Source organism: Scyliorhinus torazame, chromosome 6 (genome assembly GCF_047496885.1).
Source record: "Scyliorhinus torazame isolate Kashiwa2021f chromosome 6, sScyTor2.1, whole genome shotgun sequence".
Classification (NCBI taxonomy): Eukaryota; Metazoa; Chordata; class Chondrichthyes; order Carcharhiniformes; family Scyliorhinidae; genus Scyliorhinus; species Scyliorhinus torazame.
In genome coordinates this window covers 33917815-34061569 of record NC_092712.1, presented here as the reverse complement: position 1 = coordinate 34061569, position 143755 = coordinate 33917815, and the positions used below count along the sequence as shown (strand labels likewise).

The window sequence follows — 143755 nt, the reverse complement described above, 5'->3', positions numbered from 1 at the left end:
CTCTGTGGAGTCCTTCAGTGCTCTCTCTGTGTGGAGTATTTGATCGCTCTCTCTGTGGAGTATTTCAGTGCTCCCTCTGTGTGGAGTATTTGATCGCTCTCTCTGTGGAGTATTTCAGTGCTCTCTCTGTGTGGAGTATTTTATCGCTCTCTCTGTAGAGTCTTTCAGTGCTCTCTCTGTGGAATATTTTATCGCTTTCTCATTGGAGTATTTTATAATCTGTGGAGTATTTTATCGCTCACTCTGTGGAGTCTTTCAGTGCTCTCTCTGTGGAATATTTTATCGCTTTCTCATTGGAGTATTTTATACTCTGTGGATTATTTTACAGCTCTCTCTGTGGAGTCTTTCAGTGTCGCTCTGTGGAGTATTTTATCGCTCTCTCTGTGGAGTCTTTCAGTGCTCTCTCTGTGGTGTCTTTCAGTGCTCTCTCTGTGTGGAGTATTTCAGTGCTCTCTCTGTATTGAGTCTTTCAGTGCTCTCTCTGTTGAGTCTTTCAGTGCTCTCTCTCTGGAGTCTTTCAGTGCTCTCTCTGTGCAGTCTTTCAGTGCTCGCTCTGTGGAGTATTTTATCGTGCTCTCAGTGAAGTCTTTCACTGCTCTCTCTGTGGAGACTTTCAGTGCTCCCTCTGTGTGGAGTATTTTATCGTGCTCTCAGTGAAGTCTTTCACTGCTCTCTCTGTGGAGACTTTCAGTGCTCTCTCTGTGGAGTATTTCAGTGCTGTATCTGTGCAGTCGTTCAGTGCGCTCTCAGTGTGGAGTCTTTCAGTGCTCTCTCTGTGGAATATTTTATCGCTTTCTCATTGGAGTATTTTATAATCTGTGGAGTATTTTATCGCTCACTCTGTGGAGTCTTTCAGTGCTCTCTCTGTGGAATAATTTATCGCTTTCTCATTGGAGTATTTTATACTCTGTGGATTATTTTACAGCTCTCTGTGGAGTCTTTCAGTGCTCGCTCTGTGGAGTATTTTATCGCTCTCGCTGTGGAGTCTTTCAGTGCTCTCTCTGTGGAGTCTTTCAGTGCTCTCTCTGTGGAGTATTTTATCGCTCTCTCTGTGGAGTCTTTCAGTGCTATCTCTGTGTGGAGTATTTTATCGCCCTCTCTGTGGAGTCTTTCAGTGCTCGCTCTGTGGAGAATAGCTCTCTCTGTGGAGTCATTCAGTACTCTCTCTCTGGAGTCTTTCAGTGCTCGCTCTGTGGAGTATTTTATCGCTCTCTCTGTGGAGTCTTTCAGTGCTCTCTCTGTGTGGAGTATTTTATCGCTCTCTCTGTTTGGAGTCCTTCAGTGCTCTCTCTGTGGAGTCTTTCAGTGCTCTCTCTGTGGAGTATTTCAGTGCTCTCTCTGTGTGGAGTATTTTATCGCTCTCTCTGTGGAGTATTTCAGTGCTCTCTCTGTGCAGTCGTTCAGTGCGCTCTCAGTGTGGAGTCTTTCAGTGCTCTCTCTGTGGAGTATTTTATCGTTCTCTCATTGGAGTATTTTATACTCTGTGGATTATTTTATCACTCACTCTGTGGAGTCTTTCAGTGCTCTCTCTGTGTGGAGTATTTTATCGCCCTCTCTGTAGAGTCTTTCAGTGCTCTCTCTGTGTGGAGTATTTTATCGTTCTTGGTGTGGAGTATTTCAGTGCTCTCTCTGTGGAGACTTTCAGTGCTATCTCTGTGGAGTATTTCATCGCGCTCTCTGTGTGGAGTATTTCAGTGCTCACTCTGTGTGGAGTATTTTATCGCTCTCTCTGTAAAGTCTTTCAGTGCTCTCTCTCTGTGGAGTATTTTATCGCTCAGTCTGTGGAGTCTTTCAGAGCTCTCTCTGTGGAGTATTTCATCGTTCTCTCTGTGGAGTATTTTAGTGCTCTCTCTGTGGAGCATTTCATCACTCTCTCTGTGGAGTCCTTCAGTGTGCTCTCTGTGTGGAGTATTTGATCGCTCTCTCTGTGGAGTATTTCAGTGCTCCCTCTGTGTGGAGTATTTGATCGCGCTCTCTGTGGAGTATTTCAGTGCTCTCTCTGTGTGGAGTATTTTATCGCTCTCTCTGTAGAGTCTTTCAGTGCTCTCTCTGTGGAATATTTTATCGCTTTCTCATTGGAGTATTTTATAATCTGTGGAGTATTTTATCGCTCACTCTGTGGAGTCTTTCAGTGCTCTCTCTGTGGAATATTTTATCGCTTTCTCATTGGAGTATTTTATACTCTGTGGATTATTTTACAGCTCTCTCTGTGGAGTCTTTCAGTGCTCGCTCTGTGGAGTATTTTATCGCTCTCTCTGTGGAGTCTTTCAGTGCTCTCTCTGTGGAGTCTTTCAGTGCTCTCTCTGTGTGGAGTATTTCAGTGCTCTCTCTGTATTGAGTCTTTCAGTGCTCTCTCTGTGGAGTCTTTCAGTGCTCTCTCTCGGGAGTCTTTCAGTGCTCGCTCTGTGGAGTATTTTATCGCTCTCTCTGTGGAGTCTTTCAGTGCTCTCTCTGTGGAGTCATTCAGTGCTCTCTCTGTGGAGTATTTTATCGCTCTCTCTGTGGAGTCTTTCAGTGCTATCTCTGTGTGGAGTATTTTATCGCCCTCTCTGTGGAGTCTTTCAGTGCTCGCTCTGTGGAGTATAGCTCTCTCTGTGGAGTCATTCAGTGCTCTCTCTCTGGAGTCTTTCAGTGCTCGCTCTGTGGAGTATTTCATCGCTCTCTCTGTGGAGTCTTTCAGTGCTCTCTCTGTTGAGTCTTTCCGTGCTCTCTCTGTGGAGTCTTTCACCGCTCTCTCTGTGGAGTCTTTCATCGCTCTCTCTGTGGAGTTTCAGTGCTCTCTCTGTGGAGTCTTTCATCACTCTCTCTGTGGAGTATTTTATCGCCCTCTCTGTGGAGTCTTTCAGTGCTCGCTCTGTGGAGTATAGCTCTCTCTGTGGAGTCATTCAGTGCTCTCTCTCTGGAGTCTTTCAGTGCTCGCTCTGTGGAGTATTTCATCGCTCTCTCTGTGGAGTCTTTCAGTGCTCTCTCTGTTGAGTCTTTCCGTGCTCTCTCTGTGGAGTCTTTCACCGCTCTCTCTGTGGAGTCTTTCATCGCTCTCTCTGTGGAGTTTCAGTGCTCTCTCTGTGGAGTCTTTCATCACTCTCTCTGTGGAGTATTTTATCGCTCTCTCTGTGGAGTCTTTCAGTGCTCTCTCTGTGGAGTCTTTTTCTTCTTGTTCATTTGACAGGTTACCGTCATCCATTGTATCAACAATCTGTCATTCCATCAAGGTGTTGGATTCATCTACCATTAGTAGAGTGGTATTTAGCTTTTCAACCACGGTGCTAATACAATGATCATCAAATCCGAATATCTCTGCCATGTCTGAGTAATATTCTTCAATGTACAATTGATCTTCTTTAGTTATAGATCTGTTGACATTTCCTGCATGTTGCATGTTGCATGCTGCAAACATTTTGTTCCGTGGTGCTGCAAATATTTTATTCAGCTGCTTGTTTAAATTCAGGCAGTGTTCTGCCAATCGAGGTAAAAAAAACCTGTGTTTTGTGCATTTAAAACTGTTTCTTTTTCGATTTTCGGGCAGATTACCTTTAAGTGGGCGTGTCCAAAATGTTCTGACATCATGATGTTCGTGACGTCATGCGTAATCTTCGCAGGCACAATCGATCTCCTTCCTGAGTGCGCACTTTTTTTGACTGCGTACGCGCAGCTGCCCGCGTATGCGCAGAATGGTATTTTTCCGGTTTGAATCTTCTTTTTAAGTGCGCATGTGCAAACTGGTCCCGCATATGCGCAGAACGGTCAGAATCCGAATCCCATGTTTAGATCATAAGACCATAAGACATAGGAGCAGAATTAGGCCACTTGGCCCATCGAGTCTGCTCCGCCATTCAATCATGGCTGATATTTTTCTCATCCCCATTCTCCTGCCTTCTCCCCATAACCCCTGATTGCCTTATTAATCAAGAACCTATCTATCTCTGTCTTAAAGACACTCAGTGATTTGGGCTCCACAGCCTTCTGCGGCAAAGAGTTCCACAGATTCACCATCCTCTGGCTGAAGAAATTCCTCCTCGGTTTTGGTCTCCTTACCTGAGAAAGGACATATTGGCACTGGAGGGAGTGCAGAGGAGATTCACTAGGTTGATCCCAGAGTTGAGGGGATTAGATTATGATGAGAGGTTGAGTAGACTGGGACTGTACTCAATGGAGTTTAGAAGAATGCGGGGGGATCGTATTGAGACATATAAAATTATGAAGGGAATAGATAGGATAGATGCGGGCAGGTTGTTTCCACTGGTTGGGGAAAGCAGAACTAGGGGGCATAGCCTCAAAATAAGGGGAGGTAGATTAAGGACGGAGTGTAGGAGGAACTTCTTCACCCAAAGGGTTGTGAATCTCTGGAATTCCTTGCCCAGTGAAGCAGTTGAGGCTCCTTCTTTAAACGTTTTTAAGAAAAAGATAGATGCCTTTCTAAAGAATAAAGGGATTCGGGGATATGGTGTACGGGCCGGAGAGTGGAGCTGAGTCCACAAAGATCAGCCATGATCTCATTAAATGGCGGAGCAGGCTCGAGGGGCCAGATGGTCTACTCCTGTTCCTAGTTCTTATGTTCTTATGTTCTTATGTTCATCTCTGTTTTAAAGGATCGTCCCTTTAGTCTGAGATTATGTCCTCTGCTTCTAGTTTTTCCTACAAGTGGAAACATCCTTTCCACGTCCTATCGAGGCCTCGCAGTATCCTGCAAGTTTCAATAAGATTCCCTCCTCATCCTTCTAAACTCCAACGAGTACAGACCCAGAGTCCTCAATCGTTTCTCAGACGACAAGTTCTTCATTCCAGGGATCATTCTTGTGAAAGCAGAACTAGGGGGCATAGCCTCAAAATAAGGGGAGGTAGATTAAGGACGGAGTGTAGGAGGAACTTCTTCACCCAAAGGGTTGTGAATCTCTGGAATTCCTTGCCCAGTGAAGCAGTTGAGGCTCCTTCTTTAAACGTTTTTAAGAAAAAGATAGATGCCTTTCTAAAGAATAAAGGGATTTGGGGATATGGTGTACGGGCCGGAGAGTGGAGCTGAGTCCACAAAGATCAGCCATGATCTCATTAAATGGCGGAGCAGGCTCGAGGGGCCAGATGGCCTACTCCTGTTCCTAGTTCTTATGTTCTTATGTTCTTATGTTCATCTCTGTTTTAAAGGATCGTCCCTTTAGTCTGAGATTATGTCCTCTGCTTCTAGTTTTTCCTACAAGTGGAAACATCCTTTCCACGTCCTATCGAGGCCTCGCAGTATCCTGCAAGTTTCAATAAGATTCCCTCCTCATCCTTCTAAACTCCAACGAGTACAGACCCAGAGTCCTCAATCGTTTCTCAGACGACAAGTTCTTCATTCCAGGGGTCATTCTTGTGAACCTCCTCTGGACACTTTCCAAGGCCAGCACATCTTTCCTTAGATTTGGGGCCCAAAACTGCTCACAATACTCCACATGGGGCCTGACCAGAGCCTTATACAGCCTCAGAAGTGCATCCCTGCTCTTGTTTTCGAGCCCACTTGACATGAATGCTAACATTGCATTTGCCTTCCGAACTGCCGACTGAACCTGCACGTTAATCTCAAGAGAATCATGAACAAGGCTTGCGCACAGGCGTCTTTTTGAGCGCGATTAACTTTCAACTCTGCCATAGCTTCAATGGAGGGAAAACATTTTCACTTTGACGATTAAACAGTTCGGCGCATCTATTTTTAGATTGTTTCTTCGCATTGCACATTTTGATCGAATCGTGAGAAAACATCTTTTGGTTCTTTTGCAGAGATTTTCATAATTTTCAAAATAATAGTCAAATTGTTTAACCACCAGTTCACAAAGTTACTTTTTTCAGCACCATTCTCAAAATAGAATGCGTTATATATTTCTGTGGCTTGTTGCTCAGCCATTAGTAAAAATAGAGCAGTTTTTTGCTTATCACTGGCAGTTTCTAGATTAGAGGATGCGAGATAGAGTTGAAACTCTTGTTTAAACACTCACCAGTTAACATTGAGTTTACCATTGATCCGGAGTTTTCGTGGAGTGTGAGCTTTCTCCATCAGGCCTGGATTCTTCGATGTCTCGCAGTAACAGGTCTGTTCTTCGAAATTTGAGTTGCGTGTCAGTTTTTCTGACCAAATCCTTACTAAACTATCTAACTAGCTTCAGCAGTCACTCATGGTACCATGTTATGTTTCAACTCCTGGTAGCATGTTATATTACCCTTGGTGGTAATATGTCGTGTTCTTGGTCTTTTGTTCCAGAATGGTCTGTTGAGTTGATGACAAAGAATCAACCAATCATTAGATCGAAATAAAACTAAATTATTGTATGACGATTAATTAAATGAAGTTCGCCCACGCTACTGAGCTATAGTTAATACTAAAGTAATATTGATTCTGTCCAGCAGTAATCAATAATCTAGTCGCTACTATCCTTGTGTTAGTTCTCTCTCATCTAATCTACTCCTCGTGCTGTTCTCAGGCTTTCTCCTTTGCTAACACCCAGAATTTCCTCAGGATCTGCTTTATATACAGAGACGTGTGGTGCCCTCTAGTGTTAGAATTACACAGGAACCCTTCACTAACCTGACTATATACATATCATTACATTTGCCTTCTTCCAGACCCTGCCATCAGGCAGAAGGTACAGAAGTCTGAAGACCCGCATATCCAGACATAGGAACAGCTTCTTCCCCACAGCTACCAGACTCCTCAATGACTCCCCCTCGGACTGATCTGTTCCCTGTAAGAACACTATTCATGATGTCCTATGTTGCTCTTGCTCATGTATTTGCTTTGTTTGGCCCCTTGTTCCGCACTGTAACCAATCACTGTTTGTCGATGTACTATTTGTCAATGTACTCTGTCGATTATTCTTTTTTTGTCTACTATGTACATACTGTGTACGTTCCCTTGGCCGCAGAAAAATACTTTTCACTGAACTTCGGTACATGTCACAACAAATCAAATCAAATCTTGATCATATAGTCGCTGGACTAGTTGTCGGGCCTCACATGCTGTCGCCCCTCGCAGTGATCTCTTATCCGCCTCAACAACCACGAATTCCACCAAATATGACTGTACATTAACCTGTACTTGCAGAGTGCATTTTCCAAGCCTCTGAAAGAGGCTCCTGGGACACTATCTGGTGCGCACCACACAGCTGCTCCGATACATCAGGTGGAGGTAGGAACCCCCGAGGGAGCGGACGGTTGGATTGCGGCCCGACCCCAGGGACTAGCTGCCGTCCAGAAGGGTTTCGGGCTTCTGGAACGGACGGTCTCATTGATCGTGGAGATGCAGTTGCAGAGCCAGGGACTGCATGAGGGCCTGTTGGCGAGCATCCAGCACCTGCAGTTGCAGGAGTCCAACTGTGTGTGCAGGAGCTGGAGGTGGTGCCGATCATTCGTGCCACCCAGGCCAACACCGTACGTGTGGCGTCTGCAGTGGAGGCATTGGGGCAACGATAGTGTCCCAGGAGTCACTTTATTAAAGTACCCAACTGATGTGAGTGTCTCTGGGATAGTGGAGAGTGTTGGAGACAGCTGTGACGGGAAATCTGTGTCATCCCCGGACTCGAGCTCCGGGGTGTCCTGCGTCTCGGATAGAGGGCTGGTGGCTGAGCTGCTCTCAACATCGCTGTTCAACTCACGGGGGCTCCGGATGTGGCAAGGCTGGCGGTGGGGGACACCAGATGGGCCCGTGCCATCTCCGGCAGGTCCTGTAAGACACAAGACAAGACACTTGATTAGACCGCGGGCCGGGGGGCGAGTGCAGGTGGTGGGGGTGAGGGTGGGGTAGTGGGGGGTTGAGGGTGGTGTGGGGGTGCAGGTGGTGTGGGGGCGTGGGTGGTGTGGTGGTGCGGGTGGTGTGGGGGTGAGGGTGGTGGGGGGTGAGGGGGGGTGAGGATGGTGTGGGGGCGTGGGTGGAGCGGGGTGAGGGTGGTGTGGTGGTGCGGGTGGTTTGGGGGTGAGGGTGGTGTGGGGGTGAGGGTGGTGTGGGGCGTGGGTGGTGTGGTGGTGCGGGCGAGCGTCGTGCGGGGGTGAGGGTCGTGTGGGGGTGAGGGTCGTGTGGGGGTGAGGGTCGTGTGGGGGTGTGGATGGTGGGGGGATGAGGGTGGTGGGGGGGATGAGGGTGGTGGGGGGGTGAGGGTGGTGGCAGGGTGCGGGTGGAGTGGGGTGCGGATGGTGTGGGGGGTGTGGTGTTGGGGTGGTGAGGGGGTGAGGGTGCTGCAGGGGTGAGGGTTGTGTGGGGGTGAGAGTTGTGTGTGGGTGTGTGTGGCGTAGGGGTGAGGGTGGTGTAGGGGTGAGGGTGGTGTGGGGGTGAGGGTGGTGAGGGGGTGAGGGTGCTGCGGGGGTGAAGGTGGGGGTGCAGGTGGTGTGGGTGTCTGTGGGGGGGGGTTTGGTGCAAACAGAAAGCAACAGTGTTAGACAGTCAGCGCATGTAGCTCAGGGGGTGGGTAGCTGGTGGCCTTAGTGGCCTGGGCACCCGGCCATGGCGGCCGGCATGGGTGCTGACATGTGGACAAGGGTGGGTGTTTGCCCACCCTCCGCATGGCTTGGGTAGGTGTGTGGGACTGGGTTTAGTACCGGGGGCACAATATTGCCTACTCACCCTGGCCACTCTGAGGGGGTTATGCAATTTTCTCCGGTACTGTTGGCCGGTCCGGACAGTATTACCGGTGGTACTTATGGCCTCTGCCACCTGCATCCTGGCACGGTGAATGGAGGCGGCTGGCAGTCTCTTTCCCGGGTCGTGATACAAGGTCTTCTGCCTCTCCCCCACCTCGTCCTGGAGGGTCTCGAGCTCGGCATCTGTGAAGCGTGGGCCCGCGCATCTTGCTGCCTTTTTGTTGGCTGGGACGTTGTGTATGGGGAGTAAAGTGTGTGTCTGCGACCTGTATGTGGCTCCAGAACAACAGCAATGTGGTTCACTCTTAGCTTCCCCTCAAGGACAATTAGGAATTGGCAGTAAGTGCTGGCACTGCCAGACACACCCACCTCCCATGAACGAATTAAAAAAAACACACGGCTTCCATTTCTTCGGCTTGCCTTCTTGAGTGTTGTTGGAGCTGCACTCATCCAGTCAAGTGGAGAGTATTCCATCACACGCCTGGTTTGAGCCCCGTACATTATGGACAGACTTTACACACTGCAAGATTCTTAACATCTTACCTGCTTTTTTATCCATAGTATTTATGTTGTTACGACACCCTGGGCAAGTGCCCAGACAATTCCAACCCCATTCATCCCGGAATCACAACACAAGTGAATTAACCAATAATTCTTATAAAAATACCCAAAGTCTTTGGCCTTTAGCTGCCCAATAATTACAGTCACCTGGTTTGTAAGTTGAAACACAATTCCTGTTTATTTGCAACAGTCCTTTCCTTTCGCACAGTGAAATTCACAGCAAATGCAGTTGGGTAACTATCAATTCATACTTGCACTTTAAATGCCCCCCCCCCCCCCCCCGCTCTACACACATGCACACACAAGGCAGACAAACACAGAGAGGTGGAAAGGGGTTTAAAAAAACTTACGTGAAAGATAAAAGAGTTTTTGTTTCAGGTGATGGTTCTCAGCATGCTTTTTTCACAGTAAGCTTGTGGTTTAAAGTCTTTGTTTTGCAGCCTGCACTGGTCTTTTCTGTAATTTTAGAATCCCAGATTCATAACTTCCCTGGAGAGGCAGAGTCTTTCTCATCAAACTTTGACTTCAGTTCATGGTTTGTCTTCAGGCCTCTGTAGTTCCAGGAATACAACATCCACAAACTTTCTGGGGAGAGGGACAGCCCTCACAGCTGGCTTCTGGATAGAGTTAACAGCAATTTTCCGGAGAGGATTACCAACAGCTTTCTGGGGAGGATTAGTTACACTTTTACCTCTGTGCTGCCGAAATCAAATCTGCAACCTCCTTAAGTCTCTGAACCATTTCAGTGGGATAAGATCCAATCACCACCTGTTACTGAGCAGAGTACTGCCTTTTGGTCCAATTCATTGATCACCGGCCAAATTAATCTCAACGAGTGCCAGTCCATTTCTGGCATTGGTGCCGGCTAGTCTCCAACTCCAGTTTAAACCAGCATGGGCCTCTGTTTGAATTAAACGCATGGGCCTCTGCTTTCTTCTCTTGAATTAAAGATGCAGGCTGCCTTAAAGACACATGTCCATTAATCATCCATGGATCAACACTATAACAGCAAAAATAAAAGAAAGGGTAAATATGGGAATAAACAGGAAAGATCCTTGCAATGTGGCTAGTGTTACGACCCCAGTTGTTGTTATAACTGGAAAGGAAGATCTCAGAATGAACCCTGGCTCAAAAGACCGAAACACTTTTTGTTTTTGGAAAACATGAAGGAACAGAGTCACAGGGTCGCTAATTAGCTTTTAACAGGAAAAAAAACATCCATTAAAGATGAAAAGTTTGAGTATAATACAATACATAATAATCTTTATTATTGTCACAACTAGGTGTACATTAACACTGCAATTATCTGGTTCTTTGGGAAGTCTGCCCTTTTGCAACCCCTTGTCCTGGACCGCGTTTCTTCTGGCAGAGCTGACAGATGTTCACTCTCTAGCTTCCTATCTTCAACTGCAATATATCCAGCTGAGAAACTAAACTCAAAAAGCTTTCCTACCTTAATGGTGCCCCAGTTGCTAAGCAATGATTTTATGCTTCTGCAAGCTTGTTTACTTTTCATGCTGTGACCCTCTCTAAGCACAATGGAAGCACAGTTTGAACTGGGCAAACCTCCGCACATACAAAACCTTTGACTGGTATAAATCTAACTGTAGGTTTACCCTTCCTTACACAGAAACACAAAACTAAACCCACTTAAAACTGTACCTATTTCTAATATTTAACAACGCAAATGTAAATCTCTTAAAACTACTTTTGTTTCCCCGACAGTGGTCCAATTGAGTTTCTCATCAATGGCAACCCCCAGGATGTCGATACTGGGGGAGATTCAGTGATGGTGATACCATTGAACATCAAGAGACAATGGTTAGATTCTTTCTTGTAGGAGATGGTCTGGGGCTGGTTTAGCACACTGGGCTAAATCGCAGGGGCTTTTCACAGTAACTTCATTGAAGCCTACTCGTGACAATAAGCGATTTTCATTTCATTCACGGTCATTGTTTGCACCTGTGCACCGCAAATGCAACATGTCAGCCCAAGCCTGGATATTGTCCAGGTCTTGCTGCATTTGGACATGGACTGGTTCATTATCTGAGGAGTCACGAATAGTGCTGAACATTGTGTAATCATCAACGAATATCTCCACTTCTGGCCTTATGATGGAAGGGAGGTCATTGGTGAAGCAGCTGAAGATGATTGGGCCGAGGACTCTACCGTGAGGAACTAATGGCCGATCATCAACTGCAACTCATTTTTCCTGCCTACTCCCCATATCCCCTGATTTCCTGTCTTCGGGGCTTATCAACCTTTAATGTCATTGTGTTTTCTAATGGTGTTTCCATGCTTACATTAACTTCAGTGTTTGTGCCCTTGAATCGTTATTAGATTCCGAGTGGCAAAGCACTGGATTCATTTTGACATAGATTCGCTGTGTATGAGAACTGTGAGCTGGTGAAACAACGTTGCTAACAGATTCATGTCGGAAGGATATCGGTGTCAGATTAACCACTGCGCTTAATTGTGGTTCCAGAAAACAAGAAACAGGAACTATAATTAGAGAGAGAACACAGGTGTGACGACATTTGATAAATTGCTTGAGTTCCTGGTAACGTCTCCTTTCCCGGAAACTTCCTGCAAATCAACACCAGAAATTCAGAAGCTATTCTAATTGGCTGTTGCCAGCAATTACTCTCTCACTAGCCTGTGAACCTGCCCCTCCATCTACACCTCCTGCCAACACCCCCCCCCCCCCAACCCCCACTTCACACCTGTCCCTTGTTGTTCAGTTTTACAGTTTTAGATGTGGGCTCGGTCGCACAGTGGTTAGCACCGTCGCTTCACAGCTCCAGGCTCCCAGGTTTCGATTCCCGGCTTGGGTCACTGTCTGTGCAGAGTCTGCACGTTCTCCCCGTGTGTGCGCGGGTTTCCTCCCACAATCCAAAGATGTGCAGGTTAGGTGGATCGGCCATGATAAATTGCCCCTTAGTGTCCAAAAAGGTTAGGTGGGGTTACTGGGTTACGGGGAGAGGGTGGAGGTGTGGGCTTAAGTGTGGTGCTCTTTCAAAGGGCCGGTGCAGACTCGATGGGCCAAATGGCCTCCTTCTGCACTGTAAATTCTATGATTCTATGATTTACTCCCATTGAGCACTGACCTTTGATCTCCTATTCTGCTCTCTTACTCTTATGCCACTATTAGCCGGATGGGTCCTTCCTGTTTATTCCTGTTTATTGCCTTATGTGCCATTTCTTTTATGTTTGCCGTTATATTTTTGGCTCATGGTTGATTAATGGACATGTGTCTTTAAGGCAAGCGGCCTGGGCCTTTAATTCAAGCAGCAGAAAGCAGATGCCTGTGCTGGTTTAAGCTGGAGTTGTGTAGTTGTGTACTGGCCGGCACCAATGCCAGAGATTGGCTGGGTCTGTGTTTGATTGATTTGGCTGGTGGTGAATGAATTGTCCCAAAAGGCTGTGCTCTGCCCGGTAACAGGTAGTGATTGGGCCCTGTACCACTGGAATGTTTTCCGAGTCACAAGGTTTTTGGTTTGGTTTCAGTTTGATTCCTGGCAGCCCCGAGGAAGATCCTGCTGTTCTCTCCTTTCCCAGAAAAGCTGAGGCAAACAAACTATCTCTCTCTCTCTCTCCAGGCCTGCTGTCTGTCAGTACAGCAGTTTCTAAACTACTGGGGCCTGAAGACAAATCACAAACTGAAAACAAAGTTTGAAAAACAAAGACTGTAATCTACAAGCTTAGTGTGAAAATGCCCACTGGGATTGATCATCTGAAGCAAAGACTCCGTTCTCTCTCACATGTTTTTTTTAACCCCTGACAACCCCTCTGTGTTTGTCTGTCTTGTATGTGTATGTGGAAGGGGGAGTTAGGTTAATTAATAGTTAACCAACAGTATTTGCTGTGTATTTCATTATTGTTCTTGTTATAAATAATAAAAAGTCTTTATTAGTGTCACAAGTCGGCTTACATTAACACTGCAATGAAGTTACTGTGAAAAGCCCCTAGTCGCCACATTCCGGCACCTGTTCGGGTACACAGAGGGAGAGTTCAGAATGTCCAATTCACCTAACAAGCACGTCTTTCAGGACTTGTGGGAGGAAATTGGAGCACCCGGAAGAAACCCACGCATTTTCTTTTCTTTTATTCCCTTTTCTTCCCATGTACTTAATGATCTGCTCGCAGAAAAATACTTTTCACTGTACCTCGGTACACGTGACAATAAACAAATCCAATCCAGACACGGGGAGAACGTGCAGACTCCGCACAGACAGTGACCCAAGCCGGGAATCGAACGCAGTCACTGGTGCTGAGTACTGTGCTACTGTACCGCCCCGAAGGGAAACCACAGAGCACAGGGGCCCAATCACATGATGAGTATGGTGACTGCGGCCATTTTCGATGGCTCCCTAACAAAGGGAAACATCAGGGTGCAGGGGCGCATCACAAGGTAAGTATGGCTGAAACCGCAGGAGGAGAGGGACAGACCCCCCCCCCTCAGAATAGTCACCTGGATCGTCAAGGAACTTAATGACCTTCGCCCACCTGAACAGTATGAAAGCCGACATTGTCTACCTGCAGGAGACACCCCTGAGGGAGAAGGACAGACTGCGGGTAAGAAAGGGCTGGGTGGGACAGATGTATCATTTGTGCTTCGGGACGAGGGCTATGGGGGTGTTCATACTGCTAAATAAGAGGACAGCATTCACAGCGAAAAGCACGGATACGGACTAGTTGATCGGTGCGTTATGTTCAGCAGGGTCCTAGAACTGGCACCAGTGGTTCTTGTTAACATGTACGCTCTCAACTGGGAGAATGGGGAATTCATGAAAAAGACCGTAGCAGAAATCCCTGATGTAGGCAGGCAACGACTCATCATGGGAGGGGACTTTAACTGTGGACCCACAGACCCCCAATCGGAGGAAAAAATGAAACATGGTGAAGGAACTGAGAGTTTTCATGGAACAGGTGGGAGCAGTGGACCAATGGTGGGTCACACACCCCAGGGGAGAAGGAGTTCTCCTCTTCTCCCAGGTACTACAGGGTCTTCACCAGGATCGACTTCTTTGTAGTGGGAAAAGCAGTAGGTCCAGGGACAGTAGGAGTGGAGTGGTCCACAATTGTAATCTTCAACCATGCTCCACACTACATGGATGTGTGGTTGGAGATGGGTGGGGCCCAACTCCCCACATGGAAGTTGAACACGGCCCTCATAGCCCATAAGGCATTCTGAGAACGTATATCACAGGCCCTAGATGGGTACCAACAACCCGAATGCGGAGGTCTCACCCTCCACGTTCTGGGAGATGCGGAAGGCAGTTATTAGGGGAGAAATTATTGTGTATAAAGCAGAGATAGCAGTAAATGGCCGACAAATGGACTTTGACCTGCTCTCCACGAGGAAAGCAGTCAACCAACTCCGCCAGGCACGGGGTACCCTGTACCAACATGGAGACAATGCCAGCCGCTTGCTGGCTCACCAGCTGAGAAAGGAGGCAGCCACGAGGGAAATAACTCGGGTAAGGGACAGCAAAGGCAGGCTGGTCACCGTGCTGGCAAAGGTCCAGGAGGCCTTCGAGACCTTCTACCGGGGGCTGTACACCTCCGAGAGCCAGGGGGACTCGGGGATGAAGCAGTTCGCCGAGGGACTGGACATGCCGGTCGTGAGGGAAGATAGGAGACGGGGCCTGGAAGCACCGTTAGAAGGGAGAGGTTGTGCAGAGTATGAACTCCAGGCAGGTGGCGAAGGTGCCGGGGCCAGATGGATTCCCGGTGGACTTCGACAAAATATTCACGACAGCACTGGCCCCGCACTTGCGAGGGTTGTTCACAGGCTCGCTGGTAAGGGGCACCTTGCCACCAACACTACCACAAGCCTCAATATCACTGATTCCCAAAAAGGACAGGCACCCGACTGAGTGAAGGTCCTACAGGCCTATCTCACTGCTCAATGTAGATGTGAACATCCTGGCAAACACCCTGGCTAAGCAGCTGAAGAACTGCGTACCAGAGATGGTCGTGGAGGACCAGACGAGTCTTGTGAAAGGCCGCCAGCTAACATCGAACATCAGGCACCTGCTGAATGTGGTATCAACCCCATCCGGGGAAAGAGCACCAGAAGTGATCATCTTCCTGGACACAGAGAAGGCCTTCGACAGGGTCGAGTGGAAGTTCCTCACAGAGATACTGGAGCGGTTTGGGCTTGGACCAGGGTTCACCTCTTGGATGAAACTGCTGTTCAGCGCTCCCATGACGAGTGTACGGACAAAAATCACCAGCTGCACAAAGGCATGAGGCAGGGATGCCCGCTGTCCTCACTGCTGTTGCCCTGGCAATTGAGCCACTAGCGTTTGCCCTCAGAATGGCGAAAGGCTGGAGAGATATCCAGGGAGGGGGACAGAGAGCATAGAATTTCACTCTATGCGAATGACCTGCTCCTCTACATCTCAAACCCCAGGGGTTCATGGAAGGGATCATGAAGCTCCTCAAGGAGTTTGGAGCCTTCTCGGGCTACAACCTCAGCCCGAGCAAGAGTGAAATCCTCCTTGTGAACCCGCAGGGGAGAGGGACAGAACTGGACGGACTACCGTTCAAACAAGCCCAAACCAAATTGCACTACCTGGGGATCCAAATAGTCCACGACTGGATACGGATCTCCAAATGGAACCTGACTAGTCTAGTGGAGGAAGTGAAAATAGGACCTGCAGAGTGGGGCACTCTCGCTAGCAGGGAGAATGCAGATGATCGAAATGAACGCACTGCTCAGGTTCCTCTTCCTTTTCAGATCCCTCCCAATCTACAGCCCTAAGGCCTTCTTCAACGCAAGGTAGACAAACTAATCATGGTGTTTGTGTGTGTGTGTGGCGGGCAGGGGAGGGGGGGGGGGGGGGTAGAACCCAGGGATCCAAAAAAGGGTCCTACAAGGGAGAAGAAGCATGGGCTGCCTGGCTCTCCCGAAACTGCAGTATCACCACTGGGTGGCTACAGCAGAAAGAGTGAGGGGATGGGTGAAGGAACTGGGGCTGTAAAAGGTGAGGATGGAGGAGAGTTCCTGGACAGGGACATCCCTCCGATCCCTCGTCACAACCGCACTCCCATCCCTTCCAACCAAATACTCAAGAAGCCCAGTGATGGTAGCCACGCTCCGAACGTGGTATCTGTTTAGCACAGGGCTTTGAAAGCAGACCAAGGCAGGCCAGCAGCACGGTTCAATTCCCGTACCAGCCTCCCCGAACAGGCGCCGGAATGTGGCGACTAGGGGCTTTTCACAGTAACTTCATTTGAAGCCTACTTGTGACAATAAGCGATTTTCATTTCATTTCTATGACTCAGTGTTGTGCGGCACGGTAGCACAGTGGTTAGCACAGTTTCTTCGCACCGCCAGGGACCCGGATTCGATTCCCGGCTAGGGTCACTGTCTGTGCGGAGTCTGCACGTTCTCCCTGTGTCTGCGTGGGTTTCCTCTGGGTGCTCCGGTTTCCTCCCACAAGTCCCAAAAGACGAGCTGTTAGGTGAATTGGGCATTCTGAATTCTCCCTCAGTGTACCCGAACAGGTGCCGGAATGAGGCGACTAGGGGCTTTTCACAGTAACTTCATTGCAGTGTTAATGTAAGCCTACTGATGCGACCATCAATTCACTCGAAGACACGTGGAGAATTAAACCGTGGTTTTAATCAGCTTAGAACTGAGCCTGCCTGTGACCGGTACAACACTGAAGGCGGCCCCGCAGGTCAGCAGCTCTTATACTTCCTGGAAAGGGGGTGGGGCCACGGGCGGAACCCGTACATGCCCCAACATATCCCCTGTGGGTGAAGACACACAATGGCCCATAGGTAGAGCCCACAGGGTTAATAATAACACAGTGCACTGGTGAATTATCAGTAATTATACATTCATCACATTCACCCCCTGTTTAAAAATGAAGTCCGGCGGGGTGACGGTCTCATAGATTCAGTCGGTCCGGTGGCCGGATCGTACGTTGCGACCGCCGAAGCACTGGTGTTGCAGCCGCTTCGGGTGGCTGTGGAAGTGGGTTGGGAGCAGGCACAGGCGTGGACTCCGGGAGCAGCTCTTCCGGAGCTTCATTCCTGTGGACCGGTGCAGCGGGTGGGAGGGAGCGCGGGAACCATATAAGGGTGGGGGTGCTGAACATGGAGGTTGGACGGGACATAGTGTGGGGGATGGAGTAGTGGGAGTGGTGTTGGAGCCTGCGGGCGCCAGGTCCCGGAGGGAGACGGTATCTTGCCGGCCATCGGGGTGTTCGACGTACGCATAGTGTGGGTTGGAGTGCAGGAGCTGGACCCTCTCTACCAGGGGGTCGGCCTTATGGCTCCGAACATGTTTTCGGAGGAGGACTGGACCCGGTGTCATCAGCCAGGGCGGAAGCGAGGCCCCCCGAGGTAACTCCCCTAGGGAAAACAAACAAACGGTCATGAGGAGTCTGGTTTGTGGCCGTGCAAAGGAGGGACCTAATAGAGTGGAGCGCATCGGGGAGGACCTCCTGCCAGTGAGAAACTGGGAGATTCCTGGACCGCAGGGTCAGCGTTCTCCCTCTCCACCTGCCCATTTCCCCATGGGTTATAACTGGTAGTCCTGCTCGAGGCGATGCCCTTACTGAGCAGGTACTGACGCAGTTCGTCGCTCATGAACGACGAGCCCCTGTCGCTGTGGACATAACTGGGGCAACCAAACAGGGTGAAGACACTATGCAGGGCTTTGATGACAGTGGGGGTGGTCATATCAGGGCAGGGGATGGCAAACGGGAAGCGGGAGAACTCATCTATGATGTTAAGGATGTACGTGTTGCGGTTATTGGAGGGGAGGAGCCCTTTGAAATCGATACTGAGGCGTTCAAAGGACCGGGTGCCTTTACCAGGTGGGCCTTATCCGGTCGATAGAAGTGCGGTTTACACTCCGCGCAGATTTGGCAGTCCCTGGTCATGGCTCTGACCTCCTCGGTGGAGTAGGGCAGGCTGCGGGCCTTGATGTAATGGGCGAGCTGGGTTACCCCCGGGTGGCAGAGGTCATCGTGGATAGCCCTTAGTCGGTCATCTTTTTTTTTTTAAATAATATTTTATTGAAAATTTTTGGTCAACCAACACAGTACATTGTGCATCCTTTACACAACATTGTAACAATACAGATAATAATGACCTTTTTTAAATTTAAACAAAAACAACAACAAATAAATAAATATTAAATAACAAAAAAAAAATATAAAAACTAGCCCTAATTGGCAACTGCCTTGTCTCAGGCCACACCCCCCCCCCCCCCCATCCCCCCCCATCCCTCCACCCCCCCCAAGTCCTGGGACGCTGCTGCTGCCTTCTTTGTTCTCCCCTATCTATCTTTCCGCAAGATATTCGACGAACGGTTGCCACCGCCTAGTAAGCCCTTGAGCCGACCCCCTTAGGACGAACTTAATCCGCTCTAACTTTATGAACCCCGCCATATCATTTATCCAGGTCTCCACCCCCGGGGGCTTGGCTTCTTTCCACATTAGCAATATTCTGCGCCGGGCTACTAGGGACGCAAAGGCCAAAACATCGGCCTCTTTCGCCTCCTGCACTCCCGGCTCTTGTGCAACCCCAAATATAGCCAACCCCCAGCTTGGTTCGACCCGGACTCCTACTACTTTCGAAAGCACCTTTGTCACCCCCATCCAAAACCCCTGTAGTGCCGGGCATGACCAAAACATATGGGTATGATTCGCTGGGCTTCTCGAGCACCTCGCACACCTATCCTCCACCCCAAAAAATTTACTGAGCCGTGTTCCAGTCATATGTGCCCTGTGTAATACCTTAAACTGAATCAGACTTAGCCTGGCGCACGAGGACGACGAGTTTACCCTGTTTAGGGCATCTGCCCACATCCCCTCCTCAATCTCCTCCCCTAGCTCTTCTTCCCATTTTCCTTTTAGTTCGTCCATCATAGTCTCCCCTTCGTCTCTCATTTCCCTATATATATCCGACACCTTACCGTCCCCCACCCATTTCTTTGAGATGACTCTGTCCTGCACCTCTTGTGTCGGGAGCTGCCGGGAATTCCCTCACCAGCTGCCTTTCAAAAGCCCTCAATTGCATGTACCTGAATGCATTCCCTTGGGGCAACCCATATTTCTCGGTCAGCGCTCCCAGACTCGCAAACTTCCCATCCACAAATAGATCTTTCAATTGCGTTATACCTGCTCTTTGCCACATTCCATATCCCCCATCCATTCCCCCCGGGGCAAACCTATGGTTGTTTCTTATCGGGGACCCCCCCAGTGCTCCGGTCTTTCCCCTATGTCGTCTCCACTGTCCCCAAATCTTCAGTGTAGCTACCACCACCGGACTCGTGGTATAGTTCCTTGGTGAGAACGGCAATGGGGCTGTCACCATAGCCTGCAGGCTGGTCCCCCTACAGGACGCCCTCTCTAATCTCTTCCACGCCGCTCCTTCCTCCTCTCCCATCCACTTACTCACCATTGAAATATTAGCGGCCCAATAATACTCACTTAGGCTCGGTAGTGCCAGCCCCCCCCTATCCCTACTACGCTGTAAGAATCCCTTCCTCACTCTCGGAGTCTTCCCGGCCCAAACAAAACCCATGATACTCTTTTCTATCCTTTTGAAAAAAGCCTTCGTGATCACCACCGGGAGACACTGAAACACAAAAAGGAATCTCGGGAGGACCACCATCTTAACTGCCTGCACCCTCCCTGCCATTGACAATGCTACCATATCCCATCTCTTGAAATCTTCCTCCATCTGTTCCACCAACCGCGTCAAATTTAGCCTGTGCAATGTGCCCCAATTCTTAGCTATCTGGATCCCCAGGTAACGAAAGTCTCTTGTTACCTTCCTCAACGGTAGGTCTTCTATTTCTCTACTCTGCTCCCCTGGATGCACCACAAACAGCTCACTCTTTCCCATGTTCAATTTATACCCTGAAAAATCCCCAAACTCCCCAAGTATCCGCATTATTTCTGGCATCCCCTCCGCTGGATCCGCCACATATAGTAGCAGATCATCCGCACATAAAGATACTCGGTGTTCTTCTCCTCCCCTAAGTATTCCCCTCCATCCCTTGGAACCTCTCAGCGCTATCGCCAGGGGCTCAATCGCCAGTGCAAACAGTAATGGGGACAGAGGACATCCCTGCCTAGTCCCTCTATGGAGCCGAAAATATGCCGATCCCCGTCCATTCGTGACCACACTCGCCACTGGGGCCCTATACAACAGCTGCACCCATCTAACATACCCCTCTCCGAACCCAAATCTCCTCAACACCTCCCACAGATAATCCCACTCCACTCTATCAAATGCTTTCTCGGCATCCATCGCCACTACTATCTCCGTTTCACCCTCTGGTGGGGCCATCATCATTACCCCTAACAACCTCCGTATGTTCGTGTTCAGCTGTCTCCCCTTCACAAACCCAGTTTGGTCCTCATGAACCACCCCCGGGACACATTCCTCTATTCTCATTGCCATTACCTTGGCCAAGACCTTGGCATCTACATTGAGGAGGGAGATTGGTCTGTAGGACCCGCATTGTAGCGGATCCTTTTCCTTCTTTAAAAGAAGCGATATCGTTGCTTCTGACATAGTCGGGGGCAGTTGTCCCCTTTCCTTTGCCTCGTTGAAGGTCCTCGTCAGTAGCGGGGCGAGCAAGTCCAAATATTTTTTGTAAAATTCAACTGGGAATCCGTCCGGTCCCGGGGCCTTTCCCGTCTGCATGTTCCTAATTCCTTTCACCACTTCTTCTACCGTGATCTGTGCTCCCAATCCCATCCTTTCCTGCTCTTCCACCTTGGGAATTTCCAGCCGATCCAAAAACTCCATCATTCTCTCCCTCCCATCCAGGGGTTGAGCTTCATACAATTTTTTATAAAATGTCTTAAACACTTCATTCACTCTCTCCGCTCCCCGCTCCGTCTCTCCATCTTCGTCTCTCACCCCCCCTATTTCCCTCGCTGCTCCCCTTTTCCTCAATTGGTGTGCCAGCAATCTGCTCGCCTTCTCTCCATATTCATACTGTACACCCTGCGCCTTCCTCCATTGTGCCTCTGCAGTGCCTGTGGTCAGCAAGTCAAATTCCACATGCAGCCTTTGCCTTTCCCTATACAGTCCCTCCTCCGGTGCTTCCGCATACTGTCTGTCCACCCTCAAAAGTTCTTGCAACAACCGCTCCCGTTCCTTACTCTCCTGCTTCCCTTTATGTGTCCTTATTGATATCAGCTCCCCCCTAACCACCGCCTTCAACGCCTCCCAGACCACTCCCACCTGAACCTCCCCATTATCATTAAGTTCCAAGTACTTTTCAATGCATCCCCTCACCCTTAAGCACACCCCCTCATCCGCCATTAGTCCCATATCCATTCTCCAGGGTGGACGCCCTCTTGTTTCCTCCCCTATCTCCAAGTCTACCCAGTGTGGGGCATGATCCGAAATGGCTATAGCCGTATATTCCGTTCCCCTCACCCTCGGGATCAATGCCCTACCCAACACAAAAAAGTCTATGCGTGAATAGACTTTATGGACATAGGAGAAAAAACGAGAACTCCTTACTCCTAGGTCTACTGAATCTCCACGGGTCCACCCCTCCCATCTGCTCCATAAAATCCTTAAGCACCTTGGCTGCTGCCGGCCTCCTACCAGTCCTGGACTTCGACCTATCCAGCCTTGGTTCCAACACCGTGTTAAAGTCTCCCCCCATTATCAGCTTTCCGGTCTCTAGGTCTGGGATGCGTCCTAGCATTCGCCTCATAAAATTGGCATCGTCCCAATTCGGGGCATACACGTTTACCAACACCACCATCTCTCCCTGTAATTTGCCACTCACCATCACGTATCTGCCCCCGTTATCCGCCACTATAGTCTTTGCCTCGAACATTACCCGCTTCCCCACTAATATAGCCACCCCCCTGTTTTTCGCATCCAGCCCCGAATGGAACACCTGCCCTACCCATCCTTTGCGCAGCCTAACCTGATCTATCAGTTTCAGGTGCGTTTCCTGTAACATGACCACATCTGCTTTAAGTTTCTTAAGGTGTGCGAGTACTCGTGCCCTCTTTATCGGCCCGTTAAGCCCCCTCACGTTCCACGTGATCAGCCGGGTTGGGGGGCTTCCCACCCCCCCCCCTTGCCGGTTAGCCATCATCTTTTTCCAGCTTCTCGCCCAGTTCCCACGCGGCTGTATTTCTCCCAGACGGTGCCCCCCCGCCCATCCTTTCCCGCACCCACTCCCCCCTTTCCCCAGCAGCAGCAACCCCGTAATTCCCCCCTCCCCCCCCCCGCTAGACCCCCCGCTAGCGTAATTACTCCCCCCATGTTGCTCCCAGAAGTCAGCAAACTCTGGCTGACCTCGGCTTCCCCCCGTGATCACGGCTCGCCCCGTGCGGCGCCCCCTCCTTCCTGCTTCTCTATTCCCGCCATAATTATCATAGCGCGGGAACCAAGCCCGCGCCTCTCCCTCGGCCCCGCCTCCCATGGCCAACGCCCCATCTCCTCTCCCTCCCCACCTGCATGTCTGGGAGGTCTGGGAGGTCTGGGAGGTCTGGGAGCACATATAGTTGAAAATTAGTGCACTCAGCGCCCTGTATCGCTAGGGTTGCAGTCGTGCACCCTTGGATTTGCACCGAGTATGACCCAGAGGCGAGGGATATGGTTTGTTGCATCGGGAATATTGGGAGCGAGCAGCGTTTTACCATGTCCGAGTGAATGAAGCTCTCTGTGCTCCCGGAGTCGAAAAGGCAAGGCGTCTCATGCCCGTTAACCCGGACGGCAATCATGGAGCTCCGGAGATGCTTCCTGGTCCAGGGTGATCGCGCTGAGGTGTGGGTCGCCGGCGGCGTGATCGGAGGTGCTGGGACGGCCCCGCGATGGCTGTCCGTGTAGGTCGTACGCGTCTAGCGGCGTAGCAGATGGCGGCCAAGGTGGTGGCCCCCGTTGGTCCAGCGTGGCGGGCGGTGAGGAAGATGGTGTCCAAGTTGGCGGCCCCCATGGATCGCACGTGGCCGGCCGCGTGGGGGAGGATGGCCAAGCTGGCGGCCCCCATGGATCGCACGTGGCCGGCCGCGTGGGGGAGGATGGCCAAGCTGGCGGCCCCCATGAGTCGCACATGTTATGCGGAGGCGGAGTCGGCAGACACGCTGCCACCTTGCAGGGTCTGCGGGCCTGTGAGTCTGTGGATCGGGTCTGTGAGTTCAAGTTCTTAGACCTGGCTAGGCAGACCTTGGCGAAATGTCCTTTTTGCCCACAGCTGCTGCAGTTCGCGCTGCGGGCCGGGCAGTGCAGTCGGGGGTGTTGGGACTGGCCGCAAAAGTAGCAGGGTAGCCCCCCATGATGGGCGGGTGGCCGCACGGCACAGGCCTGGGGTAGTCTCGGGTCAGGGGCCCACGAGGGGGTCGCGTGATCGGCCGGGAATGCAGTAAGGCTCTGAAAAGCGGCCTCCAGAGAGGTAGCCAGTTTTACCATGTCGTCCAGGTCCTGGGCCCCTTTTTCGAGCAGGCGCTGTCTCACATAGTTCGATCAGACCCCCGCCACGTAAACGTCTCGGACGGCGAGCTCCATGTGCTGAGTGGCCATAACGGCCTGGTAGTTACAGTTGCGTGCGAGGGCTTTGAGGTCGCGTAGGTAATCATCCAGCGACTCCCCGGGGCGCTGGCGGCGAGTGGTGAAGATATGTCGCGCGTAGACCTCGTTCACAGGCCGCACATAGAGGCGTTCGAGTAGTGCGAGGGCCTCTGTATAGGAAGCGGCTTCGTCGAGCTGGACAGAACTGCGATGGCTCACCCGTGCGTGGAGGAGGCTCAGCTTCTGTTCGTCAGTGATGGATGGCGTAGACGACGCGGCGAGATAGGCCTTGAAGCATCGAAGCCAATGTGAAAACATTTATTTCGCCTCCGCAGCCTGTGGATCGAGTTCCAGTCTGTCAGGTTTGAGGGCTGATTCCATAGTAATATTTTAAGCTGATTAAATTGATGCGACCATCAATTCACTCAAAGGCACGTGGAGAAGTAAACCGTGGTTTTAATCAGCTTAGAACTGAGCCTGCCTGTGACTGGTACAACACTGAAGGCGGCCCAGCAGGTCAGCAGCTCTTATACTTCCTGTAAAGGGGGTGGAGCCATGGGCGGACCTATCCCCAACCTATCTCCTGTGGGTGAAGCCACACAAGGGCCCATAGGTAGAGCCCACATGGTTAATAACATAACACAGTGCACTGGTGAATTATCAGTAATTATACATTCACCACACCTACTTGTGACAATAAGGATTATTATATTACACTGGGGGGTACAGCTGAGGCAGAGCGCCCAAATGGTGACCACGGCCACAGAGCGAGGGGCGACATGTACGTGTAAATATATATTGTGATCTTTGTTTGTTTCTGCTTTCCTTTTCGCTCCTTGGATTTTTAATTTTTCCTTGGTTGTTTTTGCGCCATTTTGCAATTGAACCTATAAACTGAAATGTGTAACATAAAAGGTGACCAGGAAACAAACCTGTTGGACTTTAACCTGGTGTTGTAAGACTTTGTACTATAAAAGGTGAAAACTAATAAAAACATTTTTTTTAAAGGTATATCTTTTAAATGTGTTCAATTTATCTCTAAAGTTCGGGGAAGCCACTTCCCGAAAGCTCTCTGTAAATGTTGAGCAACAGGGGTGTGTGAGTGAGTGTGTGGCAATCGCCCCCGTGTTTCCCAATTGTAAAAATCCCCATTCATTCACACTTCCTTCCTGGCCCAGCCACGGCCCGCCCCTCGCGTCACCGCCAGTCCCTCCGTATCACCGCCAGCCCCCCCCCGCGTCCCAGCCAGCCCCCGCGTCACCGCCAGCCCAGCCTGCCCATTGGCTCGTCCTCCACGTCAATCACACCAAAGTTCCATGACGTTGCGTTCCATCCACTTTATGAATGAAAACCCTCAATTTCCTCGGGTGAGGATGCCAATATTATTATTTTTAAAATCCCCCGCTCACTAATTGCGCGATCGATTGCAATATTCTGACGCTCGTTTATTTGATTGTTTGGTTTTCAAAAATTGTGAAAACTGCCTGCAGCGGAGGGTGAGGAGCGGGCGGGGCTGCCGTTACCATGGCAACCGGCAAGCGTCACTCCGCAATTCTTCAAATTAATCTTAGCTGTGAACTGAATATCGACTTTAGAGCCGATCAGAGGATCTCTGAATCTATGACTTAGGATTTATAAACATGTGTAAATTACAGATTTAATTGGGAATATGTGAAAGAAGGGAGTCGCGTGCTGCGAAGTGATGACGTCACGTCCTCCGCCCTCTGACGCACGGTCCGCTGACGTCAGTTTCCTGCCCCGCCCACCGCCCCCGCACCGCTGACGTCAGTTCTAGCCCCGCCCCCCCGCGGTTGACATTTACCGGCGAGCGGGGAGTTCCAGCCGCTCAGTCGGTGCTGGAGCGCAGCGGGATTCACGGTCTGTGTCTGTCCGGTCAGCAGTCGCAATCAGGTGAGGCGGGTTCAGCGACATGTGCCACTGTGGGCGGCCTTGTTAACATTGCCTCAGCTTTATTCCACCCAGAGAGAATGAAGGGGCGCTCTGGGATGTGGGGGAGGGTGAGAGCGGCCGGGGCAGGGGACGGCAGGGCTGTGGGGGATGGCAGGGCTTTCATAGAATTTACAGTGCAGAAGGAGGCCATTTGGCCCATCGAGTCTGCACCGGCTCCTGGAAAGAGCACCCTACCCAAGATAAACCCTATCCCCAGTAACCCCACCCAACATTAAGGGCAATTTTGGACACTAAGGACAATTTATCATGGCCAATCCACCTAACCTGCACATCTTTGGACTGTGGGAGGAAACCGGAGCACCCGGAGGAAACCCACGCAGACACGGGGAGGGCGTGCAGACTTCGCGCAGACAGTGACCCAAGCCGGAATCGAACCTGGGACCCTGGAGCTGTGAAACAATTGTGCTAGCCACAAGGCTACCGTGCTGCCCTGGCTGTGGGGGAGGGGAGCAGTGGGATGGCAGGGCTGTGGGGGAGGGGGGGGCAGTGGGCTGGCAGGGCTGTGGGGAAGGGGGGCAGTAGGATGGCAGGGCTGTGGGGGAGGGGGCAGGAGGATGGCAGGGCTGTGGGGGAGGGGGCAGGAGGATGGCAGGGCTGTGGGGGTGGGGGGGCGGGAGGATGGCAGGGCTGTGGGGGGGGCGGGAGGATGGCAGGGCTGTGGGGAGGGGGTCGAGAGGATGGCAGGGCTGTGGGGGAGGGGGGCAGGAGGATGGCAGGGCTGTGGGGGAGGGGGGCAGTGGGATGGCAGGGCTGTGGGGGAGGGGGCAGGGGGATGGCAGGGCTGTGGGGGAGGGGGGGCAGGAGGATGGCAGGGCTGTGGGGGAGGGGGGCAGGAGGATGGCAGGGCCGTGGGGGAGGGGGGGGGGCAGGAGGATGGCAGGGCTGTGGGGGAGGGGGGCAGTGGGATGGCAGGGCTGTGGGGGAGGGGGCAGGGGGATGGCAGGGCCGTGGGGGAGGGGGGGGGCAGGAGGATGGCAGGGCTGTGGGGGAGGGGGGCAGTGGGATGGCAGGGCTGTGGGGGAGGGGGGCAGTGGGATGGCAGGGCTGTGGGGGAGGATGGTGGGGCTGTGGGGTAGGATGGCAGGGCTGTGGGGGAGGGGGGCAGGTGGATGGCAGGGGAGGGGGGCAGGTGGATGGCAGGGCCCTGGGGGAAGGGGCAGTGAGATAGCATGGCTGTGAAAGCTACCTTATTTAGGATTTTGGTGCATTGCTGTCTTTGATTTGTTAATAGTCTCGTTGCGTGTGAGCTGTGGTTCTGTAGTTTTGCTCTTTGAGTCATTCACTTCAGAGATTTGGATGCTTTGTCTGGGCTGGCACAAGAACTGGATTGTCCATGGTGCCGAAGTTTAAGATGAGATGCACCTTGGGTGATGTAACAGAAGCAATGGCACTATTTCATGGACGAACAGGGAACCCTGCTCCCACATTCGCCCCCTGCCAGTGCATGCCAGTATATATTTTTCTTTTGTAGTATTTTATGTTCTTTAGCTTCGAAAACGGTTTCCAGTTTGCTTGCCGTGTTTTCTGGTTATTAGAAAAAAGATTTTGTTTGCATAGTGTGTTTCCCGATTCGCGATCTCTTGTGGTTTCCTGCCAATGAAATACTTTTCTGAAGTGTTGTCATTGTTTTGCAGAAAGCATGGCAGCTAATCTGTGCACAGCAAGCTCCCATTGACAGCGATGTGACAATGACCAGATAATCTGTTTTTTTGTAACATTGAGTGACAAATATTGGCCAGCACACAAGGGAGAAAATAGCGCCATTGAAATCTTTTATATCTACCCAGGGAGGCAAATTGGGGCTTGATTTGGCTGCTTTTCTGAAAGAAGGCACCTTGGACAATGCAGCACTCTCTCTCAGTACTGCACTGAAAAGTCACACTTCATTTTTCTTTCCTTTGCCTATGTACTCAAATCGTGGAGTGGGATTTGAACCTGCAACTTCGAATGCGACTAACTGAGCCATGACTGACACAATTGCTGTGCTCAGAGCCTGAACTGCCTGTGTTAGAGTGGTCAGAATTGAGATTGTAAACTTCAAACTGAAGGCACTTTGATCGATCCACAAGCAGAACATTCTGCCTGTTCTCCTGCCAACCACTGAAATTTCTTTTTTCAATGAATGATGTGTTTATTTTTCCCCAGCAACATTCTTCCTGCGCAAGCATGTCAGGTACAGGCACGTCAGTGTCTTGTTTATCGGCTAGAGACGTGGTTTGAGATGGTGACTGCCACCAATAAAATGGCAAATTATTAAAATATAGTCCCTGTACGAGGATGAAGTTTTAATTTAAGCCGTCGGTGATATTTTGGGATATTTAATGGCTCTCTCAAAAGATTTGGAAAGAAATTGTGCTCTCAGAAGCTGCCGGGTATTGTAGATGTCTTTCCAGACGGCGTGGGGCTGCCCCCACCATGGGAAATCCCGTTGATTAGCTGGCGTAACGGAGCATCCCACCGGCGGGGTGAAGCAAAAATGTGGCGGGGTGGAGAATCCAGCCCATGATGTGGAAAAAAACACAGCAAGTGGTTGGGGTCTGGAATGCACTGCCTGGAAATGTGGTGGAAGCAGGTTCAATTAAGGCATTCAAGAGGACATTAGATTGTTTGTTCAATGTGCATGGGTACAGGAAAAAGGCATGGTGTACGCACAAAGCCATTATGATTCTGTGATGTTGCTGTATGATTAGATGGTGGTTCGTGCAATGTGGTTCGGATCCCACTTTTGCCAACCTTTGCGACCAACGCCAGCCGACCTTCGTGACCCACACAATGTTCACTTACCTTTAATGCAAATGGGGAGCCTGCTTGGTCCTCACATTCTCACTTCACGAGGAAAGGGCAATACGCATATCAGGTGCAGACTTCTGACAGTTCCTTTGTGCCGTCCTCATCTTTATGAGAACCTTGTGTATGTAGGTCATCATGAAGGGCAATAGCAACAAAATACTTGTTTTACTCATCACTGGATTCTCTTGGCAGATGCTACTCCAGAATACTGACAGTCTCATGGGCTTTTGGTGTGCTTTTAATGTGGTATCACAGGTTAGATACAACAGGTTTAGTCTTTTAATTTGGAATTAAGTTTCTTCTTTTGTAAGCTGTTAACCAGAGACCCTGGAGCTCTGTACAGAGCTAACACGAGCACTGCTCTGTCCTGCCTTGGACTCTTGGTTTAGAGGAAATGTACGAGGTAGTGGGTGCCTGGAACTCACTGTCGGAGGATGTGGTGGAAGCAAGGACGATAGTGACCTTTAAGGGGCATCTTGACAGAATAGGATGGGAATAGAGGGATACGGACCCCGGAAGTGTAGAAGATTTTAGTTTAGATGGGCAGCGCAGGCTTGAAGGGCTTGTTCCTGTGCTGTACTTTTCTTTGTTCTTCTGGGCAACTCTCTCCAGCAGATTCAGATGTTGGGTCCTGGCCAGTAGGTACTCTGCTATTTGTGTCTCTGGCCATCTCTTGTAGCAAAACAATTCATCTTCACTGTCCTCTTGCCTCAATTGCGATTTGGTGCCAAAGGTATTTACGTGGTGCTTGACATCGTGTACAAGTGCAGGGCGTGTGACCTGCTCTCTGCTGCCGCTTCTGGCCGGAAGACTGCGCACAGCCTCATTTCTTTCATATTTAAAAGGTGGCAGTGGCCGTTATTCTCAACAATGTTGGCAGTGGCCGTTGGGGCTTCTCCCGTAATTGGGAACACCGCGACCAATCGCTCCGAAAACCCACCCGCAACCAGCACTTTGAAAAATCCTCGGTTAGTGCACAAAACACTCGGGCCATTTACAGGATTGGTTAGCACTGCTGTACCTGGGAGGCAACTTGAAATAGATCTGAAATATGTAACCAAATGTAAATTGAAAGTTTTCTTCATTGTGGGCACGGTAACACCAGGTCAAAGTCCAACAGGTTTGTTTCGAATCACTAGCTTTCGGAGCACAGCTCCTTCATCAGGTGCGCCTCTATGTGAAAAATAGTCTGCTTAAAAAACCTGATGCTGTACGACACTTAACTTTAAAACAAATAGTAGTTCCCTCTCTCTTGAAAATGATAGATGTGAGAATGAAGCTTCCTCTGGCAAAGCATTTATTGTAACAACTGTTAGTACTGAATAGTTCCTTTGTTCATTCGAAATATGTCAATATTTCTTCTCATTATGCTGATTATAAACATTGGAACAACCTGTTTGTTATAGCATATTTGTATGGTATACTGAGCTGCCAAACTCCCACTATTGTTTAACAATCTAACCACCTGGCGTTTTGCACTCGACCAATTGGAGTACATACTGGTAAATCTTTGGCATGGGAACTTTTATATTCCCCTGAGCTGATCATCACGTCATCCAGACAGTGCATTGAAGCAGTTAAATAGATCATCGGCATATCTGGCTAGTAATCCAGAGATTCCCGTTAATGCCCTGCGGTCCCAGGTTCGAATCCCACCACGGCAGATGGTCAAATTTGAATTCAATAGAAGTCTGGAATAAAAGGTCGATGAACATTGTCAATTGTTGTAAAAACCCATCTCGTTCACTAATGTTATTTAGTACAGGAAATCTGACGTCCTTACCTGGCCCACATGTGACTCAAGGCTACATGACATGGTTAACTCTTAAATGTCCTCTGAAATGGCCTAACAAGCCATCACTAAGAAAACAAAAGGGGAACCACCCCAGCGCTGGAAACCACAGCAGGAAACCCACTCCTGATGACCCTGCAAAGTCTTCCTTCCTGGTGCAAAACTTGGGAGTGGCTGGCTTCACATTGAGTTCTGTCTTCACATTGTGGATACCCTCTCATATTGGGAGGAACTACCACCATGTTACATGGGATAGACTTCAAACCGATCTAGCATCTCAAGACTGGCCATGGGCCATCAGCAGAATTGTATTCAACCAGAATCTGCAACCTCATGGCCCGGCAAATCCCCTGCTCTACCATTACCACAAAGCCAGGGAATCGACCATGGTTCAATGAAGAGTGCAGGAGAGCATGCCAGTAGCAACAAAATGCTTACCTAAAAATTAGGTATCAACTTGTGAAGCTGCAACACGGGACTACTCGCGTGCCAAATCGGATAAGCAGCATGTGATAGAACTAGCACAATGATTAGCACTGTTGCTTCACAGCACCAGGATCCCAGGTTTGATTCCCAGCTTGAGTCACTGTCTGTGCGGAGTCTGCACGTTCTCCCCGTGTCTGTGTGGGTTTCCTCCGGGTGCTCCGGTTTCCTCCCACAAGTCCGAAAGACGTGCTGTTAGGTGAATTGGACATTCTGAATTCTCCCTCCGTGTACCCGAACAGGCGCCGGAATGTGGTGACTAGGGGCTTTTCACATTAGCTTCATTGCAGTGTTAATGTAAGCCTACTTGTGACAAAGATTAAAGGATCCCAGTCATGAATCCTCTGATATTGAAACAGTCCATGTCCAAACTCTCAAATCCTGGACAGTATCCAAGCTTTGGCTGATGTGTGGTGCATATGTTACTTGCCAATTAAGTGCCAGGCAATGACCATCTCCAACAAGAGGCTCTAACCATCGTCCCATGACATTCAATCGTATTATCATCACTGAATACCCCACAATCAACATCCTGAGAGTTACCATTGACCAGAAACTGAACTGGACCAGCCATATAAATACTGTGGTTATGAGAGCAGGTCAGAGGCTAGGAATCCTGTGGCAAGTAACTCACCTCCTGCCTCCCCAAAGCCTATCCACCATCTACAAGGCACACCCGTGCAATGGCATATTTCCCGGGACGTGTGCAGCTCCAATAACACAAGAAACTCAACACAATCCAGGACAAAGCTGGCCGCGTGATTGATACCCTTTCCACAAACATTCCCTCCCTCCACCACCGACTCTCAGTGGCAGCCGTGTGTGCCATCTGCAAGATGCAGGAACTCACCAAATTTCCTCGGGCAGCATCCTCTAAACCCACGATCACTGCCATCTACAAGGACAAGGGAACACCAGCACCACCTGGAAGCTCCCCTCCCATGTCACCTATCCAGACTTGGGTCAAACTCTTGGAACTCCTCCCTAATAGCTCTGTGGGTGTACCTACACCACCACCTTAAGGGCAACTAGGTTTGGGCAATAAATGGTGGCCTCGCCTCGCCAGCAATGCCCACATCCCTTAAATGAATAAAAATATTTTGTACTAGCGCACTAACATTTGGTAATCTGTGCACATGGACACTATCACTGCTCTCCCCTAGCTCCTAATCTCTCTGACTCCAGTTCATCTTTAATCCACACTGGCTAACTCCACATTGAACAATCAAACCTTTGCCGTCCTTTTGGAACTTGCTGCCCACCCCACCCCTAACATGGTGTCACCTAGAAGCTTGCGTCTCTAGCTCTACATCCCTTCATCTAAGTTATCAGTGTGTATGTGCAGTTTGCCATGTTCTGCCAATCAAACACACTGTTTATCGCTCCTCTATCTCTTGCATCTTATCCATGCATATGCTACCTGACATTACAGGTTACCAAATCACCAGAACCTTAGCAAAATTCTTTCCCCATATCGGTAACATTGACTGAGACTTCTTTATCCACTATGCAAATAAATTTGACTGGATTAGTGAGATGTGACTTGCCCATAATAAACCTCTTGTTTACACTTTGACCAGTTGATTCCTGTCCAATTGCTTAGTCACTCTGTCTGATTCCAGTAACTTCCCCACCATTGCTGTTAAACTGACAGCTCGGTGGTTATTGAGTTCCTCTTTCCTTCTCAATAATGGAGAGATTTTTTGCAATTTTTAATCCAATGGCATAATTCCTTTTATATTTTGTGGGTATGAGCATTGTTGCCTCGGCCAGCATTTACTGTCCATTCCTGGTCGAGCCAGTGACGTCCACACCCTGTGAACAAATTTTTTTAAATTGTGCCATAAGATTTAGAAATGTTGCAATTATTTAACGCAGACAGCATTCAAAGGCAGACTTTGTTGGTGGTAATACACCCCACACTAAATCCACATAGCTCTATCACTCTAGCCCTCGGGTTACTGTCTCATGGGATCACTAAAAACTGCATACCATACATTTAATTTCTAAAATGTCAGGAGTGGAGCAGTGGTTAGCACTGCTGCCTCACGGCGCCGAGAATCCGGGTTCGATACCGGCCCTGGGTCACTGTCTGTGTGGAGTTTGCACATTCTCCCCGTGTCTATGTGGGTCTCACCCCCACAACCCAAAGGTGTGCAGGTTAGGTGGATTGGCTATGCTAAATTGCCCCTTAATTGGGGAGGGGAGGGAGGGGGGGGAAATTGTGTACTCTGTGCCATTTTGAGGTCTCATCTCCAAGTCAGAATTTGTTCGCGGGATATTTCTTGAATTGCTGCAGTCCCATGTGATGAAGGTGCACCCACCATGCTGTTCGGGAGAAAGTGTCAGGGAAAAAGAGCTTCCAATTACTTGAAGCAATTTCATGAACAATTCTATAGCCGTATTTATCCCTCCACCAACATCACTAAAACGGAGTTTGTGGGATCTTGCTCTGCCCAAATTGACTGTTGCATATCCTCTGTTACAATTCTATAGCCATATTTATCCCATCACGAACAACACTAAAACGGAGTTTGTGGGATCTTTCTCTGCACAAATTGATTTGTTGCATATCCTCTGTTACAGCCAATAAACAATCACTGCTGTAAAATGCTTTGGGATGTCATAATAACAAAGCATTCAAGAAAAAATGTTTTTAAACGCAAGTTACTTTTCATTTAGTAGTATCTGCTTTATTTTTATGCTGATTTTTAGATCCTCCTTTCATTCTCTATTCGGAGAATCTGATTAATTTCTTCTATCAGAGTAAGAATCTAACTTGACTCTTGTTTCTGCTTTTGAGTTTAGTGATCGTCGTGGTTTTCATTTTGTCCAATTTAACTGTTAACTCTCCACTTTCTAATTTGCTTTGTCCACAAACGGCTGGAAATTTTGTCATGTCATTGTGACTTGACCATGAATAATTCAGGAATCTCTTCCTTGTAAAGAATAAGGGATGTTTTCCTGTAAACCAAGAGCATGAGGCAATCTCCAGCCAGTGGCAATGAGTCAGAAATCATGTGGTTTGTGGGAATAGTGTGCGAGTACTTTGAGCATGAATCAAATTGAAACTAGACTCATTGACTTCAGAAGATTATCGCACTTGGCTGAAAGGGAGGAGAGTCTTGTCGGGGCTTTGGGTGTAAGATTCAGTGGGAAGGTGATTGACTGTAAAGGTGATGCATTTCCTTTCCTGTGATCATTCTATTTGCTAGCTTGAGGGTAAACGTTCTGTGTTGTAGCTATTACTTTGCTGTTGGTAACCTCTCTCTCAAAACTGACTTTGATTAGTTTCGATTGATTCTAACAATTATTTTTCAGCCATCATGACTTCTAGCGATGTGAACCTGCTTCCTGCGCTTGTCCCACAAGATGACCAATCCTCCAAGCTGCTTAGAAAATCCAAAGAGTCTCCATTTGTCCCTATTGGTAAGTTGCTTTCCATAACCCCTCTATCCTAATCCCCATTCTCTCAATTGCAGTCTATCAACCCTTCTGTAGCATGTGACTGACCAAATGTAAGTTTAAAAATCAGGATGTTTCCCCTTGTGGGAGAGATCAGAAGAAGGCACACAGTTGGAAAAATATGGGGTCTCCCATTTAAGAGAGAGTTAAGGAGAAATAGGTGGAGGTGTGAATGGGCTGGACAGGGTAGCTATGGAGAAACCGTTCCCACTCGTAAAACAATGTAGAACGAGGGGGCGTGGGTTAAAAGTGATGCGCAAATGTGCTTGGGTCACGGAGTCTGCACGTTGTCTGCGTGGGTTTCCTCTGGGTGCTCATGTTTCCTCCCACAGTCCAAAGATGTGCAGGTTAGGTGGATTGGCTATGCTAAATTGCCCTTCGTGTCCAAAAATGGTTAGGGGTTACGGGGATAGTGTGGAGGTGTGGGGATAGGCTGGAGGTGTGGGCTTAGGTAGGGTGTTCTTTCCAAGGGCCGGTGCAGACTTGATGGGCCGAATGGCCTCCTGCACTGTAAATTCTATGATGTGATAAAAGTCTTTTTCATATAGCGAGTGGTTAGGGTCTGGAATGCACTGCCTGGAAGTGCGTTGGAGGTAGGTTCAATCGAGGCATTTGAGAGGGCATTGGATGCTGAATTGAATTGTGCAGGGGTACAGGAGAGTGTACTAAGCCATCTTGATGCTCGTTTAAACATCTGGTACAGCCAGATGGGCCAAATGGCCACCTTTGTACCATAACAATTCTGTGAAGGTCGAGAGTCTGAGGAACTCCCTTCCCCAAAGAGAGGTAGAGGCAGGGCCCTTAGATATTTTAAAGCAGAGGGAGATAGACTCTTGATTAACAAGGGAGTCAAATGATTTTGGGAGTAGGCAGGATAGCAAGTGAGCAGTGGGGCACCCATGGCATAGTGATATTATCACTGGACTAATAATCCAGGGTAGTGCCCGGGGCTATGGGTTCCAATCCCATCACTGCAGGTGGTGAAATTTGAATTCAACAAAAAAAATCTGAAATGAAATGTCTCCAATGATGACCTTGAAACCAGCGAGCGACACCCACATCCCATAAATGAATTTTTAAAAAGTCAGCCATGATATTATTGAATGGTGGAGCAGGGTCAAGGGTCCTATGTTTGGATAGAAACATAGAAAAATAGGAACAGGAGGAGGCCGTTCGGCCCTTCAAGCTCGCTCTGCCATTCATTATGATCATGGCTGATCATCCAACTCATGCCTAATCCTGCTTTCCCCCATATCCTTTGATCTGTTTCACCCTAAGTGCTATATCTAACTGCTTCTTGGAAAACATGCAATATTTTGGCCTCAACGACTTCCTGTTGTAACAGACCGCCCGCTCTCTGGGGTGAAGAAATGTCTCCTCATCTCTGTCCTAAATGGTCTACCCCATATCCTCAGACTGTGATCCCTGGTTCTGGACACACCCACCATCGGGAACATCCTTCCTGCATCTACCCTGTCAAGTCCTGTTAGAATTTTACAGGTTCCCATGAGATTCCCCCCTCATTCTTCTGACTCCAGCAAATACAATCCTAACGATTCAATCTCTCCTCATACTTCAGTCCTGTCATCCCAGAAATCAGCCTGGTAAACCTTCACCTGGTAAACTCCATCTTTAGCTAGAACATCCTTCCTCCGATAAGGACACCAAAACTGCACACAATATTCCAGGTGTGGCCTCACCAAGGCCTTGTATAATTGCAGCAAGACAACCCTGCTCCTGTACTCAAATCCTCTCACAATGCAGGCCACATACCATTTGCCGCCTTTATCGCCTGCTGCACCTGCATGCTTACCCTCAGTGACTGGTGTATGAGGACACCCAGGTCTCATTGCACAAAGTGCTCTCCTAATTTATGGCCATTCAGATAATAGTCTGCTTTGTTTTTGCTACCAAAGTGGATAACCTCTCATTTCTCCAAATTATTCTGCATCTGCCATTCATTTGCCCACTCATTCAACTTGTCCAAATAACACTGAAGGTTCTCTGCATCCTCCGCACAGCTCACCCTCCCACCCAGCTTGGTGTCATCTGCAAAATTTGGAGATATATGTGTGTAAGTGCTGTGAATAGAGGCCAAGTAAATAAATATTTTTCTTCAGCTACTAAAATTCTGTGGCCACTCAGTTTGGCACCAATGTCTTGAAAGAGATTTACAGAATGGAACTTTAATCCAGCTGGGCCGACGCAACAGGATTGTAAGCTGTATCAAGTGTAAAGCATTACTGAAATTGGCATGATTATTTTTAAAGTATGGATTTGGCCATTTCATCAGTCTCCAGCAAAACATTTCATTTCACTTTTGTGTTCCAGGGATTGCAGGGTTTGCATCTGTAGTGGCCTATGGACTCTACAGACTGAAGACTAGAGGGAACTCTAAAATGTCTGTGCATCTTATCCACATGCGTGTGGCAGCCCAGGGGTGTGTGGTGGGAGCCATGACTATCGGTAATATATGACTTCCAATCTTCCAATATTTGTGTGATCGCTAGCAATGTTAATGTAAACGTATTTGTGACAAAGATTATTATTATGAGCAATGTCATAAGTTCAAGCTGCTTGGCCATATCATGACACTTTTACTGCATGAATATCCAACACCCAAGTGTGGGAAAATGTAACCCACCCTCAACCTTTCCAATTTTGGATTGTCCTGTAGATGTTGGGGCAGCACGGTAGCACAAGTGGATAGCACTGTGGCTTCACAGTGCCAGGGTCCCAGGTTCGATACCCCGCTGGGTCACTGTCTGTGTGGAGTTTGCATGTTCTCCCCGTGTCTGCGTGGGTTTCCTCCGGGTGCTCTGGTTTCCTCCCACAGTCCAAAGATGTGCAGGTTAGGTGGATGGCCATGCTAAATTGCCCTTAGTGTCCAAAAAGGTTAGATAGGGTTATTGGTTTACGGGTATAGGGTGGAAGTGAGGGATTAAGTGGGTCGGTGCAGACTCGTAGGGCCGAATGGCCTCCTCCTGCACTGTATGTTCTATGTAGAAATCAGCATAATAACAAAGCTAGGGTTTGGTTCTATTAGCACTGGTGCACGGTAACAGTGGTTAGCACTGTAGCTTCACAGCTCCGGGTCCCAGGTTCGATTCCCGGGTTGGTTCACTGTCTGTGCGGAGTCTGCACGTTCTCCCACTGTCTGCGTGGCTTTCCTCTGGGTGCTCCAGTTTCCTCCTGCAGGTCCCGAAAGACGTGTTTTTAGCTCATTTGGACATTCTGAATTCTCCCTCTGTGTACCCGAACAGGCGCTGGAATGTGGCAAGATTTCACAGTAACTTCATTGCAGTGTTAACGTATGCCTACTTGTGACAATAAAGATTATTATTATTCCTCTGTGTCCGAGCCTAGACTGTTAAGATTATGCGAGTTAGGGGGGAAAAAGTCAGTATTCATGCATGTTCCACACTAGCTCACCCCATGTCCATGTCTAGCACCACTCCATTTTGGCTCTGCTAACTCAGCAGAGAATTGAGGATACCTTTGCTTTTAAATACAGTTGAGGATCCACATGCCGACTTTATTTCCGCATATTTCTACATTTTCCAGTGAATCTGTGCTGTGACTTAAATTGGGACTGTAGTTGTCATTTAATGTTTGGTTTTTTGAGTTCCAAATTTTTAAAATTAATTCTACAATTTTTAAAAATTAATTCTATATTGTGTAGAAACTGCAGCACAGAGACAGGCTGTTAAACCCCACGTCAGCAGTAATCCTAATCCTTTATGTATTGTGGATTAAGACATTATTTTATGAGGTCACGTTGGGCCTGTACCCATTGGAGTTTGGAGGAATGAGGGATGATCTTATTGAAGCCTATAAGACTCTGAGGGGGCTTGGCAGGATGGTTGATGAAAGGATATTTCTCCCTTATGGGAGAGAATAGAACCAGGTGATACGTCTTTAAAAATAAGGGATCTTCCATTTAAGGTAGATCATAGAAAGGTTACAGCACAAAGGAGGCCATTCGGCCCATCTTATCCATGCCAATCCGAGGTGCTCTTTCTAATCCCAACATCCTGCATGGTCCATAGCCTGTAGCTTGAAGTACTTGAGGTACCGATCCAAGTATTTGTTTGAGTTTAGGGTCTCTGCCTCCACCACCAACTCGGGCAGCAAATTCCAGACTCCCACTGCCCTCTGCGTTTATTTTATTTTATTTTTTTAAGTTCTGCCTCATGTCCCCTCTACACCTTCTGCCTCTTGCCTTGCATCTGTGTCCCCTGGTTCTAGAATTACCCACCAAGAGAAACCATTTTATCCTGTCTCTTCCCCCTCATAATTTTGTACACCTCAATTAAGTCACCCCTCAGCCTTCTTTGTTCCAAGGAAAATAACCCCAACCTATCCAATCTCTCCTCATAGCTATACTTTTATAACCCTGGCAACATTCTTGTAAACCTCCTCTGCGCTCTCTCCAGAGCAATAACAACCTCCCTGTAATGACCAGAACTGCACACAATACTCCAGTTGTGGCCTCAATACTCCAGTTGTGGCCTCAATACTCCAGTTGTGGCCTCAATACTCCAGTTGTGGCCTCAATACTCCAGTTGTGGCCTCAATACTCCAGTTGTGGCCTCAATACTTCAGTTGTGGCCTCACCAGTGTTTTATACAATTCCAACAATATATCCTTACTTTTATATTCTATACCTCTGCCAATGAATGAGGGAATTCCAAATGCTTTCTTAACAACTTTGTCTACTTGAACTGCTGCCTCTAGGGACCTGTGAACTTGTACGGCGAGATCTCTTGCTTCATCTACTCCGCTTAGTATATTCCCATTTATTGCGACCTCCCAATATCTGTTTGACCTCCCCTCGCATGATCTCGCACTTCTGTGTTAAATTCCATCTACCACTTTATCGTCCACTCCACCAATCCATCTATATTGTTCTGAAGATTATAGCTACCTCTACACTGTCCACCATTCAACTAAACTTTGTGTGATCTGCAAATTTCCCAATCATGCTCCCCACGTTCACGTCCAAATCGTTAATATATAAACACAGACAGTAAGGGCCCCAACACAGCCCTATGGAATACCACTTAAAACAACTTTATAATTGCAAGGGCAGCCATCGACCATTACTCTTTGTTTCCTGTTACTAAACCAATATTTTATCTAGTTTGCTGCAATGCCCTATATCCCATGGGTTTTCATTTTCTTGATCAGTCTGTCATGTGGGACTTTGTCAAATGCCCTGGTAAAATCCATGTACACCACATCCACTGCACCCCTTCATCAACCCTTCTTTTCACTTCCTCAAAGAAGTCAATAAAATTTTGTGAGGCAAGCACTTCCTTTAACAAATCTATGTTGACTATCCCTGACTAGTCCATGCCTTTCTGTGTGACAATTAATCCTATCTCTCGGGATTGATTCTACTAATTTGCCCACTGACCTATAATTGTTTGGCATCTCCTTCGATACCTTTTTAAACTATGGTATCGATCCCTTTTTAAACAATGGTACCACATTTACATTTCTCCAGTCCTCCGGTACCTTCCCTAGTGAGGATTGGAAAATCATCCGCCGAGCACCTGCTATCTCCTCTCTGACCTCCTTCAGTAGCCCCAGAAACAATCCATCTGGCCCAGGCGACTTATCAACTTTCAAGGATTTCAGTCTTTCGAATACTTTCTCTCTCTTCATCCAATATCTCTGTGTTACTCCTGGACTACTATATCTGCATCATCCATTTCCTTTGTAAACACGGAGACAAAATATTCATTTAAAACCCTTCTCCCAGCCTCTGCATCTGAACGCAAGTTCCCTTCTTCATCTCTGATAGGCCCCACTTTTTCCTTAACTAACCTTGTTAATTTAAAGTATCCAATTCTTTTTTTTTTTTTAATTAAGGGGCAATTTAACATAGCCAGTTCACCTACCCTGCACATCATTTTGGGTTGTGGGGGTGAGACTCACACAGACACTGGACGATGTGCAAACTCCACATGGACATGGGGTCAGACCGGGATCGAACCCTGCTACTCGGTGCTGTGAGGCAGCAGTGCTAACCACTGCACCACCGTGCCGCCTTGCATCTATCTTCCTATTCTCAATCTCTCTCTAGCACGTGGAACTGGGAGTAATCCTGAGATTACTACATTTGTGGTCCTGCGTTTTAGTTTATCTCCTAACTTCCCCTACTTGGCTTGCAGGTCCTCATCCCTTAGTTCACCTAAGTCGTTGGGACCAATGTGTATATACTGGCTGTTCACCTTCCCTCCCTAGAATGCTCTGCAGCCGCTCGGTGACATCCCAGACCATGGCACCAGGGGAGCAACATACCATCCTTGATTCACGTTTGTGGCCACAGAAGCGTTTGTCTGTGTGCCCCTAACTATTGAATCCCCTCTCACTCCAGCCCTGGCACTCGTTTTTCTCCCACCCTTCTGAGCAGCAGAGCCACTCATTTGGCTGCTACTGCTTTCCCTTGTTTTTACCTCGAGGGTTGTTAGTTTGTGGAATTTTGTTCCCCGGAGCAGTGGAGAGTTTGGGTCACTGAATATTTTTAAGGCCGAGTTAGATTCTTGACTAACCAGGGAATCGAAAGGTATAAGGCATAGACAGGGCAATCGGACCAGCCAAGATCTTATCAAATGGCAGTGTGGCCCGAGGGGCCAAATGGCCTACTCTTGCTCCCAATTCATAAATTTGTGTATTTCCATTAGTCCCTCCAACCCTGCCCCTTTTCCATCAAACATGTATCGAATATAATCTTAAATGTTGACATGTTCTTTGCTTCAATTGGTAATCTTGGCTATCTTGTGTGTTTTACTATTCCAGGAGTTCTCTATTCGATGTACAAAGAGTATGTCGTGAAGCCCAGGGAACTTAAGAATGCTGTACTTCACAAATGAATCTGCATCTGTCAGAGGAATTTAAGATTTTAGGTTTTCAATGTACCTCATATTGAGGTGATCGGGATTTTTTTCCTTTCACCTTGTAACTTTGTTAGAGAAGAATCATGTTGTTCCAGATAGGGGAGATGTAGAGTGCTTCAAACCTGTTTGTCAACTTGACATATTTGCAGGATGTTGGCTGCATAGATTAGACTTATTAACATCACCCATCTGACTGGTTGTAATTACATTTCCCTTTTTTTCTAGTCTGTTGCATTTCTCGCTTGTAGAATACAAGCTTCCTGCCACAATTCAGATTGTCTTGTGACAACACACTTTTTACCGGGTACAAAAAACCGCAGGTGCCCGATACTCAGTTCAACATTGTTATTTCCAACTAATTTACATGCCAATTTTTTTTTTTTTTTTTTAAAAGGTGCGGTTTGCTTCCTGTATTTCTGCTCTCTGTATTGCTGCTCTAATTCCCAGTCGGTTGGGGAGCCGTTATTTTTTCACCGTGTATAATTTTTATTCGCTTATTGGAGAGTGTTAGTGTCCAGCACATTCGGAATTCCGCAATTTAATAATTTTGATTCCAATGTCAAGTTCACTCTAAATTGCACAAATTGGGGTAGTGTTTTGAATTGGCAATGGTACGGCTGGACTTGTTTGTCTACATTGAAGCAGGGCTTTGATGGGCTTACGGTTGTAACTTTGGTCCCAGTTAACTGGTGATGCATTTTAAGTGCAATATAGATAAAATTGGTGTTCCAAATTGAAAACTGTTAACCTGTGTGAAATTGAGGTATATTGCAGACTAATTTAAATATAGGATGGTGTTTTTCCTGTAAAATACAAAAATGTGATTATTCTCACTCTACATGAGAAGCTTGATGAGTCAACATGTGGTTGTAGTTGCAATCTATTCACCTTAACAGGTTCCAATGGGACTTGACTGCATCTTTTAACAATGTAATTTATAACTTTATGGTTGCAATGGACACCACTATTTTCTTTTTTGAAAGTGCCTGAATTGAAGCTATATTTTTGAGAGATGTATTTATTCATTGTCTTGGTAACACCCAGTTTCACTGGTGATGTTATTGTACCATGAAATAAAAATGGCTTTTGCTGTTCTAATTGATTTTTTTTTTTCCAAACAAAAAAACATAAAGACATCAATGCAATGGGAATTAAAGAGGCTCATTTGGGAGTTATTGGCATAAAAATCCAGTTCTGCTCTAATTTGCGTACATAATTCAGGCCCACATTCCATTAATAGAGAATAAATGAGTTTATATACAGCTCTTTTCATATTCTCCTGATATCTGAACATACTTTGTGAAGTAGTAAATTATATTGGCAGAAATAAATTTAAATTGGCAACCAATTTAAAATGAATTTCCATGAACACAAATTGAGATGTAATTAAATCTGTCGCTGGTTTTGTAGTTTAAAGGAATGTTGACCAGGAGAAACTATTGCTCTTCCAATTGCACCACAGAATATTTTGCATTTAGCTGAATATGCAATTCGGGCCTTTGGTGTAATGGTGAAAGCGGGACTTCTTTATCAATGCATCTGTCTCAGTTCAACATCTTGGGATATTTTCTTTAACACTGAAAAGTTATTTTGAGATGTTTTACTGTGTTATTAAATAAAAATTGGCACAATGCCACATACAAAGGTCTTGAGCCCAAAAGTTTGGTCTAAGAGGTAGGTTTTGAAAGAATGCCGTAAAGGAAGAAAGAGGTGGAGATGTTTAGGATGGAAATTCAGGACTTAGAGCCTTAGTAGCTGAGGGTATGGCTGCTCATGGCAGAGCGGTTGATTCGGGGACGAGTAGGATTGTCAAATCTGATTATCAGCAGCAAATTGAAGGGGTGTAGGTTAGGTTGATCTTGGATTAGGATAAATGATCAGCACAACACCGTGGGCCGAAGGGCCTGTACAGTATTGTTCTATGTTCTTCATGACTTACCATTATTCCTGCCAGCACATCCATGGCCATTAGTCTGCCTTCCTACACCAATTGGAAAGCAAAATTGGATGATGCTTAACCATCAGCTAAGCTGCCTTATTTTGCCCCAGTTTCAATAATTTTATATATCTGGTAAAGAGAGGTGTTCAAAGAAAATGACAAGACTCCATCTGTTTGTTGGGTAGCACGGTAGCAGAGTGGTTAGCATTATGGCTTCACAGCGCCAGTGTCCCAGATTCGATTCCCGCTTGGGTCACTGTCTGTGCGGAGTCTGCACGTTCTCCCTGTGTCTGCGTGGGTTTCCTCCAGGTGCTCCGGTTTCCTCCCACAGTCCAAAGATGTGCAGGTTAGGTGGATTGGCCACGCTAAACTCCCCTTAGGTTAGATGAGGTTGCTGGGTTACGGGGATAGGGTCGAGGTGTGGGCTTGGGTAGGGTGCTCTTTCCAAGAGCAGGTGCAGACTCGATGGGCTGCATGGCCTCCTTCTGCACTATAAATTCTATGATCGATGATATGAATGTCGCGATGATTTTCGGGTTGCACGCAGTAGTGTTTTGGGATTGATGTTCAATTCGTGGGGACTTCAGGACAATCCTGGAGGCTTTGGCAATCCTCTGGACAAATGCGAGGTGAGGACTGCAGAATTCTCAAGGGCTGGAAGCAAATACAAAGATGGGGAGAGACTATGGAAGGATTTTAAAAATGAAGATAATTAGCCCTGAAGTAACTAGTCATACTTTCAATAGGCATTAATGCTGCCACTGAACCAAACTGATACTTCTGAAGCAGTACTGCATAACCGATGCATTATCTTGACCTGCTGACAGTCCAGATGAGCAGTTAAATTGTTGGATCATGTGGATGTTAAATTCCTTGATTTTTTTTTTTTTATAATCCAAATTGTTGCTGAAGTCAAGCAAGCTCCACATTAGTCCAGTGTGGCAAGGGAATGGAAATATTTCGTGCAATGATACAAAACAACTTTTCTGTGGTTCATTCCCTTAGGGATAGAATTTAAAAGCGGAAGTTGTGTTTAAACTTGAATGGAATCTTGGTTGGACCACATCTGGAATAATACGAACTGTTTTGGTCTCCGCGATCATAGAAATGGCTCAAAAGAATTTTACCATGATAATTGAGCTGAGACTATCCAAATCAGGAAATGTTCAAGAGGCTGTGTGGCTCTTTTCTCCAGAGAAAAGACTCTGGGACGGCTTGATAGAAGCCCTTACAAAAAAAAGTTCAAGATGGTAAACATAAAAGAAGATCTTTTCACTCGCTGATGAAATTGAATCTCCTGTGCATGTCGTCTTAATGCATAGTTGAGTGACTAGCAAACAAAAGCAATAGGACTTAGTGAAATCACCAAACCACCCAAAGTTCTTTGTTTTAAAAAAAAAAGTTAATGCCATCCATCCTTACACACATTGGTTGCAGGAAGAAGTATATTTTGACAGCAAAGCATTCCATGTCTAGGATGTTTTAGTGATACGAGATTTAAAAATATTTTTGTGAAGTTTAGCTTGAGTTTATATATTCATGAGACCAGTAGAGCGCAGATGGCTCCTCGCACATTTTTAGTAAGAGGAGCAGCACTCCATGTATTAATAATAATTGCTTATTGTCACAAGTAGGCTTCAATGAAGTTACTGTGAAAAGCCCCCTAGTCGCCACATTCCGGTGCCTGTTCGGGTAGGCCGGTATGGGAATTGAACCCGTGCTACTGACATTGTTCTGCATTACAACCCAGCTATTTAGCCCACTGTACTAAACCAGCCCCTGTATTAAGGGGGTGAAATGGCCTGCGCTGAGAGGAGGGGAGCACAAGATTTGTAATGGAAGAGTTGGATGGGCATTGTCTGTCCTGGGAAAGCTGGATCAGGCATAGAAACTGCTGGGGAGGTGAGGTTATCTACTATCTGCGGTGGGAGAGGTGGATATGGTACTCTGAATGAACTAGGGATGGATGTAGTACAAGATATCTACTGGGAGAGGTGCACATGATACAAGGTATGACTAGGGAGAGGTGAGGTGGATGGCACAGGGTCTGTGCTGGGGGTGTGCGTGAGACTAGGTTTGTATTGGAAAATATAGATGGGGCACTGGTTTGGCGCTGGGAGAGGTGGATGAAGTACAAGGTATGAACTGAGGTGAATGTGCGACAGGGTATGAACTGAGATGAGTGTGGCAAAGGGTATTCACTGGGAGAGATGATCATGATACAGGGTGTGTCTATCTGATAAAAAGTGGGTTAAAGGGATATGGGAAATGGTAGGGAGGTGGATTTGAGACCAGGAAGAGAACAGCAATGAACTGATTGAATGGTGGAGCAGGCTCCCAAGGGCGGAGTTGTCTGCTGCTCCTGATTCCTATGAACTGGGAGGTGATGAGAGTGTACTGGGAGAGGTGAACATGGTACAGGATATGTACTAGCGGTGGATGCAGTACAGAGCATATCCTGGGAGGTGGATGGCACCGGTGGTCTGTGCTGGAAACTTTTGTGAGGCACAGGGATTTTGTACTTGGAAAAGTGAATGGGCATGGGGCCTGTACTGGGAGTGGCAAGCAAGGAACGGTGCTGGGAGAGGCAGGTAGGGGATAGGGGTCAAAGCTGGAAGAGGTGAATGGGGTCTGTGCTGGATGGTGGACACCCTGGGAGAGAAGACGACTGCCACCTTTTCATAGCACCTCAGAATTGGGGAATTCTGACTGAGGCTCCAGGTTTTTTTTTTTAAAAGTTAAACTTACTTTTAAAATTAAGTTGCTGCAAACACAGGGAAATGGGTGAACGGCGAGGTGTGGAAAGAAGTGGAGGGCTGGAGGAAGTGCTGCTCGGGGAACTGCAGCAACTGCAGTAGGGCTGGAGGAGGAGCTGGAGCAGGGGAGTATGGTGATATGCATCACTGTAAATACCCAAGGGGTTAATGCAAATACAATAAGACTAAGTAAACACTAGAGGGAGCACCAGAGACTTCATGACACACAGACATTCAACCTTTAGGTCGGTAAGATAGGACATGACCAATGGGCAGTCAAGACCCACCCAGAGGTGACAGTACTACAAGGGGGATACCCATATAAAAGGACAGGGCACACATGCTCTTTCTCTTTCCACAGGCGACACTCAGAGAGACGGGGACAGATCAGGAAGCATCACACCCACCGCATGGGTTAGAGCAGACTGGTTAGTTAGATTGAGTTACTTTAGCATGATCAGCAGGAGAGTCGAACTCAAGTAGGAGAATTGTATCTCCAAGTCTGAACCTTCCATTGTCAGAATATACGTCAAGGAAGCGGCTTATGCTACATGAAGAAGCATAACACAACATGGTACCACGAGTGGGGTCATTGAGCGCAAAAAACACTACAACAACAAAGACAACAACAAGAAGCATACCAAAGGCACCAACGTCAACAACGAGCATGACAAGAACAACAACACTGGAACAATAGCTGGTATGACATGGTACAACTCTGCAAATGCAGGACAATGTAACAGCACAGCTCCTAACACTGGCAAGAGTACAGCCATGCCATGGCATAACAGCAAATCTCACCGATTCAAGTTTGCTCCACTACAAACAAGCAGACCAGCTTTCAAGGCAGATGAGTTTGCTCCACTACGAACAAGCAAACCAGCTTTCAAGGCAGCTGACATAATGCATCGATATTGCAAACACAAGAAACAGTCCAGGCCAGATGACACAGATTACATATTGCATCACTACCACAAGCATCGAAAGAAATCAGACAACATAGTGATTTGACCACTTCTTGGTTCCTTAAGCACAGGGACACTGACGGCATTCAGAAGGACATGCCACCATCAACTTCACCAACAAAACAAGAAAGCCACTTGACTGTATTGATTCATGGACTTTGGACTCATGCATATGATTTGGACTTAGTGTAATCATCACTCACCATGATTTGTACATGTCATCACTTATCTACCTATTTTGTTTAATTTTCTTTAACCATGTACAGAAAATATGTAACATGAAAAAAGGGGGGATGTGGTGACATACATCACTGTAAATACACAAGGGTTTAATGCAAGTACAATAAGACTAAGTAAACACTAGAGGGAGCACCAGAGACATCATGACACACAGACATTCAATCAATAGGTCAGCAAGATAGGAAACGACCAATTGGCAGTCAAGACACACCCAGAGGTGACACTACCACAAGGGGGCTACCCATATAAAAGGACAGGGCACACATGCTCTTTTTCTTTCCACAGGCGACACTCTGAGAGACAGGGGCAGATCTGGAAGCATCACGCCCACCGCATGGATTAGAGCAGACTTGTTAGTTAGATTGAGCAAGATCAGCAGGAGTCGAACTCAAGTAGGAGAATTGTTAACTGTCAATAAATGTGTTAAACCTATCTCCAAGTCTGAACCTTCCTTTGTCAGAGCATACATCAAGGAAGCAGCTTATGCTACATGAAGAAGCATAACACAACAGGGAGGAGCTGCTGGAGGATAAGCTGGAGCAGGGGAGAAGCTGCTGGGGGAGCAGGAGTGGAGGGGGTGCTGGGAGAGCTGTAGCAGGGAGTGGAGGGGGTGCTGGGGGAGCTGTAGCAGTTGCTGGAGGAGGAGCTGCTGAAGGAGGAGCAGGAGTGGAGAAGGTGCTGGGGGAGCTGTAGCAGCTGCTGGAGGAGCTGCAGTAGGGTTGGAGGAGGAGCTGCTGGAGCAGGGGAGGAGCTGCTGGAGGAGGAGCTGTTGGAGCAGGGGAGGAGCTGCTGAAGGAGGAGCTGGAGCAGGGGAGGAACTGTTGGAGCAGGAGAGGAGCTGCTGGAGCAGGGGAGGAGATGCTGGAGGGGGAGCTGGAGCAGGGGAGGTGCTGCTGGAGAAGCTGGAGCAGGGGAGGAGCTGTTGGAGCAGAAGGGGGAGCTGCAGCTGGAGTTGGAGGAGGAGGAGTGGCTGGAGGGGCTGAAGCTGGGGTTGGAGGAGTGGCTGGAGCAGGGGAGGAGCTGCTGGAGGAGGAGCTGCTGGAGGGGGAGCTGGAGCAGGGGAGGAGCTGCTGGAGGAGGAGAAGAGCTGCTGGAGCAGGGGAGGAGCTGCTGGAGGAGGAGAAGAGCTGCTGGAGCAGGGGAGGAGCTGCTGGAGGAGGAGCTGCTGGAGGGGGAGCTGGAGCAGGGGAGGTGCTGCTGGAGAAGCTGGAGCAGGGGAGGAGCTGTTGGAGCAGAAGGGGGAGCTGCAGCTGGAGTTGGAGGAGGAGGAGTGGCTGGAGCAGGGGAGGAGCTGCTGGAGGAGGAGCTGCTGGAGGGGGAGCTGGAGCAGGGGAGGAGCTGCTGGAGCAGGGGAGGAGCTGCTGGAGCAGAAGGGGGAGCTGCAGCTGGAGTTGGAGGAGGAGGAGTGGCTGGAGGGGCTGAAGCAGGGGTTGGAGGAGCTGCTGGAGGAGGAGGAGGAGGAGCTGCTGGAGTGTGGATGAGGGAGGCGCATCCGCCATGGTTACCGTTGCTACGCGACGCCAGCGGCCTGCGGACAGCGGCCTCCCTCAGAGGCCTGGAGGTAGCAAGGCTGAGCGGCCCCGCAGCTGGGAGCGGCGCCTCGGGGGGTGAGGGAAGAGTTTGAATAGAGAGCGGCTGTTGGCCGGGCCCGGCCGATGGAGGAGGCGGACGAGCTGGTGACCCGCGGGCTGAGGCAGCAGTTCCAGGCCCTGCAGGAGGAGCAGCAGCAGAGGAGGAGGGAGCGGATGGCGCTGGGCGGCTGCCGGAGGGAGCGGGACACCGACACCCCCGCGCAGCGGGAGGAGGACCTCGGGCTGCAGCTGGTGGCGGCCCAGACCCACAGCAGCACCGACATCAGCAAGAGGTAAATAGCGGGGGCGGGGCGGGGGCTGAGCCTTGCCTCGGGCGGGGGGCACCCTTCAGATTTGGGTTTGTCACTCGTACCAGACACAGTGAAAAGTATTGTTAACTGTGTACAGTCCAGGCAGATCATTCCATACATCAAAAACATAGGACGTATGATAAATACAGCACGGTAGCACAGTGGTTAGCACTGTTGCTTCACAGCACCAGGGTCCCGGGTTCGATTCCCGGCTTGGGTCACTGTCTGTGTGGAGTCTGCACGCTCTCTCAGTGTCTGCGTGGGTTTCCTCCGGGTGCTCCGGTTTCCTCCCACAAGTCCCGAAAGACGCGCTGTTAGGTAATTTGGACGTTCTGAATTCTCCCTCCGTCCAACCGAACAGGTGGCGGAATGTGGAGACCAGGGGCTTTTCACAGTAACTTCATTGCAGTGTTAATGTAAGCCTACTTGTGACATTAATAAAGATTATTATTAATACACACTGTAAATACATAGACAGACATCGGGTGAAGCACACAGAGCGAAGTGCCACTCAGTAGTGAAGATGTGAGAAGAGGTCAGACCAGTCCGTAAGAGGATCATTCAGGAATTCGGTACAGCGGGGATGGAGCTGTATTTGAATCTATTAGTGCGTGTTCTCAGACTTTTTTGTATCTCCTACCCGATTGAAGAAGTTGGAAGAGTGAGTAAGCTGGGTGGGAGGGGTATTTGATTACGCTGCCTGCTTTCCCAAGGCAGCGGAAGATAAAGAGTCAATGGGTGGGAGGTGGGTTCACCTGATGGACTGGGCTGTCTTCCGACTTTCTAGTTTATTACAAAGCCGGGCAGGCGGCGGTGTCCTGGTTTCTCACTGGACCAGTGATCCATAAACCCAGGGTAATGCCTGGGGCAGATGGTGAGATTTGAATTCTTCCATAGAAACTACAGTGCAGAAGGAGGCTATTTGGCCCATCAGGTCTGCACGGCATTCTATCTAGGCCCACTCTCCCACCTTATCCGTGTAACCCCACCCAACCTGCACATCCCTTGCAACTATGGTGCAATGTAGCATGGCCAATCCACCTAACCTGTGCTTCTTTGGACTTTGGGAGGAAACAAGAGCACCCGGACAAAACCCACGCGGAGAACTTGCAAACTCCACACACTCGCCCAAGGCTGGAATTAAACTTGGGTCCCTGGTGCTGTGAGGCAGCAGTGATAGCCACCGTGCTGCCCCTTCAATAAAAATCAAGGATTAAAAATCTAATGATGACATTCACGAATGTCCTTTAGGGAAAAAAATCTTGCCACCTTTACCAGGTCTGGTCTACATGTGACTTCGCATCCACGGCCCTCTGAAATGGCCTAGCAAGCCACACAGTTCAAGGGCAATTAGGGACTGGTAGTAAATGTGGGCCCAGCCCGCGATGCCCACATCCCATGAATGAATTTAGAATAATAAGGTTCGGGGTTGAGTCACACTCCAGGGCTTGAGCACAAAAACCCAACTCTAGTCAAGTGCTGCAGTGTCCGAGGAGCTGTCTTTTGGATGAAGTGTTAACTAAGAGTATGAAACACTGGTCTGGCTTATTGCATCCAAATCTGGGTGCCACAGTTAGTAAGGATGTGAAATCACTAGAGAGGGTGCAGGGAAGATTTATGAGAATGGTTCCAGGGATGAGGATTACATAGTTACATAGATAGATTGGATAAGTTGAAACTGTTTTCCTTGGAGAAGAGAGGGCCGATAGAAGATTGGATGGCGATGTTGTCACAAGTAGCCTTACATTAACACTGCAGTGAAGTTACTGTGAAAAGCCCCTAGTCGTCACACTCCGGCGCCTGTTCGGGCACACAGAGGGAGGATTCAGAATGTCCAAATTACCTAACAGCACTTGGGACTTGTGGGAGGAAACCTGCGCAGACACGGGGGAAAACGTGCAGACTCCGCACAGTGACACAAGCCGAGAATCGAACCCGGGTCCCTGAAGCTGTGAAGCAACAGTGCTACCCACTGTGCTACCGTGCTCAAAATCGGGAGTGCTCTGGACCGAGTAAATAGGAAAACTGTTCCTATTGGTGGAAGAATCAAGAACCGGAGGGCTCCGATTTAAGGCAGTTGGCAAAAAAAGCGTTGGGGACAAGAGGAAAAACATTTTCACGCAGCAAATGGCTAGGATCTGGAATGCACTGTCTGATATTGTGGTGGAGCAGGGTCAGTTGAGACTGTTAAAAAAGGAATTGGATCATTACCTGAAAAGGGGAAATTTGCATGGAAAGGGGAAAATGGCATGGCAGTGGCATTAGGCAAGTTGTTCCTTCAGAGGGCCAGCACAGACACGATTGGCCAAATGGCCACCTTTCTATGATTCTCTGACCGGTCAGTTTGCTCATGTGGATGTCAAAGATCCTGTACGATCATTTTGAAGAAGAGTTAAGGGAGTTAAGATGTGCTGGGCAATATTTATTTCTCGATAACTAAATCAGATCATTTGGCCGCTATCACATTGCTGTTTATGGGACATTGAAGTGTGAAAACCAGCTGCCCCATTTCTTACAATACAATAGCGGCGACACTTCAAAAAATACTGCATTGGCTGTAAACGGTTCTGAAAGTGTGATATAAATCCAAGTCTTTTGTTCTGCGCCTCTTACTAAAAATGTGCGAGAGGAGCCATATGCCCTCTACTGGTGCTTCATCGGCATTTCGCCTGACAAGGCCGCACTTTGAGCTCGTCAACAGAAACAGCTCTTTGCATTTTGAACATAAGAACATAAGAACTAGGAGCAGGAGTAGGCCATCTGGCCCCTCGAGCCTGCTCCACCATTCAATGAGATCATGGCTGATCTTTTGTGGACTCAGCTCCACTTTTCGGCCCGAACACCATAACCCTTAATCCCTTTATTCTTCAAAAAACTATCTATCTTTATCTTAAAAACATTTAATGAATGAGCCTCTACTGCTTCACTGGGCAAGGAATTCCATAGATTCACAACCCTTTGGGTGAAGAAGTTCCTTCTAAACTCAGTCCTAAATCTACTTCCCCTTATTTTGAGGCTATGCCTCCTAGTTCTGCTTTCACCCGCCAGTGGAAACAACCTGCCCGCATCTATCCTATCTATTCCCTTCATAATCTTATATGTTTCTATAAGATCCCCCCTCATCCTTCTATATTCCAACGAGTACAGTCCCAGTCTACTCAACCTCTCCTCGTAATCCAACCCCTTCAGCTCTGGGATTAACCTAGTGAATCTCCTCTGCACACCCTCCAGTGCCAGTACGTCCTTTCTCAAGTAAGGAGACCAAAACTGAACACAATACTCCAGGTGTGGCCTCACTAACACCTTATACAATTGCAGCAGAACCTCCCTAGTCTTAAACCCCATCCCTCTAGCAATGAAGGACAAAATTCCATTTGCCTTCTTAATCACCTGTTGCACCTGAAAACCAACTTTTTGCGACTCATGCACTAGCACACCCAGGTCTCTCTGCACAGCAGCATGTTTTAATATTTTATCATTTAAATAATAATCCCTTTTGCTGTTATTCCTACCAACCTCACATTTGTCAACATTGTATTCCATCTGCCAGACCCTAGCCCATTCACTTAGCCTATCCAAATCCCTCTGCAGACTTCCAGTATCCTCTGCACTTTTTGCTTTAACGGCAACCCCGATCACTACACGGCCCCCGTTTCAGCCCCACCACTTTCTGGACCCCACTTTACCCCCCCCCCCCCACTAATCTTGCCGAGGCCCCTGGGAACCCTCCAGTCCAATGGGCAGGGCGGTTCTGGGCCTGAACCCTGACAGTGCCAATCTGGGTCTTGGCACTGCCAGTGTGCCAGGCAGACAGTGCCAAGGTGTCCAGGTGCCATGGGGAGTGCCAGAGTAATATCTTGCCCTATCCCCAACCACCCGGGGGTCTCTAATGTTCTGCAAGACTCCCCGAGGTGCCGGCATGTCTGGGCCACGTTTGTGGGGACCACTATTAAATGGTACGTTGGCCAGTTAAAATGGCTAACTCTCGATTTAGAATGGCTAACCCCGATTTAAAATGGCGAACGCCAAAGGCTGATGGGAAAATCAGCTAACAGGACTAAAACAAGCAGCTACAGGTAAACTGTGTATTCATCTCTGGGAAGGCCAGACAAGATTGATACCTGTAGCCATCAGCACAACAAAACACCAGCCATCTGCCTATTAATGAGCAATCCCCGGGAACAATGTGCAACAATTTAGACACACAAAGCCAACCCAGACTCTTCGGCGCCAACAGAAGCCTACACAAAGGGAGGTGAACGACCACCTCAAGACTGCCCATCGATCAAGGAATCGCTCCAGCATTGGAGAAAATCGAACCAAGTGATTGGGACAAAGTCCAATCACTTGGAACCAGGTACAGGGTCCGCCCCGAAAGGCGGGAAGCCCCTGGGGACTATAAGAATGGAGTCCAAGTTCAAATCGACCCTTCTGCTACCCCTTCTGCACTCTCCTGCAACCCTTCTGCTAGCCTTCTGCAACAGCCGCTCAAATCGTAAGTCTTACTTCAACGCTCGCTACGAGATAGGCGCTCCTAGCTATCGATCTGTACCAGCTTCGAATCCCACAGGCTCAGAACCAAACAAAAGGCCATTTGTTTCCCTGACCTGGTGGGCCATTTCCAAGTTAAGTATTGGCCTGTTAGTTGTAGGAAGTAGCTTAGACGTAGAATTTATGCATGAGTATTGATTACTTTATATAATAAATGTGCGTTGATTTAACTCTTACTAAGCGGTGTGTTGGATTATTGATCATTACTTGGACTTGAACCACGTGGCGGTATCAGAAAGATACCTAGCGACTCGAGCAAAGGTGATAGAACAGAGCAATTAAACTAAGGCTAAAGTTAGCAGCAACATTACTCAGCAGGTCAGGCAGCAAATGGGGAGAGAGAGAGAAACAGAGGTAATGTTTCAGATGCGGACCCTTGGTCAGAACAAGAAAATATGAATTATGAGATCATGAGGAAAGGTTCACATGTGCTTTCCCCACAGCGGCTGCTGGGTGCATCCAGTACTTTCTGGGGATTTTCATATACTCAAACATCTGCATGTCATTTGTTTTCACTTCATCTGAATATTCTGACCCCCTTTTGAGTAGAACTAACTGATCAAATAGCTATCAATTCAGTAAGTTTTAAAGTACTGCTGGACAAGGATAAGAGTGGTCCTAGGGTGAATGTGCTAAATTGGGGGAAGGCTAATTATAACAATATTAGGCGGCACTGAAGAACCTAGATTGGGGGCGGATGTTTGAGGGCAAATCAACATCTGACATGTGGGAGGCTTTCAAATTTCAGTTGAAAGGAATTCAGGACCGGCATGTTCCTGTGCGGAAGAAGGATAAATATGGCAAATTTCGGGACCCTTGGATAACGAGAGATATTGTAGGCCTCGTCAAAAAGAAAAAGGAGGCATTTGTCAGGGCTAGAAGGCTGGGAACAGACAAAACCTGTGTGGAATATAAGGAAAGTAGGAAGGAACTTAAGCAAGGAGACAGGAGGGCTAGAAGAGGTCACGAAAAGTCATTGGCAAATAGGGTTAAGGAAAATCCCAAGGCTTTTTACACATATATAAAAAGCAAGAGGGTAGCCAGAGAAAGGGTTGGCCCATTGAAGGATAGGCAAGGGAATCTATGTGTGGAGGATCTATGAGCCAGAGGAAATGGGCGAGGTACTAAATTAATACTTTGCATCATTATTCACCAAAGAGAAGGAATTGGTGGATGTTGAGCCTGGAGAAGGGTGTGTAGATAGCCTGGGTCACATTGAGATCCAAAAAGACGAGGTGTTGGGCATCTTGAAAAATATTACGGTAGATAAGTCCCGAAGGCCGGATGGGATCTACCCCAGAATACTGAAGGAGGCTAGAGAGGAAATTGCTGAGGCCTTGACAGAAATCTTTGGATCCTCACTGTCTTCAGGTGATGTCCCGGAAGACTGGAGAATAGCCAATGAAATGAAAATCGCTTATTGTCACAAGTAGGCTTCAAATGAAGTTACTGTGAAAAGCCCCTCGTCGCCACATTCCGGCGCCTGTTCGGGGAGGCTGATACGGGAATTGAACCATGCTGTTGGCCTGCCTTGGTCTGCTTTAAAAGCCAGCGATTTAGCCCAGTGTGCTAAAACAGCCGTTGTTCCTTTGTTTAAGATGGGTAGCAAAGATAATCCAGGGAACTACAGACTAGTGAGCCTTCACTTCAGTGGTAGGGAAATTATTGGAGAGAATTCTTCGAGACAGGATCTATTCCCATTTGGAAGCAAATGGACGTATTAGTGAGAGGCAGCATCGTTTTGTGAAGGGGAGGTCGTGTCTCACTAACTTGATAGAGTTTTTTGAAGAGGTCATAAAGATGATTGATGCAGGTAGGGCAGTGCATGTTGTCTATATGGACTTCAGTAAGGCCTTTGACAAGGTCCCTCATGGTGAAGTCACACGGGATCAGGGGTGAGCTGGCAAGGTGGATACAGAACTGGCTAGGTCATAGGAGGCAGAGAGTAGCAATGGAAGGGTGCTTTTCTAATTAGAGGGCTGTGACTAGTGGTGTTCCGCAGGGATCAGTGCTGGGACCTTTGCTGTTTGTAGTATATATCAATGATTTGGAGGAAAATGTAACTGGTCTGATTAGTAAATTTGCAGACGACACAAAGGTTGGTGGAATTGTGGGTAGCGATGAGGACTGTCAGAGGATACAGCAGGATTTAGATTGTTTGGAGACTTGGGCAGAGAGATGGCAGATGGAATTTAATCTGGACAAATGTGAGGTAATACATTTTGGAAGGTCTAATGCAGGTAGGGAATATGCAGTGAATGGTAGAACCCTCAAGAGTATTGAAAGTCAGAGAGATCTAGGTGTACAGGTCCACAAGTCACTGAAAGGGGCAACGCAGGTGGAGAAGGTAATCAAGAAGGCATACTTGCCTTCATTGGCCGGGGCATTGAGTATAAGAATTGGCAAGTCATGTTGCAGCTGTATAGAACCTTAGTTAGGCCACACTTGGAGTGTAGTGTTCAATTCTGGTCGCCACACTACCAGAAGGATGTGGAGGCTGTAGAGAGGGTGCAGAAGAGATTTACCAGGATGTTTCCTGGTAGGGAGAAGATTAGCTATGAGGAGAGGTTGAATAAACTCAGTTTGTTCTCACTGGAACGACAGAGGTTGCGGGGCGACCTGATAGAGGTCTACAAAATTATGAGGGGCATAGACAGAGTGGATAGTCAGAGGCTTTTCCCCAGGGTAGAGGGGTCAATTACTAGGGGGCATAGGTTTAAGGTGCGAGGGGCAAGGTTTAGAGGAGATGTACGAGGCAAGTTTTTTTACACAAAGGGTAGTGGGTACCTGGAACTCGCTGCCGGAGGAGGTGGTGGAAGCAGGGACGATAGTGACATTTAAGGGGCATCTTGACAAATTCATGAATAGGATGGGAATAGAGGGATACGGACTCGGGAAGTGTCGAAGATTTTAGTTTACACGGGCAGCATGGTCGGCGAGGGCTGAAGGGCCGAAGGGCCTGTTCCTGTGCTGGACTTTTCGGATTGGATTGGATTTGTTTATTGTCACGTGTACCGAGGTACAGTGAAAAGTATTTTTCTGCGAGCAGCTCAACAGATCATTAAGTACATGAGAAGAAAAGGGAATAAAAGAAAATACATAATAGGGCAACACAACATATACAATGTAACTACAAAAGCACTGGCATCGGATGAAGCATACAGGGTGTAGTGTTAATGAAATCAGTCCATAAGAGGGACATTTAGGAGTCTGTGACAGTGGGGAAGTAGCTGTTTTTGAGTCTGTTCATGCGTGTTCTCAGACTTTTGTATCTCCTGCCCGATGGAAGAAGTTGGAAGAGTGAGTAAGCCGGGTGGGAGGGATCTTTGATTATACTGCCCGCTTTCCCCAGGCAGCGGGAGGTGTAGATGGAGTCAATGGATGGGAGGCAGGTTCGTGTGATGGACTGGGCGGTGTTCACGACTCTCTGAAGTTTCTTGCGGTCCTGGGCCGAGCAGTTGCCATACCAGGCTGTGATGCAGCCCGATAGGATGCTTTCTATGGTGCATCTGTAAAAGTTGGTAAGAGTCAATGTGGACATGCCGAATTTCCTTAGTTTCCTGAGGAAGTATAGGCGCTGTTGTGCTTTCTTGGTGGTAGCGTCGACGTGGGTGGACCAGGACAGATTTTTGGAGATGTGCACCCCTAGGAATTTGAAACTGCTAACCATCTCCACCTCGGCTCCGTTGATGCTGACAGGGGTGTGTACAGTACTTTGCTTCCTGAAGTCAATTACCAGCCCTTTAGTTTTGCTGGCATTGAGGGAGAGATTGTTGTCGCTACACCACTCCACTAGGTTCTCTATCTCCCTCCTGTATTCGGACTCATCGTTATTCGAGGCCCACTATGTTCTTTGTTCTTTGTTCTATTTTGAGAAATTGTAATGCTTCAGTTTGTCCAGCAGGTGACGTCCGGGTACATTGTACAGGGCAGCCTGTCCAAACCAGCTGGGTCTCTGTGACAACCCTGACAGCACCGAGCAGTGTTGTTAACTGGCTGTCAGAGTAAGAGGTTCCCGCAAAGCTGAACATAGAAATGTCTTTATGGAAAGCAGCTTGGCTGTTAACATCGTCCATTTTAAGATTCTGGGGCATGGGTGATACTACTTTTGTTGTCGGGGTGTGTTTTACCAGATTCTCCTAACTAAGCTAATTGGAAAGTTTGTTCATCGTGAACGATTTGGGGTATTCGTGTATGAATGGCATACATGACAATTGTAATTCTCTCTTGGCAGGCCTTCTAACCTGTGTAAACCTGAGTGCAACCTGAGTCCTGCTGCCCCTCTCCTAACTCGCTGCGTAAAACGTGTGTCCAGCCAAGTATTTGGTCACGTGTCCTGATGTCTCCTGTTTTAGCTCGGTGTCGGTTTTCATCTGATAACATTCCAGTGATATGCCTTGGGACACTTTGTTATGCTAAAGACATAATATAAAGCTAGCTTGGTCAAAGAGGCATCTAATTGGGGGGGGGGGGGGGGGGGACATTTTAAAGTAGGAGCGTGTGGTAGGGAGAGGAAAAGCTTTCGGGAGGGAATGTTGCTGCTTGGCTAAATTTCATTCAGCGCTATTATTAACTCGGTCGTTGGTTACTGCATTAAGTAGTGCAGAGGGGATTTAGTATAAAGAATTCAGTATAAGCAACTGCGCAGGAATAGCACCGATTGGAAGTTATACCCCTTGGTCTTTGTTCGATACTTCACCCAATGTCTAAGTCTGTGCATTTACATTTTGTATTTATCGTATGACCTATGTTTTTCATGTATGGAACGATCTGTCTGGACTGTATGCAGAACAATTCTTTTCACTGTACCTGGGTACACGTGACAATAAATCTAAATCTAATAAATGGGCCTGATAGGCCAAATAGCACAGTCTTTTTCCATTATCTGCTTCCCTATGAACTTCAGGTGGCTGCTGAAGGTGCTCAATTCCTGAGAAGCTTGATGTCTTAATAACTGGATGTATCTGCTGGCCCCACTTTCTCTGTTCAGTGGATACAGAAGAGCCACTAGATTAATTTCCAATTTGAAGAACAAGATCAGCTGATAAAGTTGGGACTTGCAGGAAATATAGGAATGATATGATTGAGGTTTATGAAATGTAGAAAGAGTTAGATGTGTTTGAGTTGACAGGCAATTCCAGTTTAATAGCTTGGGGAGAGCCACAACACAATTTTTTTGTTAATAAACAATTTTATTGAGGTATTTTTGGCATATAAAACAATGACATTGTATAGTACTGTACAAAAAAGAAAAGCAATTAACGCATAGTACAAACCACAACCCCATTCTCGCAAGGACCTGCCTAAACCACCCCCTACTCTACTCTACTCCCCCCGCTGACGGTTAATTCTCTGCGAAGAAGTCAACGAATGGCTGCCACCTCCGGGCGAACCCCGATAGTGAACCTCTCAAGGCGAACTTAACAGTATTCGTCGCCGGGCTACCAGGAAAGCAAAGGCCAAGACGTCGGCCTCCTTCTCCTCCTGGGCTCCCGGGTCCTCCGACACCCCAAAGATTGCCACCTCAGGACTCATTATCACCCCAGTTTTCAAAACCCGGGACATGATGTCCGCGAATCCCTGCCAGTACCCCCTGAGTTTAGGGCACGACCAGAACATGTGCACGTGATCAGCCGGCCCATCCCAGCGCATATCCCGCCCCTGCCGTGTCCCGAAATCTCCTCCACCGGAGATTCGGCGGGGGCGGGAATCATTCCGGTCGGTGGGCCCACCCCCGGCGATTCTCCAGCCCGCGATGGGCCAAAGTCCCGCCGCTGTCAACCCACGCCAGCCGGCGTGGATTGAACCACCTACCATACCGGCGGGAGCAGACGGCGCGGGCGGGCTCCGGGGTCCTGGGGGGGGGGCACGGGGCGATCTGGCCCCGGGGGGTGCCCCCACGGTGGCCTGGCCCATGATCGGGGCCCAACGATCGGCGGGCGGCTTCTGCCGTGGGGGCACTCTTTTTCTTCCGCCTTCGCAATGGTCTCCACTATGACGGAGGCGGAAGAGACCCCCTCCACTGCGCATGCGCGGGGATGCCGTGAGTGGCTGCTGACGCTCGCGCGCATGCGTCGCCCGGTGAAGTCCTCTCGGCGCCGGCTGGCGTGGCGTCAAAGGCCTTTTCACCAGCCGTTGGAGTGGAAATCACTCTGGCGCGGGCCTATCCCCTCAAGGTGAGGGCTTGGCCCCTAAAGGTGCGGAGAATTCTGCACCTTTGGGGCGGCCCGACGCCGGACTGGTCCACGCCGTTTTTGGCTCCGGGTAGCAGACATCACGCCGTTTGCGGAGAATCCTGCCCAAGAAGTACCAGGCACTCTCAGCCCTTCCCTCCAAACACAGAAACAGATTGCAAAAAATTCCCCCGAAACCCCCATCATAACCGCACCTTTTTAACTATTTTCTTTTTTATATTTTCCCTCTACCAAAACTCCAACCAAACAAGTAAGCCAAAAAGGAAACATTCAAGGGAACCACAAAAAAGAGCAAGAAAAACACATCGCAACCAAAATACATCCACCTAAAAAGGTCGAAAAAACTAAAAGAACGGACTCAAGCATGCAGGCATCTCTCACAGTGAGAGAGAAACAAAATAGACTTAAAAGTTCTACCAAGAGTCCTCAAGCTCAGGGACAGCCCTTGCTTCTTAACAAAGTCCATTGCCTCCTCGGGTTCCTCGAAATAAGAACAAGGTGAAATTTGGGCTGCTTTTTCCGTCGCTGACTCTCATACGTAACCCACAGTCGCGCCGGAAAAAGCTGCCCAAATTTCACCTTGTTCTTACACACAATCTCCTTCACCTGTCTGTAGCCTCCCCTCCTGGCCACCTCAGTACTCAGGCCTTGGTAAACACGCAGGGTGCTGTTGTCCCAAGTACAGCTTTGTGTGCTCTTGGCCCATTGCAGAACCCGCTCCTTGTCCAGGTACCTGTGGAACCGGACCACCATCGCTCGTGAGGGACCCCTCGTCGCGGCTGCCTCACCTGCACTCCGAGTGCCCTGTCCACCACCGGGGGCGAAGGAACACCTCGTTCCCCAGCAGCTTCTGAAACATACCCTCCACATACGTGGCAGCATCCAGACCCTCAGCCCCCTCCGGGAGGCCAACGATTCTTACATTCTGCCGGCGAGATCTGTTGTCCAGGTCCTCCAGCCTTTCCAGGAGCATTTTTTGCTGATCCCTCAACCTCCGAATCTCCATGTCCGCCACCGTTTGAAAGTCGGCCTGCTCCTCCACCAAGTTCTCCAGCTTCTAGAGCTCCTCAGCCTGATCATCCAGCCTTTTTTCCAATCGGTCCATCGACTTCTGGAGCAGCTCCGTTATGGCGCTTCAGAGCTAAAAAGCCCTCCTCCTGCATGGCCTGTAGCAGCTGCTCCATTGTAGGCTGGGCTGTCGGTGCCTTGCTCTGGACATCGGCCATATTGGTCTCTCTCTCAGCCTCCACCGTGCCCTTGCTTGACCACTTCCTCTGCTATTTACGGTCCCTCCGGCTTTTTTTTTTAGAAATATTTTTATTCAAATTTTTACATATTTTCAACAAACAAAGAACACACAAATGAACATCTTACAACTCCATCACAAATTCCCCCAATATACAAACCCCCCATTAAGCAATAATAAACACAGTAGAAAACACAAAGTACTCCCCCGCCCCCCCCCCCCTCTGGGTTGCTGCTGCTGCTGACCACCTCCTAACGCTCCGCTAGAAAGCCTATGAACGGTTGCCACCGCCTGAAGAACCCTTGCACAGACCCTCTCAAGGTAAATTTTACCCTCTCCAATTTTTTATTTTCCCCCACCCCCCCGCCCTCACACATTCCCTTCCCCCCCCACCCCTCACACATTCCCTTCCCCCCCACCCCTCACATATTCTCCTTCCCCCTGCCCCTCACATACTCTCCTTTCCCCCCCCACCCCTCACACATTCCCTTCCCCCCTGCCCCTCACACATTCTCTTCCCCCCACCCCTCACACATTCTCTTCCCCCCGCCCCTCACACATTCTCTTCCCCCCGCCCCTCACACATTCTCTCCCCCCCCCCCCCCCGCCCCTCACACATTCTCTTCCCCCCCGCCCCTCACACATTCTCTTCCCCCCCCCGCCCCTCACACATTCTCTTCACCCGCCCCACACATTCCCTTTCTTCCCATCCCTCACATTCCCTTCCTCCCCACCCCTCGCATTCCCTTCCCCCTGCCCCTCACACATTCCCTTCCCCCGCCCCTCACACATTCCCTTCCCCCCGCCCCTCACACATTCCCTTCCCCCCGCCCCTCACACATTCCCTTCCCCCCGCCCCTCACACATTCCCTTCCCCCCGCCCCTCACACATTCCCTTCCCCCCGCCCCTCACACATTCCCTTCCCCCCGCCCCTCACACATTCCCTTCCCCCCGCCCCTCACACATTCCCTTCCCCCCGCCCCTCACACATTCTCTTCCCCCCGCCCCTCACACATTCTCTTCCCCCCGCCCCTCACACATTCCCTTTCTCCCCACCCCTCGCATTCCCTTCCCCCCCCGCCCCTCACACATTCTCTTCCCCCCGCCCCTCACACATTCTCTTCCCCCCGCCCCTCACACATTCTCTTCCCCCCGCCCCTCACACATTCTCTTCCCCCCGCCCCTCACACATTCTCTTCCCCCCGCCCCTCACACATTCTCCTCCCCACCCCTCACATTCTGTTCCTCCTCACCCCTCACACATTCTCTTCCTCCCCGCCCCTCACATTCTCTTCCCCCAACCGCCCTCACACATTCTCTTCCTCCCCACCCCTCACACATTCTCTTCTCCACCCCTCACACATTTCCTTCCCCCCGCCCCTCACACATTCTCTTTCCCCCCCCTCGTCCCTCACACAATCTCTTCCTCCCCGTCCCTTGCAGTCTCTCCCTCTCTGAAACTTTATATGCAATCTTGCCAAGGTTTTATACTTGCGAAATATTTATTTTTGACGCTTCTTTCTTTTAAAAAAAATATATATTTTATTAAAGTTTTTCGATCAAAAAGAATTTTCCATTTTTACAACTTTGTAACAAAATGTACATTGACCGTTATTTAAACAATATATTAACTAACAACAAGTGCAGAAATAGTGACATTGAAAAAATAAATATAAACAACTAGCATGGAAAAGAACAAAAAAAACCCAAGGACCTACATGTACCACCCCCCCCCCCCCCCCCCCCCGGTTGCTGCTGCTGTCTTTCCTGTTTCCCCTTATCGCTCTGCGAGATAGTCAAGGAACGGTTGCCACCGCCTGGTGAACCCGAGCCAAACCTCTTAGTGCGTACTTTATTCGCTCCAATTGTATAAACTCTGCCATGTTGTTTATCCAGGCCTCCATGTCCGGGGGTTTAGCTTCTTTCCACATTAGTAGAATCCTTCGCCGGGCTACTAGGGGCGCAAAGGCCAAAACATCGGCCTCTCTCGCCTCCTGCACTCCGGGCTCTTCTGCAACCCCAAATGTAGCCAACCCCCAGCTTGGTTCGACCCAGATCCCCACCACCTTTGAGATCACTCTTGCCACACCCACCCAGAACCCATGCAATACCGGACATGACCAAAACATGTGGGTGTGGTTCGCCGGGCTTCCCGCACACCTCCCGCACCTATCCTCCACTCCAAAAAATCTACTCAGCCTTGCTCCCATCATAGTGCCCTGTGTAGAACCTTGAATTGGATCAGGCTGAGCCTGGCACACGAGGACGAGGAATTTACCCTACTTAGGGCATCTGCCCACAGCTCCTCCTCAATCTCTTCCCCCAGCTCCTCCTCCCATTTACCCTTTAGCTCCTCTACCATCGTCTCCCCCTCGTCTCTCATTTCCCTGTATATATCGGACACTTTACCATCACCGACCCATGCCCCCGAGATCACTCTGTCCTGGATCCCCTGCGCCGGGAGCTGCGGAAATTCCCTCACCTGTTGCCTTGCAAATGCCCTCACTTGCATATATCGGAAGGCATTCCCAGGTGGCAACTCGTATTTTTCTACCAGTGCTCCCAGACTCGCGAACGTCCCGTCCAAGAACAAGTCCTTCAATTTCACAATTCCTGCTCGTTGCCAAGATTGGAATCCCCCATCTATCCTTCCCGGGACGAACCTGTGGTTGTTCCTTATCGGGGACCACACCGAGGCACCCGTCACTCCCCTATGTCGTCTCCACTGTCCCCAAATCTTCAAAGTCGCCACCACCACTGGGTTTGTGGTGTATTTTTTCGGGGAAAACGGTAACGGCGCCGTCGCCAGTGCTTTTAAACTTGTTCCCCTACAGGACGCCATCTCCAGCCTTTTCCACGCCACTCCTTCTTCTTCCCTCATCCATTTACATATCATAGACACGTTGGCGGCCCAATAGTAATCACTCAGGCTCGGCAGTGCCAGTCCCCCTCTGTTGCAGGAACCCCCTCTTTACCCTTGGGGTCTTTCCAGCCCACACAAAGCTCATAATACTCCTATCCACTTTCTTGAAGAAGGCCTTTGTAATCAGTATGGGGAGGCACTGAAACACGAAAAGAAACCTCGGGAGGACCACCATTTTGACCGCCTGTACCCTACCCGCCAATGACAGGGGCACCATGTCCCACCTTTTAAAGTCCTCCTCCATCTGCTCTACCTGTCGTGTCAAGTTAAGTTTATGCAAGGTTCCCCCGTTCCTAGCTACCTGGATCCCTAGATATCGAAAGTCCCTTGCTACTCTCCTCAGCGGCAGATCGTCTATTCCCCTGCCCTGTTCCCCGGGGTGCATCACAAATAGTTCACTCTTTCCCATGTTCAATTTGTATCCCGAGAACTCTCCAAACTCCCTGAGTGTCTGCATTATCTCGGGCATCCCCTCCACTGGGTCCGCCACATATAGCAGCAGATCATCCGCATATAATGACACCCGATGTTCCTCTCCTCCTCTAAGCACCCCTCTCCACTTCTTAGAGCCCCTCAGCGCTATGGCCAATGGCTCGAATGCCAACGTGAACAGTAACGGGGACAAGGGACACCCCTGTCTTGTGCCCCTATGTAATCGGAAATAGTCGGATCGTTGCCTGTTTGTAACCACGCTTGCCACCGGGGCCCCGTACAGGAGCTGAACCCATCTGATGAACCCCTCTCCAAATCCAAATCTCTTCAGTACCTCCCACAGGTAGTCCCACTCCACTCTATCGAATGCCCTCTCTGCATCCATCGCCACCACTATCTCCGCCTCCCCCTCCGGTGGGGGCATCATCATTACCCCCAGCAACCTTCGTATGTTGGCATTCAATTACCTCCCTTTAACAAACCCTGCCTGGTCGTCATGTACCACACCTGGGACACAGTCCTCTTGACGTTTCTTTCTGACTATTTACGTAAGGAACTTCATTTTTCTTCGCTATAACCTATTTCTATCAACCAGCATATCTCAATCTCCATTTCTGAAACTTTCCTCTATACCTGAAAAATAAACCCATTTTTACAGCCGGTACCCGATTGTCTGCAGCAATATTTTTCTCAACCAAATGAAATATGATAGAATCACTATTGATATGAATTAAGGTGTTGTTAGGATACGGAATGTTCCCACCAGAAACAGTGCCAGGAATAGACTCCCGTCATACATTTCATATCTGAATTGTTTTTAAAAAGAGAAGTATTGGGAACAGAATGACGTGAACAGTTCTTTCTGAGAGCTGGGTGGTGACAATGATGGGTCAAATAACTTTTATGCTATGAAATTCTACTGCTCCTGTATGGAAATCAGAAAGTACTGCTCCCGATTAAATCTATTACTTCCCAACATGTTGCGTAGGGAAGGGAATCCCTGCCTGCACCCTAAACAATAAGCCATATTTTCCTTGCTATCTTTACTCATCTGGTTCGCTAATGTTCTTTAGGGAAGGATGTCTGCTGTCCTTACTTGGCCTGGCCTACATGTGACTCCAAATCCACAGCAATGTAGTTGCCTCTTAAAGTGCCACTCGGCTCGAAGGCTATTAGGGACGAGCAACAAATGCTGGTCTTGCCTGCGATGCCCACATCCCATAAGATTAAAGAAAAAAAAATGTACCTTTTGGATAATGTAATACACCTTAATTTCTCATCATTGTTTCAGAATATATATAGCTAATTTTAGGTATTGAGGTTAATGAAGTGATTGACAAAACTTGTGGCGTTAAAGAAACTATATTGTTGGAGAATTTGGATTTATGTGACCAAAGTCTTGATCCTTAAAAAATATTTATTAGGTTGGGAAGCATAAAGAGGTCACAGTGCTGAGATTCTTTAATCAAGATGATTGATTTGCGATAACACAAAGGATGAAAATACATTAATCAATAAGCAGAATACATTGTTCTTTCTGGGGGAAATGCAGGCTTAAAGTGGACTGACTGTCTCGCCTCAGTAGTAGGGTGAGGAACCTATCTGCAGAAGGGACCTCTCTCTCCCCGTGAGCTGGTGGTGCACTCCTGTACACCACAACCTATGGCGATGACTCCACTCCTTGAACGCTGCCAGTAGCCAACTCCATCACAATGCCAGGCTGCACCTCCCCAAGCGGAGGCTGCAGTCAGCATTGGCTCATTCCTGAAGGAGCTTAGATACAAATGGGTCTCCCACACACATGCACTCTCACTGCCACACAATCAGTGTTTTCCTACTGGGGGTAGAGGACGGGGTAAAGGTCTGAAGGCGGGGGAAATGGGGAAGTTGAAGGAGGATGGATCAGGGGGTGAGTGAGGGGTGAGAGAGGGAGGGGATGGGGGTGAAGGATTTGGAGACGAGGGATGGGGATGCGGGGTGAGGGAATTGCCGGGGTGAGAGAGGGAATGTGGGAGTGAGGGGGAATGTGGGAGTGAGGGAGAATGTGGGAGTGAGGGAGGGGGAATGTGCAAGTGAGGGAGGGGGAATGTGCAAGTGAGGAAGGGGGAATGCGGGAGTGAGGAAGGGGGAATGCGGGAGTGAGGAAGGGGGAATGCGGGAGTGAGGAAGGGGGAATGCAGGAGTGAGGAAGGGGGAGTGAGGGAGGGGGAATGCAGGAGTGAGGGAGGGGGAATGCGGGAGTGAGGAAGGGGGAATGCGGGAGTGAGGAAGGGGGAATGCGGGAGGGAGGATGCGGGAGTGAGGGAGGGGGAATGCGGGAGTGAGGGAGGGAGAATGCGGGAGTGAGGAAGAAGGAAGTGAGGAAGGGGGAACGCGGGAGTGAGGAAGGGGGAACGCGGGAGTGAGGAAGGGGGAATGCGGGAGTAAGGAAGGTGGAGTGAGGAAGGGGAAATGCGGGAGGGAGAATGCTGCGGGAGTGAGGGAGGGGATGCAGGAAGGGGGTGCGTGACTGGGTGCAGGAGGGTAACAGGAGGCGAGGAATGGGGATGCGGGAGCGAGGTAAGGGGTGAGGTCACGCCTGCGTCGCCCCCACGCCTGCGTCGCCCCCACGACTGCATCCCTCTCACGCCTGCGTCGCCCTCATGATTGCATCCCCCCCACGCCTGCGTCGCCCCCACACGTACATCCCCCCACGCCCGCGTCGCGCCCGCGCCGCCCCCACGCGATGCAGGCGTGAGGGGAACGCAGGCGCGAGGGCGAAGCAGGCGCGCGGGAGATGTGGGAGGTGATGGAGGGGAGGATGAGGTGGGGAGATACAGGGTGAATGGGATGCCGGGATGAGGCAGAGGGATGCAGGAATGGGGATGGGGGGAGGCAAGGAAATGGAGGCTAATCAGTTGCAATCCTGATTCTCATCACCTGGGCCTGGGACTTAGATGAGTGCACCAGCAATTCCAGTCCCACCCACGTAACAACTGCTGGGCCCGTGCTTTCTCAAATTCAAACTTCCGAATGCTGGCTGCTAACTGCCATGCATGTCACAATCACGATTCCCATCAGACAGTGCAGAGCTTTGTCTCGACCTCTCCTCACTGAGCCACAAGGGTAATGTACTCTACCCTCTCCAATTTAATTAACCCTGCCATGTCGCTGATCCAGGCTTCCACGCTCGGGGGCCTCGCATCCTTCCACTGTAGCAGAATCCTCCGCCGGGCTACCAGGGACGCAAAGGCCAGAATACCGGCCTCTTTCGTCTCCTGCACTCCCAGCTTGTCCGATACCCCAAATAGTGACAACCCCCAGCTCGGCTTAACCCGGGTGTTCACCACCTTAGACACCGTCCTCGCAATACCCCTCCAGAACCCATCAAGCGCCGGGCACGCCCAGAACATGTGGGTGTGATTTGCTGGGCTCCCCGAGCACCTCCCACACCTGTCTTATAGAATTTACAGTGCAGAAGGAGGCCATTCGGCCCATCGAGTCTGCACCGGCTCTTGGAAAGAGCACCCTACCCAAGGTCAACACCGCCACCCTATCCCCATAACCCAGTAACCCCACCCAACACTAAGGGCAATTTTGGTCACTAAGGGCAATTTATCATGGCCAATCCACCTAACCTGCACATCTTTGGACTGTGGGAGGAAACCGGAGCACCCGGAGGAAACCCACGCACACACGGGGAGGATGTGCAGACTCCGCACAGACAGTGACCCAAGCCGGAATCGAACCTGGGACCCTGGAGCTGTGAAGCAATTGTGCTATCCACAAGGCTACCGTGCTGCCCTTCCACCCCAAAGAACCTGCTCAGCCTCGCCCCTGTCATACGCTCTGTGAAGAACCTTAAATTGTATCAGGCTAAGCCTGACGCAAGAGGAGGAAGAATTAACCCTACCCAGGGCATCCGCCCACGCACCCTCGTCTATCTCCTCCCCAAGTTCCTCCTCCCATTTACCCTATAGTTCCTCCACCGAGGTCTCCTCCTCCTCCTGCATCTCCTGGTAGATCGCCGAGACCCTGCCCTCTCCAACCCACACCCCCGAGAGCACCCTATCCTGGATCCTGAGTGCTGGAAGCAGCGGGAACTCCTTCACCTGCCGTCTTACAAACACCCTTACCTGCATGTACCTGAAGGCATTTCTGGGGGGAAGCCCAAATTTTTCCTCCAGCACCCCAAGGCTCGCAAACGTTCCAACTAGAAACAGGTCCCCCATCCTTCAAATTCCTGCCCTGTGCCAGCTCAGGAACCCTCCATCCATTCTCCCCGGGACGAACCGATGGTTCTCCTGGATCGAGGACCAAACCGAAGCCTCTACCTCACCCCTGTGGCGCCTCCACTGCCCCCAAATTTTCAAAGTCGCCGCCACCACCGGACTCATGGTGTACCTAGTCGGCGGGAGCGGCAGTGGTGCTGTCACCAGCGCTCCCAGACTCGTGCCCACACAGGACGCCATCTCCAGCCTCTTCCACCCCTCCCCCTCCCCCTCCATTACCCACTTGCGTATCATCGCCACATTGGCAGCCCAGTAATACCCACACAGATTAGGTAATGTTAACCCTCCTCTGTCCCTACTCCGCTCCAGAAACACCCTTCTCACCCTCGGGGTCCTTTTCGCCCACACAAATCCCATGATGCTCCTACTGACCCGCTTAAAAAAGGCCTTGGGGATCAGGATGGGGAGGCACTGGAATATAAAAAGGAACCTCGGGAGCACCGTCATCTTCACCGACTGTACCCTATCCGCCAGGGAGAGTGGCAGCATATCCCACCTTTTAAACTCCTCCTCCATCTGCTCCACCAGCCTCGTCAAGTTGAGCTTGTGTAGGGCCCCCCAGCTCCTGGCCACCTGGATCCCCAGGTAACGAAAACTCCTTTCCGCCCTCTTCAGTGGAAGCTCGTCTATCCCCCTTCCCTGGCCCCCTGGGTGTACCACGAAGAGCTCACTCTTCCCCACATTGAGCTTATACCCGGAAAAGTCCCCAAACTCCCTGAGGATCCGCATCAGAGAGAGATTGGCCACGACACACACTGTAATGGGTCCTTGTCCCGCTTCAAGATCAGCGAGATCAGCGCCCTGGAGGTCGTTGGGGGAAGGGCCCCCTCCCTCTCTCGCCTCATTGAAAGTCCTCACTAATAGAGGGCCCAGCAGATCCATGTACTTCCGGTAAAATTCCACCGGGAACCCATCTGGCCCCGGTGCCTTCCCCACCTGCATACTCCCCAGCCCCTTAGTCAGCACCTCCAGCCCTACCGGTGCCCCAAGCCCAGCCACCTGCTCCTCCTCCACCCTCGGGAACCTCAGTCGATCCATAAATTGACGCATCCCCCCCCTCCTCCGTCGGGGGCTCAGACCTATACAGCCCCTCATAAAAGTCTCTAAATGCCCCATTTATTCCCACCGCACTCCTCACCGTGTTCCCCACTTAATCCCTAGCTCCCCCAATCGCTGCCTCCCGCTTCCGAAGCTGGTGTGCCAATATCCGGCTCGCCTTCTCCCCGTATTCATACACCGCCCCTTGCGCTTTCCTCCACTGCACCTCTGCCTTCTTGGTGGTCAACAGGTCGAACTCGGCCTGGAGGCTTCGTCGCTCCTTGAGTAGTCCCTCCTCGGGGACCTCTGCATACCTCCTATCCACCCTTAAAATCTCCACCAATCTCTCCCTCTCTCTCCTCTCCTCCTTGTGGGCCCTAGTGGAGATTAGCTCTCCCCTAATCACTGCCTTCAGCACCTCCCAGACCACCCCCACCTGAACCTCCCCATTATCATTAGCCTCTAGATAGCTTTCAATGCACCCCCGGATCCGCCCGCTCACCTCCTCATCCACCAGCAAGCCCACATCCAGGCGCCACAGCGGGCGCTGGTCCCTCTCCTCCCCTAGCTCCAGCTCCACCCAATGCGGGGCATGGTCTGAGGTGGCTGTGGTCGAATACTCCATGTCCTCCACCCTCGGGATTAGTGCCCTGCTCAAAGCGAAGAAGTAATCCGGCCCAACATGGGCCGCATAAATCCGGCATCGTCCCAATTCGTGGCATATACATTCATTAAAACACCCGCACCCCCTGCAGCTTACCACTCACCATCACATACTCCCTCCATTGTCTGCCATGTGTGGTAGTCTCTCCCCCCCACCCCACCACGACGCCCCCCCCCCCCAATCAGCGGGCGCTCCTGTCCAACACCGCCCGTTCCCCCTCCCCTCCCCCCCCCCTGGCCCTGCCCCTTCCTTCCCTAGCGCAGGAAAAAGCCCGCGCTTTCCATCAAACCGGCCCCGCCCTCTCTGGCGCAGCTCCCTTTTGCGGCCAAATCCCAGCTCTCCCACCTCGGGCCTCCCATCTCCCCTCCCCCCCCCAACGGGGCCCCATCCTTCCAACCACCGACGCCCACACTCGCACAAAATCCCCACTTCGAACCATTTCACCCTACCCCACCCAGCACCCAAGGAAACAATACAGAACAGAACATCCCCCAAAGCACAGTAACCACAGTAGCCCCCCGCGACCTCCCCTCACAACCGACCCTCAGTCCGTGTCCAACTTTTCGGCCTGAATAAAGGTCCACACCTCCTCCGGCGTCTCAAAGTAAAGGTGCCGGTCCTTAAACCTGACCCATAGTCCATAGTCGCGGTGGCTGCAGCATCCTGAATTTCACCCCCTTCCGATGCAGAACCGCCTTAGCCCGATTGTACCCGGCCCTCTTCTTGGCCACCTCCGCGCTCCAGTCCTGGTATATACGGACCTCTGCATTCTCCCACCTGCTGCTCCGCTCCTTTTTTGCCCATCTTAGGACACACTCCCTGTCCACCAAGCGGTGGAATCACACCAATACCACCCATGGCGGCTCGTTAGACTTGGGTCTCAGCTGTCTCAGGACTCGGTGGGCCCCATCCAGCTCCAGGGGCCTCGGGAAAGCTCCCGCGCCCATCAACGTGTTCAGCATCATGACCACATATGCTCCAGCATCCGACCCCTGCAGTCCCTCTGGGAGACCCAGAATCCACAGATTCTTCCTCCTCGACCGATTCTCCATGTCCTCAAACTTCTCCTGCCATTTCTTATGCAGCGCCTCGTGCGCCTCCACCTTCACCGCCAGGCCCAATATCTCGTCCTCATTCTCCGAGGCCTTCTGCCACACCTCCCGGATCGCCGCCCCTTGGGCCTTCCGGATCTCGACCAGCTTGTCGATCGAAGCCTTCATCGGCTCCAGCAGCTCTGCTTTCAATTCCGTGAAGCAGCGCTTGAGAAACTCCTGCTGCTCTTGCGACCACTGCGCCCATGCTGCCTGGTTTCCACCCGCCGCCATCTTCGCTTTCCTCCCTCGCACTTTTCGCTGCACCAGAATTACTTTTTTCACCACTCCACTCCTGGTCCAATCCATACAGTGCCGGGGAAATCGTACTGTCACCTTCCCACACTGGGAACCGTCGAACAAATGCTGCTGGGGCCCCTAAAATGAGCCCAAAAGTCCGTTTCTGGCGGGAGCTGCCGAACGTGCGACTTAGCTCAGCATGATGTGGAGATGCCGGCGTTGGACTGGGGTGAGCACAGTACGAAGTCTTACAACACCAGGTTAAAGTCCAACAGGTTTGTTTCGATGTCACTAGCTTTCGGAGCGCTGCTCCTTCCTCGGGTGAATGCAGAGGTCTGTTCCAGAAACACATATATAAACAGATTCAAAGATGCCAAACAATGCTTGGAATGCGAGCATTAGCAGGTGATTAAATCTTTACAGATCCAGAGATGGGGTAACCCCAGGTTAAAGAGGTGTGAATTGTATCAAGCCAGGACAGTTGGTAGGATTTTGCAGGCCAGATGGTGGGGGATGAATGTAATGCGACATGAATCCCAGGTCCCGGTTGAGGCCGCACTCACGTGTGAGGAACTTGGCTATAAGTTTCTGCTCGGCAATTCTGCGTTGTCGCGGGTCCTGAAGGCCGCCTTGGAGAACGCTTACCCGGAGATCAGAGGCTGAATGCCCTTGACTGCTGAAGTGTTCCCTGACTGGAAGGGAACATTCCTGCCTGGTGATTGTTGCGCGATGTCCGTTCATTCGTTGTCGCAGCGTCTGCATGGTCTCGCCAATGTACCACGCTTCGGGACATCCTTTCCTGCAGCGTATGAGGTAGACAACGTTGGCCGAGTCGCACGAGTATGTACCGCGTACCTGGTGGGTGGTGTTCTCACGTGTAATAGTGGTATCCATGTCGATGATCTGGCACGTCTTGCAGAGATTGCCATGACAGGGTTGTGTGGTGTCATGGTCACTGTTCTGAAGACTGGGTAGTTTGCTGCAAACAATGGTTCGTTTGAGGTTGCGCGGTTGTTTGAAGGCAAGTAGTGGGGGTGTGGGGATGACCTTGGCAAGATGTTCATTGTCATCAATGACGTGTTGAAGGCTGTGAAGAAGATGACGTAGTTTCTCCGCTCCGGGGAAGTACTGGACGACGAAGGGTATTCTGTCGGTTGTGTCCCATGTTTGTCTTCTGAGGAGGTCGGTCCGGTTTTTCGCTGTGGCGCGTTGGAACTGTCGATCGATGAGTCGAGTGCCATATCCCGTTCGTACGAGGGCATCTTTCAACGTCTGTAGATGTCTGTTACACTCCTCCTCGTCTGAGCAGATCCTGTGTATACGGAGCGCTTGTCCATAGGGGATGGCTTCTTTAATGTGTTTAGGGTGGAAGCTGGAGAAGTGGAGCATCATGAGGTTATCCGTGGGTTTGCGGTAAAGCGACGTGCTGAGGTGACCGTCCTTGATGGAGACGAGTGTGTCCAAGAATGCAACTGATTTTGGAGCGTAGTCCATGGTGAGTCTGATGGTTGGATGGAACTTATTAATGTCATCGTGTAGTCGTTTCAGTGATTCTTCGCCGTGGGTCCAAAGGAAAAAAATGTCATCGATGTATCTGGTGTATAACGTCGGTTGAAGGTCCTGTGCGGTGAGTAGGTCCTGTTCAAACTTGTGCATGAAGATGTTGGCGTATTGGGGTGCGAATTTGGTCCCCATGGCTGTTCCGTGCGTCTGGATGAAGAACTTGTTGTCGAAGGTGAAGACGTTGTGATCCAGAATGAAGCGGATGAGTTGCAGAATTGCGTCTGGAGATTGGCAGTTGTCGGTGTTGAGTACTGAGGCTGTTGCAGCAATGCCGTCGTCATGGGGGATGCTGGTGTAGAGTGCCGAGACGTCCATTGTGACGAGGAATGTTCCTGGTTCAACTGGTCCATGGGTGCTGAGTTTCTGTAGGAAGTCCGTCGTGTCGCGACAGAAGCTGGGTGTACCTTGTACGATGGGTTTCAAGATGCCCTCGATGTAGCCAGAGAGGTTCTCACACAGGGTCCCATTGCCTGAAACGATAGGGCGGCCTGGTGTGTTGGCCTTATGTATTTTTGGGAGGCAGTAGAGATCTCCAATGCGGGGAGTACGTGGGATGAGAGCACGTAGGGTGCTCTGAAGATCTGGATCCAAGGTCTTGATCAGTCTGTTAAGTTGGCGGATGTGTTCCTTGGTCGGATCTGCGGGTAACTGTCTGTAGTGTTCTTGGTTGTTCAGTTGTCGGTATACGTCTTTGCAGTAGTCCGTTCTGTTCAGTACGACAGTGGCCCCCCCTTTGTCTGCTGGTTTGATGACGATGCTGCGGTTGGTCTTGAGAGCGCGGATGGCATTGCGTTGTGCTTGGGTGACGTTCGGGGCTGTCTTGTGAATGCGACTGATGAATCTGGCATTGACACGACTCCTGACGGCTTGAGCATACATGTCGAGTCTAAGGCAGCGGCCTTCCAGAGGGGTCCAATTCGACTCTTTCCTCTTCGGTTGCCGCACCGCAGATCTCTCGGTCTGCTGTTCCGGTTCATTGGTAGTCTGCTTGGGTTCGCTGTTGGCCTCTTGGGGTCTGTGGAAGAATTCCCGGAGCCTCATTCGCCTGATGAATTCCTCCGTGTCTGCCGCGAGACTGATGGGGTCCATTTTGGTGGTGGTGCAGAAATTGAGCCCTCTGCTGAGGACTTCGATTTCGTCTGGTTGAAGGGTGTAGTCTGACAAGTTGACAATAGATTTCCCTGTATTGTTTTCTACTGTGACGCCGGGGGTGGCTTGGTTGCTGCTGGTGGTGATGCCAAGTTTCTCAAGCTTTCTGTTCTTTGTATGCATATAGGTGGCATAGTATTGTTGTCTCATCTGTTTGGCAGTGTTCCGCAGCTGGTCTGCTGTGATCTCCGGGTAAGCATTCTCCAAGGCGGCCTTCAGGACCCGCGACAACGCAGAATCGCCGAGCAGAAACTTATAGCCAAGTTCCGCACACATGAGTGCGGCCTCAACCGGGACCTGGGATTCATGTCGCATTACATTCATCCCCCACCATCTGGCCTGCAAAATCCTACCAACTGTCCTGGCTTGAGACAATTCACACCTCTTTAACCTGGGGTTACCCCATCTCTGGATCTGTAAAGATTTAATCACCTGCTAATGCTCGCATTCCAAGCATTGTTTGGCATCTTTGAATCTGTCTATATATGTGTTTCTGGAACCCACCTCTTCATTCACCTGAGGAAGGAGCAGCGCTCCGAAAGCTAGTGACATCGAAACAAACCTGTTGGACTTTAACCTGGTGTTGTAAGACTTCGTACTTAGCTCAGCATAACCACCACCGGAAGTCCCCCTCATAGCCGCCACCGGAAGTCCCACAACACAATTTTAAGTTGTTTAATGCCAAAGGTAGGTTAGATGTGAGTTCTGGAACAGGCCGCCAATTCATACAGTGGCTCCCGGATTCCTTCAGGCACGAGCTGGACCTGTTTCTGGCAGGAGTGAAGATCACCTTGCACAAAGGTAGGGATTGCAACGATCTGTCGGGGCCAGAGTGAGCTGCTGGACTAGTTACAATTCCTTAAGGCGGGTCCGAGAGGAATTTCTCAGATGTTTGTTCCCAAACCAACCTGGGTTTTTAATCTAGTTTTTTGCTTGTCCCTGTCGATCACATGGCTTTGGCTGAGGTGTTGTGATGCACAACACCTCAGGGAGGGACAGGCTAGATGGGGCAAAGAGTCTTCTCCTGCCCGTCATTGTTTGTGTGTTTGTAAATAAGCCTTGTGTTTGAAACCTTGAACTTTCCAGCCTTCTGGAGAATGAGAACGAGCTGCTACAGGAGCAGATCCAGGAGCTCAGGGATGAGAATGGACGGCTTTACAAACTCCTCAATGAAAGGAATTTCGAAATCAAGCGCCTGAGGAAGAAAAGGGAAGAAGATCAACTTGCCCTCGCAGGTAAACTGACACGGGAGGGGTGAGGGACGCGTGTGGTGATGTATTGGTACATGTGAGGCTGTTTGAATGACCTCCAAAGGGAATGAAACTCCCAACATGGTGTGTAAGTTGAGATGCTTTTATATAGTAGTTATCAGTAAAGATAGATTTCTAGAATTAGACAGATGGCATGCATTTCAACCTTGTTATGCAAAAACTAGACCGAAAGTAACAGATGCCTGAGAGCAATTGCAAGACAGCAATCTCATGTTCAGCAATCCATACATTTACAAGATAGAAAAAAAGAACTACACTCAAAAATAGGCATTAACTATAAATGCAACTTTAATCATATTCCAGAAGCTAAGATGAGAATACATTTCATTTCTTTTATCTTTATTATTGCTTGGTAAGAATATTTATTCCTGAATTGTAAGGGCAGGTTAGGCTACTTTTTCTCCATTCTGTATTTTTTAATGATTTAAGGTTATGGGTTTGAAGAATAGTGCAGCACGCATGGAAACCATTCAGCACATTGAGTCTGTGCTGACTATTTGGATGGGTAATCCAGCTATTCCTACTCCCCCTCTCATTCCACATTATCCCTCCAATATTGTTTTTCCTTCAAGCATTTATCCAAATTATTGTTGAAAACTACGATTGAATGTGTATCCAACGCTCTATTCCTCTTTCCCCATCTCAATTTGAATCTGGCGCCAAGTGAAGGACAACTCCAAACATCTCGAACAGCAGTAACGTCAACAAGATTAAGCAATCGCTCACATCAAATCATTATCACAGACAGCAAATCAGGAAGCAAAACGCACTGATTATCCTTCACATTTTAGTAAAGCGATATATCTGGCAATAAGGTAGAAGCTAAAATATAAACAAAAAGTTTTTTTTTTAAATACTATTTTAAAAATTTATGGACGTATTTTGATCATAATGGAGAAATATGACGTTCTGTAAATTACCAGAGAGATTTTTCAGCAAGTGTGCTATTGAAAATTCCGGTACTCCTCACCGAACAAGTTTTAATTTTTAAAGGTTTATATGCAAAGATGAATAGCGTTAAAGAACACACTCTGGTCAGTTCAGTGATTTCTACTTGATTGCAAACTGTGTGACCTGCTGCGATCTGCTTGCCACTTGTTCCTGTCTCTTTTCAAAGTTAGGGATGTTCTTCCGACAATTAAAGGCAACAATGATTGTGTACTAGCCTAGTGGAGCTTGTGTAATTTATGAGAGTGATATGTTTGGTAAATATTTATCCCTCAGCCAGCAGCTAAAAGCAGATGATGTGGTCGTTCCCATGTTGCTGCCTGTAGGATGTTTCTGTGCACAAATCTGCTGCTGTATTTCCTACAACGCTAATTTGAAAAGTGCGTCAGTGATCCTACGCTCTGGAATTCCCTCCCATGCCCCTGTAGCTCTCAACTTCCCTTTCCAATTTAAAGGTGCTCCTTAAAACCTCCCTCTTTGGCGCAGTGGTTAGCACTGCTGCCTCACGGCACCGAGGTCCCAGCTTCGATCCCGGCTCTGGGTCACTGTCCATGTGGAGTTTGCACATTCTCCCCGTATTTGCTTGGGTTTTGCCCCCACAACCCAAAGATGTGCAGGGTAGGTGGATTGGCCACGCTAAATTAATTGGAAAAATGAATTGGGTACTCTTTGATCATGCTTTTGATCATCCATCCTGATGTATCCTCTTGTGGCTCTGTGTTTTTGTTGATATTGCTCTCGTTGAGCATCTTGGGATGTTTTACAATGTCAAATGTGCTAAGTAAATGTAAATTGTTGTAAAACATTTCAGGATATCCTAAAGTTGTGAAAGGCACCAATCTTTTGTTATTTTTACTGTGGGGTTGTATATTGAAAGCATACGAACAGGAGTAGGCTTTTCAACCCCTCTGAGCATGTTCTGCCATTCACCTAGGTCATTGGCACTCTATATCTTGACTTCATCCATCCCTTTTAGTTGCATACCCCACTTGCTTAAGAAAAATGTACCGAGGATCTCTTGAAAGCCAAAGTGAAGGGAACAAAGTATACACCGGGGGGGGTTAGTTAACGTGGCCTTCTACCTCCTGTTAATGAAATAGAAACACTCTCTGCCGGCAGTTCTACTGGCTAAAGTGTGTGAATGTGTTGCAGGAACAGCTGGCATAGCAGGCGATGTGGCTGCAACCAAAATTGTGGAGCTGTCAAAGAGAAACCGTGAGCTGAATGTGGAGAATGAGAGCCTGAAATCCAAAGTCAAGCAACTGGGTAACACGTTACAGGAGCTGAAAAAGGAGGTGTGGTTTCAGCCCAGTCGTAGACTCTCAGAGGCACGATGAGGAGTTGGCAACGGTCATATTCAATCTTTCACCCTCATATCTACGTAGGGGTGATCTTATAGAGGTCTATAAAATAATGAGGAGCATAGATAAGGTCAACATCTTCTCCCAAAGGCAGAGGAGTCTAGAGGTTTAAGGTGCGAGGGGAGAGATACAAAAGAGACCAGAGGGGAAATTTCTTGTTGCAGAGGGTGGTGAGCATCTGGAACAAGCTGCCAGAGGCAGTGGTAGAGGTGGGTACGATTTTGCCTTTTAAAAAGTAGTTAGACAGTTACATGGGCAGGGTGGGTATAGAGGGATATGGGCCAAATGCAGGCAAGTGGGACTAGCTCAGTGATAGAAACTGGGCGGCATGGACAAGCTGGGCTGAAGGGCCTGTTTCCATGCTGCAAACATCTGTGACTCCACAGGGAGAAAGTGAACCTCTGACCTGACTGAGGTGGCAGATTGGCTGAGAAGTTTTTAGCCATCGTAAATACCTTTTATGTTTTACCTACATAAACAGTCATTCTACCTCGAGAAGCAATTCTTTATATGTGAATTGACTCTGGCCTGACTAGCAACAGAAAGCATTGTAAGATTAATGTGCTATCAATTTCTGAGCCAGGCAGGTCCATGATACTCCAGGATAGTGTTGTTGATTAACCTGCTATCCCTAATACTAATTGAATGTAGAGGATTGACCTGTCACTGTGGGTTAGCAATCTCCTGACTCACCACTGCACAAGCAAAAGCCCTATAGGTAGATGTAGATTTCTCAGTTGCTTGAATTTAAAAAATAATGCTGAGTTTCTACTCCTATCGGGCACCCAATTGACCAAAAAAGAACATTTCTTGCACCCTCAGTAGACCCAGTCATAAACTATGTTCAAAGTGCACCAGAAGTATTTCAACCTAAGTCGAATCATTGAATCTCCTGTGGCATTTGGATTTTATTAGTGCAACGCTTCAAAAAGGGAGTGAGTTCTGTGATATCTTAGGGTCTAAGGCTGTTCGGGGCTGGTTTAGCACAGTGGGCTAAATAGCTGGCTTGTAATGCAGAACGAGGCCAGCAGCTCGGGTTCAATTCCCGTACCGGCCTCCTCGAACAGGCGCCGGGAATGTGGCGGCTAGGGGCTTTTCACAGTAACTTCATTTGAAGCCTACTCGTGACAGTAAGCGATTATTATTATGTGGAATTTATACATTTATATAGTGGAGGTGCATTACAGTACCAAATTTATACTTGCAGTGGCTTTAACCTGAACAGTTGCTTAAAAGGTGCAATTTGAAAGTTGGGATTCTGCTGGCCCGGCCTTTGCCAAAGGGCAGTGGTGGAGCCATTACACGGTTGCCTGTAGAAGCAGACTCACTGCCCATAGCCAGTATAAACACTGTGCACTCCTGATGCTGAAAATCATGCTGCTTTTGACAGTGCTGTCAGCTAAATCTGTTACATAAGTGAAAAAATGAGAGCATAATGGTCTACTGTTTCTGTCATCATTTTGATATTTTGATTAATAGTTGTACCGTTTTGATGCTCTCAATAATGTAATGTTTGCTTTTTTAACCCCAGGCTACCCCATCGGGCAGCCAACCAGTCAGCGCCAAAGAGGCATCTGGACAAACCAACAAAGAGTTATCTCCTGGGATGCAAAACAGCTCATTGGTCAGTGGAAAATAATGAAAGAGTGTCCCCCCCCCCCCCCCCCCCCCACACCACCACCATCAGCTCTCTTTCTCTCTCTTTGTCACTCTTATCTTTCTCTCTCTCTTTGTCTTTCTATCGCTGTCTGTCACTATCTCTCCTCTGTCTTCAGTTATTTCTCTCGCGTTGCGCTTTCTATTTCCTTTGCTGTGCCCCCCTGCTGTCGTTGTCTGTCTCTTCCCCTTTCCTGTCTGCCTCATTCTTTCTTGTCAGTTATCTCTTTCTCTTCTGTTTCATTTCCCTCTGTATCGCCAGCTGCCTTTTGCTCTTTTTCCCCAAGTTATTCCCCTTCCCTCCTCACTTAGTTATCCTGCCCGCGGCGACGTTCCCCGTCACTGTCACTTACGCCAAGTTATTTTTTTCTGTGTCCGTATTCCCTTTGTCCGTCCTCAAATCTCAAACTGTATGTCTTTCCCTCTCCACTGCCAGTTGTCTTTCTCTCTGTCAATTTCCACAGTGATACTCTCGCTCTGTTGCTCTACCTTCAGTGGAGATTTGGCGGAGGCCTCATTTACATTACGCCTTGTGGTCGAGCTGGGAAAACCTCCGGGAAATTCACCCTCCTCTGTCCTATGTTCTCATTTCTCTCACCTTTTTTTGCTCTTCCCGCATAAATTTTCCCAACTGCTTGTCTTAATTTGAACAGCCTTTGGCGTTCACAGAACAATTATTTTTTGAAACTGCTGTTGCCCACAGTTTGTGTCCTGGGACCGTGTAAAACGTCACACAGATTTTAATTAGATTTTTCTTTGAATTCTGGTCATTGTTTTCAACAGTCTGACAGCCTTGATGCAAAAATCCTTCAGGAAAAGCTTTCAGCTGCCAACCTAAAACTGGCCGAGTCTCGAAACCAAATACTGAGTGTCAAGCAAGAGTTGAAAATGGCACACAAGGTACACTATCTAAATAATAGTAAAACTAGTAAAATTCAATTTAAACCAGTTACAATAGAAGCTCACTGGTTGCGCACACTCCATAGGAATTAGCAAACTTGTTTTATGCTAATCTGCCATGTGAGAAACACACAGGATCAGGTGAATTCCAGTTTTACATTCTGCCCAACATTGCTCTCTGTTGTCTTCAACTGAGAGTAAAATGAGGCGGTGTGTAGAACCAGCTTTGCACTTGATCCGATGAGATTTCTGAAGGGAACGGGGGAGCAGTTAGGTTAAAGTTTCTCCCGTTTATAATTTCAGTTGGACTGATTTTACATCTCCAATGTTACTGTTTCCAGTCATAGAATCCCTATAGTGCAGAAGGAGGCCATTCGGCCCATCGTGTCTGCACCGACCCTCCGAAAAAGCACTCCACCTAGGCCCCCGCCCATCCCGCTCTATCCTGCTCTATCCCCATAACCTAATCCCTGTACATCCCTGGACACTAAGGGGAAATTTATCATGGCCAATTCACCCAAGCTGCACATCTTTGGACTGTGGGAGGAAACTGGAGCACCCGGAGGAAACCTGCGCAGACACTGGGAGAAAGTGCAAACTCCACGTAGTCAGTCACCCGAGGTCGGAATTGAACCCGGGTCCCTGACGCTGTGAGGCAGCAGTGCTAACCACTGTGCCACCGTGTAACCCAGTCGATGACCTTTCATCAGAACGAGAAACATTTAGAGATATACAGGTCTCAAGCAAGTGTGCAGAGGGAAAGGATGGGAGGACATGAAAGAATAGAAGGGAAGGTCTGTGATAGGGTAAAAGGCACAATAGATTAAATGGCAAAAGAGGGATAATTGTGCAAGGCAAAGAGGATGATGATGTGAAAAATAGAGAAACAAAATATGGGTCTAGAGGAGTTGTAAATGGGGATATCAGAATTATAACCAACAGCTGCTGACTGAAAAAATAGGGCCAGATATTATGATATGTGTTAAGTCTCGAAGTCTGTATAAAGTCTAATTGAAAGGTGAGGTGCTGTCCACTAGCTTCAGTGAAACTGTGTAGGAGGCAGAGGACAGCGAAGTGGGATTGGGACGGAGAATTAAAATGGCAGGCGACCGGAAACCTGGGTTCATACTGGCAAACTGTACGTAGGGGTTCTGTAGAGTGGTCACCCAGCAAGCTGTAAAGATTTTTCTGTCTTTTCCAGGTATTGGTTAATGAAGTGGGAGAAGATGTGAACGTGCAACATTTGCTGAATAACAAGGGGACATGGCGTGGCCGATCCCAGCAGATCCTCATCTTGCAGAAGAAGGTAAGGAATCCCGTATGGCAATTGTGGCTCGTTTAAATATGCTGATCTGAATCACACCAAGTGAGGGCGAGATCCAGATCGCGATGTCTCGCGAGATTTCGCTTAATCTCGCGAGATGTTTCATGTATTGCAAATCTCGCGAGAGGCCTCTCACGAGATTCAACAGCCTCGTCCTGACACCATGCCGTGCCCTTAATTCCAGATTTTATTGGTTTTAATTTCGCTACTTGCCATGGTGGGATTTGCACCCAGGCCCCCAGAGCATTACCCCTGGTCTCAGAATTACTCGTCCAGTGACAATAAGGATAGGCAACAATCGGTAATAATTGTTGGAGCCTTCAGTAAGGATAGGCAACAACACCCCCTCCACGATCATTCTCAACACCGGTGCCCCACAAGGCTGTGTCCTCAGCCCCCTACTATACTCCTTATACACCTATGACTGTGTGGCCAAATTCCCCTCCAACTTGATTTTCAAATTTGCTGATGACACCACAGTAGTGGGTCGGATTTCAAATAATGACGAGACAGAGTACAGGAATGAGATATGTGAACTGGTGCGACGACCGTAATCTCTCCCTCAATGTCAACAAAATGAAGGAGATTGTCATTGACTTCAGGAAGCGTAGTGGAGAACATGCCCCTGTCTACATCAATGGGAACGAAGGAGAAAGGGTCGAGAGCTTCAAGTTTTCAGGTGTCCAGATCACCAACAACCTGTCCTGGTCCCCCCATGCCGACACTATAGTTAAGAAAGCCCACCAACGACTCTACTTTCTCAGAAGACTTAGGAAATTTGGCATGTCACCTACGACTCACCAACTTCTACAGATGCACCATAGAAAGCATTCTTTCTGGTTGTATCACAGCTTGGTATGGATCCTGCTCTGCCCAAGACCGCAGAAAACTACAAAAGGTTGTGAATATAGCCCAGTCCATCACGCAAACCAGCCTCCCATCCATCGATTCTGTCTCCAATTCCCGCTGCCTCGGAAAGGCAGCCAGCATAATTAAGGACCCTACGTACCCCGGACATTCTCTCTTCCACCTTCTTCCGTCAGGAAAAATATACTAAAGTTTGAGGTCACGTACCAACCGGCTCAAGAACAGCTTCTTCCCTGCTGCCATCAGACTTTTGAATGGACCTACCTCGTATTAAGTTTATCTTTTCTCTACACCTCGCTATAACTGTAACATTATATTCTGCAGTCTCTCCTTCCTTCCCTCCCTATGTACGGTATGCATTGTCTGTACAGCAAGAAACAATACTTTTTACTGTATACTAATACATGTGACAATAATAAATCAAATCAAATAAAAATACCACTGCCTCCCCAACTATGTGGACTACCAAACCCAATATTATGAACTAGTCAAATACTTTGTAGATTGGACAACAGAATAAATACCATACATGTTAGTTAAAAAATCTGTAAGCAAGTAAAGGTTCCTGCACTGCAGGAACTCACAAAGGCTCCTGAGGCAGCACCTTCTAAAGCCGTGACCACTACCATCTAGGAGGACAAGGGTAGCAGACACCTAGGAACACCACCACCTGGGCATTCCCATCCAAGCCACAATTTGGAAATATATCGGCATTCCTTCATTGTCACGGGCCAGAAGCCTAAACGGCACTGTGGGTGTACCTCCACCACATGGACTGCAGCGGTTCAAGAAGGCAGCTCACCGCCACCTTCTCGAGAGTAATAAGGGATGGACACTGAGTGCTGGCCTAGCCAGAGAAGCCCACTTCCCATGGATGAACCAGAAAAGGGTGAATCCACTATTTCAGACAAGGCTGCAATTTTTAATTCTTTCAGAACAGTTTCTCTTTCTAGGTGCAGATTTTCTCACAGTATACCTTGATCACCTCCACAGCCTCAGTGCTGACAGCCTCTAGTCCTCTCGCTGTGCTCAGTCAGTATACCTTGATCACCTCCACAGCCTTCACTGGGGGTGTGAAATTCTTGTTTTCTCACCCAGTGTCTTCATGTGTCAGACAAGCCGAATTAACAACCTCTAGTACCTAGCTTTGATGGATCATTGTCAATAGGGGCTGGTTTAGCACAGGGCTAAAGAGCTGGCTTTTAAAGCAGACCGAGGCAGGCCAGCAGCACGGTTCAATTCCCGTACCAGCCTCCCGAACAGGCACCGGAATGTGGCGACTAGGGGCTTTTCACAGTAACTTCATTTGAAGCCTACTTGTGACAATAAGCAATTTTCATTTCATTTTTCATTTTCAATCTCCTGCATGCTTGGATTCTCTGGGCTAGATTTCCTGACAATACTGATGCTAAACCATTCATTTTAAATCGGTTACTGCAGGTACTATGGTCCGATGTTCTGGGCCACCATTCTTCTGACCTGTGGGCACAGCTCTTTCTTCACTCCTGAATGGAATATGAGAAAAAGCTTGCCATCTGACAGTGAACCTTCCTCTCGTTCCTGGCCTCCAATCTCTGTCATTTTAATTATTTTCTTTAAAACTGTACAGCCCTCTGTTTCTTGCAATCTTCGCCTTATCAAAGCAGGAGCGTTGTGCTATTTATCTACGTTTCTACACCTGTGATTCAGTGGTAGTAATCTTCCTTCTGATATAAAACGTAATGGGACCTAAACGTATATTCGAAGCTGGTACTCCCAATGCAGAACTGAGGGAGATCGGCACTGTTGGAGGTGCTGTTTTTCAGATGAAGCATTGATACCCATCTGCCTTCTCAGGTGGATGTAAAAGAACCCATGGCACTACTTTAAAAAAGGGTGAAGTTCTTCCCTGGTGTCCTTGCTAATATTTATTCTTTAATATTATCACATTGCAGTTTGCTGTGCACAAATTGATTGCCACAACTCCTACATTACAACGGTGATCACGCTTTGAAAGTGCAGTTATTCCCTGGTTTAAATTACGTTTGAATAAAAGTATTTTGGTTTTAGCACAGTTGGTAGTTTGGGGTCTTCCCTGACTGGTGCTGTCGTCGTTTCTGTTTAGCATGGTTGCTGAGCATGTTCAGTCTTCTTTACAAACAAAATGCTGCTCCATCACTTTGGGCGGCACGGTGGCCCAGTGATTAGCACTGCTGCCTCACAATACCAAAGGACCCGGGTTCAATTCCGGCCTTGATTAACAGTCTGTGTGGATATGCGCGCTGTATCGCTACCGACCCTATATCGCTTCTTGCTATTTATTTAATTTCTTACTAACAATGCACCCTCGGCCCCTCTGCCTGTCCTTTCGATAGGACACATCCTTGGATATTTAGATCCCAGCCCTGATCCCCTTGTGATGTCCACAACATCATACCGGCCAATTTCAATGTGTGCTACAAGCTCAGTTACCTTGTTTCGTATATTGCACGCACTTCTGTACAACATCCTCAGTCCTGTGTTGACTGCCTCCCTTCTCAGAGTTGTCCCATTATCTGCTGTGCCTGAAGTTAGATTCCTGCCTCTTTCCATACTCTCTGTTCTATTACTTTTTCTGGAAATTTTACTAATCTCTCCTGAGCCCTCGACCCCTTTAACTAAGGGGCTGGTTTAGCACAGGGCCAAGGAGACCAGACCAAGGCAGGCCAGCAGCACGGTTCAATTCCCGTACCCGCCTCCCCGAACCGGCGTCGGAATGTGGCGACTAGGGGCTTTTCACAGTAACTTCATTTGAAGCCTACTTGTGACAATAAGGGATTTCCAATTTTCATTTTTCAACTAGTTTTAAATCCTCATCATTATCCTGCACTTCTACCTTCTCCTTTAACTTTGATGTTCTAATTTTCCATACAGTGGAACCCCCCCCCCCCCTGCACTATTTAGTATAAAGCCCTATCTAGAGCCCTAGTTATGCAATTCGCCAGGTCTCTGATCCCAACTTGATTCAGGTGAAGACGATCCCATCATAACAGCTTCCTCCTTCCCCAGCAGTGATGCCAATGTCCCATGAATTCAAACCCATATTTAATATGAAAAAGCCATTGTGGAACAGTCTATTCATATCTGTCTCATAATTTTTCATGCTTAAGTAGATCCGTGAGTTGGAAAGCCAAGCGGGACTAAAGAACCAGAAGGGACGGTCATCCGAACTCAGTGTGGAAGAGGAGATGCTCGGTAGTTCAGGGTTGCGACGTTTGTCAAATCAGGACAAAAATGTAGCATACATTCGTACATTGGAGAAAGAAAGAAAGGAGACGTTGGATGTAAGTACTTTATAGCCTCTGGATAATACAGCACCCCACCCATGAGAAATTTGCCATCAATTTCCATTTGCAAAGCTCACGTGATTAACTTCTGGTCATCAAAGTCAGGGCTGTGTTCCCCTCAGTATTACAAGGGGGAGGTATGTGCCTTTGACGCTGAGTTGTTCAGTTCTAGTGGTGTTCCACAGGGATCAGTGCAGGGACCACTGTTGTTTGTAATATGTATAAATGATCTGGAGGAAAATGTAGATGGTCTGATTAGCAAGTTTGCAGATGACACTAAGATAGGTGGAGTTGCAGATAGTGAAGGGAACTGTCAGAGAATACAGCAGAATAGCACAGATTGCAGAGTTCGGCAGAGAAATGGCAGATGGAGTTCAATCCCGACAAATGCGAGGTGATGCATTTTGAAAGATCAAATTCAGGTGTGAATTATAAAGTAAATGGCGGAACCCTTAGGAACATTGACATGCAGAGGGATCTGGGCATTCAGGTCCATAGTTCCATGAAAGTGGCCATAAGACCATAAGACATAGGAGCGGAAGTAAGGCCATTCGGCCCATCGAGTCCACTCCACCATTCAATCATGGCTGATTTCAACTCCATTTACCCGCTCTCTCTCCATAGCTCCTTAATTCCTCGAGAAATCAAGAATTTATCAACTTCTGTCTTAAAGACACTCAACGTCCCGGCCTCCACCGCCCTCTGTGGCAATGAATTCCACAGACCCACCACTCTCTGGCTGAAGAAATTTCTCCTCATCTGTTCTAAAATGACTCCCTTTTATTCTAAGGCTGTGCCCCCGGGTCCTAGTCTCCCCTGCTAATGGAAACAACTTCCCTACGTCCACCCTATCTAAGCCTTTCATTATCTTGTAAGTTTCTATTAGATCTCCCCTCAACCTCCTAAACTCTAATGAATATAATCCCAGGATACTCAGACGTTCATCGTATGTTAGGCCGACCATTCCTGGGATCATCCGTGTGAATCTCCGCTGGACCCGCTCCAGTGCCAGTATGTCCTTCCTGAGGTGTGGGGCCCAAAATTGCTCACAGTATTCTAAATGGGGCCTAACTAATGCTTTATAAAGCTTCAGAAGTACATCCCTGCTTTTATATTCCAAGCCTCTTGAGATAAATGACAACATTGCATTTGCTTTCTTAATTACGGACTCAACCTGCAAGTTTACCTTTTGAGAATCCTGGACTAGGACTCCCAAGTCCCTTTGCACTTCAGCATTATGAATTTTGTCACCGTTTAGAAAATAGTCCATGCCTCTATTCTTTTTTCCAAAGTGCAAGACCTCGCACTTGCCCACGTTGAATTTCATCAGCCATTTCTTGGACCACTCTCCTAAACTGTCTAAATCTTTCTGCAGCCTCCCCACCTCCTCCATACTACCTGCCCCTCCACCTATCTTTGTATCATCGGCAAACTTAGCCAGAATGCCCCCAGTCCCGTCATCTAGATCGTTAATATATAAAGAGAACAGCTGTGGCCCAAACACTGAACCCTGCGGGACACCACTCGTCACCGGTTGCCATTCCGAAAAATAACCTTTTATCCCAACTTTCTGCCTGACAGCCAATCGTCAATCCATGTTAGTACCTTGCCTCGAATACCATGGGCCCTTATTTTACTCAGCAGTCTCCCGTGAGGCACCTTATCAAAGGCCTTTTGGAAGTCAAGATAGATAACATCCATTGGCTCTCCTTGGTCTAACCTATTTGTTATCCCTTCAAAGAACTCTAACAGGTTTGTCAGGCACGACCTCCCCTTACTAAATCCATGCTGACTTGTCCTAATCTGACCCTGCACTTCCAAGAATTTAGAAATCTCATCCTTAACAATGGATTCTAGAATCTTGCCAACAACCGAGGTTAGGCTAATTGGCCTATAATTTTCCATCTTTTTCCTTGGTCCCTTCTTGAACAGGGTGGTTACAACAGCGATTTTCCAATCCTCTGGGCAAATGCTTGGGCGGCACGGTGTAGCAGTGGTTAGCACTGCTGCCTCACGGCGCCGAGGACGCGGGTTTGAACCCGGCCCCGGATCAGTGTCCGTGTGGAGTTTGCACATTCTCAAACTGATGGACGACATCAAGTGCTCCATCTGCGGGTTTCCAGCATGTGACGCCGTGGGTGCCTGGGTTTCACCCCCACAACCCAAAGATGTGCAGAGTAGGTGGATTGGCCACACTAAATTGCCCTTTTATTGGAAAAAAAGAATTGGGTACTCTAAATTTACAAAAGAAAGAGACAATGCAGGTGGATAAGGTGGTCAAGAAGGCATATAGCATACTTCATCGGCCAGGGTATTGAGTACAAGAGTTGACAGATCATGTTACAGTTGTATAAAACTTTAGTTAAGCCACATTTGGAATGTTGCGTGCAGTTCTGGTCACCACACATGCTTTGGAGCGAGTGCAAAGAAGGTTTACCAGGACTACTGGTGACGGCCATGGAGTGAATGGTCACACACAGGGCTGCTCCAGCTCGAAGGCATTGATTTGAACTCTTTTTACCCGATAACGGGGGAATTTTGACAGGAAACTGTAGCTGAAGGTGTGGAGGAGAACGTCCCTTGGGAGTATGTCTGCTGGTTATCACACCTGGCAGGAGAAGGTTAAAGACCAGGCCAAGGAACTGTGGCTCAGCAACAATTGGAAAGATGGCGGAGGGGGGAGGGTTGTCACATGCTGGAAACCCACAGATAGAGCAGTTGATGCCGTTCATCAGGGAGGAGTTCCGCCAGCAACGAAAGGAGATGCAGGAAGATCAATCGAAGGAATGGTAGCACCCTTGAAAGACTCGATGGAGAGAGTTGAGAAATGCTTGGAGGCACAGGGGTCACAGGGGAGATGGAGAGGGTGATATCCGACCACAGTGGTGGTGGTATTGGAGGTGGAGGTGGGGCTCCTGGAGGACCTTTGCAAGTCACTAAGGGCAAAGGTAGAGGAGCAGGAGAATAGACCGAGAAGGCAGAATCTGCATATCAATGGCTTGCCTGAAGGTGTGGAAGGCACGAGTGCTCCGGGATACGTCTTAAGGATGCTGGCAGGGCTGGTGGCGGAGGGGGTGCTGGACATGACCCCAGAGGTGGATAGAGCCCATGGGTCCCTGAGGCAGAAGCTGAGCGCGAGGGAACCGCCACGTGTAGTGATTGTGAGGCTGCACAGGTTTGTGGAGAGGGAGAAGATCTTGCCGTGAGGCCAGGGAGAAGCGGAACTGCGAATGGGAGGGGAACAGGGTCCGAATCTACCAGGACGTTGGAGCGGAGCTGGAGAAATGGTGTGCCGGGTTCAACAGAGCCAAAGCGGCTCTTCACCAAAGGCAGATCAAGTTTGGGGTGCTGTACCCAGTGAAGCTGTGGCTGACGTTTGAAAGCCAGCAATACTATTTTGAAACCCAGAGGAGGCCAATGACTTCATTAGAGACAACTGGGGGCGAATTGAACATTGATGGGAGACGGAGGAGTTGGAACAAAGGAGTTCGGAAGATGTGGGTAGTGCGGGGGCTGGAGGGTATTTTCTTTTTCTTGGGTGAGTGATATTGTTTTTGTGATTGTTTGCTAAGGAGTAATACTTTCGTAAGGGGACAAGGCTCTTCCCCCCCCCCCCCCCCGGGGCCAGGCACCTGTGGTGGTTTTTACTTTTTGGAGGAGGTGACCTGTGGTTTTGGATTTGTCTTTGTTTGGGTGGGGAAGGGGGGGCTGTTTGCACAGACCAGGGAGGAGAAGGTGGGCGTGTAGGATAGGAGGAGCCTTTGGCAGGAGCTGCCACGCTGGCAGGTAATGCTGGTGAACCGAAGTGAGGTGGGGGAGGTGGCGTCCGGGTTAGCCAAGGGATGGGTTGGGGGGGGGGGGGGGGCGACAAGGCAGTGTTGGAGTAGGACTGGGGTCATTGATGGAGAAGGGGGCCATCTTGGATGGGCCCAGTTTAGGGTGAAATTAAAGGGGACAGAATTGGAAGGGGAGGATGGTGGACAGTAGAGGGGAATGGAGGCGCAAGCCTCCGGTGAGGTTGATAACATGGAACGCTCAGCGGCTGAACAGGCCGGTGAGGAGGTCTCAGAACTTTACGCACTTGAAGAGCTTGAAGGTGGGGGAGGTCTTTCTGCTGGAGACGCACCTCTGGGTGAAAGATCAGGTTAGGTTGAGAAAGGGAATGGGTTTGATTCAAGGCGCCAGGGGGTTGGCCACCCTGTTGAGCAAAAAGACGGGTTTGTAGGTGCCAAGGAAGTGCCGTACCCGCGGGGGAGATACGTGATAGTGAACGGGGTGTTGAATGGGATGCCAGTGGTGCTCATGAACGTTTATACACTGAATTGTAATGATGTGGCGTTCGTGAAGGGGTTGCTGGGAATGATTCCAGACTGGACTTGCATCAGTTGATCATGGGAGGGGACTTTAATTGCGTACTGGAGCCGAGGGTGCACGGGTCGAGCCCCAACTCAATGGGAAGGTCGAGGATGGCGAAGGAGTTGGGTGGGTTTATGGACAGGATGAGAATGGTGGACCCGTGGAGGCTTAGGAACCCGAGGGAGAGGGAGTACTACTTCTTCTCGCATGTGTACAAGAAGGTATTCTCCAGAATTGATTTTTTTTGGGGTGAGCTGAGAGATGTTAGTTGGGGTGATGGGGTGGAGTAAATGGGAATCATGATTTCTGACCATGCACCGCATTGGCTAGAGGTTTGACTTAGCTCGACGCAGGAGTAGAGGCCGTGATTAAGGACTATGTGGAGCTGAACCAGAATGGGGAGGTATCAATGGCCACATTCTGGGAGGCATTGTAAGCGGTGGTTCGGGGGAGATTATCTCGTTCAAGGCGCACGGAGATAGGGAGAGAGGAGGATGGACGGTTAGTGGATGCGATAGTCGAGGCGGACAGGGAATATTCGAGGCCCTCCACCAAGGAGGGATTAGCGAAGAGAAAGCAGTTACAGAGGCAGTTCTTTAGGCCTGCAAGCCCGTGCCGACCATGCTGCCCGACTAAACTACAATCTTCTGCACTTCCTGGGTCCATATCTCTATTCCCATCCTATTCATGTATTTGTCAGGATGCCCCTTAAACGTCACTATCGTCCCTGCTTCCACCACCTCCTCCGGTAGCGAGTTCCATGCACCCACTACCCTCTGTGTAAAAAAACTTGCCTCGTACATCTACTCTAAACCTTGTCCCTCGCACCTTAAACCTATGCCCCCTTGCAATTGACCCCTCTACCCTGGGGAAAAGCCTCTGACTATCCACTCTGTCTATGCCCCTCATAATTTTGTAGACCTCTATCAGGTCGCCCCTCAACCTCAGTCGTTCCAGTGAGAACAAACTGAGTTTATTCAACCGCTCCTCATAGCTAATGCCCTCCATACCAGGCAACATTCTGGTAAATCTCTTCTGCACCCTCTCTAAAGCCTCCACATCCTTCTGGTAGTGTGGCAACCAGAATTGGACACTATACTCCAAGTGTGGCCGAACTAAGGTTCAATACAGCTGCAACATGACTTGCCAATTCTTATACTCAATGCCCCGGCCAATGAAGGCAAGCATGCTGTATGCCTTTTTGACTACCTTCTCCACCTGTGTTGCCCTTTTCAGTGACCTGTGGACCTGTACACCTAGATCCCTCTGACTTTCAATACTCTTGAGGGTTCTACCACTCACTGTATATTCCCTACCTGCATTCGACCTTCCAAAATGCATTACCTCACATTTGTCCGGACTAAACTCCATCTGCCATCTCCCCGCCCAAGTCTCAAACAATCTAAATCCTGCTGTATCCTCTGACAGTCCTCATCGCTATCCGCAATTCCACCAACCTTTGTGTCGTCTGCAAACTTACTAATCAGACCAGTTACATTTTCTTCCAAATCATTTATATATACTACAAACAGCAAAGGTCCCAGCACTGATCCCTGCGGAACACCACTAGTCACAGCCCTCCAATTAGAAAAGCATCCTTCCATTGCTACTCTCTGCCTTCTATGACCGAGCCAGTTCTGTATCCACCTTGCCAGCTCACCCCTGATCCCGTGTGACTTCACCTTTTGTACTAGTCTTTGTGACCTCCTCGAAAAACTATCAAGTTTGTGATACACGACCTCCCCTTCACAAAACCATGCTGCCTCTCACTAATACGTCCATTTGCTTCCAAATGGGAGTAGATCCTGTCTCGAAGAATTCTCTCCAGTAATTTCCCTACCACTGACGTAAGGCTCACCGGCCTGTAGTTCCCTGGATTATCCTTGCTACCCTTCTTAAACAGAGGAACAACATTGGCTATTCTCCAGTCCTCTGGGACATCACCTGAAGACAGTAAGGATCCAAAGATTTCTGTCAAGGCCTCAGCAATTTCTTCTCCAGCCTCCTTCAGTATTCTGGGGTAGATCCCATCAGGCCCTGGGGACTTCTCTACCTTAATATTTTACAAGACGCCCAACACTTCGTCTTTTTGGATCTCAATGTGACCCAGGCTATCTACACACCCGTCTCCAGACTCAACATCTACCAATTGCTTCTCCTTGGTGAATACTGATGCAAAGTATTCATTTAGTACCTCGCCCATTTCCTCTGGCTCCACACTTAGATTCCCTTGCCTATCCTTCAGTGGGCCAACCCTTTCCCTGGCTACCCTCTTGTTTTTTATGTACGTGTAAAAAGTCTTGGGATTTTCCTTAACCCTATTTGCCAATGACTTTTCGTGACCCCTTCTAGCCCTCCTGACTCCTTGCTTAAGTTCCTATCTACTTTCCTTATATTCCACACAGGCTTCGTCTGTTCCCAGCCTTTTAGCCCTGACAAATGCCTCCTTTTTCTTTTTGACGAGGCCTACAATATCTCTCGTTATCCAAGGTTCCTGAAAATTGCCGTATTTATCCTTCTTCCTCACAGGAACATGCCGGTCCTGAATTCCTTTCAACTGACACTTGAAAGCCTCCCACATGTCAGATGTTGATTTACCCTCAAACATCCACCCCCAATCTATGTTCTTCAGTTCCCGCCTAAAATTGTTATAATTTGCCTTCCCCCAATTTTGCACATTCACCCTAGGACCACTCTTATCCTTGTCCACCAGTACTTTAAAACTTACTGAATTGTGGTCACTGTTCCCGAAATGCACCCCAACTGAAACTTCTACCACCTGGCCGGTCTCATTCCCCATTACCAGGTCCAGTACAGCCCCTTCCCTAGTTGGACTGTCGACATATTGTTTTAAGAAGCCCTCCTGGATACTCCTTACAAACTCTGCCCCGTCTAAGCCCCTGGCACTAAGTGAGTCCCAGTCAATATTGGGGAAGTTGAAGTCTCCCATCATAACAACCCTGTTGTTTTTACTCTTTTCCAAAATCTGTCTACCTATCTGCTCCTCTATCTCCCGCTGGCTGTTGGGAGGCCTGTAGTAAACCCCCAACATTGTGACTGCATCCTTCTTATTCCTGATCTCTACCCATATAGCCTCACTGCCCTCTGAGGTGTCCTCCCATAGTACAGCTGTGATATTCTCCCTCACCAGTAGCGCACCTCCGCCACCCCTTTTACATCCCCCTCTATCCCGCCTGAAACATCTAAATCCTGGAACGTTTAGCTGCCAATCCTGCCCTTCCCTCAACCGGGTCTCTGTAATGACAACTACATCATAGTTCCAAGTACTAATCCAAGCTCTAAGTTCATCTGCCTTACCTGTAATACTTCTTGCATTAAAACATATGCACTTCAGGCCACCAGACCCGCTGTGTTCAGCAATTTCACCCTGTCTGCTCTGCCTCAGAGCCATACTGTCCCTATTCCCTAGTTCTCCCTCAATGCTCTCATCTTCTGACCTATTGCTTCCATGCCCACCCCCCTGCCATACTAGTTTAAACCCTCCCGTGTGACACTAGCAAACCTCGCGGCCAGGATATTTATGCCTCTCCAGTTTAGATGCAACCCGTCCTTCTTAAATAGGTCACACCTGCCCCGGAAGAGCTCCCAGTGGTCCAGATAACGGAAACCCTCCCTCCTACACCAGCTGTTTGGCCACGTGTTTAGCTGCACTATCTTCCTATTTCTAGCCTCACTGGCACATGGCACAGGGAATAATCCCGAGATTACAACCCTAGAGGTCCTGTCTTTTAACTTTCTGCCTAGCTCCCTGAACTCCTGCTGTAGGACCTCATGCCCCTTCCTGCCTATGTCGTTAGTACCAATATGTACAACGACCTCTGCCTGTTTGCCCTCCCCCTTCAGGATGCCCTCTCCCCGTTTGGAGACATCCTGGACCCTGGCACCAGGGAGGCAACATACCATCCTGGAGTCTCTTTCACGTCCACAGAAGCGCCTATCTGTGCCCCTGACTATAGCATCCTCTATGACTATTGCTCTTCTGCGCTTTGACCCTCCCTTCTGAACATCAGAGCCAGCCGTGGTGCCACTGCTCTGGCTGCTGCTGTTTTCCCCTGATAGACTATCCCCCCCGACAGTATCCAAAGGGGTATACCTGTTCGAGAGGGGGACAACCACAGGGGATTCCTGCACTGACTGCCTGCCCTTTCTGGTGGTCACCCATTTATGTTCCTGCACCTTGGGTGTGACCACATTTATATAACTGCTATCTATGACGCTTTCCGCCACCTGCATGCTCCTAAGTGCATCCATCTGCTGATGCAACCGAACCATGCGGTCTGTGAGAAGCTTCAGTTGGGTGCACTTTCTGCAGATGAAGCCATCCGGGACGCTGGGAGCCTCCTGGACCTGCCACATCTCACAGTCAGAGCACTGCACCCCTCTAACTGACATTGCGTCAATTAATTAGTAAATTAAATTAAAAACTTTTTTAAAAAGTTACTGTTAACTATATGTTTCCTAGCACTAGATTTCTAATTTAAATGTGAAAGCTAAATACAGTCCTCTGCAATCTCTGGCTTAGATACCCCTCTAAATTATAATTAAGTAATTATGTTTAATTAGTTTACCAATGCTTAATTTTTTAAATTTAGTGTAGATTCCCAACCAGCCAATCAGGTCACAGCTTTTCTGTGATGTCACTTCAGTTGTCGTGTCCCCCCCCCACGCACACAATTTGAAAAAGTAATAAAAGTAAAAATGAGTAAAAATCACTTACTTACCTTCTGAGGATCTCAGGTTTTCTCCCTGCTGATTAAAAGTTACAGGCCAGAAGAAAGAGAGAACAAAACAGTAGGGAAAAGGCACCTTCTCCCACTCTGCACCGAATTACCTCACTGCACCAAGCTCCAAATTCCCCACTCTGGATGTGTCTCACTCAGGCTGTGTCTCCTTGACCTGGTTTCTGGATGGGCTGGAATTCCCACAGCTGGATGAGGAGAGGAGACAGGTGCTGGTGGAGCCATTAGGGTTGAGAGAGGTGATAGAAAGCATAAAAAGAATGAAGCTGGGGAATGCCACTGGGCCGGACGGTTATTCGGCGGAATTCTATAAGGTGTTTGCTACAGAGTTGGCACCACATTTATTAGGGGCATTTAACGAGGTGCTGGAAAAGGGGGAGCTGCCAGAGACACTGACACAAGTGCTGATCACGCTAATTCCGAAGAAGGGGAAGGACCAGTTAGAATGTGGGTCATATAGGCCCATATCACTGTTGAATACAGCTGTGAAAGTGTTGGCTAAGTTAGTGGCGGAGAGGATGGAAGGATGTGTTCTGGGGGGTGGTTGCAGAGGACCAAACGGGTTTTGTGAAGGGTAGGCAACTTTCCAGTAATGACCCCATTGCAGGTTTGGTATCGGAGGTAGTGGTCTCTTTGGACGCGGAGAAGGCTTTCAACCGGGTGGAGTGGCGGTACCTGTTCGAGGGTCTGGGAAGGTTTGGGTTTGGCCCGAAGTTTGTGGCGTGGGTGCATCCGGTACGTGGCCCGGTGGCGAGTACAGACCAATGATATGAGTTCACGAAGCCTCGGGTTGCACAGGGGAACGAGGCTGGGGTGTCCGCTGTCACTGTTGTTGTTCGCGCTGGCGATAGGCCTTGGCCCTTAGGGGGTCAGCAGAGTGGCAGGGGATTACGAGGGGGAGTTGGGAACACGGTGTCGCTGTGTGCAGACAGTCTGCTGCTGCTGTTCTCAGACCCGCTGGAGAGTATGGGAAGAATTATGGGCTTATTAGAGAGGTTCGGGGCCTTCTCGGGCTATAGGTCGAATGTGGGGAAAAGCGAGGTGTTTCCGGTGAACGGGGCGGGGAGCCAATTTGAGAGTGTTGCCATTTAAGGTAATCAGAGATAGGTTTAGGTATCTGGGGGTCCAGATGATGGGGGAGTGGGCGACAATTCATAAAGGGAACCTAGCAAAGTTGGTGGAGGAGATAGAGGAGGCCTTTAGAAGATGGATTCATTCCACTTGACACTGGCAGGGAGGATCCAGATGGTAAAAAGGAACGTCCTGCCAAAGTTCCTATTTGTATTCAAGACCCTCCCGATCTTCATTCCAAAGATTTTTTTCCAGAAACTGGACTCAGTGATTTCAAGGTTTATGTGCGCGGGTAAGTCCTTAGGGTGAAGAGGGCCCTGCTACGGAGGCAGAAAGGGAGAGCTGGTGTTACCGAATCTGCTGCACTACCGCTGGGCGGCAAATGTGGAGAAAGTGAGGCGGTGGTGGGTATGAGAGGGGTTAGGATGGAGGAGGAGTCCTGTTGGGGGTCCAGCCTGAGGGCCCTGGTGACGGTGGTGCTGCTGCTGGCACTGAGGAGGTACACTGAGAGCTCGGTCGTACAGTCCACGATTAGGGTGTGGAACCAGCTGAGGAGACACATTAGGATTATGGGGATGTCGGTGTTAACACCACTGTGAGAACCATGGATTCAGGCCGGGGGAGACGGATGGCATGTGTAGGAGGTAGAGAGAGGTGAGGCTGGTGAGTGCGAGCGAGGAATCTAAACCTGAAAGAGAGGTTTGTCAGTCTGGAAGAGCTGCGGGAGTGGGTAGACCTTCCTAAGGGAAGCAAATTTGGGTATATGCAAGTGAGGGACTTTGCACGGAAAGTATGGAGAGGGTTTCCCAAACTGCTGAGAAACACCTTAATGGAACGGTTGCTGCGCCAGGATGTGGAAGGGGAGGGTAGGATTGAGGACATGTACAGGTGGCTGGGGGAGCAGGGGAGTGCGGAGGTGGTGAGGATCAAGAAGAAATGTAGGAAGAGTTGGGGGGACTGGAGATAGGATGGGGAGTGTGGAGTGAGGCAGGGTGAATTCGACCTCCTTGTGCGCGAAGATGAGTTGGACACAGTTTAAGGTGGTACACAGGGTGCACGTGACTCGAGCGAGGATGAATGGGTTCTTCCAGGGGCTGGCAGGCGAGTGTGAGAAGTGTGGGCAAGAATCCGCGAACCACGCAGATATGTTCTCGGGCTGTGAGAAGTTGGAGAGGGGTGTTCGGGATGCTAGCAAAGATTGTGCTGGAATAGTGGTCGACAACACCACCAAGGGTGGTGGCCTGACTGAGGGACTGTACAATTTCCTCCGGCTGGGGAAGATAAGTTTGAATTGAGGGGATGGGATCAGCAGAGACCTTTGAGACACAGTGGAGGCTGTTCATGACCATGTTTGAGGAATTGCTCGTCGTGGGAGGGGGGAGTGAAAAGGGGGAAAAACTTGTCCAAACTGTAAACTGTGTGCTGTGGAGAATGTTCTCTGATTTATTTATGTTTTTGTATATTTGATTACATTTGGAATAAAATACATTTTCATAGAATGTACAGTGCTGAAGGAGGCCATTCAGCCCATCAAGTCTGCACCGGCCCTTGGAAAGAGCACCCTACTTGAGCCCCACGCCTTCATCCTATCCCCTTTATCCCCGTAACCCAACCTAACCTTTTTGGGCACTAAGGGTAATTTATCATGGCCAATCCACCTAACCAACACATCTTTGGACTGTGGGAGGAAACCGTAGCACCCGGAGGAAACCCACTCACACACGGGGAGTGTTGCTAATTGTGTTTCTCTTTATTTGGCTCTGAAGATGGCGGCCAATATGGTCGCCTTCCTTAATTCTAATTACGTTTTGCTCTAGAGTCGCCAGGTATCTCTCGATACCGCCACAAGGTTCAAACCGAATACTGATCAAAGACTCGGTACACCAGTTAGTGAGTTCAAAGTCAAATGCTTATTTATTTACACACACAGTTAAACATAATCATGCACAAACACTACAGACTAAACTATCACTACTACTAAATCACTACTACTGCCGTGGGCAGTACGGTAGCATTGTGGATAGCACAATTGCTTCACAGCTCCAGGGTCCCAGGTTCGATTCCGGCATGGGTCACTGTCTGTGCGGAGTCTGCACATCCTCCCCGTGTGTGCGTGGGTTTCCTCCGGGTGCTCCGGTTTCCTCCCACAGTCCAAAGATGTGCAGGTTAGATGGACTGGCCATGATGAATTGCCCTTAGTGTCCAAAATTGCCCTTAGTGTTGGGTGGGGCTACTGGGTTATGGGGATAGGGTGGAGGTGTTGACTTTGGGTAGGGTGCTCTTTCCAAGAGCCGGTGCAGACTCGATGGGCCGAATGGCCTCCATCTGCACTGTAAATTCTATGATAAAAAAAAAATCCTGTACTTAGCTTCGGGCGCCCACTCAGTCAGAGGAACAATGGCCGTTGTTCGGTTCTGAGGCTGCTGGGGTGGAACTGGTACGGAATAACAGCAAAGGACGTCTGTCTGGTAGCGTGCGTTGACCTTGGACTTACTTGTTCTGGTGCAGCTGTTGGGCAGGTCTCCTCGGTGAGAGCTGGAGCCAAGAGAGCGATTCTCTCTTGGGGGATCCTTCTTATACCCAAAAGGGGCTTTGCGTGCTTTTGGGCGGGCCTTGAACTTAGCCCCAATTAATTGGGCCGTTTCTCAATCGTTCCTATTAATTTCCTCCAATAGAGGGGTGGGAGCCCTGATGGCTGGGCGTGTCCTAAGTGGCCGTTGGCCTGCTTTGTTCTGGTCTCCTCTGGCGCCGGGGTATCTGCCTTAGTATTGTTTACTTAAATGTTACTCTTTTGTCCCCGGGGATGGCTCACTAGTATGGTAATGGCTTTGCAGTTTCGGTCTTGTCTGGGAGCTGCGGCTCCAATCAACAGACAAACCCTGCACCTGCTTGCTTTCTCAGTATTGTCCATTTTCCCTGCAATCTTTGCAAAGTGTTCATTTTGTAATCGGGAAGTGGCCATCCCAGATGGCTACAGGAGAATGTGCAGCCTCCACACAGACAGTGACCCAAGCCGGGAATCGAACCTGGGGCTGTGAAGCAACTGTGCTAATTTTAAAAAGGTTTACCAGAACGTTGCCTGGTCTGGAGGGTATTAGCTATGAGGAGAGGTTGAATAAACTTAGATTATTTTCGCTGGAAAGACGGAGGCTGGGGGGAGATCTGATTGAGGTCTACAAAATTACGAGAGGTATAGACGGTGAATAGTCAAAAACGTTTTCCCAGGATGGAAGACTCAATTACAAGGGGCACAGGTTCAAGATGTGAGGGGAAAGGTTTAGGGGAGATGTGCGAAAAGTTTTGCCGCAGAGGGTGGTGGGTGCCTGGAGCGTGCTGCCAGTGGAGGTGGTGGAAGCAGGCACGATAGCTTAATAGACACATGAACGGGCGGGGAATGGGGGGTAAAGATCGTTTGGGCAATAAGCAGTAGGTGGAAATAAGGGATCTGGATCGGCGCAGGCTTGGTGGGCCGAAGGGCCTGTTCCTATGCTGTTTTGTTCTTTGTATCTTCTTTGTCGTGGACTGTATTATTCCACCCCTTTTCAATAGTGTTTCTGGGCCAATCATTTGCTCAAACCGGCAAGCAGAGAAAATAGCGCTGTGTGATAATGTAGCCATTGGACTATGAAAGGCAAGTAGCAGGTTCTGCACACATTCTTGAATTAGGAGTAAGTGTGATGGGTTGATTTCGACGAGCGAGTCAAGGAAGAGCACAGTGAAAGAATTGGACACAGAGCTGTGAAACCAACAGTATAAGGAGAAAGATAAATCTTCGATAAATATCGAACGGTTATTAGAATAAATAACTGGTAAAGCTGAGTTGGGAGGGGAGATCAATTGGGGAGCATGGAGTGAGACACTGCGTAGAGTAAACGGGACCTCCTCATGTGCAAGGATGAGCCTGATACAGTTTAAGATGGTGCACAGGGTGCATATGACTCGGGCAAGAATGAGTGGGTTCTTTCAAGGGGTAGCAGATGAGTGTGCGACGTGTAGGCGGGGGCCAGCGAATCGCGCGCACATGTTTTGGGTTTGCGAAAAATTGGGAAGATTGTGGGCGGGAGTGTTCGCAGTCTTAGCCAGGATAGTGGAGGAGGGAGTGGACCCAGACCCTTTGGTGCCGATATTTGGGGTTTCAGAGAAGCCGGGGCTCATGGAGAGGAGGAAAACCGATGTCTTGGCCTTCGTCTCTCTGATTGCACGGCGGCGGATTTTGCTGGAGTGGCGGTCGCCATCGCCACCGGGGGTAGCGGCTTGGTTGGATGACCTGTACGACTTCCTGCGATTAGAGAAGATAAAAAGTATGAGTTAAGGGGCTCTTCATGGGGGTTTGAGGAAAGGTGGGGGATGTTTGTGACCATGTTTGAGGGACCGTTCGTCGCGGGGTGAAAAAGGGGAAAAATCTCTCCAGACTGTATAGTTGATTGTTGGGGTGTTTATTCGCTGTAACCTGTTTTGATACATGTTTGTAATAAAATACATTTTTTTAAAAAAGAAGAAGAAATAACTGGAAAGAAAGAAAATAATACCATGGCAACACACCAGGACGGTGGATCAGCTTGTAGGACAAAACGACCTCTGAGACATGATGGCAATACTAGTGCAATCAATGCAAGATGATCTACCACCTAACTGTAAAAGCTATCATATCAATAGTAATCTAACTGCAAGTTTTGATCTATATACAAGTTGCACGCACTTGTTTGTATGTTTGCTTAGAAAGTGACTGGTGACTATGAGAAGTTGAAGAAAGATCACGAGGAACTCAAGAGTAAACTTGATGGATCGAAAGCGAGAAACAAAATTTTGTCCAGTGAGCTGAAGATTTTGAAGAGTCAGGTGGTGACCCTTCTCGAAAAAGGGAAGCACGATGATGAGCTAGTTGGCGCATTGCTGGTGAGAAATATTGTTTACTTAAAAATAAAATAGGGGTTGGGTGGGGACATAGTGCCCGAAAGAAATTTCTTGAGAGCAACTCTGATCTGATGTGATTAGTCTGACCCCCCCCCCCCCCCCCCCCCCAAAAAGCAGCTGCGATGTGTCCAGTTCCGGAATGGCAGCCAACAACCATCTCATAAATTTGACATTGTCCCAATTCAGGGCATATATGTTCACCATCACCACATCACATACCAACCCCCCCAGGTCTGTCACTACCGCGACCGCCTGAAAACAGACCTTCCTGCTAATCTGAATCGCCAACCAAACCCGCCCCCCTCCACACCATGTGCCCTGCTGTCAAACCCTGTGTGAAAAACCTGTCTCACCAAGGCTTTCCTAGTCCCGCACCCACAGGCGTGCTTCCACACCGGCCCCCAACCCTTTTAAATGAGGAAAAACCTTTGCTATCGTCACAGGACCCCCTCAAGCCCCACACGTTTCAGGTGATCAACCTCACCGGGGGTCTCTCTCTCTCTCTATCTCCTCTTTCCCCCCCCCCCCGGCACCGCTCCCCCCCCCCCCCTCCCCCCCCGCACCCCGCTTCCCCCCCCTCTCGAGTCAGCCATTTGCACCACAGTGCAATATCCCTACCCAAATATACGGGTCCTAATGCCATCTAAGATGCCCGCCCAGCCCTATTCACAGGATGAGTCAAAGAAAAGCCCTTAGTCACCATTAGTTCACCCCCATCCCTAGTGCTCTTTCTCCCCCGCCCCCTCCATCCCTCCAGGCCCACAGACTGCCTGGCGCCACATCCTATCCCATCCCCCACCACACAAACACAAAACTAGAGCTAGGCCTATTGCACCCCTCCATACCTGGCCCAGCAGGCCGCAGCCTCTCCCCCACCACATTCCCGATTGCTAGCCTCCCCTTCTCCCCATCGCGAACAGTGGCTCCCAAACAGGGTCCTCTTAACATATGCCCTCAAGCAACAACCAATACGTACCTTCTCCCTTCAACCGTACCCAAACCCCAATAAGATAACAAACCTCTCTCTCCAAGAAACACATCCAATCTTTTTACAACTACCCCCTTCCCCCAACAGAACAAAAATAAACCATGGTAAAAACAGCAACATATCGACATCATACAAACACCCCCTTCATACACAGATCCCAAAATAGACCTCTTCACCGCGGTCCCAAATTCTCTCGGAAGAAGGCCTTTTACTTGCTCCAGCCTGACAATAAAGTGATCACGCGAATCCATTGTGACTTGTAAACGTGCCGGGTACACCACTCCAGTTTGGCCAGTGTCGAGCAAGTGATTCCTACAGATCAGTGGGGATGTTGCAGATTTGCTCAGAGAGACTTTGAGGACATTCCTGAAACATTTCCTCTGCCCTCCTGGTAACCACTTGCCATGATGAAGCTCGGAATACAGAGCTTGTTTTGGGAATCTTGTGTCAGGCATGCGGACGATGTGGCCCGCCCAATGTAGCTGATTAACCATAACCAGTGCCTCGATACTGGGTGTCGTGTTAGGTACACTGGTATAACACTGGCTGCAATTGGATGCAGCTTAGATCAAAAACATACTCCAGACCTTGAAGTTAGTTCAATCAGGTGAATTGAACTAATAGCACAGTTAGCACAGTTCTCTGAGTACGACTCTCTGCTAACTTAAGTGTGGTTACTCTGTCTGACTGAACCAGACTAGCTCTTAGCCACGTGGTGGAGGTGCGAGATTGTAACAACACCCTTGACTGACTCTCTGGATGTTCATCAGTGGAAAGAGGCAGAGTGTGAGTGCCTCGTGACCTTTATAGTCAGATCCCACCCCTGAGTGTCCTGCCTGCTTATTGGTCATGTCCTGTTCTCTGTGTCCATTAGCTGCTTGTCTGTGCCTGCTGTATATCATTATGTGTGTGTCTGCATATCATAACACTGGGAATGTTGGTCTAAGAGAGAACACTGATATTGGAGCGCAAATCCTGCTGTTGAATTTGCTGGATTTTGTGGAGGTATCACTGGTGCTATTTCTCCAGAGATTCAAGGTGTCTACTGTATGCTGTCCATGTTTCTGACACATACACTAGGGCAGGCAGCCCTGTAGAACATGAGCTTGGTGCATATATTATTTCCTATTGGCAAGAGGGTAATATCAACCCATTAATGTTTCATTGTGATGGGTAAAGAGAACAAAATGTTTACAATCAAACACAAACTCTTCCCAATGCCATGGGTCTTTTATAGAAGCAGCAGAAACAAATGCAGGAGATTATGGGTCGCTTGAGTCAGCATGAACCAAAGAATAAGGACACCAAGCAAAATCTGAGCCAGCAGCAGAACAGTGAGGCCCAGAAGCAGGGTTTCCTGATTGGAGAACTAAAGCAGATGGTGACTGAGCGGGAAGCTAAAGTAAAAGATCTTGAGGAAGAGATCAAACAACTGTTACTAAAGGTACGCAAATAGGACTTGACCGTCACAGTAAGTTGATGCCGTTTCTGTGGTCTAAAGTCTTGCATGGAAACATTCCGTGACTGACTTGAAATAAACCTTCAGTCCTTCCAGCTTTAAAGAGTTTTCAATTCAACATCACTGACTATATTTAGTTTGATTAGAACATGGGCCAAATTGCCTTTTCATGCCTCAGACTTTAACAACTCCTTTCCATGCATCCAGTCTACAAATTTAGTAATAATAAAAACAGAAAATGCTGGAAAAACTCAGCAGGCTTGGCAGCATCTGTGGACAGAGTCATATTGGACTCAGAACGTTAACTCTGTTTCTCTCTTCACAGATGCTGCCAGACCTGCTGAGTTTTTCCAGCACTTCCTGTTTTTATTTCAGACTTCCAATGTCCACAGTATTTTGTTTGTATTTAAGGTTCATTCTCAGCTTCCAGGCCCCTAATTAGCTCTTTTCCTGGATGCGGCATGTAAATGGGTCAGGGTCTAGATCCCCATTCCCTCAACTTCCCCCTGACCTCCAGTGTAAGATATGAATCTTGCAGCAATCACCACTGCCTCCAGTTAGCCCCAGGCACTTGAGTCAGTGTTGCCACTACATCACTACCAGACAGAGAACTTCAGCTTAAAATGCTGGAAGTTACAGAGATACTAGAATAGGGCGAGGAAGGATGGAGTTTTGGACAAGAACCTGATGGGAAAATGTTTACATTTATACAAGCTCCTCCAAAATTTGAGGAAAAGGTTATGGAAGCATTCTTTATTTATTTTGAAAAGGTAGCTAAACAGATTAAATGGCCAAGAGAAATGTGGACATTACTTTTACAAAGAAAACTGGTAGGTAGAGCTAGTGAAGTGTATGCTTCTTTGTCGGAAGAGATATCTGTAGGTTATGATGTGGCAAAGAAAGCTGTCCTTGCTGCATATGAGTTGGTTCCTGAGACATATAGGCAGAGATTTCAAAACGCAAGAAAACAGCCTGGACAAATTCTTACTGAATTTGCGAGGAAAAAAAATAATAATTTTGACAATTGAAATGAAATGAAATGAATGAAAATGAAAATCGCTTATTGTCACAAGTAGGTTTCAAATGAAGTTACTGTGAAAAGCCCATAGTCGCCAAATTCCGGCGCCTGTTCGGGGAGGCTGTTACAGGAATCGACGATTTAGAACTGTGCTGCGATTGGATACGGGTGTTAATGATAGAGAAAACATATGAAGCCCTTAGAGAGGTGATCCTTTTAGAAGAATTTAAAGATTCAATTTCTTTATTTATTTGCATGTTGACGAACAAAAGGTGAAAACTGCTAGATATGCAGCAGAGGTAACTGATGATTTGAACTGGTCCAGTGAATCGAACTTTTTTCTTGTCATCCTTTTAAATCCGAGACAGATAGAAGATGGGATGGAGAAAGGAAAACAAATAGTCAAGGAAGAAATGGAGCAGTTGGGAATAGTCAGGAAATTTCACCTCCGTTCAAAAAGGAAGATGCTGAGGGTGGAAGAGGCATTCGGAGGCCTAAGTGTTTCCATTGTAACAAAGTGGAACATATTAGGGCAGATTGTTGGAAGCTAAATGGAAGACCAGTTGCAGTAGTAGGAAAGGAAACATCTGAAAAGGAAATGGCTATTAAAACTGTAGCACTAGTACAGGTGAAACGTGCTCTTTTAGAATCATGAGAAAGTGGGCTGGATCCCAAGATAGTTCAGAGAATTATTTGAGTACTGGTGAAGGAAATCAGGCTGTTGGAGATTCCGGGTGTTCTGTTTTAAAGGGAGAAGCTTTCCCTTGTCGAACAAAATAAGTAAACCAATTGAAATTTAAAGAGAATTATTGATGCCAGTTGACGATACAATGGGCGCGAATCTCCGGAACAAATTTTAAGTGCGGTAGCCGCGCGCTTCCCGGTGGCTCAGCCCAGCGAGGCCGGCAACGCAATTCAACATTAATTGGTCCACTTAATAAGGCCTCACGGGCTTCTCGCCTCAAATGAAGGCTCATCAGCTAATTCACCAGGACCCCGCTCGCCAGCCCGTCGCTAACAAGGTCGGGCAGCACTTAAGCTGCACTTGCTCAGCCAATCCCAGCTAGCACGCTGGCGCTGAGGAGACCAGCCCAAAGATTTGAGGGAGCTGACTTGGGGAGGCTACTAGACGCAGTGGAGGTCAGGAGGAATGTCCTGTTCCCCCGAGGGCCCCGTAGGGTGAGCCATAGGGCATCCAGTGCTGCCTGGGACGAGGTGGCGCAGCTGTGAGCTAGTGGAGTGTGACCAGGAGGACTGGCCTCCAGTGCCGAAAAAATGTTAACGACCTACACTGAGCAGCATGAATGAGTGCACACCATCGCCCCCCACAAGAAAGCAGCCGCCCCCCCCCCCCCATGCGACCCCCCGCCAACCCTCCCTCCACACCTCCTTCCCACCACTGTGAACCATGCATGTGACTAAAGATGACCCCTCTGTGTCTCCTCAGGAAAAGCTCTCCCATAATCGTCCGGAGAGGACCCAGACTGGCAGAGGGGTGCCAGGGATAAGAATCCTCACCTCTTTTCAGGATCGTGCCCTGGAGGTACGGGAGTGGCCGAGGACAGAGCGGTCACCCACGCAGAGGCTGGCGGACGCCACAGAGATGAAGAGTCACCAGGCTCCATCCGGGAGACCAGTCAAACGTGATCGTTATTGCCTTACTGACTGACCCATCCCTTCCACTGATCGCATGTCCATTCTCCCGCAGTTCCTCCAGCCAATGGTATCCGCCCATCCCAGGCGGCGCCCTCTCCTGACTCCAAGGATGCCACCATTATAATCACGGCACAGCTGCCATCCCCACCCTCCACCAGCGCAGATACACACCCCTTGGTGGGACATGTTGGTGGACCCAGCCTGATCCTGAGCCTGTGGAACAGAGTTACCCAGAGATGTTCGAGAGTGGCTGGGACATGTCAGCGTCACTCCAGCAGATCCGTAGCCACTTGGAGGAGTCCCAGAGGCTACGGGCACAGGAGATGTCGCCGGAGTGCGTGGCACCGAGGCCAACACTGCTAGGGTGGCCATCGTAGTGGAGAGTCTGGTGCACGACGTCGGCACCATTAGTGAAGGTGTCCAAGGCGTCGGTGACGGTCATGGCTGAGAGTCTCGGCACAATGTCCGACTTGCTGGGCGATGTCACCCAGTACCAGGCTGACCTTGATGAGGTTCTGCGGGACATGTCCCACTCTCAGCTGGACATGGCTGAGGCACAGCAGAGCTTGACCCAGTCGCAGGTGGGCATTGCCGAGGCACTGCAGAGCCTGTGCCAATCACTGAGGAGCATCACTGTGGGCGTCAACACGATGGTGCAGACCATGTGGAACTGCCAGTGCTGGCAGAGCCAGATGATGCCGGGGCTCAAATCAGCTGCCGCCTCCGTCCCAAGGTGAATCCCGGGGCCTTATGGGCACCGAGTGGGAGGCTGAGTGCCAACCTGTCTCATGGAGTGGTGACGGTGGCCACCCCTCTGATTCGGCCGCGTATCGAAGTCAACACACGGGACAAGGTGGCACGGCTGTGCATGTGCCGCTGACAAGTGAGCCGGGACCCTCCGGGCTCAGAGCCCCCAGAGGACGCTCACCGGGGTCATCGAAGGCCACGGGATGAGGTAAGCAGCTGGCTGCCTCCATCTCAGATATGCATCCTGGGGAAACACCTAGACCCAGTGGTAGAGATGGAGGCCAAAACATATCGAGGGCACTGGGGGAAGGGGGGGGTTGTGATGGCAGGTGGAGGGGTGGGGGTTGGGAGAGTGGGGGCGGCACAATCAGGAGAGTGGGGACTTGTATTACATATTAAACATCCTTGTGCACAACCACTATAATGCCTCTGTCACTTTCTTCCGCAATGCGGGCCGACCTCCAAACCCTTGGCCCCTCTCTCCAGGCATCCCCCCTGCCCCCGGGAACACCACGTGCAGGTGATGAGTCTGAGGGAGCACTCAGCAGACAGGCAGAGGTCAGACTCTGACATAGATTGAAGAGCACTGGTGCTCAGCTCTCTGCGGCCTATCATCATCCTCCAGCCCTCGACAGAAACCCACTGACAGTGCCTACACAATCCCAGCACCCTGTGACACATACCCCCCCCTCCCACTTCCCACCCTTCCAAGGTAACGGACCAGGCCACGTCCTAAGTGAATTGGGAGAGCATGAGGGCCTCCCTGGCCCTCGGGGCTTGCTGGACCGTCACCGCTGCCGCCTGTCCTGCAGCATCCTGCTGGTCCTCCGGCTCCTTCCTGGCCTCATCCTCCTTCGCCACTGGTCTGGCGCCTCCTCATCCTTGTCCTCCTCCTCCTCGGAGGTGGCCACATGTTCCTCATCACCAACATCCAGCTCGTCGCCCCATTGTTGTACGAGGTTGTGGAGGGCACAGCAGATCACCACAAAGCGGGTGACCCTCCGGGTAGTGTACTGGACCATTGGAGCGGTCAAGGCATCAGAACTGCATCTTGAGGAGTCCGATGACAGCCCGGGTGACCACATGGGCCTTGTTATACCGGGTCTCCGCTTCGGTCTCCAGCTTCCGTACTGGTGTCAATAGCCAGGTCCTCAGGGGATACACCTTAGCCTCCAGAGCCAGCCGCTCATCCTGGGGTGCTCCTGGAAGAGACCGGGGATGACCGGCTGCCCCAGGATGTAGCTGTCATGCACACTCCCTGGGAAGCGCCGCACACACGTGCATTATCTTCATCCGGTGGTCACACACGAACTGTTTATTGAGAGAGTGGAACCGTTGCAGTTAACATAGGGCACCCCCAGATGGCCCGGTGAGCAACATGCAACATGCGTGGCATCTATGACCCCCTGGACCTGGGGCATCCCAGCGATATAGGAGAAACCTGCTGCCCGGGCACCTTGTTGGGATTGGTCCATGTCAAAGATGATGTAATTTTCCGCCCGAGCATACAGGGCATCTATTACCTGTCAGATGCACCTGTGAGCTGTGGCCTGTGAAATACCACACAAGTCCCCGCTTGAGCCCTGAAATGATCCCAAGGCGTAAAGTTTCAGGGCTGCAGTGACCTTGACGGCCACAGAGAGCGGGTGTCCTCCATGTGGTGCCAAGTCCACGAGGACATGGCACACGTGTCACACCGTCTCCTTGTTGAGGCCGAGCCTCCTGAGGCACACGCGATCCATCATCTTTTTGAATGACCAACGATGCCTGTACACCCTGGGCCGTTGTGGGGCTCCCCCTCTGGGTCCCTCCCTGGCCTGATGGGCGGCTGTATCCTCTGGGTGTGGGACGGGGTCCGGCACATGGGCTGCCGCCTCGAGCATCTGCAGACGCTGCTGCTCCTGCCGATGTCTCCGCCGTCTGGTTGCCCGGCCTAGCAGCAGCACCACAAGGGCAACTTCTGTGTCCAATATCCTTGCCATAGCGTTCGATATCTGTAAGGCAATGGGAGAGGGTGGCTCTCATTAATTGTATGGAAATGGGGCTTAAGTGATGATAATTGGTTTCTCGCCACACTATGGCGGGATCCCGATTTCGCCTACGGGAGCGGGCCAGTTGCAGACTGTTTGGCACCTGGCGCGGTTCTCGCTTTTGGCCTCGCCCACTGTTCACCGGCCTTGTTTCACTTGAGCGAGAGTGTAACGAGGCCGGAGAATGACGTCCGATTTGTATTCCAGGAAGTGCTATGAAGTAAAAGGTATTAATGAAATGGATGATCCTGCTTCTTTGTGTCAAGTTAGTTTCAGAAGTAATTTTGTAAATGCAATTGTTACGGTAGGAATTATTCCAAAATTACTGACTGTAGGAATAGATTTTATTTGAGGTAATGATTTGGATTGTGGGGACAGTAATGTGATGACAACTGTATTGCAACAGGCAGTTGATCATGGTGATCTTAAACTTTTAGAAACTACTGTGGGGAAAATGAGAAACTTATTGCAGATAACAAGCAATTGAAGGAAAATCTGACACAGAAAATCAACTTTCACTTATGAAAGAGGAGTTTGTGAAGGGGCTGGTAAGGGGGGGGGGGGGAGGTGCGGAGGTGGGATGCGCTCCCACTGACACTAGTGGGGAGAGTGCAGACGGTTAAAATGACGATCCTCCTGAGATTCCTGTTCGTCTTCCAGTGTCTCCCCATTTTCATTCCGCAGTCTTATTCCAAGAAGGTCAATAAAATGATTATGGGATTTGTGTGGGCGGGAAAGCCCCCGCGGGTGAGGAGACTGATGCTCGAGAGGAATCGAGGGGCAGGGGGACTGGCGCTACCAAACTTTAGTAACTATTACTGGGCGGCCAACATAGCTACGATAAGGAGGTAGATGCGGGGTCGGTTTGGGGGCAGATGGAGGCCGCTTCGTACAAGGGGACCAGTTTGGCAGCCCTGGTTACGGCGCCCCTGCTGCTCCCACCGGCACGGTACTCCACCAGCCCCATAGTGGTGGCGACTTTGCGGATCTGGGGCCAATGGAGAAGGCGCGTGGGGGGAGCGGGAGCATCGGTTTGGTCCCTAATCTGCGACAATCACCGGTTTGCCCCGGGGAATATGGACGGTGGGTTCCGACCATGGCGGAGGGCTGGGATTGAGAGGATGGGGGATCTGTTCATCGAAGGGAGCTTCCTGAGCATGAGAGCATTAGAGGAGAAATTTGGGCTGGCGAGAGGGAATGAGTTCAGGTACTTGCAGGTGTGGGACTTTCTACACAGATTCCGTCCTTCCCACGCCTGCCACTTAGGGGGATCCAGGACAGGGTAGTGCCCAGTAGATGGGTGGGGGAGAGGAGGGTCTTGGATATATATAAAGAATTTATGGGAGCAGAGGAGACGCAGATCGAGGAGCTGAAGCTTAAGTGGGAAGAGAAGTTCGGGGGTGCAATGGAAGGGGGCTTATGGGCGGAGGCGTTGAGTAGGGTAAACCCGACCGCAGCATGCGCTAGGCTCAGCCTGATTCAATTCAAGGTCGTCCACCAGGCCCACATAACAGAGGCCCGGAAGAGTAAATTTTTCGGATTGGAGGACAGGTGCGCCAGATGGTCGGGAGGACCAGCGAACCATGTCCACATGTTCTGGGCATGTCCAAACTGGCAGGGATTCGCGGATGCTATGTCCCGGGTACTGAAAACAGGGGTGGTGATGAGTCCAGAGGTGGCTATTTTGGGGGTTTCGGAGGACCCTGGAGTCCAGGAGGAGAGCGAGGCCGACGTTTTGGCCTTTGCTTCCCTAGTAGCCCGGCGACGAATTCTGTTGGCATGGAGGGACACAAAGCCCCCGAGGTTGGAGGCCTGGCTATTGGATATGGCGATCTTTCTCGTTCTGGAGAAAATTAAGTTCGCTCTGAGAGGGTCATTTCAGGGGTCACACGGAGGTGGCGACCATTTATCGACTTCTTCGCGGAAAATTAATTGTCAGCGGGGGGGGGGGTTAAGGTAACGTAGATTAGGGGGGTAGTTAGGCTGGTCCTTGTGGGAGGGGAGCTGGTTTTCTTGCACTATGTTGATTGTTCTTTGCACACTGTTTTATATTGTTGTTGTTTACTGTGCCAAAATGTCTTAATAAAATTGTTTATCAAAAATAAAAACGAAAGAGGAGTTTGTGAATGAAAGAATAGAACTGATGAGAACACCATGATTTTCTCGCTGAAGTAACTTGCAAAATAAAACACGTCACAAAATATAAAAGAAATACAGTACTTATAATGTAGTTTGTCCAGGCTCTATCGAGTGGGCAGAGAAGTTGGTAGGTCCAGTTCTCAGCTGAAGTCCCCAAACTACCTGCATTGACCGACCACTGCCACTAGATGGAGCCCAGAACTTCAGTGGGAGTTCAGCATGAGCAAATCCAGGAGCAGAGGCAGCAGGTGGGTAAGCAGCCCAAGAAAGGACAGCAGACCCCGGGTCCTAACACTATAGCAGCGGGCAGGATGGAGGCCTTGGGAGCAAGTGCAGTAGGGGAGGCCCGGGAGCAAGGGCAGGATGGGGAGGATCCAGGAGCAAGGTTGGACGGCAGGGGGGAAGAGGCACTGAGGGAGATGGAGGAAGCACTGCGGGAAAGGTTTTGTGAGCAGAGAAGCGCCAGAAAAGGAGGTCTGTGGCAAACAACAGTAAAGTGAAACTGATCACGTTTAACAGGTACACGGTTCTACTTTATTAGTTAAGTCAGGCAATGTTAAGCGGGAACTTACTGTATTGTATTATACAGCAACATCAAGAGAAGAAACTTTCAGCTGACCAGACGGTGGTAAATCTGCCTGATTGTCATCCTTCCTCAGCTCAGCTAGACAACTTTAGTGGACATTCAACCCCGAATCCTCTGGCGGCTGACAATGAACTCCCAGAGAGGCCATTTTCTGCTCGGTAAGACTAATAAGAAAGTATGAAATGAGAGACGGCCACCTAGCTCAGACCGTGCAAAATTTCTCCACAAAGCAATGACATTATAATATTGCTGATTCTTAACTATCCTCTGAGATGTCCTGGGAAGCCACCAATTGTCACCAAGACACCTCTGCACCACCTTCCCGAGAGATGGGCAATAAATGCTGCCCTTTCCAGCAACGCTCACAGCACGTGATTAAGTAAAAAAAATGATGGCAGCCTTTTTCCAGTTTGTGAAATTTGCTTCCAAATAATGGGAAGAGCAAAGGAACTGCAGTATGTATGGCCAGGGCTCGATAATAAGCAGGCTGGATGTCTTGCAAACCAGCGGGAAGACAAAGGAGTGCAATTTTAGACATTGTACAAATTGCACTCTGACATAATTCCTCGACTGACTATTTATTCTTTCCTACCCTTCAGCCAGTTTCTTATCCATATCTGAGGCTTGGATATGAATTCCCAACACTGGGACTTTCATTTGAAACTCTGCGAGTAGCTTTTTGGAAGTTCAGGTTCACCAATTCATCTGGCTTGTCACAATTCACTCGGGTTGTCACTGTCTGATAATCAGTTTAATCATTTTACATATAATTAGAAGTTAGACTAATTTGTCAATTGTCTATTCTGGCACCTTTATTAAATACCAATATCACGTGATCCGTGGCATACCCGATGTGGAATGGCGTCCTTGTAATTAAGGCCAATGCTTCAGAGAACTCCTCTTCAGCCACTCGGATAAATGCCATCCATTCCTTTTATTTGGAACCCATTTTCACCCCCTTGGCCTTCCATCTTATTTGTAAGGTGTCGCTGATTTTTTATTTTTTATTTTATTCTCCTTTTTCACATTTTCTCCCACATTTACATCCATCAACAATAAACAATAATCAGCAAGATATGTCAGTCCCCATAATAACAACGATCCCATCTACCCACCAACCCCCAAGCCTCAACTCGCATGTTTACATTAACAAATGACAAAAAGGAATCTGGGATTACCCGTAGTCACCCTTAATCTTACACAGCTCCCCCCCCACACAGCTCCACCGTAAAGTCCTGGTATACACGTATACCAGCTCCAGCCCACTGCACCACCCGTTTCTGCTTGGCCCAGCTCAGGACCTTCTCCTTCACCCTGTACCTACGGAAGCACAGAGTCACTGCCCTTGGCGGCTCACTCGCCTTTGGTACAGGCCTCCACGACCGATGAGCCCGATCCAGTTCATATCGGGAGGGATCCTCCCCCTCCCCCAATAGTTTCGCCAGCATCACGGCAAAATACTCAGTCGGCTTCGGTCCTTCAACTCCTTTGGGCAGCCCCAAAATCCTCAAATTCTGTCGCCTGGATCTGTTTTCCAGGTCTTCCATTTTTCCTCGCAGATCCTTGTTAGTGTCCATCACCTTCCGCATCTCTTTCCCCATCGAGGCAAGTTGATCACCGTGCTGCAATACCGTCTCCTCCACTTCCTTCAGCGCCTCCCCTTGCTCTCGCACCTCCGCCACTGCACTCGCCACCTCTGTCCTCGCCGGGGAAACCGCCTCCTCCATCAGCGCACTCAAAACCTCCCTCATCTCCTTCCTCACCGTCTCCATGCATTTCGCAATCTGCGCCAACTGCTTTTCAAATTCCGCAGCCATCACCTTGGTTATTTTTTCAGCCGTAAGCAGTGCGGCCTCCCTTGGTGCTCCAGCCTCCATTTTTCCTGGTGACCGCGCGGTGACCTTTCCACTCCCCGACGGACCTTCAGCTGTTTTTTTTTCCGGCCGTTTTCTTGCTCACCCTCTACATTTTTCTTTGATTTTTTTTCCTCCTGTGTCTTCACTGTGCCTCCTCCGTGCCTTCTCCCTGCTTCTGCCGCCTCCATGGACCCTGGGACCGGGCTTAAAGCCCCGAAAATGCCGTTCCCGAACGGGCGCCCTCCATTGTGCGGCCGCCTCCCGCCCGCCGTCACCGGAAGTCCGCTGATTTTTTGTTTAGGAGAGTTCTCTCGTGAATAACAACTGTTGCTTCGCAGCTCCAGGGTCCCAGGTTCGATTCCCGGTCACTTGGGTCACTGTCTGTGCGGAGTCTGCACGTTCTCCCCGTGTCTGCGTGGGTTTCCTCCGTGTGCTCCGGTTTCCTCCCACAAGTCCCGAAAGACGTGCCGTTAGGTAATTTGGACATTCTGAATTCTCCCTCTGTGTACCCGAACAGGTGCTGGAATGTGGCGACTAAGGGATTTTCACAGTAACTTTATTACTGGGAGGGAGTAGTCATTCTGATTTTCTTTTTCACGGGATGTGCGCATCGATGGCAAGGGCAGCATGTGTTGCCCCCTCCCTAATTGCCCTTGAACTGAATGGTTGCTCAGCCATTTTAGAGGACTTTAAGAATGAACCACATTGCTTTAGTCACATGCAGGCCAGACCCAGTAAGGATGGCAGATTTCCTGCCCTACAGAGAATTGATGAACCAGGTGGGTGATGATGGTTGTCAGTCACCGTTACTGAGACCAGCCTTATATTGCAAATGTATTAATTGAAATCAAAGTCCTTGTCGTGGTGGGATTTGAACCCATATCCTCAGGGTATCAACCCGGGCCTCTGGATGACTAGTCCAGTGACATTACCACACCACCATTGACCCCCACGTTGTGTGTACCCTTGGTTTCAGCCAGATTCTGCATCGTTTTTTTTTTTTTTGGTTTCCACGTCTTCTCTGCCTGCTTCTTTGCTGCTGGGTTATTGAAAGTTTTCCTGGGCTTGCTTTTCTCGTCGCCTTTTTGCCTTGTCTCCCAATTTTATAGACCCATCCAGTGTGCCCCTTCTCCCTCCTCCCGTGCAAGGCTTTTATTTTCTGTCTTTCCGCCTTAACCTCACTCCTAATTTGTTGCATTACTTTGGGGTTTGTTTGTTTAGTCTGAGCTCTTTGGTTATGGTAACTTTTCACAGTTGGAATTTGGGGACTACAGGAGGAGGCATTCTCTGTGTAGAAATAAGGCAACACTTTACAATGCAAACCAGCATGCCGGAGTTGCTGACGGACTCGCTGGTTTTTCCCTCCCTGGGATGAGTTACCGAGTCTCCCTGAGACTGAGAACGTGATGGAGAGCGGGGTAGAATACGTCTCAACCACTTGATGGCACGGCTCGGCAAACAAGACTCCAGCTGTAATCCCCAATTTAAAAGCAACTAGAAGTTGTAAATCCATGTTTTATTTTGTGTGCAGGTAACCCCCATCGCGGTCATTGAATGTTAGAGTGCATTCCAGCACTCCCAGCCGGGTGCCCAGATCAGAGAGCCAAGTTTGCAGCCGCTCCTTTCTTCAACCTGGCTGGTTTCTTGCCCAGAGTGCCCTGACGTGGGAGTCGGAATTCCAGTAGGAATGCAGTAAATAATTGGCGCCTCATTCTGAGGGCCCAGGATGAAATGTCGGCCTTGACTGATGGTCAGATCGAACAAATGCTCCATCCTGGGTGGTCAGCTCATGCACCTCAGCGGCGAAAGCATTCCGAAGCAAGGAGGAGAAACCAAATCAGTCGGGAGGGAGGCCAGTCTTGATCAGGCAAAAGCAAATGTTGGCCAGCGTGATTGTAGCTGGGTGAAATTTGTACTTCAGCAACTCGCGTCCGAAGAAGTGAAGCACTGTGGCAATATGAGTATTTATTTTAAAAACAAAAGTGAATATGGGAGAAGGGGGATGATATCGGTAACATTGAAAGCCTAGGAAGTGTAGCAGCTTCTCAGCTTTGTTACAGATTGAGGTGATTATACTTGTTCCTTAAAAGGTTGTGCATTTATTTTCTTGATCTCCTCCACAGCTCAGTGTCCAAAATGGGCCACACCCTGATTGAATCTGCAGCAACGCGACCCCATTCAGGGAATGCTGTCGGAAGATGCACCAGGTTTGCTCGTCTTTCATATGCACCATGTTTTATGTTTAGGACTCAAGGCTGAATTTTCTCGCTCTGTGAACAAGTGTCGTGTCAGCGTTCTGGGCCCACACATCTCTGGAGTGGAGTTTGATGCTGCAACTTTCTGATTCAGAGACAAGAGTGCTATTAAAAAACAACCCCGCCTGCAGAGCGGCAAAGATAATGTATTCCTGGCAAACATAATTTCTTGCTTCTTTTTCCCTCCATCCCCATCACCCCAACAAAACTAGTAAAATGAGGAACTAGCATTAACTCAGCCAATTTTTTGCTTTTCCCTGTGTGCCAGTTTCAGTGGGAACATTACAAGCTGGTAGCTCCCCGCACTGCTCCTGGATTCCAGTGTTGCCCTGCCAACACACAGATGTTCAGGAGTTTTAGTATGATAGCACACGCCTACTTCTGAGTTAGACAGTCGTAGGGTTAAGTCACATTCCAGAGACTTGGATATATAATCAAGGCTGACGTCCCTAATGCAGTACTGGGGGAATCCCACACCGTCGGAGGTGCTAAATTGCAGGTGTGACGTTGAACCAAAGTCCCATCTTCCCTCTTAGGTGGGCGTAAAGATCCAATGGTACTAATTCAGAAAACGGCATGGGTGCTCTCCATGGTGCCCTGGCTAATAGTTATTTCTCAGCCAACATCACTCTGGTCATTATCACATTGCTGTCAATGGGATCTTGCTGTGCTCAAATTTGCAGGCATGTTTAAACCAGCTACGGTTCAAAAGTGCACAACTGGTTGTAAAGCTCTTTGGGATGCCCTGGAGCTCCTGACCTTGTTACAGTCTCGGTTCAAACATGAACGAAAGAACTGAACTCCAGATGTTTTTTTTTTGTTTGTGGGATATGGACATCGCTGCCTAGGCCAGCATTTGTTGCCCATCTCTTAAATGCCTTCGAGAAAGTGGTGGTGAGCTGCCTTCTTGAACCACTGCAATCCATGTGGTGTATGTACACCCACAGTGCTGTTAGGGAGGAAGTTCCAGCAATTTGACCCTGCGACAGTGAAGGAACGGCAATATATTTCCAAATCAGGATGGCGTGTGGCCTGTGGGGGGGACCGTCCAGGTGGTCGCGTTCCCATATATCAGCTGCCCTTTGTCCTTCTAGATGGTAGAGCTCACTGGTTTGGAAGATGCTGTCGAAGGAGCCTAGATGAGTTGCAGTAGTGCATCGTGTAGATGATACACACTGCTGCCGCTTTGCATTAATGGTGGAAGGCGTGACTGGATGAGGTGCCAATCAAGCGGGCTACTTTGCCTTGGATGGTGTCAAGATTCTTGACTGTTGGAGCTGCACTGATCCACGCAAGCGGATGATGGACAGGCTTTGGAGAGTCAGGAGTTGAGATACCCATGCGAGTCTCTGCTGAAATTTATTGAAATAAGAAGTTGGAAGACTGGCCAGGAAAACATTAGAATAGTCGGGTTTATAGGCAAGAAAGGTGAGGACGAAGGTTTCAGCAGCAGATAGGTTGAGACACTGGCAGCGTTGGGCAGTGTTACAGGACGGGAAGGAAGTAAGTGGTCTTGCTGATGGATAGGGTACGTCCTCAGAAGCTCATTTTGAGGTCAAATTCACACTAAGGTTGTGAGCAGTCTGGTTGAGCTTCAGCTAATTGCCAGGGAAGAGGGATGGTGTAAGGGGCTCAGGAAGGGAGTTTGTCACGGACATGGTGGTGCGTGGTTAGCACTGCTTCCTCACGGCACCAAGGACCCGGGTTAGATCCCAGCCTGGGTCACTGTCCATGTGGAGTTTGCACATTCTCCCCGTGTATGCGTGGATCTCACCCCCAAAACCCAAAAGGATGTGCAGGGTAGGTGTATTGGCCATGCTAAATTGCCCCTTAATTGGAAAAAAAGATTTGGGTGCTCTAAATCTTTATAAGAAGGAAGGGAGTTTGGCCTGAGGACCAAGGACTGTGGCTTCAGTCTTCCCAACATGTAATTGGAGGTGATTTCTGCTCACACAGTTCTGGATGTTGCTGTGTGACAAAGCAGAGGTCAAGAGGGATGATGGTGGTGAGGTAGAACTAGGTGTGATCAGTGTACATGTGGAACGTGTATGTTTTGATGATGGCACTGAGGAGCAGCATGTAGTGAGAAGTCACAGAGAGCCAAATAGATCCTTGTGGGTCCCCAGCCAGAGCTGAAGAGATGCCATTGAAGGGAATTCTCTGGCTAGATTTGGAATGGTGCAATGAGGAAAGAGCAAGCGCAAGGGAGTGTCCTATTCAGATTGGTGAATTAAAGATGTTTTTATGCAACCAGACAGCACAGCTCTAGCTGTCGACAGGTCTGTGGCCGCGCATGTGCATGGTGGCGGCCTGCAGCGGCCGCGCCATGCTTCATGGCGGATGCCGCTCGCAGACCCGGCCCACGAAATAGTCCCACCACAGTGCCCCCAGCCCCGTAAGTCCACCCCTGCCCGCGGATCCGGCCCTCCCCCGACTGGGGCATCACTGGACTGCGTCCACAGCTGTCACGGCGAGTTCCCGACGGGTGAGACCACACGTGTGCCACATGTCGGGAACTCGGCCGGTCGGGGCGGAGCATCAGTGGGTGGGCCTCAGCCAACATACGGAGGCCGTGGCACGCCACTTTTCAGGGGCGAAGCATTGTGAAAGCTTCGCCGTCCCCAATTTCGGCGTCATCGGGAATTCTCCGCCCCGTCGCCGAATGCGATTTCGGCGTCGGGGATCGGACAATCCAGCCCATATTCTTTCATGGGATGTGGTTGTCGCTGGCTAGGCCGGCAATTATTTCCCATCCCTAACTACCCTTGAGAAGGTTAAAGTTTCGGTATGCTGTCAGGGCAGTATCAAGGAAGCTCTTGTCAGCACCTGATTCCAGTATGCTTTATGCCGAAACTGGGTAGCAAAAGCTCTCCAAACACAACACATAGCATATAAATTTAAAACACATGGAACTGTGGATCCTTTACGGATTTATTTTTTCCACAGCATCAATGGAATTGATGTGAAAGCTCTGCAGTTACAGTGCACCGAGTACAGGGCTTTTTACCAAGCCGCAGAAGTAGAAAGGGACAAACTAATGGAGCTGGTTACCATCCTCCAGAAGAGGTAAGATCAAGGCATGATTGACTTTGTCCTACGGCGTAAGAAGATGTTTTGAAACTTTCAGGCTTGGCTTTGGGGGAAAATAAAACTAATGACCAGACCACTGTCTGTGCTTCAGGTTAGAAGGGAGCAATGACAAGGTTTTGGAGGCTGAGCAGAAACTTCTCGAGCAGCGCCGGTGGTCTGTGACTTTGGAGCAGCAACTTGGAAAAGCCAAACTGGATGCTGGAAAGAGCCATGACAGGTCTTCCAGTAAGAACAAAGCAAGTAAGTGCATTGTGACCCAGAGCAGACAACACTTCCTCACACCCCCAGGAGCTCTGTCTATAGCAATTTCTAAATCCCAACCTTGCCACTTGAAGCAGACACCACGGTTTTCTTATTATGCTTTATAATTTTGCTGTGAAGCACCTTGGGAAGTTTTATGATATTAAATATGCTATAACAATCTAAGCTGTGTTTACCTTACTCCTCTACCTATTGTTACAACTACCAACGTTTATTATGGGCCAGGGTTTAGAAAACTCCAAAGTATATCATGGAGTTCACCTGACCCTCGACTTGTAATAGATTTTGGTTATGGGGAGCACAAGGGTCCACTCTCCAGGTGTATGCAACAGAGACCTTAAGTATTTCTAAAACTAAGACAATGTTTATTCAGTTAACATTTGATAAACACACAGTAAACATCTTGTCAACTACCAACACACGTAACTCCACAGATACAATACTCTATAGGTAACCCTTAATACCTTCCTAAACAGCATCCATAAGTTAAAACCTTTTTTAAACAAAGACAGCAGGTTTAAATGTTCTACAGAAGCAGGTATTACTTTGAAATCATCAAGTGAGCTGAAGACATTGAGAGAAAGATCATTACACATCTCCTTGCTTTGAATACAGCTCTCCAACTCTGAAAACAAAACCAAACAGAGCCACAAAGCAGCTTTGCAGCTCAAAACGAAAGTGAAAGACAGCCCAGCTCCACCCACACACTGACATCACTGCAGCTATTTGATAAACACCCATTTCTTAAAGGTACATCCACCTGACACGTTGGATGTAAAATTGGAACTGGCAGCTGGCAAAAAGGGGAAAAGACTCCTCACATCCCAAAGCACTTTACAGCCAATGAAATGTAGGTCTAGGTTTTCATCCCCGAGGTGGGTTAACAGGAGTCGGAAGAATTCCTGGCTGAGCCCGCCGGTCTCAGGAGAAAGTGCTCATAAGGATTGGATTTTGGATTTCTGGGCTCTTGGCCAGGAATGCACAATGAGACTTGGCCAAGGCCCAGAAATCCATTAGCCTGTTGAAGCACTGGCGCCCAAGAGAAAACATTGCCTGATTGACAGCTATGGCTCTTTGATCTATGCTGACAATTGCATGATATTTATTTACACAAGAATGTAAATAAACATTGGATAAAGGGGTTTCAAATGTTTGCAGTTTCTGCTTGGAAACCTTAAAGGGTCTGGATGATTGACACCTTTATTAGGATATAGTAAAAGCTATTTGTACGAAGGAATGGCTTAAAAAAAATTACACTCATATCCCACTGTCACTATGGGGTTTATTGCTTCTATACAGTGTATTGTGGGTGAAAAAGCATGGATGTGATATAGCTTGGAATGAGGGGACAAAGGGGTTCTTTGGGCAGGCATACCTTGGCATAGGGGAGATGAGGACCTTTTGAAATTATATTTCAAAAAGTACCTTCATGCCGACAATGGTTTGCGACCCCTCCGAGGTCCTGTGAAGCCTGAATCGCTGAAAAGCTGGCCCGACTGCATGAAAATTGCAGAGGACTAAAACATGCCTATCCCCACAATAGAGCCAGCCACGTTGGTAGTTCAGGATGCGGGCTTTTGATCTGAATCAGTCGGGCAGCACAGGTCCAGGGTCCCAGGTTCGATTCCCGGCTTGGGTCACTGTCTGCACGTTCCCCCTGTGTCTGCGTGGGTTTCCTCCGGCTGCTCCGGTTTCCTCCCACAGTCCAAAGATGTGCAGGTTAGATGGATTGGCCATTGATAAATTGTCCTTCGTGTCCAATAAAGTTAGGTGGGGTTACTGGGTTATGGGGATAGGGTGGAGCCGTGGGCTTTAGGAGCTCTTTTTAAGAGCCGGTGCAGACTCGATGGGCCGAATGGCCTCCTTCTGCACTGTAAATTCTATGAGTCCCTATCCTCAAAAGGGATTCAGAAACCCAGGGAATGGGGTCGATAATCCTAAGATTTGGCACCCCCATGTCATTATTAAAGGGCTCCTGAGATATCCCAACTCGGTGACAATTCAGGCCATAGGCACTGTTGAAATGCAGATTTTAAATAATGTACTAGTACATGGTTTTATCTGCATTTAAAAAGTGACAGATTGTAAGATTAAACACGGTGAATGAATTAAGCATGTTCAATTGTAAACCTGTTGAGCAATCGGCAGGTTCCAAAATAGATAGGTGCTTGATGGCCAGCATAGATGCGATGGGCCAAAGGTCCACTTTCAGTTCTGTAAAACTATATGACTCAATAACCCAACATCAGGCCCTCAGGGGCCTGGCATCTCAGCCATAAACTTGTACAACACTGAAGAAGGCCGTTTGGTCCATCATGCGTATGCCAGCCCTGTAAAAAAGAGATCAATTTGTCCGAAGCCCCCCTTTGCTCTTTCTCTTTACCCTGAAAATGTTACTTTTTCAAGGGTATAATTTCTTTTGAAAATTACTTTTTAATCTTCCACCACTTATCACAGCTCACTCTATATAGACAATTCCCTTAATCTCCACTCTGGTTCTTTTGGCAATCATTTTAAATTTTAAAGGGGCTGGTTTAGCACACTGGGCTAAATCGCTGGCTTTTAAAGCAGGCCAGCAGCACGGTTCATTTCCCGTATCAACCTCCCCGAACAGGCGCCGGAATGTGGCGACTAGGGGCTTTTCACAGTAACTTCATTGACGCCTACTTGTGACAATAAGCAATTTTCATTTTCATTTTCATTTGTGTCCTCTGTGTTATGTTTCTTGTATTGTTCTCCAAGATAGCCAAAGTCATAGTGTTGACAAAGAATATAAAGCAATATATTTAAATCAAAACTAGTTTATTTTACACTACCTGAAATCATGTTATGAATTTCCACTATTTGAAATGGTTCGCACACTCTACTGAGTAACAGCTAACAAAATAATAGTATTGAATCTATGATACAGTAATTAATTACCTCTCTAATGTATAACCTACACTTAACACAACTTCTCACTATCCTTCTACATCAAGTTCTCCAACATGCCTAGTGACGCAGCCTTTTATAAGACTACTCCGTGATTCCATCTAGTGTTGATATACATGAACATCATCTTGTTAACCCTTTACTCTCCTTAAATTATACATATCATTACACTCTGGTTACTGACCCTCCTGCCAGTAAAAACACTCTTGCTGAGGCATAACCAATGATTTAGAAACCACTACAATAGTTTTTATTACCCTCCAATTTAACATTGTCCCACTTCTTGAAAACAATAAACATCTGTCCCCCTGTTGATTAAACCCAATAACCATTCCTGTGTAACAGTACTGGTCACATCTGGCTCATAGCCCGGTTACACATACATTCACTCGTTTGTTCAGTTCGAAGTCAAGAGTTTGGAAATGCTGGGCAATATTTAATGGAAGTTACGGGGGTCTTGCTCGCCAGCTGGACAGCCACCCACCCTTTGGGCACTTAACAGGACAGTAATGGCCCTTCCCTGGGATCAAGGACTCTGGGGGGGGATAGAAGCCCTACTTTCAATCAGAGGCCAGCAAATCTGTTGAATGGCATTGCCACCTGGGAGGCGGTGACTGCTCCTGGTATCATACCCACCAGAGGCCTGGTATCATCACTGGATCCCAGGCCACGGGTGAGATTTGCAGAAAGCAGGTCGCAAGGGGGAGGTGAGTGGAGTGAGGCCGGCAGAAAGGGCAGGGGTTGGCTCTCAGAAGACCCCTCACTCCCTCTATCAGAAACGGAGTGCCTTTGAATTATGTACGACCCCACCCATGTGCCTGTTTGCTGTGCTCCTGCAGGGCATTAAATACGTTAACTGCTCATTTATGGGCCTCAATTGACCACATAATGGGAAACCCATACGCAAGGGTGGAGGTTGGAAAGTGGCAGGGTCCCCACGTGATTAAATGCCGCCCCACCAGCAAACTCACCTGGTCAGGTGACATTAAATTCCATCCATGTTGCCATTAGTGGGTAAATCCTCAGACAGAGCACCATGTGTTGGGAACAGTAATTTTAGATTAATGGACCTGATTGGAATGTAAATTTAAATATATGTGATATATATCAAGGTCCCTTAGGCAACCCATAATAACACATGCTTGGGTATCCTGGCTTTGAATAATTTCACTACAATGATACTGGGCTGAAAGGATAGGACAAGTTGCATACACTGCTGTTCCCTTCAGTTTAGAGTATTAAAGGATGATCTAATTGAGGTGTTTAAAATGATTGAAGGAGTTGATAAGGTAGATCGAGAGAAGCGATCCTCTGGTGCAGGGGCGCTGGAGAACAATAACCTTTAATTTAGAACTAGGGGTGATATCAGGAGCAATTATTTATACAAGCTAATGAAAATCTGGACCTCTCTCCTCCAAAACGCTGATAATTTCAAAACAGCGATTGCTAGATTCGTATTAGATTATGGATCCACAGCAGACAGGATCTAATTGACATGGCAGAACCGGCTGAAAGGGCTGAATGTTCCTCTGTGCCTTTGCAGAACCTTCCTGAAGCTTAAAGAACAGTGAAACCTCAGTACAAACACAGCGGGGAGCAGGCAACAGCAAAAGTCCTATTTCATGATTTGCAAATTGCAAAAGTCACTGATTTAAAAATGAAATAACCATTTTGAAATGCAAGCTAAATTAATATGCCATCTCATATGAACTGAAGAGGCGGGGAATAAAGATTGCAATTACTTCACCTCAACGGAGCACTTGGAAAGCACACTGGCATATTTGCTGATAGTGCCCTCAAGGCAATTCTGGAGAGTTTGCACAGTCGGTTGTCAAGAGCAATCTCTCAAAGAGGAGTCATTGCGATACCTAGCAGGTGTTGGCTGGCAGAGCGATTTCTCTCTGTGCCTCGGGTCTGGGGCAGCTGGCTGCAGCTGTGGAAGTAGAGGATAGACCTGAGAAAAAGCACCAAGGTAATGCTTACTAGAAGATTCCTATAACAAAGATACTCCCAAGTATACATACCGGGATAACCTGTCCTCAAGACTTGTCAGCCTTTCTCGACTTGATCTTTTAGATCTTTCATGCCACCTTTTGATCCCGTCAGTGCTCAGCGAGCATTGATGCCCATACAAAGGGATACAGTTTCACCTGACTGAAACTTGTGTAACATCGGTATATGAACAGTGCCTCCCACAGAAAGCTCTCCCAACACAACTTAGGTTCAGGATGCATGTTCAGTAATTGACACACAGGAGGAGCTATAAAAAGGCCACATGGAGGAGATGATTGATGTCTCTTGACTTCCGCCCTGTTCTTGTGAAATGCTGCAGTGAGATTGAGATTGCAGTGTATTGCTACTGTGACTATCTGTTGGTAAGGAAGGTGAAAGTGCCAGTACCTACTGAACAATGCATCACTTGTGCAATACATCTGTGGGCAGCCATCAGCTGATGCTGCATTTGGTTGCCACACTGGTCCTCAAGGAGATAGAGGTACAAGAGTCGAGAGACAGAAGGTGACCTTATTTGTTGTTGACTGTTCTTCCCTGAGGAGGAGGTTGATTAAAAGTGCCCTTACGGCAGGTGCACAACATTGTAATGTTCTCACTTGGGGGTTAGGGTTATTTAAGAATGCTTTGGTAGGAAATTCTATACTTATTGAAAATTATTAATGGAGAAAAATTGCATTATACCTTTAAGAGCTCCCTTCCCCAATGTACATAACATCAACTTGCACTTTCCCCAACACTGGAAGGGACTATCCTTTCAAAATAAAAGTAAAGGGTGTCTGAAAGTGCATTCCTATTACAACAACAACAACAACTTGGATTTTATAGTGTTTTATAGAACCACAGGGCTGAATTTTACATTCCCCCCCCCCCCCCCCCCCCCCCCCGAACCCCCCAGGGGCAGTTGGGGTTTGGGGGCCGAGTGTAAAATTGGGCAGCATGGCAACTAATGGCCACTTAAGGCATTCTTCCCCTGCCACTAGGATTTTTTCCACAGCAGAGGACAACCTCGCTAAGTGCCCAGGTCGCCAGCCCCCCACCAACTCCTCCGTGTCGATCAGGCCACCACAGGGCCTGCCAGATTAACTCTTTTGAAACCCCAGACGTAGCTGAAAGTCCAGGCTCCATCGATACCCCCTTGTTGCATGCAGTCCCAATGGCAGCCTTTACTGCCACCACTGCTGCTGGGACAAGGAAGCTGCTGGGCATTTGTTTGGTGTCTCTTCGAGGTGGAACCTCCTCCCTGGGGAAGAAAAGACCCAATCCAGTCTACTTGTGACAGTAAAGATTATTGGATTATTGTTATTATTATTAATATATTAATTAAAGACTACAGCTGTAAAATGGCTGCAGGGGTGAGCCAGCCAAGCACAGGCAGGTTTTCCCCCAATTTGATGCTGTACAGAGGGCTTCAGCCCATACAATGGTTTGAGTGCAAAAGGAAGCCACTTGGCTGCTGGGACCATGCCTGCTCTCTGCAGGAGCAATCCAGCTCGTCCTAATCACCCACCCACCTGTTGTCTTATGCTTCTTCGTGTAGCATAAGCTGCTTCCTTGATGTATGCTTTGACAAAGGAAGGTCCAGACTTTGTAATGAGTTCAATATGTTTATTGAACTATTAACACAGTTCTTAAATGAGTTCGACTCTCCTGCTAATCTAACAGTAGTAACTCAGTCTAACTAACCAGTCTGCTCTAAGCCATGTGGTGGGTGTGATGCTTCTGATCTGCCCCTGTCCTACTCTCTAAGTATTTACAGTGATGCATATCACCACACCACCCTTCTCCCATAACCTTGCAAATTGTGTACATTCATGAGTTTATCTAATTCCCATTCGAAAGCCACAATCCACCATCCTCTCAGATAGTACACTCCCAAATCATTACCGTTCGCTGCTAGAGGGAGGCTTTCCTCATGTTACCTTTTGCTATTAATTTTAAATCAATGTTGTATGGGCCTTCCGCCAATGGGGACCATTTCTTTCTATCTACCCAGCCCATACCCTCCCATGATTTTGAATACCTCCATCAAATCTCCTCTCAACATTTCCCGTTGTAAGGAGAACAACCCAGCTTCTCATATCTATCCACAATAGTGAAGTCCCTCTCCCCTGGAATAATTCAACTAAATCTTTTCTGGCCCTCTCTAAAGTCTTCAAATCCTTCCTAAAGTGCAGGACCCGGATTTGGACACAATACCCCAGTTGTGGCTGAACCAGCTATTATCCTACTGAAGCTTTATCATCCCATACGAGAATTGAATGAAATTCGCTTATTGTCACAAGTAGGCTTCAAATGAAGTTACTGTGAAAAGCCCCTAGTCGCCACATTCCGGCGCCTGTTCGGGGAGGCTGTTACAGGAATCGAACCGTTCTGCTAGCCTGTCTTGGTCTGCTTTCAAAGCCAGCGATTTAGCCCTGTGCTAAGCAGCCCCAATTAAGAATGATGCCACTATAATGCTACTTCTAAAGTGGTACAGTGTACGTTACACAAGAGGTGGTCACAGAGAGGTTGGGAAATCCTGATGTCCCAATCCCCAGTTACCCATTTAGTACCAATAAATCCGTTCCCGTCCATTGAAAAATTCATCATGCTGTCTCTTGTGACGCCTTGATAATTTGATAGTATCCAGTTGATCTCAACATTTTATCCATGTGTGAGGCATGCCAGCCGGCTGATATCAATAAATACAAAGGACATCATGGTTGCTGCTGCCTTTACCTGGCACACAGTCATACAAGGCAGTTAGAGCTGATCTGCTCACGTGGACATTGATGGGACGTAGTGGTGATCTTACACCTCCACTCAGCTTTACTATCCATGAAGAGTAGTAATTTTCGACTGAGTGTAAGACCGCTGTTCCATCCAACGTAAAATCTTACGCCCAGAGAGTTGGGTTAAAATTCCTCCTCAAGCACAGTTCTGGAAAGGAGTGGTGTACAGTAGCAGATTCCACGTTTTACACCTGGCATCCTAAAACTAATTTGTACTGTCTGCACCGCCTATTTGGCTCAGATGTGGGGATTGGCACAGGCCAGACATGGCATCTGTGACCTTGCTGCACTCGCTGGACAAAGTGGCTGCACCATCAGTGGAACTAATGCAAGACTATTTTTCCAGTTACTTCTGTAATGCGGGAGCATTAATTATTGAGACACTTAAGCTGCTTGGTGCTTTTTTTATCAGCTATTTACGCACGAGAGCTGGAGCGTTAGATCAATATCCTGCTCTGACCTTATCTTGCCCCCTGTTTGCGTTTGGTGTTGTCAGCAGGCGGCAACACAAAGCAAGCAGTTTGGATGGCACGAAGGTGACTTGCAGAGTGATTGTTCCTATTCTAACGTCGTCATAATAATAATGTGCAGGGGTACGGGGAAAAGGCACTAAGTCATGATGTTCATTTGGAGAGCTGGGGCAGACACGATGGGCTGAAGGGACTCTTCCTGCACCGTAACAATTCTGTGATTCTGATTCCGTAACTATATTTGCAATGGGTGGGCTGACCGGATGGTGGGTGATGAAGTGGCAAAGCTTCGCTCGCTTTTACTGTTTTCGATGACAAATGTCCGGAATGTTTACATTCTTATCATGGAAGTTGTGCAGCTTAGAGTAACAGTCATTTTAAAAAGAAATAGACTCTCGGAGACTAAATATAAGCAGGTAGCTTGATTCTACAAGCACAGCTAACGAGGTGTCTTTACAAGATATGTTCGCTTAATAACAGAGCTCTGCAGTAGAGGAAGAGGTAACTGTCTGGTTAGAGCGCAGCTTTTTCTGGTTGTCCATATATCAATCAGATTAACTACAGGTAGCTGTCTGCAGCGCAACACTAACCCCCCCCCCAAACACACACACACACACACACACACACAAATCCAAGGACAGATGATGCAGGAAATTGACTGCACTGGTACAGTCGGGATTTTTCTTCCCTGTCAGAATCGGAGCAGCAGAGAAGTCTCTGAAAATGGTTGCTGAATCCATAGTAGATTAACATTCTCGCTTTCAGCAAAGAATTACAAATGTAATAATCATATTGATTTTGTTTTCCCACAAGATCAATAAAAACAACTTGCACCTATATCGCAGTAACATCACAATGCTGCTCCGCACTGGTGTGTAAGCAGACAGAATCTTACACCGAGTTGCAGAAAGAAACATAGGAGCAGCGGATCAAAGAGAGAGATTTTCCGAGATGGAGAGGTTTATGGAGGGAATCCGAGAGTTTGGGGTGTAGGCAGCTGAAAGCGTGGCCGCCAATGGTGATGTGACGAAGATCAATCAGGAATTCAAAAAAGGCTAGAATTTGAGAGCGCAGAGTTTTCAGTGTGTTGTCAGGCTAGGGTTAGAGAGGGAGTTAAACAATTAAATACAAATTTTAAATTCCAGGCATTACTGCACCTGTAGCCAATATAGATCAGTGAGCACAGGGGTGATTGGGGCTAGTTGGGATACAGGCAACAGACAATACCTGAAAATCAACCAGGATGAGAAATGTTATTCTGCCCAACCCAGCACATCAATTTACACCACCCCCAGCATCAAGTGTTTCTCAAATGAGTCCAAGGATTTTCCCACCTGACCCTCCCCCAGGCGTCCACCCCAAATACTAATGCCTCCTTGTGAAGAAACTCGAACTTTACCTGTCATCATTTTGAACCTGCATCTTTTTTTTCTTTTATCAAAGTGTTTCATGATATTGTACTGCATATTTTACCTTTGTCTATCCGGTTTGATCTACAGTTCCGCAGTGTCCCCTCTCTTAACAGAGAAAACCAGTTTCTCTTTTTTTTCTCTCTAACTGTCGCAGATCTGGATGTTAATTCTGATTTATTTTCAGGTGGCAGGAAGCCAGGTGTGATGGGACATAATGTTAAACTAAAATCTTTTATTCTCATGGCTGTTAAAGAGCAAGCGGCTCTGCAGAGGTGAAATTGGACATTGGCGAGGGTAGCAAAACAGGCGGAATTGCATCTGCTGCCTGTTGTACAACATGCCTGATGTTTTATTCTGTTGAAGACAAAGGACGGGACATATAACAGGCAGCTGGTGTCATGTACCGCCTGTTTTGAGAACCTGTACACGGTCAAATTGTACCCCCACTGTCTCTCTGATCAATGTCAAAGTAAAACTCGTATAGCTATCCTGTTTTCCTAAATGAAGGTCCATCCATAATCAACCGTCAGTGCCAGAACCTATGCGGCAGCGGGGATCTGCCTCTAGGGAGGCCATCGACCATAGATATTCAAGTAGAAGAACTGAATACACGGTAAGATGATGTTTATATTTTCTTTTCTTTTAAATATATTTATTAAAGTTTTTTAACAACACAATTTTTTCCCCTTACAAACAATAACCCCCGTAACAAAATAACACAAAATCGCACTGAGCAAGATATATACATGGCAAAATGGTATATTTACATAGCTTTATACACTGGCTCTCGCCCGCACGTGCCAGTTTCCCCCACCCTCCATGTTATCTCCTGCTCATCCATCCTCTCAAACAATCTCTCGTTCCCCCCCTCCCCTCCCCAGGGTTGCTGCTGCTGCTGACCGACCTTCCTCTAACGCTCTGCGAGGTAGTCTAGGAACGGTTGCCACCGCCTGTAGAACCCCTCCGCAGACCCTCTCAAGGCAAACTTAATCCTCTCCAGCTTTATGAACCCAGCCATGTCGTTTATCCAGGCCTCCACGCTGGGAGGCTTCGCCTCCTTCCACATTAGCAAGATCCTTCGCCGGGCTACGAGGGACGCAAAGGCCAGAATGCCGGCCTCTTTCGCCTCCTGCACTCCCGGCTCATCCACTATTCCGAATATTGCTAGCCCCTAGCATGGCTTGACCCGGACTTTCACCACCTGAGATATTGCTCCCGCCACTCCTCTCCAGAACCCCTCCAGTGCCGGGCATGACCAAAACATGTGGACATGGTTCGCCGGACTCCCTGAACACCTTCCACATCTGTCCTCTACCCCAAAGAACCTACTCAATCTCGCCCCCGTCAAGTGCGCTCTGTGAACCACCTTAAATTGTATCAGGCTGAGCCTGGCACATGAGGAGGAGAAATTAACCCTACCCAGGGCATCAGCCCACAAACCTTCCTCGATCTCCTCCCCCAACTCCTCCTCCCATTTACCCTTCAACTCTTCTGCTAGGGCTTCCCCCTCTTCTTTCATCTCTTGGTGTATTGCCGAAACCTTTCCCTCCCCGACCCATACACCCGAGATCACCCTGTCTTGAATTTCTTGTGCCGGGAGCAACGGGAATTCCCTGACCTGTCGCCTCACAAAAGCCCTCACCTGCATATATCTAAATGCATTTCCCGGGGGTAACTCAAACTTCTCCTCCAGTGCCCCTAGGCTCGCAAATGTCCCGTCAATGAACAGGTCCCCCATTCTTCTAATCCCCTCCCGATGCCAGCCCTGAAACCCCACGTCCATCTTCCCCGGGACAAACCGGTGGTTACCCCTGATCGGGGACCACACCGAGGCTCCCACTGGCCCCTTAACATTGCCGCCACCACCGGGCTCGTGGTATACTTTGATGGCAAGAGCGGCAGCGGTGCCGTCACCAATGCCCCCAAGCTCGTTCCTTTACAGGACGCCATCTCCATCCTCTTCCATGCCGCCCCCTCTCCCTCCATAACCCACTTGCGGATCATCGCCACATTTGCTGCCCAGTAGTAGCTCCCTAGGTTTGGCAGCGCCAGCCCTCCTCGGTCCCTACTGCGTTCCAGGAACCCTCTCCTTACCCTCGGGGTCTTATTCGCCCACACAAACCCCATAATACTCCTACCTACTCTCTTGAAAAAGCCCTTGGTGATCACGATGGGAAGGCACTGAAACACAAACAAGAACCTCGGAAGGACCACCATTTTGACCGACTGCACTCTACCCGTCAACGAGAGCGGCACTATGTCCCATCTTTTGAAGTCCACCTCCATTTGGTCCACCAACCTCGTCAGATTCAATTTGTGTAGGGCCCCCCAACTCTTGGCTATCTGGATCCCCAGATACCGAAAACTCCCCACCGCCCTCCTCAGCGGTAGGTCCCCTATCCCTCTTTCTTGGTCCCCTGCCTGTAGTACAAAAAGCTCACTCTTCCCTACATTGAGCTTATAGCCCGAGAACTCCCCAAACTCCCTCAGAGTCTGCATGAACTCCACCATCCCCTCCATTGGGTCCGCCACGTACAGCAGCAGGTCATCCGCGTATAGCGACACCCGATCCTCTTCTCCCCCGCGGACCACCCCCCTCCATTTATTAGACTCCCTCAGTGATATGGCCAAGGGTTTGATCGCCAATGCAAACAACAGGGGGGACAGGGGGCATCCCTGCCTCGTTCCTCAGTACAGCCGAAAGTACTCCGACCTCCGCCGGTTTGTCACCACACTAGCCACCGGGGCGCTGTAAAGGAGCTTAACCCAGCTAATAAACCCTCCCCCGAACCCAAACCTACGCAACACCTCCCAGAGGTACTCCCACTCTATTCGGTCAAAGGCCTTTTCCGCGTCCGTAGCTGCCACAATCTCCGCCTCTCCCTCCTCCAATGTCATCATTATCACGTTTAAGAGCTGCCGCACATTGGTATTTCATTGCCTGCCCTTTACGAATCCCGTCTGGTCCTCATGAATCACCCCCGGGACACAGTCCTCAATCCTCGTGGCCAGCACCTTTGCCAATAACTTAGCGTCCACATTAAGGAGCGAAATCGGCCTGTACGATCCACATTGCAGTGGGTCCTTGTCTCGCTTCAGAATCAAGGACATTGTTGCCTCCGACATTGTCGGGGGCAGGGTCCCCTCCTCTCTTGCCTCGTTAAAGGTCCTCACTAGTAGCGGGGCCAACAGGTCCACATACTTTCTGTAGAACTCCACCGGGAACCCATCCGGCCCCGGGGCCTTCCCCGCCTGCATGCTCCCCAAACCCCTACTCAGCTCCTCCAACCCGATTGGTGCCCCCAAACCAGCCACCTCTTGCTCCTCCACCCTCGGGAACCGCAGTTGGTCCAGGAATCTTCTCATCCCCTCTTCCCCCCATGGGGGCTGGGATCTGTATAGCTCTTCATAGAAGGCCTTGAATACCTTGTTTATGTTCATTGCACTCTGAACCGTGGCTCCCCCTTCATCTTTGATTCCCCCTATTTCCCTCGCTGCCATCCTTACGGAGCTGGTGTGCCAGCATCCGACTGGCCTTTTCCCCGTACTAGTAGGTCGCCCCTTGCGCCTTCCTCCACTGTGCCTCCGCCTTCCCCGTGGTCAATAGGTCAAACTCCGTCTGGAGCCGTCGCCTTTCCCCAAGTAATCTTTCCTCCGGGGCCTCTGCGTATCTCCTGTCCACTCGCATAATCTCCCCCACTAACCTCTCCCTTTCCATGCCCTCTGCCTTCTCCCTATGAGCCCTGACGGAGATTAGCTCTCCCCTGATCACCGCCTTCAACGCCTCCCATACCACCCCCACTCGCACCTCCCCGTTGTCGTTGGCCTCCAAGTACCTTACGATACACCCCCTCACCTTCCCACACACCACCTCACCTGCCAGCAGTCCCACGTCCAGCCGCCACATCGGGCGTTGGTCCCTCTCCTCTCCCAGCCCCATTTCCACCCAGTGCAGGGCATGGTCCAAAACGGCTATGGCCGAATACTCCGTCCCCTCCACCCTCGGGATGAGCGCCCTGCCCAGAACAAAGAAATCTATCCGGGAGTAGGCCTTGTGCACGTGGGAAAAGAAAGAAAATTCCCTGGCCTGCGGTCTTGCAAACCTCCATGGGTCCACTCCCCCCATCTGATCCATAAACCTCCTGAGCCGCCACCGGCCTCTTTCCCGTCCTTGATCTGGAGCGGTCTAGTGCTGGATCCAGCACTGTGTTGAAGTCCCCTCCCATTATCAGTCCTCCTACCTCCAGGTCCGGAATGCGCCCCAACATGCACTTCATGAATCCAGCATCATCCCAGTTCGGGGCGTATACATTTACCAAAACCACCCACGTCCCTTGCAACCTACCACTCACCATCACATATCTCCCTCCATTATCCACTACGATAGTCTTGGCCTCAAATGACACATGCTTTCCCACCAGAATTGCCACCCCTCTATTTTTCGCGTCCAGTCCCGAGTGAAATACCTGTCCTACCCATCCCCTTCTTAACCTAACCTGGTCCGCCACCTTCAGGTGTGTCTCGTGGAGCATAGCCACGTCTGCTTCAGGCCCTTCAAGTGCGCGAACACTCGAGCCCTCTTCACCGGCCTATTCAGGCCCCTCACCCGACCACCTCTTCTGTGTCCCATTCCCTTTCGGCCAGTGCAGCAGCAACCCTTTCCCCTCTTCCCCCCCCCCTACCCCCCGCTAGATCCCTGTCTAGCTTTTTTGCTCCCCCCATATCACTCCCTTAAGTCAGCTGACTCCTGCTGATCCTGGCTTCCCCCGCCACCCCTTTGGACCCCCCCCCCCCCCCCCCCCCCCCCCCCCGTGTGGGAGTATCCCCGTCAATATACGTTCCTTTGTTCCCCTTCCCGCCTTTCTTCCCGCACGCGGGGAAAAAAACCCGCGCTTTCCAAAGCCTCCCCCCCCCGCCCCCCCCCCCGGTGCATCTCCTGTCGCGGCCTTGTCTCTCTCTCCCAGCCCATATAACATTCCCTGCGCGTGATTGCCCCCCTATATCCAACAACCATCATACTTCAACCCTCAAACACCCCCCACCCTCACAAACCCTCAATTAGAGTCCAACTTTTCAGTTAGTATAAAGGTCCACGCCTCTTCGGGCGCTTCGAAGTAGTGGTGTTGGCCATTATGTGTAACCCACAGTTGCGCTGGCTGCAACATTCCAAATTTCACTCCTTTCCGATGCAACACCGCTTTGGCCCGGTTGAAACCCGCTCTCCGCTTAGCGATCTCCGTGCTCCAGTCCGGGTATATTCTGATCTCAGCATTGTCCCACCTGCTGCTCCGCTCCTTCTTGGCCCATTTCAGGTCCCTCTCTCTGTCCGTAAACCGGTGAAATCTCACCACCATCGCCCTTGGTGGCTCATTTGCCTTGGGCTTCCTCGCCAGCACCCGGTGCGCCCCTTCCAGCTCCAGCAACCCTGGGGGGGCCTCCGCAGTCATCAGCGCCCCGATCATTGTGCCCGCATATGCCGTGGCGTCGGCCCCCTCCACCCCTTCTGGGAGACCCAGGATCCTCAGATTATTTCTCCTCGACCTGTTCTCCAGGTCTTCGAGTCTTCCCGCCCACGTCTTGTGTAGCGCCTCGTGCCGCTCCACTTTCACCGCCAGGCCCAAGAGCTCATCCTCATTCTCACTCACTTTTTCCTGGATCTCCTGGATCTTCACCTCGTGGGCTTTCTGGGTTGCCCCAAATCCTTCAATTATTGCCAACATAGGCGCCACCATCTCCTTACGCAGCTCCTTGAGGCAGCGCTTGATGAATTCCTGCATCTCCTCTTTGTCCCCGATCGCCGCCATTTTGCTTGTTTTCCCTCTCTTCTCCCGCTGCTCCAATGCCACTTTTTTGGCCGTTTCGCTGCGGGTCCGGTCCATACAAGTTAGTAGGGGACCTCTCTCCTCTCTTCCCCACGGGTTGGCTGTAAAAAAAAAAATTCCGTTGGGGCTCTTCTACCGAGCCCGAAAGTCCGTGTTCGCGGGAGCTGCCGAATCGTGCGGCTATGCAAGTCCATGTTTATATTTTCAAGGGGTCTGTGTCCTTGTGCAGATTTGCTCTGGTGTGCAATGTAGCACTGCTACCTGAATATGGTAGGATAATTTTATCACTATGTTCCTGAAATGTTTTTTGTTAAGATGTGGAAATGCCAACGTTGGACTGGGGTGAACACAGTAAGAAGTCTTACAACACCAGGTTAAAGTCCAACAGGTTTGTTTTGAATCACTAGCTTTCGGAGCACAGCTCCTTCCTCAGGTGAGTCAGCTCGTGATTCAAAACAAACCTATTGGACTTTAACCTGGTGTTGTAAGACTTCTTACTGTTTTTTGACAAAACTACTGGACAAAATATGAAGATAATTACTGCGGATGCTGGAATCTGAAACAAAACCAGAAAATACTGGACAATCTCAGCAGGTCTGACAGCATCTGTGGAGCGAAAAGGGGGCTAACGTTTCGAGTCTGGATGTCCCTTTGTCAAAGTCATCCAGACTCGAAACGTTAGCTCCTTTTCCTCTCCACAGTTGCTGTCAGGCCTGTTGAGATTGTCCAGTATTCTCTGTTTTTGTTTGGGACAAAATATGAAATTGCAGCTCATGGGGTGTCTCGTGCAGATTGAGCCATTTGAAATGAACCTTGTGCAAATGCAACCTTGCATCTGACGCAAGATGCCAAACTGGGACTGACTTGCCAGTACCTGATTGGCAGTGACTCCGAAATGCACCACTCTTGGTATGTATTTACAGCTCTGACCACCAGTGCTTATTCTGAGGGTACGTTGTGAATGTGGTCAGAGAACGGGGAGTTACAATGGGAGGTTCTGGTCTATGAGTAGTCATGTTGGTTACAGACATTGGCTATCAATTGGATATTTCACTCTTACTGTCCTTTTGGACCTTTGGCGACTAGGGGATTTTCAAAGTAACTTCATTGCAGTGTTAATGTAAGCCTTTTTGTGACACTAATAAAGATTATTATTTTGGACAAGAGTATTGTGCTGGAGCAGTTTCTTGTATTAATGTTTTGAATTCCTATGAATAGAACACACAGTAAGTGAATGTAGAATGTATTTTTCTTAATTAATATTGTGGATGATTATGGACTTTCTTTACCCTTGAATTAAAACAAATATTGCAGAAATATTGTACTTAGCTGGAGTTTAGAGAATGGAAATAAATCTCTCTCGCATTTTAATTCCCATGTCTGCGTGGGTTTCACCCCCACAACCCTAAGATGTGCAGGTTAGGTGGATTGGCTACACTAAATTGGCCCTTAATTGGGGGGAAAAAAATAATTGGGTAGTCTAAATGTATTAAAAAGGAGAAAAAAAAGCTGACTTTCTCAGCTGTACCACCTATTTTGCAATTGTTTTTGTTCTTTCACGGTATGTGGGTGTTGTTAGCAAGACCAGTATTTCATCCCTAATTGCCCTTGAGAAGTTGGTAATAAGCTGCTGGTTGTCTGTCAAATGCTAGAAACAATTGTTTTTATTTCTGTATTTAAAGTCCGATGAATCGCTTAACATATAATATGGGGCTGATTTAGCACAGTGGGCTAAATCGCTGGCTTTTAAAGCAGACCCAGGCAGGCCAGCAGCGCAGGTTCAATTCCCGTATCAGCCTCCCTGAACAGGCGCTGGAATGTGGCGACTAGGGGCTTTTCACAGTAACTTCATTTGACGTCTACTTGTGACAATAAGCGATTTTCCTTTCATTTCAATTTTTCAAAACCACACTGTGCACATATAATAACTTTATTCTGATATTATGCGGTCGTTCCTCAGTCAAGTCTTACCCCAATGAATCGGAAAAGGAACCTCCGTTTTAATGGAGTACTGCGCAGTACAAGGAACAAACATTTTATTAGCGCCCCAGATCTGATTCTGATGTTCTGGCTTTTTTTTTGTTCCATTGTTCAGACTAAAGTGAAAGTTAAAAATAAGAATGCTAAATCTGGGAAGGTAGCTGAAGAGGATGGAAAGATCTCATCCAAAATTGAAAACCTGCGTTTCTCTTTCAGATGCTGGTGGCCCTGCTGTGTATTTCCTACATTTTGTTTTTTAATGTCAAATTTCCAATCTGCGTGATTTCAGCAACAGTCTTGGTTTCTTTCCCAAGAACTCGAGAAAGAAAAATAACTTGCATTTATATAGAACTTTTCACTGATCAAAGTGCTTCGTAGCCAGTGAAGTGCTTTTAAAATCTAAACATTGTTGTAATGTAGGCAAACACGACAGCCAATTTGCTCACAGCAAGATTCCAAAAGCAACAATGAGATAAATGACTATTAAAAATGGGGCAGCACGGTAGCACTGCTGCCTCACAGCGCCAGGGACCCGCCTTGGGTGACTGTCTGTGTGGAGTTTGTACGGTCTCCCCAGGTCTGCATGGATTTCCTCCAGATGCTCCAGTTTCCTCCCACAGTCCAAAGATGTGCAGATTAGGTGGCTTGGCCATGCTAAAATTGCCCCTTAGTGTGTAGAATGGTGGAGTTAAGGCCAGGATGAGATCAGCCATGATCGAATGGTGGAGCAGACTTGATGGGCCAAATGGCTGAATTCTACTCCGGGCAGCATGGTAGCACAGTGGTTAGTACATGCTGCCTCACAGCGCTAGGGACCCGGGTTCAATTCCGGCCTCTGGTGACTGTCTGTGTGGACTTTGCACTTTCTCCCAGTGTCCGCGTGGGTTTCCTCCCACAGTCCAAAGATGTGCAGGTTAGGTGGGTTGGCCGTGCTAAATTGACCCCTGGTGTCCAGGGATGTGTAGGTTAGGTTAAAGGGTTATAGGAAAAGGCAGGAAAGTGGGTTTGTGTGGAGTGCTCTTTCAGAGGGTTGGTGCAGACTCGATGAGCCGAATGGCCTCCTTCTGCACTGTAGGGATTTCATTCTATTTGTATCTCATGAACTTATAAACTTAGGTCCAGCTGAGCGACTGGATGAGGCCTTGGTTTCAACATCTCATCCAAAACATATCACTCTTTCCATACTGCACAAAACGTATCAGCCCAAATTACGTGTTTAAGTCTGTGGAATGGGTCTTGAAATCTTATGATTCTAATTCCGAGGCGACAGTGTGCAACCAAGATATGGCTGACACCTACCTCATAGAATTATAGTCTGAAATGGCACAGAATCAGACCACTTGGCCCGTCATTCCAATGCCAGCTCTTTGGTAGAGAGAACCAATAATCTCCATTCTCCACAGTCCCCTCAAGTTCTCATTTGATGTTGGTGGATTAATCTGAAAATAATGCTGTGATATCTTTTTGATTTCAGACTTGCCATACAGCTGGATGAGAATGAAGCCTTAAAGACGGCTCTGCAAAGCACTTTAAAAGCCAAAGAAGAGGACCTGAAATTATACTATGACACAATGGGTCAAGTGAAGCAGGTCTTCCTCCAGGCTCTCCGACAGCACAAAGAGAAAACTTAAATCGGCTGCTCCAGCTGAAGATAATGACCTTTGATTTCTTGTTGAGGAGGTATCCAAAACAACTGCAGTGACATTTGGAGAACAGTCAAAGGAGGAAAGAGTAAACCCAAATCAGTGCCACACTATCCCAGATTATTGCAAACTAGACATTGGGCTAATTGGGCGATTATCAGACAATCCTTTGGTTTCACTCATGCTTTTTATAAGTGAAAAGACTGAGGCGCCAATCACAAGAGATGATAAAGGCCACTCGGCCCATCTGCGGTTCACTCCCATTACTGTATCCAGTCGGGTGTTAAATGACTCGAGATTTTTTGATGCCAGCTGTAAGTCCATTTCAAATATGGATCAATTGCAGTAATGGTACAATAGAGATAAGGGGGGCAGTTGGGAACAAATGCAACTTTTTTTCCACCTGCATGTCAAGGAAAGGGCTTAAAATTGCTTTGTAAGCGTTGTACCTTCTGAATAGGCACAGCAAGTATTGCTAAAGTTAACTTCAAATCAAACTCACTTGTCACTTTATGTGCAGCCAGATATCGAAGATTGCTGCTCTACCCTCGAGGAACGATACAGCTGATGCGCCATGTGTCTTATAATGTGTGGTTAATCAAAGGAATGAGTTACTCACCTTGCTGGTACCTTAATGTTGACTTCCATATTCAGGAAACTCTCTTTTTTGGCGATGCCGGTTTAGAAAAAAATCAATTCCAATGTTGCAACCATTCCAATGGGAACCCATTTTGTGGAGTAGGGATGAATCCAGAGGTGAGCAGATATTGGTACAAACCTGGTCTGAACAGATTGCCACCAATTCAGCAGTCTCGATGCCAGTAGATTGAGTGCATAAAATTATGGACGTTCCCTCGTCCGTCAGGATTAAGATATATTATCAGAGATGCTCTGAATCGCAGCTGGTCCTTGCTGTGCCTATCCAGAGGTACATGAGTTGTCACTGTCCGCATTGCAGGAAGGAATCAACTTCTTCCCATCATTTCACCTCCGTGAAAATGTATAAATTCCAAATAGATGCAATACTGCGTCTAAATGTGTAAATACGTCAACCTCATCTAACAATAAATGTACCTACCTGCTCTTAACAGGAAGTGCTTATGCAGCCTGCTTAATTTTTTTACAATTCAAAGTGTCAGTCAAAGGTATGAGAAATAAATCAACGGGAGGATTTAGATTTTGTTTATTGTTACGTGTACCAAGGTACAGTGAAAAGTTTTTCTGTGATCATTAAGAGATCATTAAGTACATGAAAAGAATAGGAAATAAAAGAAAATACATAATAGGGCAACACAAGGTAAACAATGTAACTACATAAACACCAGCATCAGGTGAAGCATACAGGGGTGTAGTGTTAATGAGATCAGTCCATAAGAGGGTCATTTAGGAGTCTGGTAACAGCGGGGAAGAAGCTGTTTTTGAGTCTGTTCGTGCATGTTCTCAGACTTTTGTATCTCCTGCCTGATGGAAGACGTTGGAAGAGTGAGTAGGCTGGGTGGGAGAGGTCTTTGATTATGCTGCCCGCTTTTCCAGGCAGTGGGAGGTGTAAATGGAGTCAATGGATGGGAGGCAGGTTCGTGTGATGGACTGGGCGGTGTTCACGACTCTCTGAAGTTTCTTGCGATCCTGGGCCGAGCAGTTGCCATACCAGGCTGCGATGCAGTCAGATAGGATGCTTTCTATGGTGCATGTGTAAAAGTTGGTAAGGGTTAATGTGGACATGCCGAATTTCCTTAGTTTCCTGAGAAAGTATAGGTGCTGTTGTGCTTTCTTGGTGGTAGCGTCAACGTAGGTGGACCAGGACAGATTTTTGGAGATGTGTACCCCTGGGAATTTGAAACTGCTAACCATCTCAACCTCTACCTTGTTGATGCTGACAGGGGTGTGTACAGTACTTTGCTTCCTGAAATCAATGCAGCTCTTTAGTTTTGCTGGCATTGAGGGATAGATTGTTGTCGCTGCACCACTCCACTAGTGTTGATTCCCAAATTTCTTTCTCTGTCAGTCTGGCCTCAATAAAAGTTGAGATGGATTCGCACGTAAAAAGAAGTTATTTATTTAGCTTGCAAGCTTGATTCATTTCATAGAAATATAAGAGACATCCAGTTTCCTATATCCCAGAAAGCGAATGAACAAAGAAACAAAGGGATCTCTGCAAATCAATTCAAATGGTATCAAGTTTCACATACTCGACGCCCATAGGTCAGCCTATATCCCTCCTGACCTGTTTGATCTATTCTGATTGGCTCACTTCCAATCCCTTTCTCTGGCCCCTATCAATGCAGCATCACTCTCATAGACACACCTCTTCCTGCTTTTTCCATGCGGTCTCAAATCCCTTTCTCCCTAACTGCCAGAATCAAAGTGGCTTATTTCTACATTACATTAACTAGTATCTCTAAAGTAACTATTTTATATCACATTCGTCATTCCCTCCTTTTATCATTCCATGATAACCGAACTATCCAATACATAGCTACGGTTCCTCATCTAAAAGATCCGTCGCTGCATTTCCAATTCCTGTCTTAGCCCCCCTTCATCTGCCTCACCCTCATGGATTTTAACAGTTAAATTTTTTTTTCGGTGATTGGGGCGGTGATCTGATCCAGTGCACCCCGCATTCTACCCATCACACAGTTAAGGATGGCCAGGCCCACAAAGATGCAGCCGGTAGCTACCACTAGATACATGGCCATATTTATCAACCAGTCCTTCCATCCTCCAAATCCCCAGTTACCCCAAGAGCCAGGATCCTGCATCCCGTCCAAGTGATCCCGTATGCAATCCATAAATTTAGTAATGTTAGCGGTCAAGTCCTGAACTCCCATGATACACTTGCCCTGTACTATGGTGCATACCCCACCCTCACGGGCCAGAAGATAGTCAAGAGCATACCGGTTCTGCGTTGCAAACAACCGTAGCTGAGACAACTCCTTGGTTATTGCCTCGAGGGCTCCCAAGGTTTACTACCCGGGTTTTCCTCAGTTTGGCCTTTAACTAACTTAAGTGTATCTCCCGGTAACCTACGTTCTAGCTGTACTTCCCTTCTCATACGCCCCGTCCTCTCTCTAGTCCCTTTCTCTTTCTCATAGCCTCTTCCTACACTCTTCTGACAGCCTGATTTTACCTTTATTGTACCACTCTGAACACATCCAAAATCAAATTTACATGTATTCCAAAAACAAGGCAATGTCCATATAATGTTCCCTTCCTATCGCCGGGACCGGTGCAACTGCTTCATGACTCCTGCATTCTCCTTAACTTTGATGACCTTCCATGAGTCGATACCATGTCCTCGTATATGGGGGCAGCGAAGAACATCACCTTTGCATAGGTGATGTATCCTTGTAGATTGGTTGGGGCTACACAGATACATAATAGTCCCCTTTTCCATGTCCATCGCCAATAACACGCCAAGCGAAGTGAGGCCAAATATCAGACAGACGATGCGTAGCCACTCCATCATGCTCCACACCTGTAAAATAGCACTGGAGAAGGGAGGCAGGTTAGTATCCGACCTTTTACAGTAGTGGAGATGGACTCAATTTACAGTGATGTAGGTGGACCCAAGCACTTCGCCCCTCCACTTTAACTGCTGTGGGGGTGGTAAGGAGAACTTGGAAGGGCCCGTCCCATCGCGGCTCCGACCCCTTCCTAGTCCAATTTTTGACCATGACATAACTACCGGGCTGGACTGAAAGTGAGCTAGGTACTGGGGCAATGGCTGGTGAGCCGCGCGGACTTGGCCATGGAGTTCCTTGAGCACTTGCGTAAGGGCTAGAACATAGGCGGTCATTTCTTCAGTCATCTAATGAAACTGAACCAGTCTGGGAACCTGCAGGCTCCAGGGAGCTCTAAGAGGCCTGCCATAAAAAATCTCGGGAGAGAGCCGGGCCGGTCCCGCAGGTGTAACCCGCAGCTGGAAGAGGGCAACGGGGAGCAATTTAAGCCATGTCAGTCCCGTGTCTGCTCTTAATTTAGCCAATTTAGTTTTGAGGGTCTGATTGTGTCTCTCAACCACCCCGGCCGCCTGCGGTCTGTAAGCACAGTGTAACTGCTGGCGTATGCCCAACTGGGAGCAAAACTCCTTGTTAATTTGTCCAATAAAATGAGGCCCATTATCAGAACTTAACTGAGCTGGTATACCGTACCGGGGAATGATTTCCCTCATCAAGACTTTAACCACAGTAGCAGCTTTATTATCGATAGTCGGATACGCCTCGACCCATCTGCTGAACACATCACAATGACCAAAACATATTTGTAACATTGACACCTTTCCAACTCAATGTAATCCATTTGGAGCGTCTCAAAGGGACCACTGGGCAACGGGGTTTGCCCCTTCCCACAAGGGATACCTTTTCCGGTGTTATATTGCTGACAAATCAAACACCGATTACTGATACTTTGGGCCAACCCCTGCATTTTAGGGTGCCACCAAGTGTCCAGCAACAAATCACTAGTCCCTCGAGCCCCACAATGAGTTGCAAAGTGTACACATTCAATGACCCATAAAGCCAGCACATCAGACATACAAGTCTGATGTGCAGGCGTGGTCCATAAAGAGGAAACAGAATCATATGTACAACCTAACCGTTTCCACATTTGTTTATCACTCTCAGGAGCGTCCTCCTGTAACCTTATGACGTCTTGGATGGTTGGCATTGACTTGTCAGAAGCAGACATATTTATAGTAGATCGTTTAGTCTGACTTAACATCTTAGGCACCATCACTTGCTGAATTTGCGCGGCTGTCCGCGCTGCACAATCTGCTCGTTCACTACCAACGTCAACTGGGGTTGTACCATTCGTGTGGGCAGCGCATTCAATAATGGAAATCTGCGCGGGCATAAGGAGAGCCTGCAGTAGGTCATTAACTAAACCCCGGTGGGATATTTGACCACACATAATCATGTCAGGTTGTTCTGACGAAATGTCACTCAAATTGCCCCTTATTGTGGTAGTTTCCTGAATCAAGGCTAAACAGTCGTGGCCAGGTGCGTCTTCATGGACAGGGGGACCACTAAGAAAACAGGCTGGATTGATAGTGGTACAGTATTTAAATGTCAGACGTGGATTGTTCAAAATGTATATCTCATACCTATTCTGACGAGCTGCGGTAAGATGCTGAGTCTGCAGTTGCCTCAGTAGTGCGATGACCGAGTGGGAGCTATACACCGTAATATCCTGTTGGAGGGTGAGAGCATGTAACGGCTATGCGATGGCATTGATTGAACGTAAATCCGGTACTGGTCTGGTTTGGCTGGTTTAGGCACAGCAAGTATGGGGGTGTTACATTCTGATTGGCAAGGGACCAAAATACCCTGTTTCAACAGCTCTTGAATTAATTTATCTATTGATGGAGCAGCTTGAGATTTCAGGGGGTATTGTCGAATGGAAGGTAGCTTTACATGATCCTTAATCATCACCTTAATAGGTGTAACATTTGTCTTTCCCACTTGTGATGGGTATTCCGCCCAGACCTGTGGATTGACATATTCCAACACATCATGTCCCCTGTGATGCTGCAGTCGAGTGTTAATCGTTTCAGGGACCTCAAAATATTTTATGGTAGTGCCGTCCGGCATGACTTGAAGTGCGTAGTCTGTTGGATCCGAATGATCCACTGCCCTCCTGACCATTCGCCCCATATCCCTGGCATGGT

At 48.8% G+C, this 143755-nt stretch overlaps 2 protein-coding genes across 5 annotated transcripts; both read left to right on the top strand.

The window, feature by feature from the left end:
• The first annotated feature begins 25469 nt into the window (after positions 1 to 25469).
• Positions 25470 to 42183, top strand: higd1a (HIG1 hypoxia inducible domain family, member 1A). Of its 2 annotated transcripts, none has more exons than XM_072508113.1 (4): positions 25470 to 25590; positions 34037 to 34144; positions 36512 to 36646; positions 40988 to 42183. In XM_072508113.1, exons 2-4 carry the CDS (start codon positions 34042 to 34044, stop codon positions 41059 to 41061), a joined length of 312 nt encoding a protein of 103 aa, XP_072364214.1. In that variant the 5' UTR covers positions 25470 to 25590; positions 34037 to 34041; the 3' UTR covers positions 41062 to 42183. The 2 variants fall into 2 exon arrangements, with proteins under 2 accessions (XP_072364214.1, XP_072364213.1); XM_072508112.1 differs by lacking the exon at positions 25470 to 25590 and adding an exon at positions 33737 to 33891.
• A 6233-nt stretch (positions 42184 to 48416) lies between these two features.
• ccdc13 (coiled-coil domain containing 13) lies at positions 48417 to 139184 on the top strand. Of its 3 annotated transcripts, XM_072508109.1 has the most exons (15): positions 48420 to 48849; positions 75317 to 75465; positions 77602 to 77744; positions 79342 to 79434; positions 80250 to 80366; positions 81568 to 81672; positions 85689 to 85859; positions 100769 to 100945; positions 103189 to 103395; positions 111590 to 111744; positions 115566 to 115649; positions 118644 to 118763; positions 118879 to 119027; positions 129153 to 129258; positions 137922 to 139184. In XM_072508109.1, exons 1-15 carry the CDS (start codon positions 48641 to 48643, stop codon positions 138076 to 138078), a joined length of 2142 nt encoding a protein of 713 aa, XP_072364210.1. In that variant the 5' UTR covers positions 48420 to 48640; the 3' UTR covers positions 138079 to 139184. The 3 variants fall into 3 exon arrangements, with proteins under 3 accessions (XP_072364211.1, XP_072364212.1, XP_072364210.1); XM_072508110.1 differs by lacking the exon at positions 129153 to 129258 and having other exon boundaries at positions 48417 to 48849; XM_072508111.1 differs by lacking the exons at positions 100769 to 100945; positions 103189 to 103395 and having other exon boundaries at positions 48417 to 48849.
• The last annotated feature ends 4571 nt before the right edge of the window (positions 139185 to 143755 follow it).

Excerpts from the sequence above, each read along its gene's own strand:
- ccdc13 (XM_072508109.1), top strand. The coding sequence starts at position 48,641 with ATGGAGGAGGCGGACGAGCTGGTGACCCGCGGGCTGAGGCAGCAGTTC. Across the intron at positions 100,946-103,188 it reads AGCTAGTTGGCGCATTGCTG|AAGCAGCAGAAACAAATGCA; the intron begins GTGAGAAATATT and ends GGTCTTTTATAG. Across the intron at positions 119,028-129,152 it reads TTCCAGTAAGAACAAAGCAA|GTCCATCCATAATCAACCGT; the intron begins GTAAGTGCATTG and ends TCCTAAATGAAG.
- higd1a (XM_072508112.1), top strand. The coding sequence starts at position 33,771 with ATGAATCAAATTGAAACTAGACTCATTGACTTCAGAAGATTATCGCAC. Across the intron at positions 33,892-34,036 it reads GAAGGTGATTGACTGTAAAG|CCATCATGACTTCTAGCGAT; the intron begins GTGATGCATTTC and ends ATTATTTTTCAG. Across the intron at positions 36,647-40,987 it reads GGTGGGAGCCATGACTATCG|GAGTTCTCTATTCGATGTAC; the intron begins GTAATATATGAC and ends TTACTATTCCAG.